Here is a 144179-nt window from a genome sequence, read left to right on the forward strand (position 1 = left end):
CGCATCTAGGGATGCGTTTGTTCTTCCACTTCTTTTAGTGGAAGAGTAAACATGATCTTTCGGTGTAGCCAGAGAGACCGCCCCCCCCCCCATCTCATCCATCTTATTTGCCTCTCTGAGGTTCCTGAAGCATACAGGACAGAGAAGGAGCAATAATATCAGCATAGTCTATGCTGGCACATCTGATCCTGAGGAGCTGAAAACAGATATGTGGAGAGAGAGCAATTAAGTCAATAAGCTGGCCTCGAGGCTGCAAGAACTGCCCCGGCTGGCACCCATGTTGATTTGAACACACACACAGTCCCTGGGAGAGGAATTTCCCACTGAGAAAAGAATCCCCCAGTAATTCCAATTTAGTTATCTCTCTTACAAGTGTAAATTAAGTTCACAACTCCCTTGTAAGAACTGGTCTCACAAAAGGCAGACCAGCCCCATTTGGCATCACAGATAAGAAAGAGAAATACGTGACACAAAATGGGTATAAAAGATGGGTCCAGCACACACTCACTTTGAGTATCATTCTACCCTCTACCTGCTGGTCGGGTTAGGTGTTTGACCTCCCGAGGTTCTATGGGGACGCCCACCTCGTATTTTCGTCTTTCCTAGGAATTGAGGGACCGGCCCTGGCCTGACATGCTGGAGTCGAGAGGCACAGAAGGGGGTAAAAATTGTACCTGGATGTGATCCTCTGTCTTAAGTGTACACATAGAAAGAGTAAGCTGTTACTTGGTACCATTATTTCTATTTTTCTATCTTTATCTTCTTTGTAACCATTTTTAAGATCTATATTTTGCTAGTAGTTAAGAAATAGAGCAATAGCCATTGCAACCATATGATTTATAAGCTTCCTCAATAAACCTGTAACTGTTTAAGTTTTAACCTGACTCCTTCAGTTGCTGTAACAGAACCAGGCACAATTTAAAAAAGAACTTCAGCCGGTCATTAGGGACAGTATAGGAAGAGCTTGGGCATTTGGATTTGTGTCACACCCAGGTGGCAAAATCCATTGGGGCACTTCTCAGCCTCCCCGAGGCTGCCCGCTGCGAAGGAATCACAGATTCTAGCAGCTAAAATCTGAAGTGTAATAAGCTCTTCCTATAAGCTCGGGGCGTCTGAGAGCCTGTTGGCTGCCCTCTGCGATGGGACCCCGGTCCTAGCAGTAAAGTCACAGACGTTAAACTATTTTTTGGGGCGCCCTCCAGCCTCCTAGGCTGCCCACTGCAATGAGACTTTGTGTCTCAGCAGTTGAAGACTTGGGTGTAACACACACGCACACACTGCCTTGACCGTCGGCTGACATTCAGTCACCCCTATATTCCTCTTTCCACAAGGAATAAGGGGTCTTCCAAAAGAAGGGGTTTTTCTGACATTTGGTCCAGTCAAGACAGGCCAAATGTTGGAAAAACTTCTTCCTACAGAAGAATTGGGGGAAAAAAACAGCAGTATAAGGGTTGGGGATAGCAAGTGATAGAGAGGAGGAGAATAGAGAGGGCGGGGCTTCAAGGAAGGGGCGGGGTTTCAAGGAAGGGGCGGGGCGGTAGATCTTGGCTTGTTCTGTCATTTAAAAAGTGATCTTGAGTGTAAAAAGGTTGAAGACAACTGATTTATACAAAGCCACTTACCCATGTAGGTGTTTCTGTCCTCCTAGCTACGCTCTCTTATCCTGCCTTCCACATTAGAGAACTGGCAGTTAACCACATCTCCATCCACAAACACACTGACATTAAAATAAACTCTTTGTGGCCCCGGCATAATGAGAACTAGCAGCATCAGCTCAGCTACAGCCAACTGAGTAACATAAATCATCTTCCTGATGCTTCCATGAAGCCAGGCTGTGCTTGCAGGCAGGGAGAGCCCTTTTCTGACATAATTAGACAACCATCGAAGGATAAAAACAATCCCTCTCCATAAAAGCCCCCTTCTCCACCTCACCCCAACTATCAGTTCACTAGCAGAGCACCATTTGATGCTCAGAGCCAGGAGGTGGGAGTGGTGAAGCAAGACACATGCACACAACACGGCTTCTGCCAAGAGGACCAAGAGGTTGGAATGTCCCAAGAGGACTGAACTGCTGGTCTGTGCTGCTGGACTCACTCCAGCTGGAGTTTTTCATTGCCCTGACAGGCAGAGTATTGTATGGTTCCCCCAGAGAAGTGGGATGTGATGGGTAAAAGTTAACAAATGTGCATCTAACAGGTAAGCATGGGAAGTTAATGAATTAGCTGAAAGAATTGGAGAGGGAAAGAGAAGCTAATGGATCATCATTTACAGATGATGCCATAGCTGGCTCTGTCTAGGGCTATGTCTAGACTGCAAGCCTCTTTCGAAAGAGGCTCTTTCGAAAGATACTTTCGAAAGAGCCTCTTTCGAAAGAGAGCGTCTAGACTGCACGCGGAACTTTCGAAAGAGCAAGCCACTTTTTCGAAAGAAAGCACCCAGTGAGTCTGGCTGCTCTCTTTCGAAGAAGCCCTATTTACATTCAAGAACGCCTTCTTTCGAAAGAAGCACTTTCGAAAGAAGGCGTTCTTCCTCGTGAAATGAGGTTTACCGCCGTCGAAAGAAAAGCCGCGTTCTTTTGATTTAATTTCGAAAGAACGCGGCTGCAGTCTAGACGCAGGTGAAGTTTTTTCGGAAAAAGGCTACTTTTCCCGAAAAAACCCCTGAGTCTGGACACAGCCTAGGAATCCAGCTTTGGTACAGCCAAGATATTTTACATCAGTCTCCAACCTTTTTAACCACTGCTCCTGCTCCACCCCTTCTCTGAAGCCTCACCTTGCTCACTCCATCCCCCTTCTTCCCCAAATCTCATTCACTTTCACCAGGCTGGGGTAGGGGATTGGGGTGCAGGCTCTGGTCTTGGGCCAAGGGGTTCAGAGTGTGGGAGGGGACACCCTAATTATAAGGAGGTGGGGTGGGTTCTGGTGTGGAGTAGGGGATTTGCCTGGGGAGTGCAGGGCAGTGGGTTCAAGTCCTGCCCCCTTCTGCACACCCTGGGAGTGGCCAGACAGCCAACACATGATAAGGGACCCTCTAAAGGTTGGGGGGGGGGGGGGTTGGAGTAGCTTAGGAATAAGGCATTTGCCTAGGGAGTGCAGGGTTGGGGGCTTGTGTCCCACCCCCTTCAACTACCCTTGAAGTGGCCAGACAGCCAACATAGGCTACCCCAGGAATGGAACTGGCTCCCGTATTAGGAAGGCAGGATAAAGGACCCGCTGCAGGTGGGGTGGGTTCTGGAGTGGCTTAGGTGAATTGGGCATTCACCTGGGGTGTACAGAGGGGTGGATTCAAGTCCTGTCCCCTCTGAGCAGTTCAAGTCCCACCCACCCCTCTGCCTACCCTGGGAGTGACCAGACAGCCAACACAGGATAAGGGACCCTCTGAAGGAAGTGAGGTGGTGTGGGTTCTTGAATGGACTAGGGGACATGGCATTTGCTGGGGAGCACAGGGTTAGGAGCTTGAGTCCCTCCATCCATCCAGGCAGCAGCTGAGTAGCCAATACTGGCTGCCCCAGAGATGGAGCTGGATCCCATATTAGGAAGCAGGATAAGGGACCCTCTGGAGGTGGGGTGAGTTCTGGAGTGGTTTAAGGGATGGGGCATTTGCCTGGGGAATTCAGGGTGGTGGGCTCAATGAGAGAGATGAAAGTTATGAAATGCACAGACCACCTAAAACTAAAACTAACCCACTTTGCAAGCAGTAAAAGCAACAACCTCCCCCTGCCCCAGGCACGTGTTGGGTCAGGAGATGAGAGTGAAGGATAGTGTGTGCTTGTGAGAATGACAGACACACACAGTGTATGAGAATGACAGAGATTTGCATTGTCAAGCTCCTTCCATCCACTTTTCTCTGAGTTGAGACACGGTACAGGAGTGGGGGGAGGATGAACACCCTGACATCAGCCCCCCCTTCTTCCTCCCACACCCTGCAAGCAGGAGGCTCCCAGGGGGGCAGCTCCAAGGCAGAGGGCAGGAGCAGCATGACAGTGGGTGAAGGGGCAGCTGAAGTGCCGGCTCTTGATAGCTTCCCAGCCAAACCAGTCAGGATCACCTGTCAGAGGCTCCAAGATCGATCGGTAGATCCCGATCGACTGGCTAGGAACCGCTGTTTTACACTGAGCAGCCACTGTTGGTAGTGGTGTCATTAGAGGATGCCAGACTGCATCTCTCTCAGTGTCTGCAATGTGGCTCATCCAAGCCTGAGTGCTAGTAATTATAGGTGCTATTTTTTCCTCTCCATCATTGTTAGGCTCCCATCATAGAAGCACAAGGTTGGAAGAGACCAACCCCCTGGCCAATCCCAACTCAATCATCCCAGCCAGTGCTTTGTCAAGCTGGGACTTCATTACTGTGAATTTAGATTCAGGCCTTGAAGGAAAGAAAATTATAACACTTTAAATATTCCTTTGTCCCTTTCATGTTTTTAACTGGGCCCACATTTTCTAGGCTGTAGGATATTTTTCATAACAAAGGACTGGTCAATACTAGACAATTACATCATGTTGATCATGAGGAATTTTGGCAACTAAAAAAGGGTGAACTATGATTTAGTTTTCATTTTAGATGAGAATGGTCAGATTTAACATTATGTCAACAGGCCATGAATAACTCTATGGTCTTGTTTAACATGTTATCACAGTACCTCAAGGTTGCTTTCTAACACAATTGAATTTTCCAGTATAAGCAAGCCCTTTACAGTAGTAGTTTAAAAAAACTATAGCTTTCTTTGCATGATACTTAAGTTTTAAGTTCAGAAATGTGCCTTACCCAATCTTGAAGCAAAAAAGCCTTATATAATTCAGAGGGATGAACTTCTGGCTTTCTAAAACAAAGCACATTTCTAGCCCCGATTAATCACAAGATATTAGACTTTGGATTAATGGATCAAGACCAAAAATTGCCCATCCTACACTTCAGCCCCATGCAATGTTTTAGATTAGGTAGAAATACACTGCTGGGAGAGAAAGAAGAAAACATTTACTCAGACCCTTTAATTCATTTTAAAATAGCATCTGTTTTAATCTGGTCAGAAAGTTTTGGATTGTTAGAATAAATTCCAGAGGAGATGGATTAAAGGAAGGGAGGAAGTCAAAGGTGCCTGTAAATTCTGTGTACTACGTGGCAGTGAATTTTATCACAACTGTCAGCACCATATATTGGAATATCGTATGTGTGTGTTTGCAAGTGCATGTGCAATTTACTGTTTGCATCAAATGCATTGATCAGGTAGTATTGAGCTTTAGGGTATGGGGAACGTTTGGTTACAATAGTAAATATACCCTCACCTTTCTACAGGATATCTCCTGTAGAAAGCTGCAACATCATCAGGATGGCAGAGCCTCTTATTGCTGGGCTTCTTATGCATTAGCAACCTATGAAATCCTCGTGACAAAGCAATGCAGGGGAGATGACAGTGATGGATTTTCAAGTTCTTTAAAGGTGGGATTTTCAAAAGTACTCACTGTTGGCCTAACATTGCTTCTATTGAAATCAACACGTGTTTTATTATGGACATCAGTGGGAACAGAGTTAGGCAAAGAATGGGCCTTTTTAATGACTTCAACCTAGGTCTCTTCATTGGATCACTTTCTTTCAGTGAATCAAGCACAAATTTGTCCCTACTTTCAGTGCCCTTCACAGTTTAGCTCTGACTCATCTTCCCATCTCACCGCAAAGCTGATTCCTGCCTTTGCTCCTTCAATGCTGCCAGCTTCAAATTACTTCTTTAGTTGCTTCACTCACAAACTCTTTTGCACTTGTTCCCATACTCCCAGTAAAAATTCACAAGGCCACCACTTTAGCCTCCCCCAAGCTTCTTCCATAGTGCATACAGGGAATTAGAGCTCATGACTGGCTATGAACTATACACAGTTAATCTGAGCTAAAACTTGTTACCTATACTGTCCCATCCCTCCTCCTATTTGTCCATCTTAACAATCATGACTTGTCTCTATATTGTAAGTGCTTTTACAGAGTGGTTATGCCACACCTGGGATTATGAGAATCCAGATTGCTGAAGCTTTGAGGTAATACCACAATACAAATGTTTAATGAATTCCCTTCCCTTCTTATACACACAGCTTGGATTAAACAGTAAAGGCTCTCTCCCATTATCAGTTCAGCAACAAGAAATGAGATGAAAGAATCCAGGGGCATTTTTCTCAATCCCCTATACAGGACTGGAATCTGACATTTTCTGTTTATTTACTAGTCTGTATTGTAATAACACCTTGCCCAGTCCATGACAAAGGATGGGAAGAGGTAGTGACAGCCATCCAGTATCAGAGTTATTATGATGATTTCCCCCATTTAATAATCAGTATTTTGGGTTTGTTGAGCCTCCAGGTAAAAATAGCACAACTTTTGTATGTTTTGACATGTTAGCAACTGGACTGAGATGAAGAAAATGGCACCTTTATGAGTTGCAAGGTACATGAGCAGAGTCATATCAGGCATCCGGAAGCTGTAGAGAAGTCCTTTTGGTTCTGAGTGCTATTATTGCAGAGATCCAGCCTAAGTGAAAAATATTTAAATGTGTTATAGGAGAAATTGGAAATTTTCACTGATCATGCGCTGGAGTCCTGCCTTGCCAGAAAAAAATCCAGAAAAACTGTCCAGGACTGAGACCAGAATGAAGGTGGAACCTCTCTCTGCTACCTCAAAGAGAAATGATGCACTGGCCTTCCCAAGGAAAAGAAGGAAAATGGCCTACTCATTTAAGATAATGTAAGTGCCACTGGGAGAGGCTATTAGAGGGAGCTTTTTCTAAATTTTCAGGTAAACCCAGACAAGTGAGGCCATGATGACTGTCTAGAAATCTTGAAGGACCCAATATTCAGAGTAAAGTGGGGCATTAGCTTTTCAAAAGTGCTTATGCCAAAGGGAGTGGGCACAGGGGGGAGAGGAGGGCTGGTGGAGGGGGGCAGGTCTCAGGAGGGCTGAGGGCAGTGAGAAGGGCAGGAGTTCAAGTCAGGACAGCAGAGGAGGGTGAGGGGCTGGGGGGCAGCAGGCACCAGGGGAGCTGATGGAGCAAGGGGAGGAGACATGGCAGCAGAGGGAAAAGGTAAAGGTTTAAAAATATTTATTAATAACTTGGGTGGAACATCCAAACAAGCCACATGAACTCAGTACTGGTGCACAACATCAAATTCATTCTGCTCATGGGAGGAAACTCTTAAAGGGAACACTTCCCCCAGCCTCTCTGCCCCCGAGTTAATGTCACACACCTTGGCTGTGTCTACATTGGCATCCCTTTCCGGAAAAGGGATGCTAATGAGACACTTCGGAATTGCAAATCCGCGGGGGATTTAAATATCCCCCGCGGCATTTGCATTTACATGGCTGCCGCTTTTTTCCGGCTCGGGGTTTTTGCCGGAGAAAAGCGCCAGTGTAGACGCGATTCTCCGGAAAATAAGCCCTTTTCTGGAAGATCCCTTATTAATAATAAGGGATTTTTTAATAAGGGATCTTCCAGAAAAGGGCTTATTTTCCGGAGAATCGCATCTACACTGGCGCTTTTCTACGGCAAAAACCCCGAGCCGGAAAAAAGCGGCAGCCATGTAAATGCAAATGCCGCGGGGGATATTTAAATCCCCCGCGGATTTGCAATTCCGAAGTGTCTCATTAGCATCCCTTTTCCGGAAAGGGATGCCAATGTAGACACAGCCCTTGGGTTAATGCAATGGCAGGATAGTTGCATGAGGAGGTTTGGTGGGGGCCAAACTAATCCCTATTCGTAGGAGGATGGTGAGAAAAGTCCTTAGAGGGGTCACATGACACCTTTTACTTCTGGTCATGTGTCCATCTTGCCCAGACCATGTTACCTACAGAGGCTTGGCCATTGGGAGTCAGGTGGCTAATGGGGGTTAGGGGTGTGGTTAACGGGTTAGGAGTGGTGTGGTTAATGGGGGTCAAAGAGTCCTTTTTTTTTAAATTCTTTGATGTGAAAAAGTGGGCAATTCTTTAAAAAAAAAAAAACTTTTTTTGAAAGAACCCGTACTCATTTTTTCAGGACTACAGGTTCTTTCAAAAAAGGGTTTTTTTCCCCGAAGGAACTGTGTCTAGACTGCAGTTTCACTTCCAAAACACCCTTTTTCGAAACAGCAATCGAATGTGAATATGCAAATGAAGCACAGGATATTTAAATCCGTGCTTCATTTGCACTTTTGATCGGGCTCATTTACATCCCTCTTTCGACAGAGGAATGTAGTCTAGACATAGCCTAAGTCCCATTCCACTCTCACATTCATATTCACTCATGTTTAGGGTCATATTTTCAAACAAGGATCTATTGATGGTATTATGTGCTGTGGAGACATGCACAGCTGTGCTGTGAGCAGCTGGAAGGGAACACAGAGATGACAACTGGTAGACAATCTTGAAGGAGCAAGTAAGAATGATGCCATGGAGAGGAGAGGATATGGCAGCAGGCATGTAAAAAGGAACATTTAGGCAGAGACAGACAAATCTAAAAAAAGTGTCTGAGGAGCAGGGTGAGTGTCCTGGGAGAAATGCAAGAAAGATGGTATGGAGAGGGGAAGTTATAGGGTTTTCTGAATCTGGAATTTAAAATGAAGTGTGGGTTGAAGGAAAGAGAATGGACAGGAAAACAGACCTGTGAATGCAGAGAATGTGGGTGGAATGTTGGGGACTATTGGATTTTGAACATTAAAGATGTAAGAGGAACACAGCTAGGCTGTGCTTAAAGAACAAGATTATGAATCAGGTGCTCTTCATGTTATGTCCATCTCTGCCACAACGGTGACAGTTCTGTCTCAGAGGCATAGCCAGTCATAGCTGTCTATAAAACATACTGAGCAATTTAGATGGAACACATCTTTCTAGCACAAAGCAAATGGTGGTAACCAAGTCAAACCCTGACATTTGACCTCAGCTGGGATGAATTAGAAAGCACAAAATATCAAGCAGAACACTAAAGAAGAAAAAATGTACCCAGAGGGGTCTGACTAAAAGGCTCCAGGCAAACGTGCATGTACTTGGCAAACATGCGCTCTGGCAACTAGTTTCTGCACTAATTTCCACAGTGAATAGCCTCCTGGAGCCAGTGGGGTTCCCCTTAGATTATATAAGGCTACTAGAGGGACATGTTCCCTCAGAATTATCAGCAGGCCCTGAAACACAGATGTTTACCGACAAGATGGCATCCTCCCTGCCCGTGCTCCCTGTTCTCATTCTCCCAGCTTTCCATTTAGATCTGTTTGTGACTCCATTTCTCTCCATTCAGGTTTCTTCTCTTTCACTGGGAGTAGGGGGGAACAACATGGGAGGGGAAGTTGCAGGCCACATGCTTATTCACTGCAAACATGTTGCTGAGTTTGTAGGTAAGACCATCCATCTTCCTACCCTTCTCCCACTGTGGTCCTTAAGGGATATAAGCAGTGGAGTCAGCTCACACATCCAAGAGGACGGTTCTAGCAGCACCTGTCTACTTCAAGCTTCTCTCCTCTGCACAGCCCAGCCTTGGGCAGCCTCCACAGACACGCTCACTGCTCATAGCATGAAGCTTTCTGTCAAGTGGAAGAATGGGGAGAGGGAAAAGGACAAAAGGCAGCAAAACACAATATAAACAGGATGAGAGAAGAAGAAAAGAAAAGAAAAAAAAAACAGGAGAAGAAAAGGACAGAGAAAAAAGTGTTAGCAGCTGCTATCAGAATTTGGTATAAGGGGACAACACACACCTGTCCAGTAATTTATGCCAAAATTTAGTTCTTTCTCCCTCTTATTCCCTTTCATGCAGATTCCCCAAGGTCTCTTCTTCCCCTGCCATGCCATCCCCACCCGCCTGACTTCACATTCAATTAGCTTCAGGAACATTTGCTACAGGAAGATGCTCAGAATGTATCAAATTAACGCATTATGAAAATACAGTCAGGAAATGTCCATCTGATCCTTATTCAGTTAACAGGAGATGATAGAGTATGGATGCCAAGCTGGAGGCAAGGGACAGTGTTCTACCTAGATTCATGCTTTGTGGGCCACTGTGTCTTCTCATCTTCTAAACGCTGCTGCTGCCAATCTCCATCACCTCTTTCTGCTTTCACCCTTGTTTTATACCCTCAAAAAGGGGATATGAGAAAGAAGAGACAGTGAAAATTCCCTTCCCTATTACTCTTAAAGGCTTGTTCTTAGTCACTTTAAGTCTGTATTTGGTGGCCATGTGACAAGGCCAGCATAGCTCAATAACATTTTTTTTCCTCCAGCATAACTACACATGGCCTATGGCTCCTATTACATTCCTTTCCTTTCCTAGATGTTCTCATAGTGACCCATTCCTTTGCTGATATTTTCCCACTGTCTGAGAGCGTTCTGGGATCCCAAGGAGATAGGCCAAAAGTTACATACTGTAGAAAGGTGGATTAGTTAGTATGAATTAAGAGCTAGATTTTCAAAACTGACTAATGATTTTGGGTGCCTAACTTGAGACCTCTCAAAAGTACCTGATTTCCTGAGGGCGAGTGACTCTCATGTCCTAAAAATCATCTCTCTTTCTGATGTCCATTTGCACCCTCAAAAATCCGGGCACTTGAAACGGATTTTCATTGTTGAAAAATTTAGTCCTTAGGCGTTGTTTCTGTTCATGAATGGATCCTAACATTCAAGAGCACAGTCATTATTTGTAAATATTCCCCAGATCATTTGGAGGACAGTTTTCAGATCACTAACACCCTTTGCTAATCTCTGTATTCACATACTGTTATTTCTGGTCCTTGATTAGTTGATAAATGCTTTAAACTAGAGAATAACAAATACTTCACTTTCTGCAATTAAGCATTTTAAACAACACCTTGTGCTAAAACCTAAGCAACTTTGAGGATCTGTGAACATTTTCACAAGTCCCCACCCGCTGCTTTTCCCAGATACGTGCAAATAATGAGCACTGATACTAATTTAACTGTCTAAAACCATGCCCGTGCTGTCACTGAAAACACATTAGCATTACAGGCCACTAACACTATTTTCCTAGCTGATGTACATGAAGTTTTCATCCTGAGATCCATGCTGCAGTCTAACTCCATTGTCTTACAGGTAGGATGTAGCTTAGTCTAATATTGTAGAGTATCCTGTAAGGTGGCGGAAGGGACCCACCACAACAGTCCATGCTGCACAGAGAAAGTAGAGCTGGAATGTGCTCACAGCAGCTGTGCGCAAACAGGATTGTTCAATGTGTCAGCTGTGGTGTGAATAGGCCCTAATAGAGATGGAGTCCTTGATTCCAACAAGGGCTGAATGTGCTTCAGACAGTCAGCTGCACATCACCTAGCTCCCCACTCTTCAGTAGAGAACCTCTGAGATTCCACTGCAAGCCAGGGAGGAAAAGTAGCTCATTGAGCCTGCTTAGATCTATTTTTTTATTCCTTCTCCATCTGTTCCTCTCCACAGGTGGCAAAGCATGGGATTACAGTGTTAGATCTTCATAACAAAAGCTTTCTTATGAACTTTGGGGCACTCCTCTCTCCCCACCCTATTTGGTTGCTGGGGTAATCTATTCTGGGACACACAAACGGAATGCCCATCTTCTCACTGAACATCTGAGAAAAACAAGCAAACACTAGCCAGTGATAAATCCTTAGCCAAATACAACATCAAGAGTCTGACAGACCCACAGAGCTCGGGGAAGGAGTTCATGGCTTGGGCTGATACACAGATCTCATGAAGGGGAATGGAGTTCATGAGTGACTGGTCAGTTTTCATTAATTATAAAGGCTCTTGAAGGGTATAAAGACAGCAAAGAGCTCCATGCCATCAAACCTTCATAGCAGAGAGCTGTATGTCTAAGCCTCTACCCTGTCTATTGCTTGATTGTGTTGATACTATGTCTTGTGATTATTTTTCTTGTGCAAATATCTAAGCTTTTGGGGGCAGAGGTTCAGATTTGACCTGATAGAAAGCCACTGAATGCCTAAGTGCAACGGTGAACAAAATTCAGCAAAGCAACTGCATGAGGCAGCTTTTGCTTACCTTATTGGTGCTGTTACAGACTTAACCCAGCAGCCTGCCACACTCTGGTGGAAGACAGGTATAGAGGGCACTGGATAAGTGGTTTTCTCTTTCCAAAATAAACTACCAGACCCTGCTGCAATAAAATTAGGGCAGGAACACACCTGAGGCTAATTAACAAGATTCTTCCATTAGGTAAGTCACTCAACACCTACCGCCAGTTACAACTAGTGGAGTTGCTTTAAACGGCCTCCCCTAGGTAAGGAGAGGGAAAAGACAAAGAGTGAATGACTGGAAGAAGAAAGGAAGGAAAAAGAAGTAGTTTTCATTTGAAAATGAAGTGTTCATCAAAAAAATTAGACAGATGGTGCCTAGACAGCACTGCTGTGTGGAGCATTTCTGCATGTAGCTAAGAAGTTGACCAGTTTTTCTCCATGTTTTCTGTTGCAATTTCCACTAACACGGTAAATCCACACTTTAGGAAAACATAAGTTCTTCTTCGAGGAGTCCCTTCGTCGTGGGTGCTCCACCAAAGGTGCTGGGCTTGCCCCGGTGCCACAGAAATGGAGACTTTTCTTGCTGTAGTTGTACCTGGCCGGACTGCGCATACACGGTGGCGTCTCGCGGCGTTCGCGCCACTCTGAGTGCGTGTGCAGTCCGACTCCTGCCAGTTCCTCTCAACCGCCTCAGGCTGCAGACGGAGCAAACTGCGTCTCTCCACTTCTGTTCTTTGCGTGAGATCCCCAAAGACTCATATATACATAGTTTTTATAATTCCCCGTTCTCTTTCATTTTTCGTCACGATCCTTGTCTCCTAGTTTAAAAAAAATTTTTTTTTCCTTACCTCACAGTTTGTTCCCTTCCCTTGCATACCCGGTTTCTCTATCACAGCCCTTTCTTCATTGTATATAGTTCTAGTTATACAATGGTTAGTTCATTTCTTTTCACTCACCCCCAGCTCAACTCCTTTGTAGTCAGTGCGGCCCACCACAGACTAAAGACACCCCAATACAGACATCTCTACCAATTGAGACTCTAAGAGACAAGACACACTGGGGAGAAAATTATATACATCTGCCACGCTTATGCTGAGAATTGCTAACTACTCGGCACGTCTCCAACCACGTATTCGACACTTTCTCACAACTCACACCACTGATGGACCATTTGCCAGAATCTAAAAGGCCGATACTAAAGTCCATGGTGCAGGAGAGCTGTACCTCCACAAGAACGGCCCTGCAAATGGCTATCAATGTAGCAGACACAGCAGCCCACTCCACAGCCACTGCAGTAATTATGCACCAAGCATGCTACCTGCAGGCAGCTGCAGTCCCAAAAGACCTCTAAAGTAAAGTCAAGGACCTATCCTTTAATAGAGACAGACTATTTTCTGAAAAGACGGACACTGTGCTGCATTCATCAAAAGATTCATGCACAACCCTTGGCACGTTGGGCATGTATGCGCCTCCATACAGAAGGCGCCAGTACATATCCTTCCAAGGCTGATATGACTATCCTTACATACAGCAACTATGGCAGCAGCATCACCAGCACCAGCAACAAAACTTTGAACAGCAACGCCCACGCCAGAGACCACAAAGGTGTGAAACTTCAGCAACCGAACGCAAAACCCTTTGAACAACAAGCAGCAGGTTTGATGTTCTGGTCAAGGGTACACAAACAACTGTTTCCGACAGCAGCAACCTCCATATTCTCACCTTCCATCACCGTCTCAGCCGATTTTACCACCACTGGGCCTCAATCACGACAGACGGATGAGTGTTAGAAATTGTTCACTCAGGCTATTCCATCCCATTCCTGACCATCCCTCCCACTACCCCGTCTTCCCCGACCCACTTCAGGGACCCATCTCACGAGGCCCTGCTATAGGCCAAGGTTGCACATCTGCAATCATTGGGAGCAATCTAATCAGTCCCCAACGACTTCAAGGGCCGAGGTTTCTACTCCCACTATTTCCTCACGCAGAAAAAGTCAGGAGGATGGCGACTAATATTAGACCTGCGATGGCTGAACAAATTTCTTTGAAAACAACAACTCAAAATGTTAACACTTGCTGCTATAATCCTGGCTTTAGAACACAATGATTGGTTTGCTGCCCTCGACCTCCAGGACATGTATTTCCATGTAGCAATCCACCAGCCTACAGAAGATTTTTGAGATTCACAGTTGGCGAACATCACTATCAGTACAAAGCCCTGCCGTTTGGACTTTCATCTGCCCCCAGGGTATTCTCAAAAATCCTAGCGGTGGTTGCGGCGCATTTACGCTGCCAAGGAGTTATCTTATTCCCATACTTGGACGATTGCCTAATCGAAGGCCGGACTCATACCGAGGTGTTCAGAATGGTTGACGTGGTCAGATACACCTTCCACACCCTGGGGATTCTCATCAATGACCAAAAGTCCACTTTTCTTCCAACTAAGGCTTGGACTTCATCGGTGCCTGTCTGAACGCAATTTCAGCGAGGGCATTCTTATCCCTCCAAAGGTTCCACGCCATTCAGGAGCTTATAGGAGTCGTCTGGGAAAGCACAGCCATTCAGATTATTACATGCCTACGGCTTATAGGCCATATGGCCACCAGCACTTACACGGTACGCCACGCCAGGCTACATTTCCGCAGCCTTCAACACTGGCTGGCACAAGTACACAACCATACCAAGCACGATTTACACAGGTTAGTAACTCCTCCACAACCCGTCCTCAGATCGCTCACATAGTGGATGACCCCAAAAATCTCCTCACTGGCGTGCCCTTTCACCAACAGCAACCTTCGCACCACATCACTACCGATGCCTCCCTCCTCAGATGGGGTGCACACATGGGGGCTATGTCCGTACAAGGCCGATGGACGCCAGCAGAATCATGCCTCCATATAAATCTCCTCGAGCTCCAAGCAATATACAATTCCTGCAAACATTTTCACGAGCATATCCGCGACACTACAGTGAGGATTCTCAGAGACAACGTTGCCGCCATGTACTACGTGAACCACTAGGGGGGAGCTCGATCCCACTCCCTTTGCTCAGAGGCAATCCAGTTTTGGAATTGGTGCATTCACCATGCAATAACACCTGTGGCATCTTACTTACCTGGAACTACAAATGCCACGGCGGATTTTCTCAGCAGACATTTCACCCAGGATCACGAGTGGGAACTGCATGACGGAGTCCTCCATCTTCTGTTCCGTCGATGGGGCACTCTCATAATAGATCTTTTCGCCACTTGCCGCAACAAGAAATGCAGAAAGTATTGCTACAGGGCAGGACTCAGTCCAGGCTCTCTAGGTGATGCATTCCTCATCAGCTGGGATGGGCCTCTCCTGTACACCTTCCAACCAACCCCACTAATCCCCAGAGTTCTACAGAAGGTGAAATCAGACAGGGCCAAGGTCATTTTCATAGCCCCAGTGTGGGCACGTCAACATTGGTTTCCCTTCTTCCAATGTATGTCACCAATGCCACCGTTCCCACTTCCAACCTTTTCAGACCTTCTCATCCAGAACAAAGGGTTGCTACAATACTCCCAGATTCACACGTTGAATCTTACTGCGTGGCTCCTACTTGGCTGAATTCCTCAGAAGCTCTCTGCTCCTCGCAAGTCAAAAAGATTCTCATTCATAGTAGACAACAAACAACTAGAAACACTTACCTGTCGAAGTGGCATAGGTTCATCTCCTAGTGCACAGCACAGGATAAACACCCGGAATCAACCCCTCTACATGTCATCCTCGATTACTTACTCCACCTAAAATAAACAGGGTTAGCACTGGCATCCCTTAAGGCCAACCTAGCGGCTATCTCCACCTTCAGACAACCTATTGAGGGCATCTCCCTCTTCGCACACCCAACCACAAAGAGATTCATCAAAGGCCTTATAAATCTAAGCCCTCCTCGAAAACCCACTCCCTGCCTCTAGAGCCTAGACATCGTGCTCGAAGCTTTAATTACTCCGCCATTCAAGCCACTGGCTATGGTGCCGCTCCAAACATTAACCATGAAGATGGTCTTCCTCCTTGCAATTACTTTGGCACGCAGAGTGAGTGAACTCTCGGCTCTCATGGCGACACCTCCTTATATGATATTTAGTAAGGACAGTGTAGTATTACGACTTCACTCAGTGTTCATCCCTAAAGTATCATTGAGCTTCCATGTGAACGAACCAATCGTCCTTCCTTCCTTTCATCCAAAACCACACACCTCCCCATGAGAGGTGGCCTTGCATACTCTCGATGTTAGGAAAGCCCTAGCATTCTACATAGATCGGACTAAACCTTTCAGGAAAACAGATAGGCTGATCATGTCCATGGCCGACAGATCTAAGGGGTTGCCGTTATTGTCTCAGTGAATTTCCAAAATCATCATCACCTGTATAACTGAGGCCTACACTTCGAGATGTATTCCACTCCCTATTCAGCCTCGAGCCCATTTTACAAGGGCGGTGGTAACCTCAATGGCCTTTCTTAAGGGTGTCCCCTTGAAGGACATATGCAAAGCCGCAACCTGGTTCTCCCATGATACTTTCATTAAACACTACGCTATACACCAGGCTAGGGTCTCAGATGCCACGGTGGCGTCAGCGGTGCTATCTTTAGCAGACAAATAGAGACTCCGTTAAATTTTTCCCTCCTTCCTGCTGATGAGTTACTACTACTCAGTCACCTTTGGTAGAGCACCCACAGAGACTTCTCAAAGAAGAAAGTGAAGTTACTCAACCTGTGCAGTAACTGTCGTTCTTTAAGATGGTCCCCGTGGGTGCTCCACTACCCGCCCTCCTCCCCACTTCAGAGTCTGTTTTGTCTCATTATGTCTTCCAGAGTTCTAGGTGGCCTCAAAGAACTGGCAGGAGCCGAACCGCGCACGTTCTCAGAGTGGCACAAACACCGCAAGACACCACCGCACATGCGCGGTCCGGCCAGGTACTGCTACAGCAACAAAAGTCTCAATTTCTGTGGCGCCAGGGCAAGCCCAGCACCCATGAGGACCATCTTGAAGAACGACAGTTACTGCACAGGGTGAGTAACTTCACTATCAATTTCCAACAGCAAGCATTTCTGTCTAGGTTCATGTTCCCAGGGTCACCCGAGTGACCAAGAGCCTCATCCAAGTTTGCTTCTGATTCACAGTGCTGGTTCAAACTATTCAGTTCTGCCAGGATAATCTATGGACTTTACATATTATTTATTCTGTGCATAAAACCAGGAAGTATCTCACTAGGACAAGTGGTATGAAGATCTATGTCTTCATGAGCTAGCTGCAATCACCACCTAACTCTTCTTTTTTGGCTTTAGTTGTACTGCAAGTACACACAACAGTGTACAGGTTCCCTTATGGCTTAAAAGGGATAATACGCAATTGGCATCAAGAAATTGCTCTAGTATTTCATTTTATGATTTCTCCTTATAAAAAGATCCAGGTGCATCATCATAACCCTAGCCACCATGCCTAAGACCAGACAGATTAGGCACTCTTACTGATGCCAATATTTAACAGAAAGTGAAATGTGGCAGGAATTCAAAGGCTAGCAAGTCTCACAGCTACAATTTATACTGCTTGCTGTAAGCCAAGTTTTCCAAATGACTGAGTGACTTAGTATTCACAGTGTTGATTGTGCAGTAACGGAATGGTTCTTTGGAAGGAATGAAGGCAGGCAATAATGGTGGACTTGGTTTAATCCTCAGAGCTGCTGAGCACCTGTGACTTTCAATAATTTTGAAGACTAGACTCAGCCCTGGGAGTTGGAGGGTTCTCCTCTTCTTTCCCCCACTTTCAGACCCCTGGAAAAACAGTTGGTTTGTTCATTTGTTTTTGGCTCAATTTTAAAGGCAGAATCAGGAGAGACTAAGCAACCTTTGTCATTCAGGATCAGCTGCAGCAGACACATACACACAGCAGATGCAGTGCGTTTGTTCTACAGAAGGTGGCTTCAGCCCCTACCACAGTTCAGCCCTTTCACATGTTTCTGAAATAAGTATTTAAAGCTAAACAGAATACATTGCTAAGCAGAACATTCTGCTGAATCCTGCCACCAGGACTGCATGTTATAGGGCACTTGCTAACTCCTCAGTCAATTTTATTTAATACACTCTAGGAAAGGTCACAATGAATCTCAAAAGATAATATCTGTGTCTGTTAGTCTGCCTTCTTTATTTTCATTGGCCCAGACTTCTGCGTTCCACACTAACAATAACAGGACACGGGTTCAAGAGGCACCATCAATGCAGCTCACACTTAAATGGTCTGGGTTTGTTTTTCATTCCTTGTATAACTGATCCTTACTGCTCAATTCTCTGTTCATTAGATTTTTCTTGGATACGATTACCACATATATGTAAGAGACTGACGCCACCCTAAAATCCAGATACAGACACATTAGACATTTGCAGGCCAGGCAGTTCCGGGTTTCTTCTAAGGGTATAGCTGCAAGTCCTTAACCCAGATTTAAACTCACCCTGAATTTTAGAGTACCTGTCTGAGGCAGTCTCAGCTTCCACAGGGGGCATTTTGCACTGCAGTTCCCATGTCCATACTTTTCTGAAGATGCCGGACAATTTTACTGTCTTTATCGCTTGCCCTCCTATCCCTCAGAACCACCCTTACCAGTACCAACCACTCCACTTGGCCAACAGTACCTTCTCTTGCAAGCAAAATGCAGGACAACGTAGCACTTTAAAGACTAACAAGATGGTTTATTAGATGATGAGCTTTCGTGGGCCAGACCCACTTCCTCAGATCAAATAGTGGAAGAAAATAGTCACAACCATATATACCAAAGGATACAATTAAAAAAAAGTGAACACATATGAAAAGGACAAATCACATTTCAGAACAGGAGGGGGACGCAGGGGGGGAGAAGGAAGGAAGGTAAGTGTCTGTGAATTGATGATATTAGAGGTGGGAAGAGTGGGATGTTTGTGAGCTAATGGTATTAGAGGTGATAATTGGGGAAGCTATCTTGGTAATGGGTAAGATAGTTTGAGTGTTTGTTCATTCCTTCTCGGAGAGTGTCGAATTTTAACATGAATGACAGTTCAGAGGATTCCCTTTCAAGTGCAGATGTAAAAGGTCTTTGTAGCAGAATGCAGGCGGTTAAGTCATTAAGAGCGTGTCCTTTCTGGTTAAAATGGCAAGAAACTGTTTTTTCTTTGTGATCTTGTCTGATATCTGTTTTGTGGGCATTAATCCTTTGGCGAAATGTCTGAGATGTTTGTCCAATGTACATAGCAGACAGACACTTTCGGCACATGATAGCATAAATTATATTTCTGGATGTGCAGGAATATGTGTTCTTGATCTTATAACTAACTTGGTTAGGTCCAATAATGGTATCAGCAGAATGAATATGTGGACAAAGCTGGCAACAGGGTTTGTTGCAAGGGAAGGTACCAGGGTTGGTATTAGTGTGGTATGTCCTGTGGTTGTTGATAAGAATCATCTTGAGGTTAGGTGGTTGTCTAGAGGAGACTATGGGTCTGTCTCCCAGAGTCTCTTGGAGTATGGTATCCTGTTCCAGGATAGGCTGTAGTTTATTCATAATGTGTTGGACAGGTTTAAGTTGGGGGTTGTAGGTGATGACAAGTGGTGTTCTATTGTTGGTTTTCTTGGGTCTGTCTTGAAGTAGATGGTTTCTAGGTATTCGTTTGGCTCTTTCAATTTGCTTTTTTATTTCTCCGGGTGGGTAGTTGAGGTTTATAAATGCTTGGTAGAGATCCTGAAGCTTCTGGTCTCTGTCAGTGGGATTAGAGCAGATGCGGTTGTATCGAAGGGCTTGGCTATAGACGATGGATCGTGTGGTGTGTTCTGGATGGGAACTGGAAGCATGTAGGCAACTGTATGAGTCAGTGGGTTTTCTGTAGAGAGTGGTGTCTAATTTTCCATTGTTGATTTGCACTGTGGTGTCCAGGAAGTGGATCTCTCGTGTAGAATGGTCCAGGCTGAAGTTGATGGTGGGGTGCAGGTTGTTGAAATCTCTGTGGAATATCTCCAGTGTTTCTTGGCCATGCGTCCAGATCATAAAGATGTCATCGATGTACCGTAGGTAGAGAAGGGGTAAAAGGGGACGGGAGTTGAGGAAATGTTGTTCTAGGTTAGCCATAAAGATATTAGCATACTGTGGGGCCATGCGTGTACCCATGGCTGTGCCGCTGATCTGGAGGTATAAGTTGTTCTCAAACTGGAAATAATTGTGGGTGAGAACAAAGTTACATAGGTCTGCTATCAGGTTGGCAGTAGTGTTATTATTTTCTTCCACTATTTGATCTGAGGAAGTGGGTCTGGCCCACAAAAGCTCATCATCTAATAAACCATCTTGTTAGTCTTTAAAGTGCTACATTGTCCTGCATTTTGCTTCAGCTACCCCAGACTAACACGGCTACATTTCTATCACTTCTCTTGCAAGATGATAGGGTGATGTTGTATCTGAAATCATCTTTGGAATGCTCACCTGGACTCTGAACAGAAGCTTTCTGCATGATCTTACCAGTGACCATTCCTACTCTGTAGTACCAACTTGCAACCCCCTGATCCCACCCTGCTCAAGGCATGGATCTCAAACTCTGCCCATCTGTCATAGCTTTAAAAAGGGAGAGCTGCTTCCTTGTATCATCCAAGTGCTGAGCTTACTTCATTTACAGACTTTCTCATCCGCTACATATTTAAACTGGGATTTTCAAAGAAGCATAAAGGCGTTAGGCATGAAGGTAAATAGGAGTAGTATGTGCCTAATACTCGTAGGTTCTCCTTTGAAAACCTTACCCACCATTTTATGAGGGGAGAACATTAAAAAACAGTTACTTATCTCTTGTAACTGTTGTTCTTCGTGATGTGTTGCTCATGTCCATTCCATGTAGGTGTGTAGGTATTGTCAGAAAATTTTCCCCTTAATGATACCCATTGGGCCAGCAAAGGAGCCCCATGGAGTGGCACCACTATATAGGCTCATATGTACCCTTGCTGGCCCTCCACTCCCTCAGTTCCTTCTCACTGGACTATTCCAACAAGAGGGAGGCAGGTGGGATTTGGAATGGAAATGAGCAACACATCTCAAAGAACAACAATTACGAGAGATAAGTAACAATTTTTTCTTCTTCAAGTGATTGCTCATGTTCATTCCAGTCAGGTGACTCCAAAGCAGAAACCCCTGGAGGCAGGGCGGGATTCCTAACCTTCAACGGAACAGAGAACTGCCCTACCAAGAACTGTGTTCTCCCTACTCTGGTGAGCCAACGCATAATGGTTGGCAAAAGCGAGGTCCGAATACCAGGTGACTTTGCAGATGCCCAGGAAAGGCACCAGAGCCACAAAGACTGTGGAGGAGGCCTGGGCCATGGTGAATGGGCTGGCTCCCTGGCCAGGTCATAGCCCGCCCTGATACAGGAAATGATCCTCGAAGAGATCCTTTGGGACGAGGCTTGGTGACCTTTCACCCTCTCAGCAATTGCAGTGAACAGTTGCAGGGAATTACAGAAGGCTTTTGTCCTATCTAAAAAAAGGCTAAGTCCCTCCTAACATCCAGCGTGTGTAAGGCCTGTTCTTTACCAGAGGCGTGAGGTTTGGGGTAAAACTCTGGGAGAAAAATGTTCTTGGAAATGTGAAATTGGGGCACTACCTCTGGCAGAAAGGCTGAGTGTGGGCAGAGCATGGCCTTATCTTTGAAAAAGACCATATACTGCGTGCTTAGAGGTAAGAGCCCTAAGCTTGACAGCCATCACGTCAGTTATGCGGGTATCAAAAAGGACACCTTCCAAGAAAGGTGAAGTAGCAAACACATTGCCAGGGGCTCAAAGGGGGGGACCAGTAAGCTTGGCCGTGGCCAAGTTGAGATTCCATGGAGGGACAGGTTGGTGGACATGTGGATAGAGCCTTTCCAGGCCTTTTAGAAACTGGTGAACCATGGGATTCGCAAAAAGCGTCTTACCCTCGGAACCCGAATGAAAAGTAGAGACAGCCACTAGGTGAACCCTGATGGAAGAGGAGGACAACCCCTGAATCCTGAGGTCAAGGAGATAGTCCAGGACCAAGGGGATTGGGGCATCCATAGGAAAAATGTCCCTCTGAGCACTTCCACTTGCCCAAATATATGGCTCTAGTGGAGGGCTTCCTACTCCTCTAAAGACTCCTTCCTGCTTAAAGCACTGCCCCAATGCTGTCAACCACAAAGCTTCCAGGCCTTGAGGGGTAGGGACTTCAGGTTCAGATGGAAAAGCCTGCTGAACTCCTGCATTATCAGTTCTGGGTACGAGAGACTCAGCAGCGATGTGAACCAATGCTGCCTTGCCCATGCCGGTGCTATGATCATGTGGGAAGACCTGAACTCCCTGGTTCTTAGGATCACCTTGTGCACAGAAAGAATGGGGGGAATGTATGCAGCTGATCCTCAGGCCAAGGAATGAGGAGGGCATCCCCCAGAGATCCCTGGCTATGGCCTATGAAGTGCAGAATCAGGGACACTTTCTGTTCTGGCGGGTCACAAACAGGCCCAGATGTGAGTCTCCCCACTTGTGGAAGATGTGAAGGACCACATCCACCCTGAGGGACCACTCATGACTCACCAAGGACCTGCTGAGCTGGCCTGCCTGGGTGTTCTGAGTACTCGAGAAGCCATCGGGTCAATAGCCTGCCAGATAGAGCTCCCAGAGCCGAAGGGCTTCGAAACACAGGAGAGGGGAATGAACACTATCTGCCTGTTTGTGTAAAAAACCATAGCCATGTTCTCAGACAGCATGAGAACCAGCCTGCCCCTTACTGGGAAGGAATGCCTGCCATGTGAGGCAGAATGCATGCAGCTCCTGGACATTTATGTGGACCGACAGTTCCTCCTGGGACCACATACCTTGTGTCCTCTGGTCTCCAATGTTGGCTCCCCATCCAGTGTTGGGCATGTTCGTCACAAGCCGGAGCAATGGCAGAGGCCAAGAAAATGCAACTTTTGCACAGACCTCTTCCTCCTGGAGCCACCAGTCCAGGGAGACCAGGATGTTTGGAGGAACTAGCACTACCATGTTGCATGGGGGGAAGGCTGGGTCGTGCATCCAAGCCAGCCATAGCTGTGGTGGGTGAAGGCAAAGCCTAGCATGCTGTGCCACGTACATACAGGTGGCCATGAGCCTGAGGAGTCTCGTGCAGTTTTTGGACGTGGTCATGGGGGAGGTCTGCAGGCTCAGGATAGTCCCCCTGATGACTAGGAATCTGGTCTGGGACAGAGAGGCTGTGGCTACTGCAGAGTCCAGGCAGGTACCCACAAACTCTGTCAGGTGGACATGGCCACATTCAGAAGGAGACCCAGGTCTCAAAATAGCTCCCAAACCAGGGAAATATGGGACAGCACCTGGGCCAGCAACAAGCCCTGAACCAGTCAGTTGCCCAGGTAGGGGTACACCTGGACAACCTGCTGCCACAAGAAGGTAGCCACTATGGCCATGCACTTTGTGAAGACCCATGGCACTATAGAAAGACCAAAAGGAAAGGCTGTAAACTGGTGCTGGTCCTGGCGCACAGGAACCTCTGTGGCGTGGGGTAATGGAGATATGGAATATGCGTTCATTAAGTTGAGGGCACCATACCAGTCTCCGAGATTGAGGGAGGGAACGATGGACACCAATGTCACCATTTTGAACCTGGCTTAGGTGATGAAGGTTTTGAGGTCCCTGAGTTCCAGGATGGAGTGGAAACCATACTTGGCCGTGGGAACCCGGAAATATCCCTTGCCCTGAACTCTGAAGGAAACACTTCCACTGCTCCTAGAGCTGCTGCACCTCTTCATGCAAGAGATGCTTGTGAAGGGGTCCCTGAGGACGGCTGGGCAGGGGAATGGGAAGGGGAGGGGATGAGAATGGGATAGTATATCCGCTTTCCATCATGTCAAGAACCCAGCAGGCTGAAATTATCGATGCCCAGGCACTGTGGAAAGCAGATGGGTGGCTCAGGAAGGGGCATGTCACAGCTGGTACACTGTCCTCGGGCACATCTTCAGAACCCCTGGCGAGAACCCTGGGGTTTGTTTGAGGGGCCTGCCCCCGATCTGACAAGGAGAGGGAGTGGAACCTGTTGTTCCTGCCCAGACATCTAGAAAAGTCAGCCCGGGGATTTGGCTGGGAAATCGGCAGAGGGTTTCTGGCAGAGGAACCTCTTTGCGGAGCAAGGGTGGGACTTCAGGGTGGTCCTTGAGTCTTTAAGCCCATAGAGACACTGGTCAGTCTGCTCAGAGAACAGCCCAGGTCCTAGATCACTATCTGGAGCTTGGGGGGCACTTCAGAGACTTGCAGCCAGGAGCTGCAGTGGAGTAGAAGGCCAATAGCCATGGTGCAGGCAGCCTGCAGGACCGCCCTGGAAACAACCCTGCTTGCCTCCAGAAGGGCCTTAAATCCAGAGCGGGAGGCCTGGGATTTAGGGGACAGAATTTGTCCATAGCAGCCCAGGCATTGTACACAGAGCGGCTGAGGATTGCCTGCTGATGACTATGTGGAACTGCAGAGCCCCGGAGGAATAGGCCTTCCTGCCCTGAAGGTCCATCTTTTTTGCCTCCCTATTTCTGAGGGTAGGACCCAGCTGACCCTGCCTCTCTCGATGGTTCGCCCACCTGCACTACTAGTGAGCCAGGCAGGGGTGGGAAAATAAATGCTTGTGTCCCTCCTGGGGCACAACCTACTGTCACTCAACCCTTTATCTGTAGGCAGGATGGAGGCCAGGGTCTGCCAGAGTGACTTGGTGATTTTAATCCCTGTCTTGTACAAAGGGAGGGTCACTCTAGTAGGGGTGTCAGCATTCAAGATGTCCACAATGGGGTCTGAGTCCTCTGATACCCTCTTGACCTGAACACCCAGGCTCAGATAGTTTAAGTGCCCATCATTGCATGCATACTGTCCTCAGGGGGGGTCACAGAAGGGAATGGGGGAAATACAGTCCTCTAACTACCCATTATAGATATGTCTAACAGTATTCCCTCTAATTTTTTCCGCCCTGAGCCGAATGAATTTTCTTACATGCACCAATACGGAGGTGATGTGCCACACAGAGTGACTGTGCGACATTTCACCTTCATATTAGTGCACATAACAAAACTATGAGGCAGAGGTGGGGCCCAGGGGTCTGAGTGTGGGAGGAGGTTCAGACCTGGGGCAGAGGATTGCCATGTAGGAGTGTGAGGTCTCTGCATGGGGTGTGAACTCTAGGGAGGGGTTGGAGTTGAGGGATTTAAGACTGGGACAGAGGGGTGGGGTGCAAGTTCTATAGTGGAACTGGGCATGAGAGGTTTCGGGTGCAGGAGTAAGGGCTCCAGGTTTGGGGGAGGTTTGGGCTGAAAATTGGGGTGCAGGAGAGAGTACAGGCTTTGGGCTGGAAGTGTAGGCTTTGGGGAGAGATTGGGGTGCAGGATGGTGTTCAGGCTGGAGGGATCCAGGTAGGGTAAGGGGTTTGGGGCTCAGGCTTACCTGAGTGACGTGTGCCGGGGTCAGCAGTAAGGGGCTCCCCTCCACCAGCCCCAGCAACATCAGGGCTTGTGGAGAAATCGCTCCCTGCTGCAGTCTTAAGCTCTTCCATGGGGCTTAATGGGAATCTGCATGGCTGGGCAACTTAGGGGCAACTATTGTCTATACCACAGATTAAGTTGTAATTGAGGATGCTTTCATCTCACTAGCGTAATAATAGCAGTGAAGAGACAGTGATATGGCTTGTGACACAGGTCAACCACTCACATACAGACCCAGGTTTACTCCTTACTTTAGAAAAGGGACTTGAACTCAAGAGCTTCCCCTGTTTGAGTGAGCAGGCTGCAGGGTATTAAAACCTTTACCTCCCACGTGGCTGGCAGGTGCCGTAACCCCAAGTTTCCAAAAGGAATACAGACACATGTGGTTTGATGGCCTGGAAAAAATTTGTCCCATCCAAAACTAAATTAGGTCAAACTCATGAATAGTTTCAGGTCAACTGAACCAGCATTTTTCAGCAATTATGCTACATAACTGAAAACTTTCATCCACTTCTAGTGCTGAACCCCTGCACTGCCACATACTTCAGTCTGAAATCAATGGGAGCTGAGGGGCTCTCTACTTTATGGGGTAAGTCGCTAAGAGAACCACCAATGGGCTTCGATAGAAGGGGAGAGTCAAGCAGAGAAATTGCATTAGCAATAGCTTTAGAATGCTGATTGTTGGTGATTAACAGCACCCCTACTTTGGGCAGCTAGACGTTGGAGATGGAAAACAACTCAAGAGATCATCTTGTCTCCCCATTCAAAGGTTAGGTCATTCCCTCTCACAAAGCATGCAGCATATATCACTCTGTTACTAGGATAGATCTCAGACTGGGACTGCAGTGAAAGCACTGTGAAGTCCCTTTTGAATTCTGCCTTTGCGTGTGATGCTTTGGATGAATGAGCCAAGCTGTGGGTCTTGCAGTTTAGATTCTCTGAGCAGGCCAATTGCATTTTAAACTGGCTGCATTTTGTTTTCCCAAGGACTCAGCTTTCTTCCTGCAGGACCAATTCTGACATTGTTCCTCCAGGTACTCCCACTGTTCTTGGGCCAGCTCCCATTGTTCCTCCAGATACTCCCACTGTAGTTGATCCTGCTCCCATTGTTCCTCCAGGTACTCCCACTGTACTTGGTCCTGCTCCCATTGTTCCTCCAGGTACTCCCACTGTACTTGGGCCAGCTCCCATTGTTCCTCCAAGCTCTTTCTCTTTGATGCTTCAAAACAAAACAGTGTTTGTGAAAAATATTTTCAATGTCACCCTGCACTGTGCACTTCAGGCCTTGCTTACTCTCAGTCCATGGGGACAGGAGCTCACTTCTTCATCTCTTGCTCTCTGTTATGGATCATATTCACTTTCACTAAGCCCCCCTCCCCCTTCCTGGCTGTCAGCATAGGGAAGGAAGATGCAGTTCTTTCTGCAGCCTGTCAACACTGTCATGCCAGCCTGAGAGGCAGAACAGTGGTCACTCTCTCCCTAGAATTCCTAGCATTAGCAAAGGGCCAGGACTGGAAGGGCAAGGATGGTGCATATCAGGACTGAGGTGCATTGCCAAAGCCAAACAGTGATCCAGCAATGGAACAGCAATGTCCCTGCATGTAGGAGGTTTGAAGTGTAATGATAAAGCACTGAAGTGCACTGGGAAAGCGGGGCATCCAAGCAGATGAGAAGTGAGTGCTAAAGTCACAGCCATGGTGCAAGTGTATTCCCCGCTCAGGTGCCTGACTACCCAACAGCTTGCCACATGGACTTGTACATTGGCCAAATCATAGTACACTAGCAATCATCATGCAGAGCAATGTACAGCTGTATTCAGCACATCAGTGTTATTCCTCCCAGTGCCAGGATAATAGAACCCAGCAAACCAGGGATGCAAAGAGTTTCTGTCTGGGACTGTCATCTTGGGTCATGCTAATTCTTTCAGGCAAGGTATAATAGATAATAGGAGTGCTGACCAGCACCCTTAGTAAGGGATTAAACTCAGCTAGCAAGGGGGTTGGCAGGAGGGGCCAGGAGAACCAATTGAGATAAGGTGCTGGAATTTGAATTGGATATAGACACTTTGCCTGCTTTTTCTTTGTGAGGGAGAGTTAAACCAGGAGTTGAGACACAGAGAATAATTTAAACCCGTGCAGGACTACCATGCCTACAAGGAATTTTAGGCATGGAAGTGGACTGAACCAAGAGAAGACCAGGAATAGGTAAAGGAAAATAAAGGAAAATAGGGGAAATTAATCTAGTCAGGATCAAGGTATTTTTATTTTGTGGTTTGGTTTGAACTGCTCTGTGTGAATCTATGCCTTCCCTCCCCACTTTACCATTTAAGAATTGTTCCCAGGGATTTAATTTGTTTTCTTTAATTGCTCTGTAACATCTAGCAGACAAGTATGCTCTCTCAAGAATATCTTTTATTTTGTAATAAAAATCACGTTTTAAGGTGTTGATTTGATTCTTGTGTCCTGGAGAGTAACAGAGGTCTGTCTGTGTGCATCTGTTTGCCTCAGACTCGGAGGTCAGTTACCAGAGACTGCAGTTTGTTTTTCTCTTTTCTTTTTTCAAGTTATTTTGGGGCAAAAGAGCTTGGGGATATACCTGGGGGAGAATTCAAGTGTTTGGCCCCAGTTTTAGGGATAAATATCATTTGATGTTAGCAGCCACCCCCCCAAGTCAGTGAATCTGTGATTCTGGGGGAGTTTTTGTAACCAGAGCCTGTAGTGGCAAGGTATATTTCATGTCTTTGCAGGCCCCCACCTTCTGCACCTGAAGTGCCAGAGTAGGAAACAGCCCTGACACAAGGTCTAACAGAAGGAGCCAAAATGTGAAGAGGGTAAACAAACCCAGTGAACAGCCCAGCTTCTGCAGCCCCAGAATACAAAAGCACTCACACTCCTTTAGAAATATATTTTATTATTTTAATGCTCATTTAAAAAAACATAACCAAGACATTACACTCAGCAGCACCACCAGCAGTGGACCCCTTAGTGCCCAGCTGTCTGATGACTTATCACATTCTAAACCATTGGTCAATGCACTTAAAATATAATTGCATGCACAGAATCCACCCCCTCTTCTGCCACACCACTCCAACACCTAAGTGACAGATGATGACAGAGGGAAAGGTGAAGCAGCCAATGTATCATTTATAAAACATTTAAATTAAAAAGGTAAGAAATACCATGTAGGCAGGAGGGTATTTGGGTCCTTTTTCCCCACGGGACATCTTGTAATACAAGATGGGGATGATGGCTTTGAAGAACAGAGGAAAGGGAGGAAAATCTGAGAGTGGAAAGGAGGTTAATTATGGGTTGAACTAATCTACCTTCCAAAATAAGGCTGAGAGGTCCAAGGAACAGACTCTCACCTGATTCCCACATTCTAGATATTTGGGTCCAGATTGTCTTCTCACACTGATTTCCCACTGATGAAATTTCATTTGTTACTCCTGATTCATGCTGGCGTAAGGAAGATAAAAAAATCAGGCTTTTGACCTCTTCCGCTCAGCATTGGTGTGAGGTGTCAGGGCAGATTCCCGTGCCTATGGTAACTATGGAGAGGATTGATCTTTAGGCAGCATCCCTATCAATGAATACTGTAGTATTTTACAGCTCTGGCATGACACCCTGCTTAGAAGCATGGCTGCTGGGTGACTAGCCATCCTTGTAGATGGAGGACCCCCTCCAAAATCCATTTTTCCTCAGCCACATAACCACCAAATGGGAACCATCAGCTTGGGAAAAGTCAGCATAAATATGGGAAGCATGGGTTATTCGGAATAGCCGTGCCACTTGTGTGCCTTCCTAAAGCCCCAAGTGCTCCCTTCCCAAATTTTCCAGCATATTTCTGCCCCTTGAATATCCCACAGTCCTCTTTCACACTTCTCCCCCCAACCCCAAAGCTATCCAAAATCCTCCCTATTTTTTCCAAACTCCCCAGCACAAGTGTTCTCTTACTGACCAGCACAAATTACATTCATTTGTAAAAACCTCATTGTCTGAAATAGCCTTTCCTATTTCTTTCCACCAATTTTCAAATGTCATCTACCATTCAGCCATCTTAGTCTTGTTGATACATAGCTTTCTGCTATTTAACTCTGAACCTGCACAGGATTTCGGAACCAGTCCTTCTGAACCATGCCATACAGAATAAAGTTGTGATGTGTTGCACAGACATAGTCAGGTAGCATGCCATCAAACAAAGGGTCCTAAGAATGGCTCTTAATAAAGTGAATCCTGGCAACCAGCCAAAACCTCTTCTAAAACAGTGCAAGGCAAATAAACCCCGGAATTTACTAGTCTGCTGGGAATGCTGAAATTCATGGAATTTCCTCACACAGAGTCAGACAGTAGATAGCTTTCTCTGAAGGGATAGGGCCATTTTTAAAAGAATAGTTTCACTGAACTGGAACAGACTCCCTCTAACTACTACCTCCTGCCCATTGGACCAGTTCCCCGCAACTTGGCTTCCATAAGAGTTATTCTCCTCCTGCTCCTTCCCTAATATCCACCGCCCTGCCAGCCCCCTTATGCAGGCTCCTTCTCTTCTTCAGAACAGCTGTATTTCATCAGCTAGCCATTCTCCACTGCAAAGGAAGGGAGGAGGACATGAGGCAGTAAGGGGGAAAACTACATCGCCTTTCACCTTTACACGGACCACTGATCCTTGTAGTTGAGAGGAGAGTATAACAGTAGATAGCTGAAAAAGTCAGAGAGGATAGGCAGTAGGAAAACAAGTGCTTTGCACAGAGCTCCCTGTTTCTCTTCAGACCCTCTGCCAATCACAATCAGACAATGAGTCTCACACCATGCGACAAGGTTTGCTACAGCCCCAGCTCTGGGAGCCATGTTCTCACATTCAAATCCATACTCCTGGTTCACAAAGATGGAGTCAAACCTGAAAGCGGGAATCCTAAAAAAAGCTCAAAAAGAGGAAGGCGAATAAACAGAACCTGAATGCTCTGCTATTTAAAATCTCGTGGTGTTTGGGAGGTGGACTGATGGTTTTTCAATGCTGGGGGTTGGTAGTACCTTGACAGGGAGTTCAATACTGCATCTGTGTCATCTGCTGTCAGTGTCACTATGCAATAACAATGCTAGCTGCTAACGCTATAGATTCTTTGTAGACCATCTCTGTGCTGGTAGTAAGCAAGCTACATATCGGCTGTGAGGAAGCTTGGGGAGTAGTGGAAGGCAGACAATCTAAGTTGGCTCTTGTAAAGTTTGATGTAATATAGCATCAGACGGATCCCATGTGTGACAGCCACCAGAACATGTCAGCACATACTTGCTGCACTTCTGTGTGTTCCAGCACATGAGCAATGCTGGTATTTTCCCATACTTCTTTCCCCACTCAGGTTCTGTGTGGACCTAATTGTTAAGACATGAAGGCAGGATGTCATCTTATGTTATTCTTAGCACTATTTCAATACCTAACCAAGTTCTGGAAAGATCAGAACCTCTTTTCCCTTTATGTATGTCTCTGCTTCTGGAAGGTTACAGAAGGCTGGAGATGCATAATCCCCCACGTTTCACCAGGAAAGATCAAGAGTAATAAAATACCCAAAGCAAACGACAGCAGGACTAACAATGATGTAAGGGAACAGGGAAATGACCTAATGCGTGTTGCTAGTGCCTGCCTGATAGTCTAATCTCAGAGGAATGAGCTATTTGGAAGACTCATGCCAAAAAGGAACTGATTCAACTGGACTGTGATGTGTCTATTGTTATAATATTTGCCTTGTCATTTCACTGAGATCTTTGCTGGCAAAAGAAACTTTCTGCTTGTCTGACAGATATACTTGCTAAAAGCCATGTAGTGGCCTGGGAGCGCCACTGCTAACCTCTCTCCTGAAGTTGAAGACCAGCCTCTGCACCCCTTTTCACTCAGAGAACACAACAGAAAGGAAATTCCCTTTATATAGCTTGTCAATAAGCCATGAATAAGAATAAGCACTGTGTTTCCTTTTCTAGATCACGAATTTCAGACTCCCTCCCCTCAAAAAAGAATCACTTGATCTGATGTCTATCCCTGTAGTTTCAATGAGGTTTGAAGTGGTCCTAGTATGCAACATATTCAGAACTGTGATTCTGTAGGTAGCCATGGCTTTACTACAGTATTATTAATCCCATTGTGACTGAATTGAGAGGCAGTATCTAAATGCTTCAGGGTCAAAGAATGAATCACTGGAAAAGGAAGATTCCTAGTTTTCCTATGGGACAGAGGCACCTGCCTCTAGTCCCAGAAGACTCTGTGATATCAGATTTATTTCCAGATCAGTGTTATAGAAATAGCCAGTCCTTCCTTTGTATTAAAAAAAAATGCTGGTACTAGGGTTGCCAGATGGTTTCAAAACAAAACAAAACCTGGAGATCTGGGAGGTCGGGGCCGAAATGTGGTCACAGTGGCCCCTTTAATTGCCACATGTCCCAGCAGCAGGTTTCCATCATACTAGTGCATATCATCACAAAGAAAGCACTGGAAATAGCTATTTTGGAGTAGTTTGGAATAGGTGTGGGGGGAGGGGGGTTGGTAACATGCATGTTTCATGCAGAGTATAAGCTAGTGGGGCTGGGATAAAGATTTTATTGACCCACATGTAGGATGATTAGCTTCACCAGCCACAAGTAATGAGGCCCTCTCACCAAATGTAAAAACCCTTCATAATACACCACATTTCTATGCACCCTGTGACTGATGAGATCATGGTCTATCAGACAAGCAGGCCAAGCTAATGCACTGTCTGCACAACTCAGGGAGGCTGCACTGGTGGTGGTTTTCTAGTTTTCTGAAACACAAATGTTCTTCTCAAACCACACTCCCATGCCCCACTTCTACTGGTGTACACATACACACAGTCACGCGTTCACAGTACATACCCACACACTACAGAAAAGCAAGGCTTCACAATTAACCTGATTCTAGAAGTGGTTTGAAACAAGACAGGAAAAAAATGAACTTGGGTTCATTTGAATTCCAGACCTTAAAACAAACTTCAGTGTTAAAAGTTAACAGATGAGAAATGAAAGTTCACCAAAATGAGAAAATGTAGATAAAACACAATTAAGGCTATGAAGTGAATGGGCATTCTTTGTACACAGGCAGAGAGATATGAAGACAGAGGAAAGAACCAGCTACAAAGACATTGCAAACATGGACCTAGAACCAGCCTAGGTTCTATCATTCCTCCCATCACACCAGCTAGCTGTTCACAAAACCTGCCATCACCACCCGATCAGCCCTCCCTACAGTAGACCTGCCGCTACCCTGTTTTTGCCCACTCATGCAGACACCTACTGGTATTCCTTTGGCTAATAAAACTATCAAATCATCATATATAGTCTTTGTTCTTTCAGTGAAGTGGAAGGGTCAGAAATTTGGTTTATTTCATTTATTTCAGCATGCCAGGACATAGCTGGGATGCCATAGGCTCAGGGGTTGGGTAGAGCCACCTTCTCTTGTACACATTCATAAATGACAATGAAATAGCGACTTATGTATAAGTAGCTTCTCAGCACACCCTCTCTATGGAACACAGGGGAGGTAAGACCTTCTGTGGATAGTCCAGCTCATTATAATGTAGTGTACTGTAGTGATCTAACAGTGAGTGGGAAAATCATGAAATTGGTGGCTCTGCTAAGCTTTGAAAACTGATTTTAAAACAGAATCTCACAGTCGAAGGCACGGAAAGTTCCCACCAGGTGAATCCCTTCACTCTCTAGGTAGTATAAGCATCATTCCTAGCCAGTAGGCATTGCTATACCTTCTACTTTTGTTAGAAGCCAGTGTTAAAAGCCCCATCCCCTCTTCCTCATGAAGAAGTAAATATTTTAGCCACATCTTTATTAATGTTGGTGGTAACACTATACTGATGAACAACCACGGACACAGGACAGCATAATGTCACAACACATCCTGCTTGACCCAGAGAATCTCCCACTGCTAAAATTGTCAGATTTAGCCTTTGCTCGGTTTCTCTGAGTTGGACCTTTGACACCTCTAGTGACCCTCCGCTTCCTTTGTCCAAAATAGTGCCTCTCAGACTTTCTCCAGTCTAACTCTTAAGATCTTCCCACAAATCCAGAGCAGGACCTCCCTGCCCAGTAGTTACCCGGAGTCACTCCTCTCTTCCACTCACCCTCCCTTTCTGTTATAGCAGAAACAGCCAATAGAAAAAAGAAAAAACAAAGGAACAGATTTCATCCAGTGGGAAGACACTGCAAGAATTATCAGGAAATGTCAGCTGCTTCCAAGGTTGAATTCTCCAGTTCAGAGTAAGAGACATGCATGCCAATTAGCTCTTCACTAAGAAGCTCCATGTTCCTGCATCCACCTGACAGGTCCCCATTTTTGCAGGAGTGTGGGAGATGCCCATTTATCTCCATATCTAGTGAATTCCCATTGGGGTGCCATTCCAAACCTGCCTTGCATTTACTCAAGTCCTGCTTGTCAGTATCTTTGTGGATAGCACCCAACTCCCCATTGTTGTATATGTTCAGAGCATACTCACTGATCCTAATGCTGGTATTCTCTCCATCCCCACCATAAGTGGAAGTCCTAGTACTGGCAGTACCAGTCTTGAACTGCTTCCTGCCTATAATATGTTGCCTGAGAATTTTACGAAAGGTGAACCGGAATTCCCTGATCCGGTAGGCATAGATCAATGGGTTCACCACGGAGTTGGCATGAGACAGAATAATGGCCAGGTACATCAGCCAGAGAGGAGGACGCACACAACTTGGGCAAAAGAGGGTGAAACAATTTATAATGTGGAGTGGAAGCCAACAGACGGCAAACAACCCAACAATGATGGCCAAGGACTTGGCCGCATGGACTTCCTTCTGCAAAGTAGAGCGTGAGCGTTCCCCATGTACCATCTTGTTCTCCATTTGCTTGAGCTGCCGTCTGGCTGCCAGGAAGATTTTTAAGTAGATGCCAAACATAAGGAGGAGGGGCACCAGCACACAGGCAAAGAAATTGTAGTAGACCATATACTCCATGGTGACCACAGTTTCAAAGAGACAAGCAATCATGTTTTCACTGCAGTTGTTGGACAAGGAGTTATTGGTATACTGAGCTTCCCTTTGGGAACATTTGTTCCAGCCCAGCATGGGCGTCAGGCCGATTATGAAGGATAAGACCCAACAGATGGCAATTATACCTTTGGCTCGCGAGCTGGTCACCAAACCATTGTACCTGGAAGACAGAGGAGAGGAGAATTACAACAGTGTAACTGGTACAAGCACCTGATGCTAAGAGGCTTCCCAAGGGCTCATCTCCTTGGAACGACCGGGGGATGTAAAGCCTTTCGTGAAATACGCCAGCTCGCTGCAATGTGCTGATCAGAAGCATCACTGATGTTGAAACTGAACAAGGGGCTCTTCTAGCCTATTCCATCCATTTTTGGGTATTCAGCAGCCCAGGTCGGTTCTAAACAAATAAAGCCAATTGGCATTTACCTTCTCTGCCCTACAAACACTCACTAGTGGTTATGAGCCTGCTTATCAAAGGATAGAGGAAACGGTAGTCCTGCTCTGCCTCTCAGGAACTGAAACACCCGAAGCTGCAGCTCTAATTTTATCTGTGCACACTACCAAACACAGAAATAGCTACTCGCTGGCCGTGCAGCACAGTGTTGCTTGCTCCCTATCTGAGTGCAGGTAGGGTCCCAGGAGGACAGTCCAAATATCACAAAGCTAGTAGCCCACTTTTGTAGAGCTGAGCTGAGAGTCTCGGAGAAAGGGTGCCATTAGTTCAGTATCCAGGCCCAAGGTAGTAGAACTCTGATGGCAGTCACAGGGAATTCAGTATTGCCAACCCAACGCTGATCCACAGAATCCATAACCAACCTCTACCCGCTGACAGCTGCATCTTTCACAAAATAACCAAATCAGCATGCTGGCTGCCTTAGCTGAAGAAAGATTAAGGATTCTGATGAACAGGACATACTATGGTCTGCCAGAGTTCTATGGTCCATGTACCCCTCTGGCCAGTGCTTCCATCAATAAATCCACCCCACTGTCTTGGGAGAGAAAACAGAAGCATGGTATGAACCTGGCCCACCACCAAAAGACAGTTGTTTGTTTCAAGTATTAGCTGATCTGTGGGGCTGCAGTCAGTCCTCAGCTGAATGTGCTAGCGTTGTGCTTTGAAAACATAAGTCATAGTAATGCGTCACATCTGAGTACAATTTCTTTTCCCCTCGTAGCACTTCACATACAAGGGGAATGGCAGAGTTCCCACATTGTCCAGTGCTGGGTCCCACACTATTTGACCCTGTGCGTGCATGATCTGACTATGGGCTGCTCCCATTTCCTCCAGTAGCTGCACTCCTCTTTTCCCCATGTCGGATTCTTTTAACAAACAAAGTTAAAAAAAATCTAAGAACAATCACTCTCTCTCACTGAATCTGTTCTTCCCACACATGCTCTGCTCCTAAAGCGAACTAAAGCCCCACAGGGAAGGGGCCCAAGATGCTGCCTGTGTCTCTCAGCTAGAACACAGAACTGGGAACTGGGTTCTTGGTGCTTGGAAAATACAGTCAGGCATGAGCCAGGAGTGCACACTGATCATTCATTCATTCCTTAATTGCATTGCAAAAGCATAAAAGGTGGGGGACTGAGCAAAAAACAGAAGCATGACACAACTCTCCTCTCGACAAGCTGGCGAGAGGACTCAGTCCAGATCTAGAAGACAGAGGTGAGGTACTGTATTATTTGGAACCAACTTCTGTAGGTGAAAGAGACAAGCTCTTGAGCTTACACTGAGCTCTCATCACTTTCACCAACAGAAGTTGGTCCAAGAAAAGATTTCATCTCCAGGGTGGCTACAACAACTCCACAAACAACAAGGGAAGAAATCCTTTTATTCATCATGCTCCATCGTCAACTATAATAACACGCCAACCATCAAATCTCGCTTCCCACGCTGATTTGCTCCCAGACAACTTAGATGTGCAAGTTTCTTAGGACTGCGGAGGCTCACTTGGAAGTTCTCTCAGGTGTCCCTTCTAGTTAAGGCTGAATTTGAAGCAATGAGCTCATATTGGAATGAAGCTCATTTTCCAACAGCACAGATTGAAATTAATTGGATTCAGAGAGCCTGCTTGAAACCTGAGATGCTGAAAAGTTTTCTTAAATGCCCGCTTTAGTTGCCCTATTGCTAATCTTGGAGCTCAGATGTGGAACAGTAGCTTACACTTGATAATGTAACCCTCTCCAAATAAAGCAGCTGCAGAAATGGCTGGTTTTTCTGCTTTAAATCCCATGTTTTGCACATGGGCAGTCAGATGTGCTCTTAGACACCCCTCAGTTTATGGCCTTTTTTCTGTCCGTTTTTTGTAAAGCCTTCCCTTCCAAGGTAACCTATTTTGAGGCAGATTTGTTTTCTACACCCTTGCTTCTGCTGGTGTAGAATTAAACATGGCCCTACCAGGAAGGAGCATGGTTTATTTCCTCATGTGCACGCTAACATGTTAGTTACCTGCTGCTTGAGAAGCACCAGAAGAGCTCCCTGTCACAAGACTTTGGGCAGTCTGGAAGTGTCACTTCCTACCAGACTCGCTACTTATTACCCACGAATCGTCCCCCTGAAATCAATGGGGTGACTCCTCGCCGTGACTGTTGCTAGGATCAGTCTCTTCTGATAACTTCTTAAGGCTAGAATCTGACTTTTTACACGCTCAGACCCTATGCCATCTTGGCTGCTATTTTCAGGCCTGCCAAGCGAGATGAACAAAGGAGGCAACTGCCTGAGGGCCCAGGGGTTTAAAGGGGCCCAGGTCTCCCAGCTACTGTAGCAAAGGCAGCAGCTGGGACCAGGCCCTTTACATTGCTGTTCGGAGTCCTGAGTGGCATGCTCCAGGATGTGCTAAGTGATGTCTGGGGGGTGGGGCACAGCGTGGTTTGGGCATCCCTGCCCCTTCCTGGGGCACAGAGTGCCCCCCCCCACCTTACACTGTCGCCCCAGCTACATTAATGGCTTTACTTCTGTTTCTTTAAAAATTCGTGTTTGGTTCCCATCTCTAAGGCCCCTGACTGGGCTACAGCAGTAAATCCACACTGTGTAACCCTTCAAACACTACAGAGCCACGGTCACCTTCTTAGGTTACAGGTGTGGTGAGGTTTGTCACCATGGTCTGACCCTTCCAGAGCTGGGCTGAGCTTGTTTGTAGATAAAGCAGACTTGTCAAGGGGGGGGGGGGGGGGCAATAACATTACTTCTCGTGGCATGGTGAGGCTCACCTCACGCCTCCTGGAGATCCCTGAATTAGTTCTATGCTGATTAATTCTACTGCCAGATCAGTACTGCAGGGAAGTACAGCTAGGAGACTGCTTGGGTTAAAAGCTATTTCATAAGCCTGTTGCATGGAAATCCCCAGAGGGTAAGAGCGCAGGGAGGCAGGAGGTCGCTGGAGCTGCAATAAATGTATTTTTAGTGTCAGGGAAGGGACCTCTCCAGCCGTGGGATAACAGCTGTACAATTTCAAAATTCTTCCTGAGAAAGATGCAGCCAATTCGTGGGTGGAGGATGGGAACTTTGGGTACCATCTGCCAATTTCTTGCTCCCCCTTTGTGATTTTAAGTATGCATTTTGTGGCACAGATATAACTCCTCTCGTGGCAGTTAAATCTGAAGTTAAGATTAACTCCTCTTCTTTCTTCCTGAGATTTTCTGAGGATTCACACAATTGTCACCAGTTTCTAGAGAAAATGACAAGAGGGACAACGTGCTGGAAAAATGGAAATTTGACACACAGATAGCAAGTTCGATGGGCCCATGGTGCCCAAGCACAAGCAATATTCCCAGCCTAGGGCTTGACGCTACCATTGTCCAGGACCAGATGCACCCACCACACCACTCCCTGCAGCCCCAAAGGAATGTGATTCTCCATTGTGGCCAATGGGAGCTGCAGGGGGGAGGGTTGTGCCTGTGGGCAGCAGTGCGTGGGGAGACACCCCTCACCTTGGCACCAGAAAGGGGTGCTCCAGGTAAGCACCCTCCTACACCCTCCAGAGCCTGCAGCCCCCAATCCCTGCCCCAGCCAGAGCCTGCACCCCAAATTCTCTCCCACACCCACATTCCCTTCCGGAACCTGACCCCTGCACCCTTTCCTGCACCCAAACGTCTTTCCAGGGCCTGCACCTCCTCTTGCACCCAGCATCCAAACTCCCTCCCAGAGCCTTAGGCAGGGGGAAAGGAGGGAGTTTGGGTGGCGGAGGAGTGAGGGTTCTATGCATTTAGAGTGCTATCAAAATTACTAGAAGTCTTGTGGCACCTTATGGACTAACAGATTTATCGGAACATGAGGGCAAAGACCCACTTCGTCAGATGCACGTCAGATTAGGTGGGTCTTTGCCCACGAAAGCTCATGCTCCAATACATCGGTTAGTCTATAAGGTGCCACAGTCTATAAAGTGCCACAGGACTCCTTGTTGTTTATGCAGATTCAGAGTCCCACAGCGACCCCTCTGAGACTTGTCAAAATTACTGCAAATGGCATTAGTCTGCCTGGCCCAGGAACACGGGCAACCCAGCCACAGCCAGAGATAGCTGCAGAGCCCCAGGCTGAGGCCAGAAGCAGAGCTCCCACTGGTGGCAGGACCCCAAGCAGCAGTGGCCTGGATGTAGGGGAGAGTGGGACTATCGGAGCATGTGGGCTCCTGGGGATGGCGAGGCCAGTGGGATACCAGAGGGGTCACCCAGTGGCCGAGACCAAGGGCTGGCAGGGCAGGTGGTGGTTCTGCAGTGGGGCTGGCTTCTGGAGACAGAAAAGCCGGGTGCAAAATATTGGGGTGCTGCAGCACCCCCAGCACCACTGCTTCCCACACATAGGCTCTGAGCCACACATGCTCTTGGCCAAAAACTTTACCCTGGAATTTAGAAGAACACCACTTTTGTTGGACCGAGGGCCTCGTCTGAACAGTACATCTGGCATATTAGGGACATGAACTACTACTTATCCCAAACCATTCAACAGCTAGTGCTTCTCCCTACCTCAGCCGTGTCCTAATGTCACTTCCGGGCTGCGGAACTCATATTCATGCATGACAAACTTTGTAGCATAGTCCGAAATCCCTTGAAGAATTAGCTAATCATTTTGACAATTTTTTCTAACATTTTTGCCTTTTTGCACCATTTTCTATCCACTTTTTTTTAATAAAGTTTAGAAATTGTGGGATATTTTTAAGTATAACTGGCTTTCCTCCAACTATTTGTCAAGTATTTGAGTTACTTAGGTGCTAAAAAATGACATTTTGAGCAGACTGAATATCACTGCCTCTTTCCATAACCAGGTTTCACTTTATCATGTCTGAGATCAGAAATCTATTAAGGTAACTATTCATTGATAGATTGTTCCAGGGGAAATAGAGTTGACAAAATCTACCACTACTACTATAAAAGACAAACAGAAAGGGGCTCACATAGGCCCTTTTGCATACCACGCTACAGGTTTTTGTAATGATTCAGTGATGTTGCTTTGGGGTATGATTTATTATCAAAATGGTTAAACTAGAGTAGCCTCCTTGTGTAGGTCCAGTTATACTGGTATAAAGATGCCGATACTAATGTATCTTATTTCAATAAATGTAATAGGGTACAGCTTACACACTCTAACTGCGCACAAACTATGCCTGCTGTAACATAATTTCCTCAATTTTCAAAGCTATTTTCTAAAAGATATACAGTAGACTTCCAATAATCTGGAACCTATGGGACCTAGGTGGTGCCGGATTATCAAATATGCCGGACTATAAGGAGGTACTATAAGATGGTTTTATATATATACTGTATACATTAGATACTGTATATAAAGTGTTCCCTGCCCTTTTTATTGTACATACTGTATACAGTATACTGTAATGTTTTTGTTTTTTTAAGCCTTTTTTACCCTTTTTGCTCAGTTCAGCTGCTGCCGCTGTTACCTTGTGACTCATTTTTTGCCGAAGCCCACTCACTAGGTTCTTGCCATTTTGATGCCAGACTATCAGGAGTGCCCGACTATTGGAGTTTTACTGTAGTGATATAAAAGGCTGGATAGACCAGCCTTCAAGTGAAGAGCGCTGCATTAGTTCCCATTACAGAGAATGCCTTCAGAATGATAATGGACAGAAGACTATTTTTTTAAGGGTGATTTTATTAATCCATAGGAGTTCTGGATGACCAGGGTGCTCATAAGTGTCAAAGCTGCAGCTAAGCCATACAAATCACCTCAAATGATCCACACTCAGAGGTGACATGCAGCTGACGAAGTGGGTCTTTGCCCACGAAAGCTTATGCTCCAATAAATCTGTTCGGCTATAAGGTGCCACAGGATTTCTCGTTGTTTATGCAGATTCAGACGAACACGGCGACCCCTCTGATACTCAGAAGTGGTGGTTTTAAAAGCCTCTAAGTGACTCTGGTGCACAAAACCCTTCAAAAGCCAAATTTATCGTATCACCATGGAATTGTTACATACCACACTAACAAGGGGGGTGCGGATACATTTGAGAGATGGTAAGCCTTATGGCTGCAGTCCTACAAACGTTTACATACATGATACATTTTAAGCATGTGGATAGTCCTAAGGGACTACTCACATACTTAACTTTAAGCCTGATATTATTTTAGTATCCTTCCTGTAACAGGCCAGGTTCCCTTAGCACCATGAGTCCCACTGTGAAGACCTCAAAGGAAAAGAAAAACAGCTTTCCCAGACATAAAAATTAGGCTTAGCGGGATTTGATTTTCATTGATAAATGTTGGTAAATGTTTATTTCACACACCTCCCCAATGAAAACATATTTCCATTTATAATCACTGGCCTTAACCAACAGGCAAAATTAGAAATATCATGCTTGAGAATTCAGAGTTTGATTTACGTATAATTATTTTGTGTGGCTTGACAATTTGTGTTTTAACAATGATAAAGCTTTAACAATTTGAATCTCAGTATTTGCCCTTAATTATTTACTCCCTGAATTTCCTGCAATAATAAAAATTTAAATCAATCAAAAAAATTTAAAATGCTTAAAAATTAGACAAACACAAAAATATAATTCTTGCAACCTATTAATAACGATGTGATTGTTAAGGCCTAACTTTTAGGAGCTTTTACGAGTGTCAGAAGCAAGAGTTGAGCATCCTTTTTAAACCTTAGGAATCTCTTTTTTGAGTGATAAAACGTCCCTTCCATTTCTAGCCCTTATAGATCACAAGGTGATAAACCTTAAATCAGTCATTTATACAAGGTTGAATATTTACCACTTCTGTGTCTTGTGCAAACATGATTTGGGCAATGAGATACCAATAAATACCGTGTGGCTTGGCCTGGCCTGCTGTTGTCTGTCATCCCTACTTATACATTGTCCTACGTATTTTGCATTCTCGTGATTTTCATAAAGCATCCAGGAGTCTCAGACTTTCCACTAATTTTACGTTTGGCTATAAGGATAATTAGCTACTTCCACCAGCTACATGAAACTATACATTTTTTTAATTAAAAATAGGGGTAGCAGAATTATATTTTGATGGAAAATATCAATATTTATTTGTAAGCATTTTAAAATTCTTATTGGTTTAAAGTTTCACAGTTGTGGAAAATGATGAGCATGTATCTCAGGTAAAAATTATTAGATAACAGCGGACTTTGAGATTTTAAAATGTAAAGCTTTGTAACCTATTAACACAAATTGTCAACATTCCACGTTAATATATACCAAGTAAATATCCTTAAATCAAACTCAGTAAGTTCTCATGCAACATTTTTCTGATTATTATACACAGAAATATTTGATCAATAGTTTGTGTGGACAGTGAAATCAACATTTCCTGATAAATATTTAATCCTTCTAAGCCTTCTGCTCCTCAGCAAATATGCTCAAATCATCTGATATACTAATAATAGATATGAGAATAATTTAGGCTTGTTTCTCTCTGTGACATTTCCCCGGAATACAACACTTGAAAGAGTGCAGTTCAAATGAAATTAGTCATTCTGCAGCCTACTTGGCTGATTGTTCTAAGAAATCAGAACCCTGATGCTAAGTTGTGCAGCCAGAATAGACAGCAGGCTTATCCGTCCCCACCTTTGGACTGGGTTTACACTATGAAGTTAGATCGACTCAGCTATGTAGCTCCTGTAGTGTCAAAAATCCACACCCCCGAGAGACAGAGTTAAGCCAATCCAACTTGGAGTGGAGACTGTGCTAGGTGGATGGAAAAATTCTTCTGTCGACCTGGGTACCACCTCTCAGGGAGAGGTGATTACCAACACCAATGGAAGAACACCATTGCCGTAGCGATCATCTCCCAGAAGTGCTACAGAGCCTTAGAGAGTACAGCTTCCTGTGTGTTTAGCTAGGTCTGCTGGCTGGTGCTGTAGCAGAGGCTGGGGAAACTGTCTCCTCCACGCTCCCTTTGGTCTCGCAAACACTCGCAGGGACACTGGGCGAGAACAATCAAAGTGATATCAACTATCAGTTGCTCCTGCTGTAGGCCCTCCACTGTGCACCTCGTCAGGAAGCAGCCAGCAACTGGCCCTTGAGGGTTTCCTTATTGCTAGAAAGGCATAATACCTGGAAATGGCTTTATCTTGTTATTTGCTTTGGGGTATAAGTCGAAGAATTACCAAGCGGGCAGCAAATTGCTTCAATTCATCAAATAGTCAATTAGCTGCAATACTGAACGTGGTTCCCCCCAGGGTTCTCACCATCTCTCCCCACTGCCAAGCTGGTTCCTTCGTCATTCCACCAGGATGCTTTCATGCCAGGGGAGGGGGAGAGAGGGCAAGAGTGCAGTCCTGATGCACTGAGCTGGACGAGGCTACTGTCACTGCCACAGGAGTGTCCAGGTGGCAATTGAAAAGCCTTTACAATTTTCCTCTGCAGACGCGGCAGTCTCTCAAAATGAGGGCATCAGAATGAGCTGGTGGCGGGTGCAGGGGTCAGAGGAACAACAGAAGGGGGAAAGAGAGAATACTACATAGGAATGAAGAGGAAAATCAGAGGTATCAGCGTCACAGCCAGGTCTGTGCCGGTCCAGGTTGCCCTTGCTGGAGAATGGAGGGTGTTGTTCATTTACAAGCTTCCTCTGTGTCTTAAATGACTGAGAAATAACTCAGAGGCATAGTCAGTTAACTGCTGCACATAGCTCCCCACTTTTTAATAGACCCTGATGACCACACAATGTTTGAGCTGCACCAGGTGACAGTCAAGCCCTAGCCTGGCAGCATGCCTCTGTTGGGCTGCGATGATCAGAGAGCGGCAGTTCCCACACACAAGGTAAAATATTTCCCTAGGCCACAAGAATCCAGTCGCTTGTCCACAGAGCAGCAGCCGTTCTGTTTCAGTTTGCAAATGCTATTTCTGAAGGTCCTTTTCTTTCCCCAAAGGCTCAGTGTGCAGCTTTGCCCACTTGTGCAATCGACTTGGGACGGGACCCGGCCAAATAGCTTTGCCAAATAGCTTTCTCTGTTGGCGATGCTGCATCTGATTTATTCTGGAGCCTCTGGCTCACGGTGAACAAAAAGCATGCTCAGGGTGAAAGCACCTCCTCCCCCAGAGAATGCCTCCCACTCCCGTCCACAAGTTCTCCTTCGAAAATCCCATTGTAATAGCGGATCTCCACCTCCCAGACAGAGCCCCTGCTGTCCACAACGGGGCGATACAAAGGACCTCCCTTTTGTGCCCTGCTTTCCTATAGTGATCTTTCTGCTTCAACGCAGAATGCAAAGCCTTACAGTGAACTCCGTGCCAGAGGATGTGGTGAAGGACAGGACCTTAGCAGGGTTCAAAAAAGAGCTAGATAGATTCCTGGAGGTTAGGTCCATCAATGTCTATTAGCCAGGATGGGTAAGAATGGTGTCCCCAGCCTCTGTTTGTCTGGAAATGGGGAGGAATCTCGTGAGGATTCCCTGTTGTGTTCCCTCCCTCTGGGGCATCTGTATTGGCCACTGTCGGAGACAGGACACTGGGCCGGATGGACCGTTGGTCTGATCCAGTACGGCCGTGCTTATGAAGCTATGAATCTCAGTGCAGAACATTAGCCCCCTAGGCAGGGTGCAGGTAATCCCATGGGCATATACTTATGAGAGATGAGGAGGAGCTAGCGATAGATGTGCAAACATCCAAGAAATCCAGCAGGCAGGGACAAGTTTGGAGGCCTAAGAAGTATTTTCAGATTGCAGTGAGAGTGGAGTTGTTCCCTTCAGCTCTCTCTCTTCCTCCTGGATTACAGCACCTAGGGCACCCTGGCAATGCCCACTGCACCTGTGCTCCCGCCCGCTCTGGGCTTACCTGAGAGGTATCCTGATAGCAATGATTCTGTCAATGGCAATAGCCAGGAGACTGAAGATGGAACTCTGGGTCAGAACCAGGACGAAGCAGGCGATGAAGAGGCAGCCATAGAAGAAGGCACAGAAGCCAGTGCTGATGGTGATGGCAAAGGGGATTGCCAGCACGCCCACCGCAATGTCGGCCGCAGCCAGCGACACCACAAAGAAGTTGGTGACATTTTGCAGGTTGCTGTTGAGATAGACTGCCCAGCAGACCAGGGTGTTCCCCAGAATGGCCAGTACTGCAATGACCAGTTCCAGGATGATGTAAACTACATTCAAAAGGAAGTCTTCGTTCCCACTCACTAGCATGGTGAGGTCGACCAGGCCAACGCAAGAAGGTGCCACAGAAGCTCAGTGTCCATATCTGCAGTGCCCCAGATCTGCCTGGGGTCTGGAGAGCACTTGGCTGCCAGCTGTTGGCCGGAGCCGTACCTTGTCCCCTTCTCCTTTCGGCCGAGTTAGTCTACTACAGTGGGCACAGAAGGATAGAGTATAGAGAGGGGCCAGCAGGCAGGATAACCTTGCCGATTCCCAGCGTGTCCAGAATAAAGCAGAAACACGGCAGTGGTCCACCACGCTCTGACAGATACGGCCCCAGGAAAAGCCTTGTGTGAACAAACCCTTTCCACTCCGACTCAGAAAGCCCTGCAGATGTTGCGTGTGCTTGAAGTGTGCTGCCCAGGATAGTCATGTGTAGTGAGGCTCTTGGATTTCCTGTTGACAATCACAATTCCCAGGAACATCCTCTCATGCTCCCTTTTTTCCCCTTTTGCTGAATGCTCTAGGACTCAGGGAATCTTTCTGACAGCTGCTGCAAACGTTCAACTTCTTCACTTGCTTCCTTAAAAAAAAAAATACAGAAATAACCATACTAAGTAATCAGCTCCAGTGATGAGATGGGACAAGCCAACTCTCAGGTAAGCGGCATATCAACATGAGAGAAATAAGTCAGGCCTATGTGGACATCACAGGCAAAAAGCTTATATTTCCTTCCCTTCCCCCCCAAAAAAGCTGCATGGTTATGATGCGAAACACAAAGGTTGTTTTTGTCTCTGAGGCTACCAACTGAGCTAGCAATTCAGCAGCTGCTTAATAGTCTGCCATGAAACATGACACCCCAGCTAATTATGCCTTAGACAGCTTTGTGCCTGGACTGGAGAAAGGTGGGAACTTACACACATACACCTGTCTCCATGCTATCACAAAACCAGGACTTGTTACCTGCGCTAACACACAAGTGTATTTCAGCACCGCAAAAATGCTGCATGCATTTGCACAGGAATGCCACCATGTGATCACATAGCAAACCACATGGTCCAACATAAGGATGTTTGCATATGTGATTGTTCTGACATTTCCTTCCTCCGTTTGTAGCTCTGGGTGTAGGGAAATGCCAAGCACCATTGACAACCCCAAAGGCTGTAACACCTTTCAATACTTTCCTACCCAGAAGAAATAGACACATACACTGCTCCAAGGTCCCACATGCAGCGCAGACTCCCATGCTCTCGCACGGAGGAACACAATCCCTCACACTATAAGCAAACCTATAATACCTAGTGCTGATACACTGCTCTTCATTCATAGATCTCCAAGCACTTTACAAAGCAAGTCAGTATCATAATGTATCATTACAACCAGTGATACACACATATTTACACAGTTGTGGGTTTACACACACTCCCCCTGCAGAAAGGTATATATACATGCACACATACAAACTCACACTGACACGGACACAATATCATACCCACCCACCTTGGCAAACAGCAGCAAGCTTGGCCCCAAAGATCCATATTTCCATGCACGGAGAAGCTCTTAATGCCATACATACAAACATATCAAGGTGTATTCCTGGACACACGTACTTACCCTTCCTCCAATCAGATCCTTCATGGTGCAGAGACACATGCACGTCAGCAGCCAGCCAGACACTCTGACCAAATTGTCAGGATCAAGAATGAGTCTTGCTGAGCTTAATTTAAGTCTCCTGTCCTTTGCAGTCCATCACTGACTGGGTAAGTGACTACAGGACACTATGCTTTGGCTCCTCTGTGCTGAGTTTTAAATCTCATTTGCTATGAAAGATTGCTGGCATTTGGTTTAAGAGAAGAGTATAGAGATGTCAGACAAATACAAGTAGGAATGGGAAAGAGAGGGGCTTTGGTGTCAGTAGCTGTATCACAGTAGAGTTCCCTTTCAAAAATGTAGGTAAGATTCCCCACTTGAATGTTTCAGTGCTGTAACCACAGATGACCCCAACCACCAGCCGATTTTCACAGCTCCACAAAAGGCAAGCTGATCTGAAGTCCAACACAGAATTTCTCAAAACAAAATACAGGAGTCAAGATAGTGATAATGCAATTAACTTGTGGTTCGCATTTGATCTCAACTAGGGGATAATCTAATCTTGTGCCTTACATTGTCTTAAATCTTTACTCTAGTACTGTGTTTGAAAGGGGAGTGAATGGCACTTTTTGGTTTGGAAATGCTAAAAATGTACATTTCCATCAACTCCTGAAATCCCTTTTGGTTTATATGTATATTTTGGGTTTGTGCAGGGGAAGTCAGTAGGGGAAATGATCCTGCAATGCAGCCAGTAAGAGGCAGATAAAGATCTTCCATTTTACCAGTCATCTGAGAGGCAGTTTCTATTTTTCTCTATTCAGTCCCTCTAAAAGCTCTTCTATCAACTGTATATCAATACAGTTAAAAGTACAGCCCCATTTTACCTTTCTAAATGTCATTATCCATTTCAAATCGTGCCTCAAACACACTGGAGGACCAACCCCTGCCAAAATGCATTCCAGCCTAAAATCCAGCCCCAACTCATATTTACAGTAAGACAGAAAGGCAGGAAAGAGAGCAGAAAAGTGAGATGACAGAAAGAGGCAAAGGAAAAGCAGCAGAGATGGCAGAGTGAAAAAGAAAAGAAGAAAAACAGGGGAAACAAATGACAGCTTTTATGGACAGAGAAAAAAAGGCTCAAGGAGCTATGACATGTATTGGAGTTCTGTGAAAAGATTAGCCATTTGAATTAAATGTCCCCAGTTAGAACCCACAAACGAGGCTCCTGAAGTGAGGAAGAGGAGAGGAAAACAATTCCTAACTCACATTGGTATCTGCACAACACATGCATTTGATGAAACTCAAGCTTAAGTACCAGCTCCCTGTCAAATAAAGATTTTTGTGAAATCTAACAGCTGGATCTGGAGAAGCTCAGACAAAATCTCTGACCCATAAAAAAGCCAACTTTAAAAAGAACAGATCTTCGGCATGAAGCTATCACAGCTATAAAAACAGGCAACCTCAAAAAGCACTAGCCATTGAAGTAATCAAGTTAAACAGGATGAGGATAACAATAAAAGTGCCAGCTACCACTTAAAGCACTTCTCAAAGGATGTCAGTCATTAGTCCCATTTTACAGAAGGGGAAACAGGAATAATAGGATATCTTTTCCCAAATCAGCACTTCCTTGTGTTGGACGACGAACCCATCTGAATACTAACTGTGTCTTATTTAATTTGACTCCTTCAGCAGCTCATCTGTGTCCAACATGGCTATTTTTAACCAGATGAGGAACGAGTTACAAAGGTTTTATTGGATTTCATCATTCCAATTAAGGCCCACCTAGTTCAAATGAATGCCGTGGAGATGGACTTTTCTGCAGTTGAGCACATCCTCCTAGGAAAAGATGCTGTAATTTAAAATTTAATGACTGTCTTTAATTGTCTTATGTTAGGAGAGCTCTTGTACATTCTACTTCACCCAGTTGCATCACTGACTGATTTCCTTCTTATAATTTAGTCTCTGGAGGCACTGAATTTGGCTCATGCTTCGTTCTCTGGTTCCATTTGCACATTGTGGTCTTATTTTTCCATCACACGCTTTGCTGTTCACTTCAGTGTTGTGTCCAGAAAGAGAACAACCGGTTCTTATGCTCTGCTACACTCTGCTTTTTCCTGGGACAGAAAATGTAAGAACTGGGCACAGCTGACAATCTCAGAAGACAAATAACGAGAGTTGAGCAAACTGTCCGGCCACTACATGCCAGCACTGCCTCCTCTTCACAGCACCAGTATTTCCATAGTAGAACTGGCATTCATACAGTGTTTGAATTTACAACATACAACTTCCGCACACTGGTTGCAATGGTCTCTAAGGTGTTATGTGCCATACACACATTCATTCTCCTGTCTCCTTCATTTCATCATGCTGGGGATGAGGGTTAGGTTGTGGGGAAGGATTTACCTTCATCCCACTTGCAGTCTGACCCTTTCACTGCAGGGGAATTTGAAGCTTGATTTCATTCCAAAATTATCTGGCAAACCAGGCCCCAGTTTGTTTAGTTCATACTGCTAGAACTTACTGAGCCAGAATGAAAACCATATAAAGAGGACGTAAAGGGGAAGATGTGTGTTTTGTGGGTCCACTGATTTCTCTAAGCAGTCCCTATTTCCCTGTATGACAACAGTCCAGCAGCCTACACTGTTGAGTTTAATCTAATCACAAACCTGCTTTACTTACAAAGGTATTGGGTGCGGTATATTTAACGTTTCATTTACATCCTCAAGGGATCAATATTGTGAACTTCTTGTGAATTGGGAAAAAAATAACCTGTTCCATGCAGCCTGCTGGAGAGCTACAATTAATATTGTTTCTCCAACTCATGTCTTGTTCTTTTAATTGGATCAATCCCTTCTTGTTACCCTAGGCGGTGTTCCTGCCATTCTCCCATTATTAAATAAACCTTCTTTGCCACTCACAAGCCCCCTAAGCTGTTCCCCTGTTCATTTCTCATGACTTGGAACACTCTGTTCTAGCTCAGATTTTCAGCCCCAGTGAAAAGTTGTCTCCTGAAAATTGAATAAAGTCCCTGAACAGCATGTTCCAATGAAGCCCTTCACATCTGGAGGCAGAACAAGCTTTTGTTTTGAGCTCTCCCAATTGACTGTGGACTGAGGTGCTGCCATGGCAGTCTCCTGAGCAGTTTGGGGTTTTTTATCTTATCTGAATCCTCAGAGAGTGTTGATTCAAGCATTCCTCAAAGAAATTCCTTTCCAGCCACTGTCCCCTTGAGGCTTCATTTAGACCTCTTGATGTTGGACACACATGCCTACAGAATGCATCATCATGCTGGCGATGAATGGACATGTTCTTCTCACGGCTCAGCCCTCCTCATTCATGAAGATTTTATTTCCAGCTGTGGAGGGACCAGTCTGACAATACCCACAACTCTTCAATTTGAGAACCAATCTTAGGGGCATTGGCCATGCCCCACAACAAGGGCCAGGGTTTATCAGTTTCTGATCCTCCAGCTATCAGAACACAACACGCTGCCACCCCCCCCCCCACACACACACACACACTCTTTCCGGGGGCCCAAAATCTCTCAATCCATTGCCTTTGTAGCCAGAGTGCAGGACCAAGCAACCAGAGGCAGCGTATGAAATGGCCAGGCCAAGGTACATGCTGCAATGAATCTCAGCACAAGGGAACCTTCTTAGCAGTGCGACACAGCAGGAAAACACGTGAATTTCTAAGACACTGGAGCGACTGTGACCAAGCACTGTGTAGACTGAGGTGGAATTAAAACCAAAGCCACAAACCTTTCACCACCATATTGTTCCGTTAAACCCCCAGCATGCTCTTATAGGCTGAGTGCATCACTACCGATCCTACCTCCTCGCCTGGAGCCTCTCTGGACTCTGAGGGTATGTCTACACTACCCTCCTAATTTGAACTAGGAGGGTAATGTAGGCATACCGCACTTGCAAATGAAGCCCGGGATTTGAATTTCCCGGGCTTCATTTGCATGAAGCCGGCCGGCGCCATTTTTAAATGCCGGCAGTTTGAACCCCGTGCCACGCGGCTACACGCAGCACATAGTAGCTAGTTCGGATTAGGCTTCCTAATCCGAACTAGCTGTACTCCTCATTCCACAAGGAGTACAGCTAGTTCGGATTAGGAAGCCTAATCCAAACTAGCTACTATGTGCCGCGTGTAGCCGCGCAGCACGGGGTTCGAACTGCCGGCATTTAAAAATGGCGCCGGCCGGCTTCATGCAAATGAAGCCAGGGAAATTCAAATCCCGGGCTTCATTTGCAAGTGCGGTATGCCTACATTACCCTCCTAGTTCGAATTAGGAGGGTAGTGTAGACATACCCTGACTGGTCTTCCCCACTCCATCCTGCTCTCTGGACTGCACTGGGTTCTCCCTGCTAGTTCCAGACCAGGGAAAACCAGCCCTAGGGAGAGGGGAGCAGATAACACAGGGAAGGAAGAAGGTGTGTCCCTGCCAAGAGACACCACCATCACTGGGACTCACTCCCCAGACAAGTCTGGAGCTGGCCCCAAAGTCCCTCCTTACCAGCACAATGCCTCCTAGTGCATCCTTTGAAAATGACAGTCCCTGGGGCTACCCACCTACGGATTATCTAGTTTCCTAAGGGCAAAACCCTTATTTCCACCCTACTTCTGAAATTTAGCCAACGGGTTGGTGCTGTGAGCAAGCCCCTATGTTTCCTGCTTTCAGAACTCCGAAAGGAAACTGTCGGCCACTTGGCAACATTCGCCCCCCTTTGAAGATATTTTAATGTCGGGGAAGATTCCATATCCTTTAAACTGACTGAAACGTCACAGGCTCTATTGCCTTACGCTGTCTATTTAGAGCAGCATCTATCACGCAAACTTCAGCTCTAGCAAGAAACATTTTAGGCAATGAACCTATTGAAAAATCTGCATTTTGTTCCTTGTGAATTGGCTTCTACATGCTGCTCGCTGATTCGTTTCCTGCATTTGTACACCAAAGCTTGAGATGCCTTATTTACAGTTGTGTCCCAAGTTCCCCATCTACATCATGCCACACAGCACTGGCCAGAGAGTGGTTGGAAAGCAGCTTCTGTCTACCCAAGCTAGCACAGAGGTGACGGGGTGAGCAGGCAGGCGGAAGAGTTACACTCTCTCAGCAGGATGTGGCTCTTCTGGTTTCCTTATTGGCTTTTTATTGGTTAAATTTTAATTGATCTTCTAGTCATCTGCTTCCAGTAACCAGAGGAAATTAAATATTAATAATAGACTATTTCCCTTGTGACCATTCGTCATTAACGGAGGATGAAAATAAAACAAATCAGGCAAGAATACAACAGCCCATTATTAGCCTAAATTTAAGGTGCAGTGAACACCTGCAGCTCCCAGCACTTTCAACTTGGCCTGCTTGAAAATGCGGTGCTACTTTTCTATCTACTTTTCTGTCTCTCTGCACACAAAAAGACTTAAACAACCAATAGGCTAGCAGCACCTTAAAGACTAACAAAACATGCAGATGGTTCATGAGCTTTCATGGGAAAAACCCACTTCCTCAGATGACTGCACCAACAAAATCTTATGACACCATCTATATTTTGCATTAGTTTTTAAAGTGCTGCTAGGCTATTAGTTGTTCAAGTGTTTCCTGTTACAGACTAACTTGGCCATCCCTCTGAAGTGTCTCTGCACCCAGTATGTGCACCTAGATAAACTCTGACCCTGGAGGGGTTAGTCAACACCCACCGGAGACCTGGAGAGAACTTTTCTTCCTTCTTTTTATCTCAAAGATCTTCGGCATCCTCCTCTTCTGGCTAAAAAGAACATAAATAAGAACCCTTGCCAGCCCATCCTGCTGTCCCTTGGTCAGCCAGAAGAGGAGTGTTCATCTCCCACTGACTAGGTCTGAGCATCTTGCCCTCCGCAGCATTCCTAACCTCTTCCAATCCTGGGGAATAGGAGCCTGGGATTTAGACTCCCGCCTGGGTTTCCTGAGGCTTAGCAGCACACATGCCCAGGCTACCATTTCATCTATGCATGAAGTCCTTCTTCGGTGAAGCAATGCAGAAACTCCCATCTGGGCAACCAAGTTCCTTTAAGGCAGGCGCGGGCGGATCACTGCAAGAATTTAGTAAGTGGTTGAGGTATTACTGAAAGAGGTCAGGGATGGAGACTGGGGGCAGAAGAGAGCTCGGGGTAGAGACTGGGGTGCAGGATGGGGATGTGGCAGCAGGAACAGGTGCAGAGGAGGGATAGAGGAAGGATGCAAGGTCTGGGAGGGGGCTGTGACCAGCTGCAGAGGTGCAAGGGTGTGGGTTGTGACCTAGGACAGGAGATGGTTGTCATGTTGGGGTGCAGGGCCTGGGAGGGGCATGGATGCAGGAGCAGGGGTGCAGAGGGTTTGGGTTGTGATCAGGGCAGAGGAGTAAGGGGAGGAGGGGAGGTGTGACCAAGGGGTGGGGTGTCAAGTGCAGGCTCTGACTGGGAGGTGCTAACCTTAGAGGGTTCCCAGCCAGGAGCCCAGCAGGACCCTCAAACAGGCTCCTTGCCTGCTATGGCCCCCCCTCTCCAAGCCACTCAAAGCAGCTGGCTGCAGGAGCCATCTGGTCTATGTGCCATGCACTAGGGGAGGCCTCCATGGCCCAGGCAGCTCCCATTGGCCGGTTTCTGGCCAGTGGGAGTGTGAGATTGTACTGGGTGGGGGGCAGCACTTGAAGCCCCTCCCTGGGGCACTTAGGCTATGTCTACACTACTAGGTTATTTCGAAATAGCAGCTCTTGAAACAACTATTTCGAAATAGCGTGTCCACACTATAGGAAAGCTTCAAAATGAGTCCGGAGCAGGCTCCCTTAATGTGGATGTGCTATACCTCAAAAGAGCGCCAGGAAGCACTGGGGAGTAGTTATCTCACCCCAACTCCTGCCCACAGCAGGCCACAGAACCTCCCGCACCCATTCGTGTAGCAGACCCAGAACCTCTGGCTGAGCTGCTGAAGTTCTGAAGCCACCTGAACTTACAGACTTCAAGTTCCAGAGAATCCACCACATACACTAGTTTAAACCTGCTAGCAGCCTGAGCCTCATCCTGTGGAGGGTGGGATCATCCCTCCCCTATCCCAGGGTATCTGCTCTACTTTCCTCTAAAGTAAAAATCATCATTTAAGAAAGGCAGGAGGGATACACCATGCCAGGAAATTATAGACCGGTCAGTTTAACGTCTGTCCCAGGGAAGATAATGGAGCAGGTAATTAAGGAAATAGTATGCAAACACTTGGAAAGTAATAAAGTGATAGGGAATAGCCAGCATGGGTTTGTGAAGAACAAGTCATGCCAAACTAATCTGATAGCTTTCTTTGAAAAGATAACGAGCCTTGTGGATAAGGGAGAAGCGGTGGATGTCATATACCTAGACTTTAGTAAGGCATTTGATACGGTCTCGCATGATATTCTTATTGATAAACTAGGCAAATATAACTTAGATAGGGCCACGATAAGGTGGGTGCATAATTGGCTGGATAACCGTAGTCAGAGAGTTGTTGTTAACGGTTCTAAATCCTGCTGGAAAGGGATAACAAGTGGAGTTCCTCAAGGGTCTGTTTTGGGACCCGTACTATTCAATATCTTCATCAATGATGTAGATATTGGGATAGAGAGTACTCTTATTAAGTTTGCAGATGATACCAAACTGGGTGGGGTTGCGACTTCTTTGGAGGATAGGGACATAATTCAAAATGACCTTAGCAAGTTAGAGAAATGGTCAGAGGTAAACAGGATGAGGTTTAATAAAGAGAAATGCAAAGTGCTCCACTTAGGAAGGAACAATCAGTTCCATACATACAAGATGGGAAGCGACTGTCTAGGAAGGAGCATGGCGGAAAGGGATCTAGGGGTCATAGTGGACCACAAGTTGAATATGAGTCAACAGTGTGATGCTGTTGCAAAAAAAGCAAATATGATTCTAGGTTGTATCAACAGGTGTGTTGTAAGCAAAACTCGTGAAGTCATTCTGCCGCTCTACTCTGCACTAGTTAGGCCTCAGCTGGAGTACTGTGTCCAGTTCTGGGCGCCACATTTCAAGAAAGATGTGGAGAAATTGGAAAGGGTACAGAGAAGAGCGACAAGAATGATTAAAGGTTTAGAGAACATGACCTATGAAGCCAGGCTTCATGAACTGGGCTTGTTTAGTTTGGAAAAAAGAAGATTAAGGGGGGACATGATAGCGGTTTTCAAATATCTAAAAGGGTGTCACAAGGAGGAAGGCGAAAATTTGTTCCTCTTGGTTTCTGAGGACAGGACAAGGAGGAATGGGCTTAAAGTGCAGCAGGGGAAGTTTAGATTGGACATTAGGAAAAAATTCCTAACTGTCAGGGTGGTCAAATATTGGAATAAATTGCCAAGGGAGGTGGTGGAATTTCCCTGTCTGGAGATATTTAAGAACAGGTTGGATAGACATCTGTCAGGGATGGTGTAGACGGAGCTTGATCCTGCCTTGAGGGCGGGGGGCTGGACTCGATGACCTCTCGAGGTCCCTTCCAGTCCTATTATTCTATGATTCTATGATTCTATAGGTGCCAGCCTGAGAGCAATGCCCTCAATGCAGATCAACCCAGAGCCGGTGCTAGCCCATTGTGGGCTCTCAGGAGGAATATTCCCCCCCCCCACACACACACACACTAATAATTAATAAGGGGCCCCCTTGAGCTGCTCATGGCCCTAAGCAATTGCTTAGTCTCTGTATGCCTACCACCAGCTTTGGATGGACCAGCCCACAGGAATGATTAATCTGAACTTTTGTTTTGGGCTTAGGGCTGCATCTGACAAGAGCTAGAAGTGGATTCATCTTTACCACTTCACTGGAAGAGGGGTTGGAACAGAGAACAGCTGAGCCTGGTTTTCTAAGTAGATCCTGTAAATGTGGAACAAAATAAACAAAACCAAACTTCCCCACGACAACTCCTCCAACTTCAACGTGCACGGAACCGATTGGTGCCAGTAAAGGTACAGGAGGGACACAGGAGGCAACTAAGAGCACACGAGTTAGATTTAAAAAACAAAGCACAAAATCCAGGCTCCTTGGGGTCTACGTTAGCTGAGGCTCCGTAACTGCAGTAGGCAGCAAGAACTCTGCACTGTCCGGTTTAGTAACAGGAGGAGGATCCTGAACAGAGCCCTCAGATCAAGAGTAGACAAAATATTGAATACCCCTCCAAGGTCAATTTTAAAAAGTGAATGGCTAGACAGCTTCACCCAAGAGTAAGAAAAATGTTGAAGAGAATCCTAATGAATATGGGAAAAGAGAGCCCTGGTTCAAAGACACTGCCCTTCTCACTACAGGCAGTCCCCGGGTTACATACAAGATAGGGACTGTAGGTTTGTTCTTAAGTTGAATTTGTATGTAAGTCGGAACTGGTACATATTGTAGGGGAAACTCTAGCCAAACATTTCTCCAGAGCTCAGTTTTATTCTCCCACACCTCACTTCCCTCAGTCCTTTATTCTCAAGCTGAGGTGTCTGCTGAGAAAAGCCGCTCCGCGTCTCCCTGGTCTGCTGGGGAGGGGCGCTAGCTTCGCGTCTCCCTGGTCTGCTGGGGGGGGCGCTAGCTTCGCGTCTCCCTAGTCTGCTGGGGGGGGCAGCTAGTGCAGGGTTACCTCACCCTGTTTGTAAGTAGGGATCCGATGTAAGTTGGATCCATGTAACCCAGGGACTGCCTGTAGTAACATCTCCAGTCTGAGACAGAGAAACATGTGGTCTCTAGCGGGAAGAGCAGGGCTTTTGATTTATTTTTTTCCTTCATATGAGGAAAAAGGTCTGAGTGCTAGTTCTATTGGTCAATCTTCCCTTTTCTTGCTGCATCCAGCTAGACAGTTATGGACGGCTCCACTGCAGAGCGCTTGAAGAGCAAAGTCAAAAACAGGGTTTCAAGTAATTCATGAAGAACGAGGCGTGTTTAGGAACGAGGGAAGTAAACTCCCGTTTAATCAGTTAATCGGTTAAACGTTATGATTAACCGGTTTACCACTGACACCAAGGCAGGCGGGGGCCGGCTGGGCCCCAACAGCATGGCTCCTCTGACCACACTGGGACCCGCCATGGCTGGGGGCTGCTCCTGTCATGTCGGGCCCTCTGTGGGCGGGGCTGCTCCAGCCGGTTAATCCTTTGCATCCCTATTAGAAATTTTCTCTAAAAAATTGCCAGATTGATGAAAGGCATCTGTTTGTCAGTGTACCTTTTGGGGACAGAACTGACCTCTCTGTGGATGTCCCTTCACCTCGTTAGGCTGCTCAGGATCTCTCGCATTCAGAGCAGGCTCTGCCAGGCCATTCCTCTGCCCACCCACATTTTTCTTTCCCGATTTATTTTTTGTCGAGTTGCTCCCCGAACTCATTTTGCTCTTAGGTCCTTTTGTCCCTGAAGTGTCACCCATAAAGAATGCCCTCCCACCGGCCCGACTCTCACTTGTTTTCTTCCAGAACGCATCTGGGATGCCAACAGAGCAAAAGCCTTCAGATGACTATGAAAGTTTTCTGCTGGGCACAGTCAGGGTGGAAAGGGACACGTCAGCATCTAGTGTCGCACCAGCTAAACCTGCGATTGTTTCCTCCATTGTGGGGAGAATACACCAAACCCCCTTTATTTCACTGAGCCTTTTTAGGTCCATGCACAGTAGGTGTGATCCTCCCTGGGCAGGATTAAGAAAGGGACTTTAGGGGCTGCAGCACATGGTCCCAGGCTAAGGGGGCTGCAGAAAGTTTTCCAGGCTGCTAAAAAGGCAAATCTGCAAAGCGCCTTAGCCTGGGGCTGCAGGCTGCTGCCCCTAAAGCCCCTGCATGTTATCTGGCCCAGAGCACTGGGAGGGAGTTAGAAGCATAGGGTGCTGGAGAGGGCTCAAGGATGGGGCTCACAGTTGGGCGGTGAAGTCTGACCTAGACCCCACACCCCATCCCGGAGCCTGCTTCACCCCAACTCCCACCCAGATGCTGCACTGCTAACCCCACCCTGCTGTCCCAAGTCCCCTCCTGCACTCCAAACACCATGGCCCCCGCCTGGACCCCCAACCTGAACCCTCAAGGCCTTAGCCCCAACCCAGAGCCCACGCCCCCTCCCGCAACCACCTTCCAGCCTCCCATCTATACGGGGCCACACAAAATCTAATAGCCCTGGGCCCCCTGGCTTTGGCCCCTCCCAGCCATGATGGGCACCATCAGGGCACAGAAATCTGCTGGGTCAGGAACATTCAGCATTTGCCTTAACTTGTCCTGCTCTTCCTTCAATTTGGGAAACAGGGACTGGCCCCCTTCAGGCTAGACTGAGTGCATGGAGCTTGGCCCCTCTCAACAGTGTCCATCCGGTTTTCTTTCAAGTGGAGGAACATCCCGTATCTGCCTTCTCGGTGTGTTCCATGAGGCTCTGTTTGGTGTAGGCTGGGACGGCCAATAGGGTCTTCACGGGCCAGATCCAGCCCGCCAAACAAGTTTATCCAGCCGTGGAGGTCCTGCTGCTTCCCCCACACCCAGGCCAATCAGGACCGGGGGGCAGCACACAGTGTATCTTCTTGTCCTACGCCTGCCCTGCAAGGAGTGCGCAGCGCTTAAAAGTGCCCCGTGGTCCTGGCAGGGTGGGAGGAGACTTTGTGTGCTTCCCCTGCCCCCAGCCCAATCAGGCAGTGAGATGTGCTCCCACGTACACTGTAATTGATATGGGTCCAAACCAACCCCCTCCCCCAGACCAGACACCCTCAAGCTCCAGACAGGATTGAATTCAGGAATGCTGAGACCCCTTGGTTGTACCAACTCTTGTAAAGAGAAGGGGAAGCCAAAAACGCAACCTATATAAAAAAAATGGAAGAAACCCATGAGTGGTCCTGTGCTACCTTAGAGACTAACAAGAATATATAAATATAGTGTCATGAGCTTTCAGGAGCACAACCCACTTCCTCACATGAGCGGAGCAAGAGGCACAGAGAAGCAGCAGATGAGAACCACAAAATATAAAGCAGAAAAAGAGGGGAGGAGGGAACCTGTCAAACAGTGACCGTGCTAAACGAGGCTTATAGAATAGGCTGTAATTGTTCGATATTTAGCTTTTGATGTCATTTGGATGTTTCATATAACTGTCCATCCAAACGTCTTTGTTCAATCCAATATAATTGACTGTTGGGGGGGGGGGCTCTTTCTCCCCTCACCTCTCTTTTTCTGCTTTATGTTTTGGGGGTTTGGGGCTGCCTGTCTGTGCCTCTTGCTCTGGTCATCTGAAGAAGTGGGTGGTGCCCACAAAAGCTCATGAAACCATCTATATATGTTTTCAGAGGAGTAGCCACGTTAGTCTGTAATCGGGAAAAAAAAACAACGCTAAAAAAAATTATGAATAGTCTTGCAGTACATTGGAGACTATGTTTTGTTAGTCTCTAAGGTGCTACAGGACCACTCTCTTTTTTTAAGATTTTTAAGTTGCAGACTAATGCGGCTATCCCCTCTGAGACTTTTAAACAAGCTATGCAGTTAGGCTGTAATATGAGTGCATAGGAGAAGTCACTGGTCCCCTGAGGAGAACTGGGACTCTTCCCCTTCTCAGGGTAGGTAGGGAGAAACAAACAGCAAAATGAACAGTAGCAAAGGGGCAATTCTGTTAATACCACCTCAGCTTATTCCATCAGCCACTGACACCCTACTGCCCAGCCATGCTCTAGGACTCATCTACGCTTTTAAGGGACAGTGATTTGGGGCACCTTTGTATTTGGATGCCAGCCTAACAGCTGAAAGTGTCCTGATTTTCAGGAAGGGGACAAATCTTTGGCAAATCAGGTCCCTTTAAGTGTCTCAAGCAAGAAATCATTTTTAACAACTTGAGCCATGGGACTTTACATGAGGATTGGATGGGTGAACTTTCCAAAGCCCCCTACACTGTGCAATACTAGAGCCATCCTGGCCTTTCCCAAAGCCAAACTGGCCAAATGCTCTTTAGACCAGGGCTACTCAACACATGGCCCATAGGCAGCATGCAGCCCATGGCCTGTTTGTTTACAGCCCACAGCGTGGTTTGGATTTATGTGGGTCTCAAAACCTGGTTCACGGGTGGGAGCCACAAAAAAGGCAGTCAATGTAACGGTGTTCTGTTGATATGTGTGATAGTAGTTAAATTCCTGGACTGTCATTGCTCATTAAAAGTGCTGCCACATGGGTAGAAACAGGGTAAATAGTGCATGTTATTAATATCAGCAGAATTGACGTAAATGGGGCCTGTGTGTTGTGTAGTTTTGCCTTAATCTTTGCATTCTTGCCTGTCAGTGTGAAAAAAACTATTTGCATAAATTTGCATATATATTTGCATGTATATGCAACCACACTTACGTTATGTATCAGAGGGGTCGCCGTGTTAGTCTGGAACTGCAAAAGCAACAAGGAGTCCTGTGGCACCTTATAAACTAACAAATGTATTGGAGCATGAGCTTTCGTGGGCAAAGACCCACTTCGTCAGATGCATGTCAGATTAGATGGGTCTTTGCCCACGAAAGTTTATGCTCCAATACATCTGTTAGTCTGTAAGGTGCCACAGGACTCCTCGTCGCTTTTGCGCACTTATGTTGAAGCTCTTGGCACGTGCTGTATCATCGTAGCCCCCGAGGCTTCCAAAGTTGAGTAGCCCTGCTCTAGACGCTGCCTGGCAAGATTATTTTCTAGAGCACTGTAGAGGATGGAGATTGCTCTATCGACTAACTACATAAGAACATTACAACTCATAGAAGGTTGCATTGAAAAAAAGAATCACTCACCTCATGGAGACCTTTTATTCATGTGAGCGTTTCCTGCTGCAAGTTTCAGAATTCCTCCCAAGATGCCTGAGTGCACTCATCTCAAAGTGAAAATCAAGTTTTTATTACCATGCAATATACATGTTATTCACCCACTTCCCACGCCTTGTCAGCCTCAGGGACTGATTTGTGTCTGGACTTACTTAACACTCAGTTTTCTGGAAATTTGAGCAGCTAGTTAAGAGTTTCCCAAATAAGTCCCAGAGGATGAAGCAGTCTCCTCCCAGAAGGTCAACAGTTCTGGTAATGGTAAGAAGAGAATAAACATTTACAAATTCACACCTCCTCTCAACCCATCATCTGGGGACACATGAGCTACAAAATGAAGTGGGCACACGGGTTAAACCCCAGCTCTCCTTCCATGCTACCACTGCAATATCTATTCAGATACACAGACAGGAGACACCTTCACTTGGGAAACACGTGTACCCTTCACTATGCTGACAGTAAAAAAAGGGGAGAGAGAGGGAGGGCATAGTAACGTCGCAGCCTCGCAGAAGCTGGGGGGACAAACCAGGAGGTCCAGACACGGGCTGAGGCAAGAGACCGAGTGCCATGTGACCGTCCCAAACGTGAGAACAAGGCCACTCCTTTAGGGAGGGAAACATTCAGGAAACAGAAAGACGCCTGAATCATCATGTGCCCTGCTCAGCTTTTCTGCCTTATTCACGTGAACGTACGATACACCAAGTGTGCCCTCCGGCTGAGCACTGCTCCTGGAACTGCTTGCTGCCTAAGGATCACGAGAGTCCCAGCTGGGTGTGGCTGGGAGCACATGCAAATGCCGGCACAGAACTCAGGACTCGGCGAGGACAGTGCTAGAGTCGAGTGACAAGCTGGCAGAGCCAAGAAGCCTGATCCTGCAAGGCGAGAGAATGCTTCCAAGAAGATCCTGAGCACCTTGCATGCCACTGACTCCGGTGTTGTAGGAGAACACTCAGCACCCTGCAGAAAACGGCCCAGCATGTCATTTCCCACATCATCAAATTTCTCTTGAACCCCCCCCGCCCCCGGCCACTTTCCTCCATCTGACCTGACAGGCCAGTCCAAGCCTTTGAACTGGTAGGAGCTCAGCCTCCACCTGTGCTATCCAGTCCCTGCTCAGAGCTCACTGCAAATTGTTCCATTGTCTCAATTTCATTGTTAGTAAAATGTTCCCTAAACAGCTCTACACAAAATGTTCCCTTCATGTTTCTGGGTTTGTTACATCAGCCTGCAACACCTGGAATCGTTCCTCCCTGACGGTGCTTCGTTTGCAATGAAAGAGGGACTGGGGGCTCTGGAAAGTTTGCCGTTTTCAAAACTGACAGAGCACAGAGATGCCGGGGGCAATGGACTGCAGAGGTCAGCGGTGCAGGTGGTAGGAACTGCACCCTGGCCTTTATCTTACTGCCTTTCAAATGTTTAAAGCTGCTACTAAGACACCGGCCCAAGATGAACGGAGTCACTTCACAACCTCCCCTATCCAGCACGTGTGCCAATTTAGTTACTCCCTTTTGGGATTGGCAATGCCCTTCTACCTTGTCAGTGTATTGTCTGTATTAATAATAGGTGTCTAGTGCTATTAGCAGAATGTGCAGCGTGGCCCTTACTAGGGATGTGAAAGGTTAACCAGTTAGCATCTCCCTGAATGGGTGAGGCTTACTGGTTCCAGTTAACCAGTAATTGGTGGGGACTGGAGCAGCTCCCCACTTGCTTCAGCCCTGCAGGGAGCGCACCACAAACAGGGGTTGCTCTCGTCCCTGCAGGCTGGGGCTGTTCCAGCGAGGGCTGGGATCCAAGACTGGGAGCTGGCAAAGCCAGCCCCCGCCCCAGCATGGAAGCTTGAGAGCCAGCAGCTAGCCCCACTGTGGCATTAGGGACGGGAGCCCCGTGGGCTGGGAATTGTGCCAGCCACACTGGAGTGGTCGCCAGCTCAGATCCCAGCTTTAGTTGGTTAACTGGTTAAACGTTAGGCGAACCTAACTTTTAACTGGTTACCTGATTAACTGGGATTTTATATCACTCGGCCTTGCCTTACCAGAACAGCACAGGAGGGGGCTGCTGTTGCGGCTTCATTGTTTTATATCTGCTCCCCCTGGCGAATATTGCAACAGAATGTTCATGTTTTGTACAACATCATCAGCCCAAACGGAGACGCCTGGCTTATTTGTTGTACTGCACCATCCCTCGCTCGTTTGCTGCATTACTGCTCTCTCACCCGCCCAGAGAAGGCCCTCCCTGTGAGAAAAGCACCGGTGTTCGGCACAGCGCTGAAGCACATGCTTACAGTGAAGTCCTTTTCTAAATCCCATCCATAGGTTTTGCCCAATGAGAGTAGTTCCCAAGTTTGCCTTTCCAACAACCTAATTCAACATCATTGTTTGCCCATTTCTCTAAATTCTCAAGATCATTCTGTCTGTGGCTCCATTTGATAGCTTCATCACATCATGTTTATCTAAAAATTTCAACTTTTCAATGTTCCGGGGCCTACAAAAGACCTCTATTAAATATCATGTCACCAAGTTCCCATGTCGGCTAACTTTGTAATCATATCAGAGTATGCTACTGGAGTGATTTTATATTTGTTTTTTAAAGAATTCATGCTATCTATTGCTAGTCGGGTTATCTGCTATGGACTCATCTATCCAACCCTTATCATTCTCTCATATTTCTGAAATATATAGGTTGAAATCTTTATAAGTGATTAAGCAGTTCTACAGTTTTCTTTTCCTTTAATGACTGAGGACCTATGGATATATCATTTGACCATGATGATCTTACACATGCCTAGTCACAGGTAGCCCAATGACTTAAAAAAGGAAGGGAAAAGGGTATTCACCACCCCCAGAAAAACATCCAAAAAAGACGTTAGAACCAGTAGTAAAGATTCTTGCACTGCCCTAAACCAATGGGTTTTTTTCTGGAGGCTGTCAGGGGGTTTGAGTGGGTGAAAATCCAAAACAAAAGTCTTCCCCAAAGCTCTCATATTTGACTGCATTTTTTTCTCTGCTTGTTTTTAATCAGGGTTTAATCATAGAGCCCAATCTAAATCTCATTATAAGAGATTAGACTAAACAATAAGAATGGCTGTTAAAAGCTGATTATATTAAAATGTGGGAGCAAGCAGTGGCTGTTACAGAAAACTATTAAAATATCAGCAATAAAAGATGTAAATAATGACATTTTGGCAACAATACTCAGTTAGGATCTATACTTTCCTCCCCACCTGTTCTGACCGCTGGATACAGTCTGGCTATCTCCCACAGGGCAGAAGTGCTGGAACAATTTTCATAGTGGGGTGCACTATGGCCCTGCCTGCCAGCTCTTTTGGAACACCAGGAAGGGTGGGGCTCCGGTGTTAGAGGCACATGGGGGAGGGCAGCAGACAGGGAGGCTGTCGGGTCATAGTAGGAACCTCAGTGGGCTATAGGTTGCTGCAACCCATTGAGGTGAAGGAGGGCCCATTTTTGGCTGCCCATTGCTGATCTAATGCCTTTCATCACTAGCAGGAAGGTACAATCCCTTTATCGTTACTGTGGAATGGGGAGCCTGATATTTGTGTGTGTATTACGAGTCTATCCCACTGAAAGGGATGAAAGAGTCTCCCCCCACCTGCGTTCCACGAACTCATGCCACCTGGCCATACATCGTTTTCATTTTCTATACTCACTGCTGCATGCAAGTAGCCACATGCTTTTCATATACATTTGGGGGGTTCCGAGCTGTGATTGTGAATGTACAGTTTGAGCTACCTGCCACATCAGAAAGAGTTTCTTTTTATTTTCATATTATTCATGTACTGTGAGTATTTAATCACATTTTTCCTCGTGTAATCTTTTTTTTTTTTTTAATTGTGGTTCAGTATCAGTAACTTCTTCCATGAATCTAATCCAATTTGAGGATTTCCCATTTCCCTGCTCGTCATTCTACCTAACCCTTCGGTAGGCAGCTGGGACAAACTGGTAGTTTTCCATTTTAGAGACAAAACAGAAAGGACTGTGCCCCCTGCCTGACTGCATGTCTCCATTGCATGCAGGAGGTTGAATTTATCAATTACCACAGTTCTTCAATTACCACAAGGCTGGGACTTAAAAGCCTGAAAACAAACATGTTCAAAGACAGAGTTACCTAATAGATGACCATCTGCTCACTACCATAATTTTGCTTTAAATAGTTAATAAAAGTTGCCTTAATTACTATTTACCCAAATGACTCACACTAGCCTTTCTAAGTTAACCCCTTCTGTTTCCTCTTTGTGTCACACCATGACACACCAGAAAGACTCTGTTAAGCACCCTCTTCACAATTATGGTGTGTGTGTCTTATTACAAACATAATTGCGCATTTACTCATGTGGCTTATACCAATGTTTGTATGGCACAATGTTCAAAAAGCAGCATTAGAGCAACTATGATGCTTTATAGTATGATATTTGAACATCACCTTTCAGCCTCTGCATGTGCCACAGTCTGTCTCCTTACAAAAAGGATGGGCTGAAAAAATTCACCCATCACCTGGCTTCTCAGAGCCTTTGTATCATCATACCCTCTTCTATCCAGGACCTTGGATGCCTTTGTACCCTCTTTTCCTTACACACCAGACCAGAAGGATGAACTGAAGATGTGGCCCTGTTGCTGATAACTACAGAACAACCATAACTTGGTTCTCACCCCAGTCGTGATCTTCTCTCACTTGCAGAGTTACTGAACCCATCTACCGACAGCTTCACTAACATTTCCATGTGCGGAAGCTCAAAGCACTCTACCTTCAACAGCTAAAGATGTTGAAATGCTGGACAGCATTGAGCCTACTGTAAATATCATCTCGGAAAAATGAACCACCTCATTTATTTCAGGTTAAGTTGTTTACTTAGTCGCACTGTTTGATTTTCAAAGTTAAATGCCTGAAACTCCACAGCATTAAGTGCTGCATGCTCATTTCCTCCTATCTGATACTCCTGGGGAAACGGTTGTTTCCACATACATTCAAAGAGTCGGCAGCAGTGCTGAGTTTCGGGGGAGCAATGTTAATGGCTAGAAGTCTGAGGAATATGGGGAGACAAAGGCTGAGAATCTGAGCCTTGGGTAGCTGTGGAAGTCAGATGGCTGGTGGGTGGAGGGGGGGCAGAAGCGGAGAAGAAGGGCTTACAATCCAAACTAAAGAGAAATTGGGAGCAGTAGGAATCAAAAGTTGTGGAGTTCTAGGAATTCTGATCCAGAATCGTCCCAATCTCAGCTGAGAGAAAAATGGGAGTGGGCTGTTTGCTCTGTCCCCAATGTCTACAGGTTGACAAAGGAAAGGCATGCCCAACTCTATTGCTAACCGCCAGGAGGGAACAGGGAGATACTCAGTTTGCACCGTCTCTGAAGCCTTCATGCAAACTCTGCCAGCATCCCTCAGATTAAAGTAAAAGTTGGATCTACATCAGCAGCTGCTGCCTGTGAGAAAAGGGGGAGCAGGGAGGGCAATGCAGAGGAACAGAGAGGGGGCATGAGGGAGCACCCCATTTAGCAGGGGCACTGGGAGCAGTGCTACCCCAAGCCACCTAGCACTAAGACCCCCAATTCCAACACCCACAAAGAGAAGCGGAGGTACTCCTACTTCACCAGAAGTTCCAGTGCACCTCAGCACGAGTGCTGCAAAACCACAGATGCTGCACTTGGAACTACCAGAGTCCAACTTCCCTCCCTTTCCCCCCAGATTCCATGAACAGAGAACAAGGGGAACTGCTCTGTCCCCTCCCAACTTGAACTCCTTGCAGTGCCCAAGTCACACAAAATCCTTGATCCAACTGCTGGATCTTGGCAGGTTTTGGTTCAAAAGCCCAACTTGTACAAAAGACAAATTTAGCGCCCCCCCCCCCCATTTCTCAACAAACAGACTGCGGTTGCATTGCTGCCTACAGAACCTGACAATGCATAACTAGCTCCAATATCCTATTTTGGTCTGGGCAATTTTCAACCCCAATCCCCCAAATATAGAAGAAAAAGCCCAGCCACTCCATGCTCACCAAAAGGTCCAGACCTTGCTACAACCTTGCACAGAACAACAAAAATGCCGAAAAGGCATTTTTTGGCACCTGGGTCCTTGTGTACGCAGTGAGCTTTTTATAGCAAAGCCCAAACTTCAACTAGCTAAATAGACAAGCGCAGCTACTTCATTTCCACTGCAAAACCCCCAAACCCAACACAACCCTGCTCACCAGCATCCAAGGCACATTTGACACCAGGACTCTGCCAGAGTTTGTATTTTTGTATCCTCCCTTCCTTCCCCCCAGTTGAGTTGTTGAAATAAAAAAGGTGCCGCTACAACTTGAACCAGAAAAATCCCAGCCTGTAACTTAAGAGCACGTTTTGGTTTGGGGGCAAAAAAGGCACTCAGCCGGCTGGACCCCACCGCCAGGTCAGATGAAGGGCTTTCCGGCACTTCCACACTGGGAAGCATCCGAGTCCGGAATGTTCCTAAGGTTACACTTTTGTCCGCGCTCCAGGGGCCAGGCTAAAGCTTGGTTGGACCTGGCCGGATCCAGGTCTGGTTTTTAGGGCGCTTGTCCCAGAGTCCAGATGGTTTTGAGCTGGGGGGGGGGGGAGAGGCTGGCTGGATCCAGGTTGCTGGGGGCTGCACGTGTTCTCTGTGGTACAGTTTGAGGGTTAAACACTCTCAGGACTTTTAGAGCCAGTTTCTCTCTCTCTCCCGGCCCAGGCATCCGCAGGCTCCTCTCTCTGCAAACCCCCAGCGCCTGGGGACTGGGGGGGGGGGGGTCCCTGCGGGGCGAGGCCCCCCTCCCGCGGGGAAAAGACCCGGGGAGAGCCGGGGGGCAGCGAAAGGGGAAACTTCTCCCCTGCCCGGCGCGCCCAAGCGCATCACCCACCTGTGCTGGGGGGGTCTCCTCCGCCCGCCCCCACGCGCTGCAAACAGGCTCGCCCGGGGGCGCCCGCCTTGCGGGGCTCGCCACCCCGGCTCCGAGCTCCTGCGCGGTCCGCTGCGGGGCTGGCCCGAAAGTTCCCCTGGAGCCGCGCACGAGTTGGCCGCGCAGCCCGGCCGCCCGCTCCCGGCTGCTGAAATTCACACGCCCGGACTGAGCCCGGCGGCCGCGGGGCTGGGAGACTCAGGCTCGGACACCAGGGCGCCCCCTAGAGCCCAGCGCGGGCCCCGGCCGGCGAGCCCGGCGAGGCTCGCCCGGGCGCCGAGCCAGACTCCTTGGGGAGCGCCCGCTGAGCCACACCCGCGCCGGGGGGCGGAATCGTGCGCACAGCGGGGAAAGGAGAAGGATGGAGCCCCCCTGCTCCGAGGAAGCGGAGCCCGCCTGCTTTCCAGCACTCAAAGCGAGCTCGCTTGTGCTTCTGATCCCCCTCCGGGGCAGGGGAACCCCCCACCCGGCCCCTGGAAAGGGCACGCTTCTCTCGAGCTCCTCTGGTCTCTCCCCAGCGCAAGGCACAGCGCCCGTCCCCTTTCTCAGGAATCTTCCACCGCCCGCCTGCAACGTGGAGCTGCCTAACAGCCCCACAAGCCTGGTGGGAAAGTTAAATTCCCCCCCCCCCCCTCCCGTGTGAGCCAGGTCACCCCTCTCTTTTCTCAGCCCTTCCTGCTGCCATGCCCCTTCTCCGCTCCCGGGGACGCAAGAGCAGAGCGCGCGTTTTAATAAACTACCTGCACCTTAGCACTGGCAGGAGATAAGCTGCCAAGGCAGACAGAGCACTTACAACCCCGCTGATGGGAGAGCTGAAGGAGGCCTAGTCACTGGGCTACTTCAACAGCCTCCTCTCTTCTATTCAGCCACCCCAGGCCGATATTTTGCTAATGAGGCAATTTGATTATATAGGTACTAAAAGCAAGGGAAATCGATTTCCTCCAGAGATCATTAATAGCATGTCAATAGTAACCAAATGAATGGCAGAGAGTGGGGGTTACAACAGGCTTAAAGGGAACCCGCAGAGAGTTCAACCCTTGTCTCCTCCTTTAGGGGCGCTTAAGAACAGTTGCTCTGCTCACCCTACCCGAACCATAAGCTGGAGGTGGGTCTAAATTTTAGATCAGGGCTACTCAACTTTGGAAGCCCCGGGGGCCATACTGATACTCACTGCACATGCCAAGGGCTGCAACTTAAGGGTGGCTGCATATTCATGCAAATAACTTTTCACACTGACCGGCCTGAATACAGAGATTAAGGCCAGGCTACACAATACGCAGGCCCTATTTAAGTCAGTTCTGCAGATATTAATGAAATACAATAGTTACCCAATTCCCACCCAGATGACAGCACTTTTGATGAGCAACCACAGTCCAGGAATTTAACTACTAAACACAGATCAACAGAAGACCATTATGTTGACGACTTTTTTGTTTTGGCTCCCATCCACGGGCCACATGTTGAGCCCCATGTAAACCCAAACCCCACTGGGGGCCACATGTGGTGCACAGGCCACCTGTTGAGTAGCCCTGTTTTAGATCAAGCCTCAGTTCCCTCACTTTCAAGCCAATGTGGCTGAGGATTTTGAAAGCGGGGGATAGAGCATGGGACCCACACTGGACTACATCGCCTCAACGAGCCACAGTAACCGTAGACAATGTTCCCTCTAATTTTTCCACTCAAGGGGGGAATCAATTTTATTATGTGCACCAAAGCAAGTAAAGCTGTGCACCACCAATATAGCAGCTAGCAGCTGTGGGGGCTCTGCTCATCAGCTGAGGGGTAACTGAATTATTCCTGGCTGATTGCCCAAGGGCTCAGCTTACAGGGTACGCTGACCCTAGGGTAAATAACTGCTCTTGCCTCCTGGAAGACGTGTTAATGGGGATTCTGTTACAGGACAGTGGCAACCTTTCTCTCCTCCAGCTGGAGGCGACAAAGAGTTCCATTGCATCAGTTGAGCACTGATTATAACTCTGCTTTCTCAGACTTGGCCGTGGCCTTGGGGGTTCAGTTCAGAGCACATTGATGGCCTAAGGTCAGGAGCTGCAGCTGTTCGCCACCAACGCATTCCTGAGGCTACTTCAAGAGGATGCCACTTGAGCTGTATGACGCACTCTGCTTCTGCTGGAGAAGAAGGATAGACCAGCCCACTGATAACCCAGCAAGGTACAGTGTCACCCACTTCTACCGCTGGAGAATAGGTTCCCTATGCGGAGATGGCCTGGCCATGTGCCAGAATACATGTGGAGACAATCAGAACACTTTGGCTCTGTCAGGGTATTGAAGCCAACATAAGAATGGCCATCTAGCCCAGTATCCTGTCTGCTGACTGTGACCACTGCCAGATGCCCCAGAGGGAGGGAACACAACAGGGAATCCTCATGTGATCCCTCCCCTGTCACCCACCTTCAGAGAAACAGAGGCTAGGGATACCACTTCTACCCATCCTGGCTAATAGCCATTGATGGACCTATTTTTTGAACCCTGTTAAAGTTCTAGCCTTCACTGCATCCTCTGGCAAGGAGTTCCACAGGTTGATTACGCACCGAGTGAAGAAAAACTTCCTTTTGTTTGTTTTAAACCTGTTGCCTATTAATTTAATTAGTTCTTATATTGTAGGAATAAGTAAATAACTTTTCCTTATGGAAAAAGTGAATAAGCCAAGTCATAGTCACATCTAGCAGGTGCTGTTCTTTTTCCCTGGTGCGCAATGTGGTTTCCAGAGGACGACACACTGACTGGTTTAGATGGAACTCAGTCTTGCGGGTGACTCTTAGCACCACCATGTCCATATGGCATATTTCAGCTTTGTCATGGGCACTGTAGCAACATCAGTGTCATGTTTCTCATCCCCGGTAGTTCTCCAGTTCTGATCAAGGACTTGGAGGCTCTCTTCTTGTTGGAGTGGTGTTGTGTGTGTCTTGCTTTTGGAACTTTGTTCCTGTTTGGAGCTATGCTGGGACTCCCTTTGGCTCAGTGATTTGATATCCCCTTTACATGCGGGCACTAGTGCCAGCTTTACTGATTAGAGTGCCAAGATAGCTGGTGTAGGGGTGGAAGACTTCAGCACCAAGGTTTTTGGCAGTGGGATCGTCACTGACATTGAGAGGCTGGTATCAAAGTCACTGGTGCTGGCTCTGCTGGTGTTCTCCATCTTCTTTCCACTTCCAGACTCAGGCTACGTCTACACTCGCGGCTTCTTGCACAAGAACATCTTGTGCAAGGGTTCTTGTGCAAGAAGCCTTACACAAGAAAACATCCACACTGCCACGTGCGAGCTGCGCTTTTGTGCAAGAGTGCCCATGGCGATGTGGATGCTCTCTTGCGTAAGAAAGCGCTGAGGGACATTTTAGCCATAAGGCTTTCTTGCGCAAGAAATCCCTGCTGAGCATCCACACTGCCTGCTTGCGCAAGAGCTCCTGTGCAAGAGGGCTTACACCTGTTAAAAAAGAGCATAGCTCTTGTGCAAGAAGCCCTCTCTTACCACGCTGTACTGTAAATTTCCTTATGCAAGAGCGAGCGGGCAGTGTGGATGCTCTGCAGCTTCTTGCGCAAGAATAGCCGTACTTGCGCAAGTAGCTGCGAGTGTAGACATAGCCTCAATATTCAGTGACACACAGGCAAATGTGGCATCTCTGGTAGTGCTTCCATTTTATGTTTGTACAAGGAGACCCTGGTTGGGACCTCTGGCCATAATGGCCGTGCAAAAAAAACACCCCTCCCCTCACAATCATATGGGAACATCCACAGAAGCAAGAAAGTCCTCTCAAGGAACCATTCAGGTTTTACAGTAAGCCCAAAGTTTGTTTGAACCATGCCCTTTTAGCAAGCTATTTTGTAAGACTTTTGAGTGATGCAGACTCCACTGCACTCCTCTAAATTGTTTCAGTGGCTGATTACCGTCAGGGACAATAACGTGTCTTAGTTCTAGTCTGAATTTCTCTAGCTCCAGCTTCCAGCTACTGGATCCTAAGCCTTTTGCAACTCCGTTAAAGAGCTGCCAATGCTTGGAGCTCTTTAATCCCGCACCCCTGTAAAATGGTATACCAGATTAACGATTTTGCTGGGTCACAGTGAGTGCTGCAGGGTGTAGGCATTAGAGGATGGGACGCTTACTTGCCCCCATACTGCCGGGGGTACGTGGATCCGCATCCCCTGCTCCTTCCAGGCAGGGAAGAACGGCAGGGGACGCAGCTCTGTTACCTTTCCCCCGGCTAGGGAAGTGGGGAGTAGCAGTGCACAGACCTGCTTCCTCCTCTGTACCACAGGTGTTCCCAAACAGGGGACAGCTGGGGTACAAAGATGCAAACATATTAGAAATCTCTTCTCTGTACAGTATGTGTAGACCATGATTGGGTCACCTCACTTTGTGTGGATAAACTGAATAGCCTGAGCTTAAGTCTCTCACAAGCGAACATGTTTTCCAGACCGCAAATGGTTCTTGTTGATCCCCTTCCAACTTTAACATCCTTTTGGAGTTTGGAGACTGGAACTGGACCCCGTATCCCTGGAATAGCCTCAATAACACCATGAAGGGGTAATGCCATTTCCCTTATTCTATTTGACACGATTCCCAGTGATATACTGAGAGACTGTGTTCGTTATCTGAACTACAACATCACACAGGGGGTGGGGAGGGGGGCTCATATTCAACTCTATGGATAAGGATCTTGAACAGTGTTAAGAAAATGTCCCTTGGGGGACTACATTATATTAGATCACTGTTTCCCATTTATAACTGCTTTTTGTGATCTAGCTACAGTATATCCACTTCCTAGTGGCTACAATGATTTGTGTTATTTAACATCAGAATCTCAGGCACAACTAAGGTAAATGCCTTTCAGAAATCAAAGTATATTAGGTCAACACAATTACCTGTAGTAAGCAAGCCTGTGATCTCAAGAACCAAAAATAAATTTGCTTCACAAAATCTATATTGCCTAAAACCATGTTGATTTCTATTAATTACACTACATCTTTAATTATTTACTGATTGCATCCCATAATGACCTTTAATTAGGATTGATCTTAAACTAACCAGTCTACAGGTGGTTACATCATCTTCTTTATCCCTTCTTAAATAGTGAGCCAGTTGCTTTTTTCCAGATCTTTGGAACTTTTCCAGTGTTGCAATTTTTATTAAAAAGCGACATTAATGGTTTAGCTATCACCTCATTCAATTCTTGTAGTACTCTTGGGTACAAGTCATCTAGATCCAAAGATATTTAACAGTTGCTGCTCGACATTCTCTCAGTTATTGCTGGAATAGAAAGTATTTCATTCTCACTAAGATTATCTTGCTTCTTTCTGAATACAGAAGGAATATTTGCTGAATACTTCTTTTTCTACAATTGTTAATGTTACCTTTGTCTAGACCAATCCCATTGTTAAATATATTGAGAACAAACAATGTTAAGGACTTCTTTAAACTCTACCAGACATGAACTTCCTTTATAAAGTGTCTGCATTTCCTAACTGAGGATCTGTATTCATTGCTATCTGCTTCCCCATCTTCCATTGTAATTTTTATATTGTTTGCTCTACTTGCCTTCCTAAACCAGGATAGCTTTTAAAGCAAACCAGCCTTCTTCGGTGACTACAGAATTATGATTTCCTGAGCATCTAATAAAGCATTTTTTTGTTTAAATATTCCTCTCCCTTAGTTTTGCCTGTCATTGTTTTAAACTTTTCCGACTGAACATGGCTTGTGATCTAAATCAATTTGCAATTACACCATTTTTTAGTTCAAGATACTCTTCCCTCTAAAACTGAAAAAGTAATAACTATAAACCCTTACACCATCTCCCTTTCATACGTGTTAGACTAAAATGTTACTAATAATTTATACACTGCTCTTAAATCACAAGATAGACCTTTCAGTCAAAACTGAACTATTAAAGTCTGGAGGAAACCAGTGTAACATGAATTCCAAAGAAGTTCCCCTCCAAGACAGCACAGACCTGTATATAAAGAAACATTTGCCATTAAAATATGCCATGCAAACTACCCTCTATGGTCTATTCTCTGCTTAGATGACTTTGCATCATTAAAAAGGTCTTGCTTGGGTAAATCATTGGAAAAAGAAATAGTACAAAAAAGACTATAATCAGAAAGAAAACAGCTACTTCCGGCCAAAGTTTCATCACTCCAGATACTCTGGTTGCAAAGGCCAAAAAAACCCCCACACACTTCGAGCTGTTTTCAAAACACTGAAGCTGTGAAATGAGAGTGAGCGCACAGACTCTGATTGGAAGAGTTAACAGTCAGCTCATTTTGAACAGGAAAGTGCTTTTTGTAGAGAATAGACTTGCACTGGTGGATGCACAGAGAGTTGTAGCATTGCTGTACACTTGCATTTGTGCTTTAAGCAAAGGTGAAAGTCAGTGGGTGTGCCCTGGTGTGCAGCTCCTGCAAGAGCTGGCTGAGCTGCGGCAAAAGCCAGCAGGGAACTATTTAAAGAGCCATCAGGGACCTGGGTTGCAATAGGACAGTACCTGTAAAAAAATTTAAGTTACATTCACCTCTGGCCTTAACACAGCTTAGATAACTAGCAACTCCTAAAGGTTATCTAGCAGTTAGAGGTATCAGTTAACACAGGAAATGAATCACACCTACTCTGCTAATTCAACCACTAAGCTAACTTAGCTCTGTTTAGTTGGCCTGGCATCCAGCTTCAAATGGAGAGATATTCATATCACAATTGCAAGGCTCAGCAATGGCAAAAGATTGACTGGTCATGGTTTGTGTCACATACAACTTGTACATGGTAGGTTGCAGAGATTCTGCTAGGAGATCAGACTTCAGTATCAGCTATGGACTGATCAGAGCTAACATCCCAGAGAGATGCCCATTAGAGGTGTTGAGTATGAGATCCTTCTTTGCTCTGCCAGGTATGGCTAGGTTAGATAAAATAAAGGTGTGACACAGCTCCAAGTACCACCTAGTGGCCGACTGCATAATGCAGTTCTATTCCATCTTCCTCTTCACGGTCTTCATTTCTACCATTTACCAAATTTATACGATTCTGCTGTCTTTAAAGTTCAGTACTGTTCAGTCTGCTGTGTCCCTTTCTTCATGGCTGAGCTGTGTAACAGAGTTTAGTCTCCAGCCTGCAATGAATGCTAATTACATCATGATCAAACAGGCTTCACTGTTATCATGCTGGGACAGACACAGGACTAGGATGTTTGAAAGTTGGTTCGTGATAGAAGTCTCTGTAAACCTGACAAGCCATGCAAAACGGTCTACATTTTCTTCTAGTTTTTTTTCCCCACTCCTTTCATCAGACATATTCCCCAGCATGTGGCTCTCCTTTTCATTCTCTACTCACATGGGACCTTCTTGCATTTTGGCTGACAACATCCAAGCCATGACCTTAGTTGTGATGCATCAAGTGGATGCATGTATAACGCCCACACTGTAAGGTTACGTCTACACTGGCATGATTTTCCGAAAATGCTTTTAACTGAAAAGTTTTCCGTTAAAAGCGTTTTCTGAAAAGCATGTCTTGATTGGCAGGATGCTTTTCCGCAAAAGCATTTTTTCCGGAAAAGCATCCGTGACCAATCTAGATGCGGTTTTCCGCAAAAAAGCTCCAATTGCCATTTTCGCGATCGGGGCTTTTTTGCGGAAAACAGTACTATGCTGTCTACATTGGCCCTTTTACGCAAAAGACTTTTGGAAAAAGACTTTTGCCCGAACGGGTGCAGCATAGTATTTCCGGAAAAGCACTGACGATCTTACAGGAGATTGTCAGTGCTTTTCCGGAAATTCAAGTGGCCAGTGTAGACAGCTGGCAAGTTTTTCCGCAAAAACAGTTGATTTTGCAGAAAAACTTGCCAGTCTAGATACAGCCTAAGTTTGTATAGTATGCATATCTTAAATGTACTTATTAGTATTTCATATGTATACAAAACCCCATTCTGAGATCTAAATAATTAATTCCTTCCTGAACGGCCTCAAAAAGTAGTGATAGGCATTTCTTTAAATATGGCAGGAGTAGTGAATTTTGTAAGTAAATTCATTTAAGGGATAATGAACTAGGATAGAGACCAGAAAGTATTTGGAATATGACATTTAAAAACCTCATCACTTAATGAGTTTCAGGGAGAGGGGGTATTTGACACAAAGTCCCCACAAAAATTCTGTGATTGAGAAGTGAAATCTTGAATTTTCAGAGGGATTGGTTTGGTTTTAGGGAAGCCTGAGAGATGTACTTTCTTCAAAAGGGAAGGTAAAAATCTAAGTCTGAATCAATGTTTTGAAACTTTCTGCACTCCTCTGTAGGGTGAGTAGCAATTGGCAATGACCTTCCAGTAAGCTCTCACTGCCCCCTACTGACAAAGGTGGCCCTGGACCTACCCTGAGCTTCTCCCCCACTTCTAGGATATGTCTACACTAAGGAGTTCTTTTGGAAAAAATTTAAATTACATCCACACTGCAATCGTGTTTTTGAAAAGAAAAATCGAAAGAACAGAGGGAGTTTTCCGACATTGGTACAAGGAAGAAGCCTTTTTCCAAAAGAGCTCTTTCGGACAAAGGCACATGTGGATGGGGAAGAAGGAGTTTTCACAAGAAGAGGAAAAAGCACAGGTGCCCTGGTGGCCACTCTGTCCATAGTAATCACAGCTTAAATGCAAGACAGTGTCCATTCAGTATGGACGCTATCTTTTGAAAAAGCAGATCGTTTTTTCGATGTGCTTTGGCAGTGTGGACGCTCTTTCAGCAGAAGTTTCTTTGGAAGATCTCTTCTGAAAAAAACTTCTTCCGAAAGAAGCCTGCAGTCTAGACATAGCCTCAGTCTCTTCTCTGCACAAACATTCTGCTTTTTGTCCATACAGTACTCCCCCCATCTTCCTTTTGTTAGGTTTGCATTATTCTATCATTCAAGATACACCCATCTGCTTTTGGTTGCCTACTGTACTCCCCAATATGTCCTCCAGCACTCAGCCTGTCAGTATGCCTGATGAGTTGCTGACAGCCTCAGCATCAGGGAAAAGGTCCTCACATCAGTCAGGAGAAAGCCGCATTTTAAAATATAGCAGAATAAAAAAAAAGTTAGAAGATGCAGGGATTTTGTTTTTTTGTTTCCGATATTCAGGATTTAAACATTAAACGCTTGTCAGTAATGTTAGGTCAGCTGTTTAAAAATTTAAGTTAGACCATCAAATTTGCAGGTCCTTAAGAAAAGTTACATATACAAAATGCTAGGAGGTGTGTTTAACACAGACTCTTGTGTTGCACAACATGGCTACAGTGACAAGTAACCCACAGGAAATGGCCCAAGTTTAAAGACTTAGTTGTCTCATAGAAGCCTTTAAGATAAAAGATTACACAGTATTTACATAAACCATGGGGAACAAAGAATGTAAGCCAGGGTCAAGAAGAACTTCAGATATTTGTTGCAGATGTTCTCAAACTAAAATGTCTAATTCCTGAGTCCTCTCGTGTTGTCTAGCCTTCTGTATACATCATGGCCTGGCACTACTGAGATTTGTAACGCTCCTAAATTATGCAGGCATTCTTGAAAAATCCCATGCCTGGTATTAAGGTTTCTTCTCAGTTGTGTTAGTTTTTCCTACTGACCAGCTGGCGCAGACTATCATGGCGAGATGTAATTCAACAGTAAGTTCAAATGCTGTTTGTGTACTATTAATAGAAAACTAGTTTGAAGCATGAATTAGCACATGCATGTCATGGAGCAATAATCCTTTGTGCTCGCACAGGATGCAGGATTCACCTCTGCACAACAACAGAAGTGTGGAAGTTGCAGTACCCCAGCCGGAGGATGTCAGCAGGATCAAATGATTTTTTCCCTTCACACTACTTTCCTTTTTGTTTAAGAGAATTGAGAGGGCACCATTTATTAACCCAGATAAATTCAACATTATGACAGGAGCTTGGCAACACAAGTTGTAGATAAGACGAGAAAACAAAGTCAGCCCCTTAACTACTGACCCTGTATTCCGCTAGGGGTGATTGTAGTTTCCAACTACAGGGAATGTTGATACAAGATGATGAATATTTATTGGCTCAAAGTGTTAGTGTCTGGGTAGCTTGTTCCAACATATTATCCTCCCCCTTTGCCAGTAACAACACTGCCTTAGACCACCCCCAATGTGGTGGGGGTTTTTGGGTCTGTGACTCTGCTTTCACCATTTCTAAAAAAAGGACAGCTTGATTTTCAGAAGCTCTGCATGCAACACTTTTGACTCAAGTTAATTGGCACCGTGGGAGCTCAGCACCTCAGAACTAGATTTTACAGTTATATGTGGCGGGACGTGCCTGGCCTTTTGTCACCCCCCGTTGGAAGCCCTGCAGTCCTCCTACATTCTACCCCAGAAAACAGCTGCGCAGGGTGGCCTTCCAGATCTGGCTAATTCCACTGTGGGCATTCAAAGCCCTGCTTGTGCAGCTAAGAGGAATTACAGGAGACCAGAGAGATGGAAAATGGTTCTCTGCTCCTGGAAGAGAGAGGAACTGAGAAGTGTAACTGGAACAAGCAGTAGTTACCCAGGGAAAACAATAGCAATTAATTCAAAGGCAACATGTGCCTGTTGTGGAAAAGATCCCTGGGCTGGAACTGGGACTCGCAACTCGGCCCACATTCCTTCAATGGCAAGGGATTCTTTGGGAAGCCCAGTCTAAGGGGAGAGTTTACAGGACCTGGGATAGAGAAGAGTACTGTGATGAGGGCAGACAGATGGTTGAATTATTTTTTTAGCTCAGAAGGCTGGCTTGTTTGTTTACTATGAAAATTTGGGAACCAAACTTGCAGTTAAGATGGGTTCCACCAAACCCCTAAACAGGGTGTCCAGGTATGAACCGGACAGTCCGGTATTTGAGCTCTCTGTCCGGGAAACAAATTGAGAAAATACCAGACACAGAAATGTCCAGTATTTTCTAATTAAGTTTTATTATGATCATGAGTATCAGTACATACTTGCGTACTGCCTGGCTGATAGACACGCTCATGCTGCGTGAGCATCTACCAGCCAGCCAGTATTCAAATACACAGTAGAGAGAAGGGAGTTGGGAAGGTTGGAATCATCCAGGCACCCTGCCAGGACTGTGTGGGGGATGGGCAGCACCCCAGGATCTGCATGCACCCAGGCCAGCTTTGCTCCCTGCCGGCCAGTTTCCCCCATCGTGCCAGCCCTGCTCCTCCAACCCGTCTCCCGGCCAGCTTTGCTCCCCGCCAGCTGGTTCCCCCCTCCCGATCTCCTTCAGCCAGCCCCGCTCTTCCTGACCCTCTCCCAGCCAGCCCTGCTCCTCGCTGCTGGTTCCCTCCCAGCCAGCCCCGCTCCCTCCAACCCCCTCCCTACCGTCTGGTACTCCTCTTCCCTCCCCCCAGATTTTCCCGGCCAGCCTCTCTCCCCCCAACCCTCTTCCGGCCAGCCCAGCTCCTCGCTGCCCAGTTCCCCTCCCCCGATTTCCCTCGGCCAGCCCTGCTCCCCCCAGTCAGCATCGCTCCCCTTCTGGCCGATCTCCCTCTCCTGCCCCACAATCTGAGATCAAGTGTGTCCAGTATTTTTTTTTGAAAGCATCTGGTAACCCTACCCCTCAATCCCAGCACCCACCAACCTTGGAACAGTTGAGTCAAACTTCAGCAGTTTATACACAGTTCTCTTCCAGTTCTAGTGCTCTATGATTCTATCTATGAATATATTAGAAGCAAGAGGAAGACCAAGGACAGGGCAGGCCCATAGCTCAGTGAGGAGGGAGAAAGAGTAACTGGAAATCTGGAAGTGGCAGAGAAACTTAATTACTTTTGTTTCAGTCTTCACCAAGAAGTCTGATGAAGGAATGCCTAACATAGTGAATACTAGTGGGAACGGGATAGGGTTAGAAGATTAAAAAAGGAACAAGTTAAAAATCACTTAGAAAAGTTAGATGTCTGCAAGTCTCCAGGGCCTGATGAAATGCATTCTAGAATACTCAAGGAGCTGATAGAGGAGGTATCTGAGCCTTTATCTAACATCTTTGAAAAGTCATGGAAGACTGGAGAGATTCCAGAAGACTGGAAAAGGGCAAATCTAGTGCCCATCTATAAAAGGGAAATAAGAACAACCCAGGAAACTTCAGACCAGTCAGCTTAACTTCTGTGCCAGGGAAGATAACGAAGCAAGCAGTGCTGGTTTTTTTTTTTTTTTTTTTTTTTTTTTGCTCAAACAACTTTTCCCTGGAGTAATGGCACTTTAAAAAAAAAATAGTACTGGGAGCAAGTAATTAAGGAATTCATCTGCAAAACACCTGGAAGATAAGAGGGTGATAGATAACCAGTATTGATTTGTAAAGAATAAATCATGTCAAACCAATCTGATAGCTTCCTTTGATAAGATAACAGTCTTGTGGATAAGGGAGATGTGGAAAATGTGGTATACCTAGATTTAAGGTATTTGATACGGTCTCACATGATCTTCTTATCAATAAACTAGGCAAATACAACTTACATGGGGCTACTGTAAGGTGAGTGCATAACTGGCTGGATAATAACTACTCTCTGAGAATAGTTATTAACTGTTTCCAATCCTGCTGGAAGGGCATAACAAATGGAGTTCCACAGGGGTCTGTTCAATATTTTTATCAATGATTTAGATATTGGCATAGAGAGTATGCTTAAGTTTGCAGATGATACCAAGTTGGAAGGGGTTGCAAGTGCTTTAGAGGAGAGGGTCATAACTGAAAATGATCTGGACAAACTGGAGAAGTGGTTTAAGGTAAATAGGATGAAGTTTAATAAGGATAAATGCAAAGTGCTCCACTTAGGAACTGTGCTTTTTTTATGATGGTACTGCCCAGGAAGCAGTACTAGCACCTCAAGTCAGAACTCAACAACTTTTCCCCTGGAGTACTGGCACTTTTTTTTTTTTAAAACAAAAAAAGCACCAGGAAGGAACAATCCATTTCACACGTATAGAATGGGAAACAGCTGTCTAGGAAGGAGTTCTGCAGAAACGGATCTAGGGATCATAGTGGACCACAAGCTAAATGAGTCAATAGTGTGACGCTGATGCAAAAAAAGAAAACATGATTCTGAGATGCATTAACAGGAATGTTGAGAGCAAGACATGAGAAGTCATTCTTCCGTTCTACTCTGAGCTGATCAGGCCTCAACTGGAGTATTGTGTCGTTCTGGGAACCACATTCCAAGAAAGATGTGGAGAAATTGGAGAAGGTCCAGAGAAGAGCAACAAGAATGATTAAAGGTCTAGAGAACATGACCTATGAAGAAAGTCAAAGAATTGGGCTTTAGTTTGGAAAGAAGACAGAGGGGACAAGATAGCGGTTTTCAAGTATCTAAAAGGGTGTTACAAGGAGGAGGGAGAAAAAATTGTTCTCCATGGCCTCAGAGGATAGGCCAAGAAGCAATGGGCTTAAACTGAAGAAAGGGAGGTTTAGGCTGGACATTAGGAAAAAAACTTCCTGTCAGGGAGGTTAAACACTGGAATAAACTGTCTATGGAGATTGTGGAATCTCCATCTCTAGATCTATTTAAGAGCAGGTTAGACCGAAATCTATCATGGATGGTCCTGCCAGGAGGGCAGGGGACTGAATTCGATGACCTCTCGAGGTCCCTTCCAGTTCTAGTGTTCACGCCAGCTATCAGCTAGTATGAATCTGACCTAATCATGTTCCAGACTATGGTTTCAAATGGAGTGAGTTAGCTTTGGCATATACTGGAACATGATTTTTTTAGTGTAGCTATAACAGTTTGGTTCCTTCACAGGCACCATCTATTTACACTTGTGTCATTTAAACTCCTGATCTTATGATCACTGCTGCTGAATGGCCCCTATGCTAGTCTGCTTATCTGTCTCATTCACTGATATTAGCTCTAATTACTGGACGATCTTGCAGATAGGAATCATCATCGTCATCTATGTTTGTACAGGGCCCAACAGAACTGGTTTAGTCCTTTTGTGCTCCATAATATAAACATTTAATATAAAACAAGCCAATCTTTAAAAAACTGACCTCAGTTCTGGTATGAAAATGTAAGCAGGGAGAAAAGAATGCCTACAGTTCAACAAAAATGCCGAAACATGGTTAATCTTCCATTGCAGAAACTGAATTTTATTTTTCCCCTCTAGAAAAACAAATCTGGGGACTTGGACAAACTGATTTCTATTTTGTTTTAATCCATTTTAAAGTTTGCAGATGATACCAAACTGGGTGGGATTGCAACTTCTTTGGAGGATAGGGACATAATTCAAAATGACCTTAGCAAGTTAGAGAAATGGTCAGAGGTAAACAGGATGAAGTTTAATAAAGAGAGATGCAAAGTGCTCTACTTAGGAAGGAACAATCAGTTCCGTACATACAAGATGGGAAGCGACTGTCTAGGAAGGAGCATGGAGGAAAGGGATCTAGGGGTCATAGTGGACCACAGGTTGAATATGTGTTTTTGCGGAAAAGCGTCCGTGCCAATCTAGACGCTCTGTTCCGAAAATGCTTTTAACGGAAAACTTTTCCGTTAAAAGCATTTCCGGAAAATCATGCCAGTCTAGACGTAGCCCAAGAGTAGAAATGTATAATAGGCCATAAACAAGAAAACCCCTCAACCAATTCCATCCTCTATTAACTGAACAGTCAAGACCAGAACAATTCAATGTAAGGACAATACATCAAGTATACAACTATCAAATAATGAAGAATACCCATCACTATAGTACCTAAACCCTTCAGAGCAGCTACTTTAACTCAGGGGTCTCCAACCTTTTTAAGCACAAGATCGCCTTTTGAATTTAAGTGCAATCCAAGATCTACCTCAAATATAAATACCCTTGCCCCGCCGGCTTCCCATCCCTTCTCCGAGGCTCCGCTCCTGCTCACTCCATCCTTCCTCTCTTGCCCATCCTCACTCATTTTCATCAGGCTGGAGCAGAGGGTTGGGGTGCAGGCTCTGGTCTTGGATTAAGGGATCTGGAGTGTGAAAGGGGCTCTGAGCTGCTCTTGGGGCAGGCAGCTGGGATGTAGGAGAGGGTTCTAGGTGCAGAGGTGCTCGGGGATGGGGTGCTCACCCCTGCCCTGGCCTTCTCCCTAAAGCAACCAGCAAACTCCATCCCAAGTCCTGTTGTGACCCCTCTGCTCTCTGAAGAAAGGATAAAAAGTGGGAGGGGGCACCTTGGACATCAGCCCCCTTCTCTTCCTCCCCTGACCTGCACAGCAAGCAGGAGGCTCCCCAGGGGGAAGGGTAGCTCCAAGGCAAAGGGCAGGAGATGAGCAGCAGTGAAGGGAGGGGCAGTTGAAGTGCTGAGCTTGATAGCTTCTTGGCCAAGCCACTCAGGATCATCTACCAGAGGCTTCAAGATCCACTAGTAGATCCCAATCTACTACTAGTGACCACTGCTTTAAATTGCGCTGCTAGTGCTAAAACTGAAATAATTTCACATAAAATATCAGGAATTAGTTCTACCTTCCCATACGTCATATATTCCAAACATGTCCCACACGCTTCTAGAACATATGCCTTATGAATATTATTCTGAAAACCAGTAATAGTGACAGTGGTACTAAACGGTAACTGAATATCAGTTTGCACGATGGCCCACCTCAGTCAAAACAATACACATTTTAATATCTGTAAATCTTTATTTCACAAAATTGAGAAGAAAACATGGCAAACTGAAGGCATAGAAACTAAATACAAAATGCAGAGTAGATTGTTTTGCATGAAGTAAATGCCTTTAGTGGAACTTGCAAAACCTCAAAGCATACTTCCTACAAAGGCTTTAACTTAAAATCAGATTGGCCACCTCTGAAGGTCCAATGATTGTGGATTTTTGCCTATCAGACGGGAACCAGGTTGCAATGTAATGGAAATATTTTGGATTCCTCCTCTTTGCTTCCAAATCTCACATCCAACTGGAAGAGAAGGGAATGAAAGATACTGTTTTTCCCTTGCTTACACTTTAAGGTCAAATCTAGGACACAACTATGCACTTAAAGCTCAGACATTTCTTGAAGCCTTTTCAGATGCATCAACAGAATGTGTGTGTAAGTAAGAAGGAAAAAACACTTTTTGCATAGAACTAGAACGGCTACCCTCATGCCACCCAAGAACTGCTAGGGTGATTCGCATGTTCTAATGCACACAGATAAATAAAAATGAGGAAGAATGTATGGGAAGGCCTTTATGCTATCACTTTTCTGTCTGTAGGAGTAGTAAAAGCAATGGAACATTCCAATTCTCTTTGTTGTGCCAACTGATAGTACTGGAGTAGCATCATTATTAAAATTGTGGGCCACTTTGTAAGCAAATAACACAACATAGGGGGTGGAAGACAAGTTTCCCCACACTGCTCTGCCAGTTCTCTCAAAGTGGAACTGAAAGTTCCACTTTCCAGACTCATTCATCCCTTTGGGCAGGGCCAATTAGCGTTATTCTGTGACTTCCTGATTGTATTCCCAATTGGTTTAATCTTCACCAAACAACCTTCACACAGCCACTACTGGCTTAAACTGGATTTGAACTGAATCTAGAGGGGAAATGCTCCATATTCCAATTAGCAGTCTCATGCTTTTCATTTATATTATCCAATGGGAAAACAAAGGCTTTGTTTTTCCTCAAGCAAACTAACGGATGAAACATGGAAGAAGTGCAGTTTTAAAAGTAAATCTACGTTAAACTAGTAAGAACCAGGTTGTAAGAAACTGAATATTTAATGATACGCATTTTAAAATATTTTGGAAAACACTATTAAAACATTATGTAATTTTACATGTATAAGTTATATGCATGCACACATATCAAGGTGTCTCCCATTTCCTGAAATTCACCTTAATTGTAAATACATAGGATCCTGAAAAAAGTAATTTTTGTGAAGGGGAATTTTAACAATTTTAGCCATTCCTTTGTTGCCAATACAGCATATGCTTTAAATCTTGGTTCATGAACTATTTATATGGTAAATTATAGGGGCTCTTTTGCAGCAAAAACTGTCTATTGTGGCATTCTAACTGACACACACACACACACACACACACACACACACACACACACGATTAAAACTATGCATATTATTCACTGGAGAGAGGAGGCAAATGTAACATGTTGCTTGTCTACACTGGAGCAGTCTAAAATTTTTTCCTCCAAAAACCTATTCTAGCACTATCCCCAAATTCTCAGTTTTAAAATTCAAAGGCATTAGAAAAGTACAAAAATTCTAACACTGGCATTTTCTTTGGTTCCCATAAGCATGTGCCCCAGGAGAGATTTTATATACCAAGTTTCAGCCTGGATAGAGTGATTTTGACCACACTGCAAACTTCTGAAGATGGAGATGACAATGGGAAATAAATCACAATAAGGCTGCTACAAAACATCCTGTAAAGGACTTATCCTACTATTGTTCTGCACTCAAAACTCTCACTGAAGTCACTAGGAAATCTGCATGCAACTCAATAGCAGACTATAGCCCTGTATCAATAAGGGCCAGGAACCTTAAACATGAAAAATAAAACACTTTACACAAGAGAAAAATGCAAAGGCGTCTGGCTTTCATAGCTAAACATTATTCAAAGTTTGTGAGGGAAACAATTTCTAATGGAAGGAAAAAAATTACATCTCTAATTCATTCCCACATATCAGGAGGAGCGTAATCTTGTCAAGATGAATCATTAGATCTTTCAACTGTAAAAGCTGGCAATTATGGAACACAAGAAATAATAGATCCACTTCAAAACAGATCCACTGCTTAATGGGCAAGCCCTTCATATACAATTACATATAAAAATGTTTTAAACCATTTGGTCATCAGAATGATAATCAAATGTTTAAGCCCCTGACACCTTTTGAGTTACCAAATGTACTCAAATTCTGACTTGGTTATTATAGGATAATATTAAGAACAGACAAAGGTTAATTCTTAGAAATGCCCAGCAAACCCAATTGAACCCTGACAATAGATTTTATTTTAAATTAAATATAGCAGTTCATAACCCTTTCTACTACACCAAACATCCTTTCAGCAAAGAAACTTCTTACTGAGACACAAGCAAAAAACCTGGAGGGGCACACTCAGAATTAGATGGGGACAAGCAATTTGCGCAGATATATTACAACTATAAAGCCCTTTTCCACAGGTAGCCTATCTGGGGCTGGGTCTTGAATCAGGGCAGAAATGTCATTGTGACATTCATGGAGCAAGCTGTGAAAGGGATGCCAGCTTGCCAGTGGACAGGGAAGCAGTGCTCAGAAGACAACATGTACAACACAGCTGGTAAACGAAAATACTGGAAAAGCTCATGTTCTTATCTGTTATTTTAAAGGAGAATTTTGGTTAGAAGAATTTACACATTTGTCAGAACTGCACAAAAACTAGAGATGCAGAAAGAAGACACTATTCTACCTTCCACACTAGCAACAAAATTGCTGTCACTACCAGGTCCTTTGGTCGATCATGCTATAGGTAGAAAGGCTGCGGTGGGGAAGATGAGATTTAATGTTGAGGTCATTGACAGCCACCCTGTAGAGATTTTGCTGTCACTGACAACTCCTGACAAAATATTCGGCTCTGTTCATAGGTGTAAAACAGTAGTCACTACTAAAGGCAGTGGGGATTATATGAATTTACACCAGTGTAACAGGTGACTATGATTACATTACCCAGGCAAGTTAGAGAACTCTCATTGCAGGTTAGTTGTCTTTTCAGGAGCACAGAAAGGTAGGGATGACATTAAATTAGAGACACATTGGCCTCTGATAGATGCTTTATGTACCTGGCAAAAATAATGTTTAATAAGGTAAAGAATGACGTTTTATTATTTAACCAAGATATCATATAATTAATACACCATTCTGGGTTGCATCTCTCTGGGTGAAGTTTCAATTGGAGGCTTTTGCTTAGAATTTCTAGCAGGTGTTGCTGTAGTAAATATTCAAGAGGTCCACTGAGTTACAAGGCCAAAACTAATGGATAAATGTTTGCAGTTAAAAATATTAAATACCTGAAAACTCAATCAGCTGAGTCATCAATTCTGAAGTCAGATCACCTTTATTATTATTATAATGGACATTAAAAAAAACTCAGAACCCCATCCATTTTAACATTAAAAAATACCTTATTCCTCCCTTTGATGCTACCTGAAGGTAAAGAAAAAGCTTCAGTTGTTCATTCCGTTTACCACTGATGTACCATGCACATTAAACAAATTTGACATACCCGACTGGGTAGACATCTTTACATCCAGTGGAATGTGTTTTACTTAATATTATCCAGACAGCAACAGATCCAAATCTGCATAAATACGTCCAAGCAGTTTTCGGTATGTGCACCTCTTACCGAGATGGACATGAATAACACTGACCTACCAAAACACAGGCATTTGCAAGGCACACACTAAAATACAGTAAAAATCTACAATATATTGTTTGGCATATTGAATACATTTAGATATATTAAACAGAACAAAAAAAGTCAAGTCAATCAGCAAGAAGCTTGTGCTCTACAATGTGTAACAGAACTGTTCACCTTTCAGGGTGAAGTATGAGTTGGAACCATACTAAGTGTATTATTCTTATCCAGACTGGTTACGCAAGTCATTCTTCCAATTAGCAAAAGGATAGATTTGTTGTTTCCGCCTCTGAACATTCCGTTACTGTGTACTAAGGTTCAGTTTGTTTTATTTCTTGCATCCCTTTCTTGAATATCCTTTCATTGTGTCAGAAAAACAGTGTTTTTTGTAAAGGATCAGATGGGTCTTTAGGAAGTTTCTTTATGGAGCCACATGCCTCTTTCCAGATGTGACTCCAGTAGTTGTGTACCATCAACAACAAGTACAACTTCAGACCAAAAAACCAGAAAGAATCCATAAAGACAGACCGATCGCACCAAGTAGTAATCTGTAGATTTCTTAATTTCTAATAAAGATCTGTATTTATCATTTTAAAAAATTCCATCTCTACAGATTCATAATTCTTCTGTCATGTTGCCTAATGGGATATATTTGAAGAAACCAGAGTTCCCTTTTAATGATGTTTACATGAGCAATATTACTACAATTAATGACTTACAGAAAAGTAAAGTTCAGGCACCACTTCGCAGAAAAATAGCTAAATATAGCCTTGAGATCAGTTATGCGAAATAAAAAGATTTTTTGGGAATTTAGACTTGAGTGCCTTTTGATTAGAAACAATATTTTTCTTCAACCTTCATGTAATAAATAAAATGACAACTAAATAGACAACTTAAATTTATAAGTAAAAGAGAAGCATGTAGCATAAATATGCAGAAATGGGAATTTAACTGTTTGTGAAAGCTATAGCATACATTCCTAATTTCTTTCTACTCAAAGCTTATGAAGATTTTTTTTTTATTTGAAGATTCTTCTGTGATCATTTTCTCTTGGTTGCCACGGATCATGAAGCCTGTTTACTCACAGCTTGAGAATTTTTAACTACCTGTGGGGCTGCCTACCATTAGCCTCCCAACCTCTAGCTATTCTGACTAGCTATATAGTTTTGACCTGAATCAGTGTTCTCATTCCTGATGATACTTCATAGTTGCCAAGCACAATTTCATTCACTGAGCTGTTAACATCTATTCATTCAAACTGTTCATAAGAGTTATAGGCACACAATAGGAATAACAGAATCATTGTTTCTAACAGGGCTGTTGGCAGGTTAAGTGAAAGGTTGTCATTAAATGAAAGTTTCAGCTCAATATTAGAGGGGGGGTGTCTCTTTCCTGTGGCTTAACTGTTGCTAACTATGTAAGAGGAGGCAAGAACACAATGGTAGGGTGAAGGCTTTCCCTTGGTTTGATAAGTAAAGGATTACAAAATCATTTTGAAACAGTAGACATCAGTTTGCCACTAGAAATCCTTTTGAGCTCCTAATTTTCTGCACAAAGCCATGAGGAGGATCCAGGGTCTACCAACTCAAAGATATTTTAAGGCACTTGCTTGACCTCTTTTGCCCAGAGAGTTGCCACATGAACTGAGGTGCATTTTCAGAGAATACAATCGGAGCAGACCAAAGCTTTTCCTTCTTTCCCTGGAAGCATTTGTCTTTGAGATACAATATTCCAGTACAGTATCACATAATTAATCTTACTGCAGATACCCATTACTGACAATTATCTCCTCTGTAAGGAAGACAGCACACAAACATAATTCTACCATTGAAATCATAGCTATTGTATGCTTGTATTGCTGTAAAGGAAAGCTCAACATTTCTGTGTGCTATGCAGGCAAAGGAAGGAGAGGATAGAGAAGTTTTACATGGATGCTTTTTGATTAATCTAATTAATTATGGAAGCACAGAAAATTATATGAAAATTCCATGTAAATACAGCATACAATTCCTGGCTTGAAGAGTATGTGCTAGTCCTTATTCATTATATAAAGTTGGAAGCCACATAACTGTGCAACAGAGGTAGGCTTAAACAGAGCTTTACACTGAAGAGTTCTTCTGCACCAGGTTTGTCCAGGTGCTGAGAACACTCCAGTCAAATAAGCATGACAGAATAAAAGCTCCTTTCCCTTGAATATTGTGCACTTTAAAGGAGAAAAACTAATTAAGGCAGTAACTTCTGTTACTATTAAGAATTTGGGGTGCAGTGTACATAGGGATACAATATTCACACAGACTGTGTGGTCTGTGATAGTAGAGAAAATTCATGATGTTTCATCCTTTCCCTTCTCATAGTTTTAGCTGTACATTCAAATTTGTATGTTACAGCATTCTCAGTCTTTCAAGAAAACATGAAAACTTCAGGAAGTCTAGTTGTAAATGCAGTTCTTAGAAGGCCAGTCTTATTAGGCTACATATGAATTTGGATAACTTAATAAAAGGGACACGCCAAGCATACTGGTAACACATTCTTGCTTATAACCTATGTCCCAAAGTTTGTTGGCCGAAGCAGTTAAGAGACAATCCATGATAGTGTCACTGCAGGTTGAGGGACATGAATGTTGCCAGATTTCAATGAATCTAGGATTAGCATTTCAGTCATGTTTCTGTCTGGCAGCTAGTGTTGATTCTACCCTGCAAATATTTTGAATTAACAAGGTTTCAGGTTTCAAAGTATTTGTAAATTGCAGTAACATAGAGCATGACATTCTGCCAGTCTGGACGTTCAGTTCGCACCATTTCATTGATGTCCTGTCACAAAAAGAAGATCAAAATTAAAAATTATCACCTTGCATGTTCATGTTAACATAGTACTCAACAAAGCTGTAAAGCTCCCACTATGAGAAAGGCTTAAGGAAAGATCTCCATTTGGTCAGTATATCATTTTCAAAGTTCAGATAGTGAAAGATTGCTCATCACTTTAAAGTTTAAAACAATTACTTCTGGGCCATCTGGTAAGGCCTACCTCTTCTAATTGAAAAGGAACATTAATTTTGTGACCTCCTGTACATGAATCCAATATCAGAGTATATCAATGTTTCTTCTCTAACTTTTTCCATCCATAAGCAGAATAAATTATGTGCACCAAGACAGGTACAGATGTGCACCACCAATAGAAACGCATGCTGCTGGCAGAGGGCACTTTGCTCATCAGCTGGGCAGCCTTTGAATCTCTCCTGGGTGGCCACCCAAGTGCTCAGCTTATAGGGAGCACTGGAATATACTTGTTTTCTTCTAATTTAATACTGCTAACAAAAAATACTCATGTTTTTAAATACTAGAGTCCCAGTGTTGTGGTTAATGGCACATAGACAGACATTCACATGGGCACTTTTAACTGCAGGATCAAGTCCTAGTTATTAACTACATAAACGTGTTTTCTAACATTAAACCTTTTTACTAGATCTTGTCAAGTGTCACTTTACAATAGTGTTGTTATTCCCAAAGTGGATTTTTAACTAGGAAAAAAAATGAGCTTTACCAAAATTAGTAAAATATATATTCTGAAGGAGAAGAAAAAGGTGAGGCGTTAAAAACTACCTAACAAACTTATGAATTCATCTAAAAATTATTCTAATAATTCATATTATTCATAATATTCTAATAATTCATAGTATGCATAATATTCTAATAATTCATATTATTCATATTGCACCATAAGTGTGCAAATGGATTTACAAAGTAAGATGCATGCATCGTATTCCACAATCTACCTATAGAACCTATACACAAAGGAAGAGGAAGAATTCAATGCAAATTTTTAAAACCTCACTTTTTTTTCAATATTCTTATATTAATTTTCTACAGCTTTTAAACAAATAGCAATTATTGTGTTAAGTGATCAGTCTATGGAAAAGAACTGTGAGTAATCAAAACACCCTGTTCAAGGAACTGAAATACATTCCTCTAAACTAAAGATACCCTCTCACATTTATATACACAATGACCATTTATTACACACACAGTAAATATGCTGCATACACTAACAATAATTGCTTATGAAATATAAGATTTCCTTTTATAAGATTTAATTCAATTTGGATATACTTGAGCCTATAAAAGCGTCTGCATGTGTAGGGATTATATTTTTAACTCAGTTTTTCATCAGCCAGTTCCAGATATCTTGTCAAATCCATTTTCTAGTACCATTATGTACTGTAATATCATGGGAGACAAAATTGCCATTGTACTGCAGCTAACGGCATGTGGACATTTCTACATTTGCTCTCAATAGTCTATTTTTACATTTGGTAAAAAACTTCACTTTTCAAAATCATTCACTTCTGGGGTATTAAAAATACTCAGCAGTTGCATCTCCATTGTGAACAAGCACAATGGCTGGGCAGAGGTTTTGATAAGAATCAAGGAAATTGTTATTTTTAAATGTCTGAACTATAAAGCATTATGAGTTGCTTACTTGATGGCAGCTTTCTTAGAATTCAAGTTACACAAAACCTAATGAGTTATTTAAATCATTTTTTTCTGGTTCTGGTGATTCTAGCTGCACTGCTGGACACACACACCAAGGCTTGGGTTTCTTTCAATTCCCTGGCTTCAGTAAAGTCTCTCTTGTCCGATAATTATTTTCGTAACAATTAGCAATTCTTTTAAACTCTGCTCAGGAGTTTCTTCGTGTAGGAATCAAAACCTTAACTATTGTTAGAGAAACAGTTTCACAGTTTTTTGGAGTTTTATTTTTTTAAACCTTCCACTCATTACAGACCTAGTGTCAAATTTTTTCTTAAATGATGGCAGTGCTCAATTATGAAGACAAATGAAGCCTCTCTACCCAAAAATATTTCGGATAATTTGCTGGTATAATAGATGGATTAAAAAAATCATAACCTTCACACTTTATTGAACAATAAACCAACTTTAATAGGTTTGATTTTTTAGCTTCCGAATTCTAATAAATTCAAACAGTTTGAAATGTAAACGTAAATCTAGAATGTAGTGTGTACTCAGTTCAAGCCACCAGCAGACTCATACCAGGTGTTCTACCTGCAGACTTTCTAGGCCAGAATATCTGAACAGTTAACCTGTATTCTAGTTCTGCTTGGCTGTATTGTTTTGAATATTAATGGTTTCTTGATATGTTATAGTTTGTCATAAGGCAACATATCTGCCCCATCAAAATAGTAGTCAAAAAAGACAACAAAACAGTGAAGAGAACAGCTATGTCTACATGGAGAAGCAGCCTTCATAAAGAATATACATTTTTCAAGTCACTCTTGGGCAAGTGAATGGTCACCATTACATTGTTTCTGGCCCAAAACACAGTAATGTTTTGTATGAGAACTTCATAGAATCATAGAACTGGAAGGGACCTCGAGAGGTCATCGAGTCCAGCCCCCCGCCCTCAAGGCAGGACCAAGCTCCGTCCAGCCAATTATGCACCCACCTTATCGTGGCCCTATCTAAGTTATATTTGCCTAGTTTATCAATAAGAATATCATGCGAGACCGTATCAAATGCCTTACTAAAGTCTAGGTATATGACATCCACCACTTCTCCTTTATCCACAAGGCTCGTTATCCTATCAAAGAAGGCTATCAGATTAGTTTGGCATGACTTGTTCTTCACAAACCCATGCTGGCTATTTCCTATCACTTTATTACCTTCCAAGTGTTTGCATATGATTTCCTTAATTACCTGCTCCATTATCTTCCCTGGGACAGACATTAAACTGACCGGTCTGTAGTTTCCTGGGTTGTTCTTATTCCCCTTTTTATAGATGGGCACAATATTTGCCCTTTTCCAGTCTTCTGGTATCTCCCCTGTCTTCCATGATTTTTCAAAGATCATAGCTAAAGGCTCAGATACCTCCTCTATCAGTTCCTTGAGTATCCTGGGATGCATTTCATCAGGACCTGGTGACTTGCTGACATCTAACTTTCCTAAGTGATTTTTAACTTGTTCTTTGTGTATCCTATCTTCTAAACTTCCCCTCTCTCTGCTTGTATTCACTATGTTAGGCACACCTCCAGACTTCTCGGTGAAGACTGAAACAAAGGAGTCATTGAGCATCTCTGCCATTTCCAAGTTTCCTGTTACTGCTTCTCCCTCCTCACTAAGCAGTGGGCCTACCCTGTCCTTGGTCTTCCTCTTGCTTTTAATGTATTTATAAAAAGTCTTCTTGTTTCCCTTTATGCCTGTAGCTAGTTTGATCTCATTTTGTGCCTTTGCCTTTCTAATCTTGCCCCTGCATTCCCGTGTTGCTTGCCTATATTCATCCTTTGTTATTTGTCCTAGTTTCCATTTTTTATAGGACTCCTTTTTTATTTTGAGATCATGCAAGATCTCCTTGTTAAGCCAAGCTGGTCTTTTGCCATATTTTCTATCTTTCCTACACAGCGGAATTGTTTGCTTTTGGGCCCTTAACAACGTCCCTTTGAAATACTTCCAACTCTCCTCAGTTGTTTTTCCCTTCAGTCTTGCTTCCCATGGGACCTTACCTACAAGTTCTCCGAGCTTATCAAAATCTGCCTTCCTGAAATCCATTACCTCAATTGTGCTGGTCTCCCTTCTACCTTTCCTTAAGATCATGAACTCTATTATTTCATGATCACTGTCCCCCATACTGTCTTCCACTTTCAAGTTCTCAACTAGTTCCTCCCTATTTGTTAAAATCAAATCCAGAACAGCTTCTCCTCTGGTAGCTTTTTCAACCTTCTGAAACAGAAAGTTGTCTCCAATGCAGTCCAGAAACTTATTGGATAGCCTGTGCCCTGCTGAGTTAGTTTCCCAACATATGTCTGGATAGTTGAAGTCCCCCATCACCACCAAACCTTGGGCTTTGGATAGTTTTGTTAATTGTTTAAAAAAGGCCTCATCCACCTCTTCCACCTGGCTAGGTGGCTTCAATATATAAGTATAAAAAACGTTTTATAAACAGCACATTATACATTTAACACTTACCAGAGTGGATTTGATGCCAACACTTTCAGCTGCTTGAAAGGCCAATGTGAAGTTTCTTCTCTGTAAATTCAATGCAAAATTTATATAAAAATAGAAGGAAAGCTACTTAAAATTTAATACTTACTCCTTGAAAACATTTCCAATAAAAAAAATCTGTATTGACTGCAACTAGGGTTTATACCTAAACCACATTTTAAGTGGGTCACAGACTTCGCTTGTGTATCCCTACTACAGAATGTTTATAGGAAGTGTTTACTACCTGCTGGATTGGAATAAAACATTTTCAACAATGCTAGAATTAAAATTAGTATCGGGGGACTTTATATCTTATAAAAACATGTGGCAAATTAGAGAAAGATGCAGCTAAAAGAGATTGTATTTTAAATGGTATCAAATAAAGAGAATAAATGAATTTTAAACTAAATTTAATAGTAAGTTTAGTAAGATTCTGAACTTCACCCATTAGAGGAATTGTTCAAATAATAGGTAAACATAATTTTTAAAACTTCATTTGATAAAAGTACAATAGAATGATTAGCAATGGCAAGAGGTCCTAGAGATAGAAATGTGGTCACTTTAATAGAGCTGGCACTCAGGGGACATGTATACCTTTATTAATCTAGTCTAGGTAGTTATAGAGCACTCCTCAGCATAGTAACAGATAACACGTAAAATAAATCTTCATGCCAAAGTCCAGTGTATCTCATGGAAGATTCTTCTCTTAGCTCTTACCAGCTTTACTGTTTATGTAAAACCAAAGATATAACTACAATATCAGTATGATGTGATAAATTAAATAGTATTGAACTATATTTTACTTGAAAATCAGAAGGAGTAACAAGGGAAAACATAAGATATACAAAGATATTACTAGAAGACCAAGGACAGGGTAGACCCATTGCTCAGTGAGAAGGGAGAAACAAGAACAGGCAGGGGTCTGTTTTGGGACTGGTTCTGTTCGATATCTTCATCAACGATTTATATGACGGCAGAGAACGTACACTTTTTATGTTTGCAGATGATACCTAGCTGGGAGGGATTGCAAGTGCTCTGGAGGATAGGGTCATAATTAAAAATGATCTGGACACACTGGAGAAATGGTCAGAGGAAAATAGGAGGAAGTTTAATAGGGACAAAAACAAAGTACAGGCAGTCCCCAAGTTACGCGGATCCGACTTATGTCGGATCCACACTTACGAACAGGGCTTTCTCGCCCCGGGGGCTCGCAGGCAGCGGGACTGCCCAGAGCGCAGCGGTCCCGCCACCTCGACCTCTGGGGTGAGAAAAGCTGCTCCGGGTGCCCCTGGTCTGCTGGGGACCGTCTCCAGCAGACCGGGGACACCTGGAGCAAAGCCGGGGAGGCAGAGGGGTCCCGCGCCTCTGAGGCTTTGCTCTGGCAAAGCCGGGGAGGCGCGGGACTCCGCCGCCGCTGCAGCTTTGCTCCCCATGTCCCTGGTCTGCTGGAGACAGTCCCCAGCAGACCAGAGGCACCAGGAGCAAAGCTGCAGCGGCGGCGGGGTCCCACGCCTCCCCGGCTTTGCTCCGGGTGTCCCTGGTCTGCTGGGGACCATCTCCAGCAGACCAGGGACATGGGGAGCAAAGCCGCAGCGGCGGCGGGACCCCGTGCCTCCGAGGCTTTGCCAGAGCAAAGCCTCAGAGGCGCGGGACCCCTCTGCCTCCCTGGCTTTGCTCCCCATGTCCCTGGTCTGCTGGGGGGGGGGGGGTGCAGCTAGATGGCAACTAGTGCGCCCCCTCTTCCCCCCCTAGCAAACCAGGCTTTTGTTGTGGACCCTGGTATAGAGCAGCTGGGGTGCTGCTGGATTGATCCTGCAGTGACCTACCTGGCAGCCCAGCTGTTCTGTCCCAGGCTCGAGATTCAGCCGCTGGTGAAACTGATCAGTGGCTGATTCCAGGAAGCTGGGGGCAGAGCAATTCTGCCTTCAGCTTCCTGTAGTCAGCCCCTGGTCAGTTTCAGCAGCAGCAGCTGAATCTGGAGCCAGTTCCGACTTACATACAAATTCAACTTAAGAACAAACCTATAGTCCCTATCTTGTACGTAACCCGGGGACTGCCTGTACTCCACTTAGCAAGGAACAACCTGTTTCACACATACAGAATGGGAAGTGACTGTCTAGCAAGGAGTACTGGAGAAAGGGCTCCAGAGGTCCTAGTAGACTACAAGCTAAATAAGAGTTAACAGTGTGACACTGTTTTTAAAAAAAGCAAACATTATTCTGGGATGCATTAACAGGAGTGTTGAGAGAGACAAGAAGTCATTCTTTCATTCTACTGTGCACTGATTAGGTCTCAGTTGGAGTAATGTGTCCAGCTCTGGGCACCGCATTTCAAGAAAGATGGAGAAATTGGAGACTGTCCAGAGAAGAGCAGCAAAAATGATTAAAGGTCTAGAAAACATGAGCTATGAGGCAAGGCTGAAGGAATTGGGCTTGTTTAGTTTGGAAAAGAAGACAGAGGGGATAATGGTTTCAGGTATCTGAAAGGGGAGGCTTGGGAAGAGGGAGAAAATTGTTCTCCTTGGCCTCTGATGATAGGACAAGAAGCAATGGGCTTAAACTGCACCAAGGGAGGTTTAGGTTGGACATTAGGAAAAAGTTCCTAACTGTCAGGGTGGTGAAACACTGGAATAAATTACCTAGGGAGGTTGTGGAATCTCCATCTCTGGAAATATTTAAGAGCAGGTTAGACAGACATCTCAGGGATTATCTAGATGGTGCTTGGTCCTGCTGTGAGGGCAGGGGACTAGACTTGATGACCTCTGAGGTCCTTCCAGTTCTAGTGTTTTATGATTAAGAAAGGATGATTATTTAATATATACCAGTGGTCCCCAACACGGTGACCATGGGTGCCATGGTGCCCGCGGGGCCATCTGTGTGCGCCTGCCAAGTGCTTGGGGCCGGCTCCGGCACGGGTGCATGCATCACCCGGGCCGGCTCCGGCACAGGTGCATGGTAAGCGCCGGCCCCGGGAGCGCCGCGAATTGGCTGCTCGTGCCCCGGAAGCGCGGCGCTTGGGGGAGGAGGGGGCGCTGGCCCCCGGCACTTGCAGAGGGGGGCCTTCGCCCCCCGAGCATGTGGCTATGGGGGAGCCCCGCCCCCGAGCACGCAGCTATGGGGGGGGCCGCCCGCCCCCGGGCATGCATGTGTCCCCGCCCTCTGGTGCCCGGCAGGCAAACAGCCATGCCCCCTGGCGCCCGGCAACCTCTAAAGGTTGGGGACCACTGATATATACCAATGGACTAAAGGAGAATCAGGGGATCCAAAATTAGTCATTTGTCTATAAAATGGCAAAAATAATATATTCTCTTTCAGTATGCTAAGAATTTACACATTTGTTAAGGATATTAACAATACTTCTGTAGAAGACAAGGAATCTTTGGGGACTAATTACACTGGAAGAAATTAAATTTACTCTTTCCCCTAAGTTATCTTAAATGTTTTAAAGGATAAAAAATTAACTTCAAAAATTTTGCTCTGGAGAAAAGCAATACACCCTAAGCAACATGGATTGGAAGCATACGCAATCACAACAAATCCACCTACCACCCCAAAAGGGTAATAAGACACACAAGTTGCTGAATGTCAGACTTAATATTTAAAGACAAGAATATTTTGGGTGAAGAAATACTGAATGCTATCACCTCAAATGAACGTCCTTTCCACCCACTCTATTTAGTGTTACCTCTTCAACTTAAATTTATGTTCTCTCATAAAATTTACATTTATCCAAAAGTTCTATTATGCCCAATAGTCTCAAATAATTGATAACTCAATCTGATAACCCCCATTAACTAAATTAAATACTATGCTTCTTTTTAATTTAATACAAGGAAGTAATCCCAATTTTGCATCTCTCCTGTTGCATGCTCTTCTATCCTATGCATTTATTTGCCCAAAGTGGTTTTTTTAGGTTAACTATATTTTCAGTTGACATAGGCTAAACTGGATATTATCATACTGTACCTTGTCCTGGCTGTTCAGTTCTTGATATGGAATGTGAGCTGGGAGATAAGTATGGAGGACTGCACAGAAGGCCAACCCATCATTCCAACTGCTACTGAAGTTCGTGATGTCAATATTCTTTAAGAGAAAAAAAAAAAAATCTATAAATGATCGTAGATATCCATTTAATACTGCTTTAGAATTTGATCTAAGTCATTAGAAAATCTGAAGTGGGTTGTGCCCATGAAAGCATCTACATTTTTTGTTAAGTCTCAAAGGTGCACAGGACCATTTGTTGTATAAGTTCTCAGTTATAGACTAACATGGCTACCCCTTTGAGATGGATTAGAAAAATTACTTGTGTTGTGCCATTTACCACAAGAACACTAAAGCACTTTAGAAATGGAGATGCAATCAAAAACCACCTCAGCGCCAGGGCTAAAATTGTAAGAGACCAGAATCCAACATTACTGAGAGTGAGAAACAGACCAGCATGGGAAAGATAGATTAGTTCTGGAACTTAATTTGCCTTACTCTCAACAAAAAATGCACAATGCATATTAGTATGTGTTTGTGTTCCTTTGACACGGTAACATTTCAGAGAAAAACATGTCAAGACACAAGCAAAACCAAGTTAGATACAAATACCTGGCCTCCTTTTGCAACCCCCAAAATACATCAGGCTGCTATGATGTATTGTCAAAGCATGGGGAAGATCCGATTCCTCCTCTCCCTCTCCCACCCCCGCAACATTCTATTGTATTACCAATCAGGCAAAAGGACTAATCAATGAACACCGATATTTCCTTTCTGACTGTATAAGGTAATCATTTCAATGACAGGTAGCAGATACAAATGATTCAAACATTATGTAAACTCATTACTAATTGTAGTTCAAAGATGATCCACTGGAACACCTAGCCATGAAATATGGTGGAGAAATAGTTCTTTGAATAAGACACAAGTAAAATTCCTAATTTTTCCACTCTGCTAACCCCATTCCCCCAACTTTCTGTCCCAATCATAAGCTAACTGGAACAGTTAAACCGTTCCCTTTATTCAACAAGGAATTGTACAGAATGTTGTTTAAAAGAGTCTATGACCTCTGCCAAAGGAAGTTGGTCACTCAGGCATTTTGTTCCTTTTCTAAATCACTGTACACTTGGCTGCTATCAGGAAAATAATGGAAAAGAGGTTACTGTCACCCAAAAGCATTGCAAGGAGTTTAGATTTTTATTTAAGAACCAGTTACAAACTATATCCTTATTTGAAATCCACATGGAGAAATGTAAATGTTCTGTCAAATCTACCCTTCGCTTAATTGGGCTTACAAAGTCACTAGACAGCTTTGCTATTGCTTTATATTTGGTGTTACACTAAAACTGAAACAATCTGCAGTCAAAGAATCAGTAGATAAATCAACTCTCTCCCCTTACAACAGCAATACCAATTACACTTCTTCAGGAAAGGCTAATTTTAATCATGTCTCTTGTTTAATCTCCATCAGAAAAGATTCTACAATATGAAGCAGGATAAAAACTAAAAACAATGCAACTTAAATTATGTGACTCAAGTTTCTTGTCAAGCCAATGAAGATTTAGGATTGCAAATGGAAAGCAACAAATGCTGCTACTCTGCTCCGCTGACCCCCTGAATCTTCACTTCCTATCCAGTGTCAGCTTTTTTTATACAAATGCCACAAAACACAAGTTCAAACTATGGTGATGTAAGAGTACGTGCTTGGACTCACAATGCCTGCAGGCAACAGCCTATGCTTTGCTTTGCAATCCAACAGCCTGCTTCCAAAAGGAAATAGCTTTGTTTGAGCCCCCCAGTGCTGTGGGAATATGTTCTTTACATAGTCTCAACTTCCTCAAGACACAGAATTGAAAAAAAGCTCTCCGTCCTTGCCATTCAAACCACCAGGAAGCTGGAGACCAACTGAATTAATGCGATTCCAGTAATTTTCTAATGTCAAAACTAGTTAAACACTACTTGCATTAAGGGAGAAGGAGAATCTTTTCAATTTCAGAAAAAAAAAAACTGAGCAAATTTTATAAAACAGCACTGAAGTTCAAAACAGCTAACAGCCAGAGTGAATACATAAACCTTACCATCTATTTATTCTAAGCTTCTCTATGATGCTATGTCCCTGCCACTCCCCCCAGCCTCTCGTCCCCACCACATTACATGTACACCCTGTGACTCTTTCCCCATTACATGTACGCAGCCAACGAAGATGAAGCTATACAGAAGGACCCTCCCTATCAAAATGCTTGTAGTAGCCTAGCTTTAAAATGATTTTTCTGTCATTCCAGAACATAAGGACTCTCAGTGATGCCTTCCATCTTTGCCAGTCTCCTGCTGCAATCTTGGCTTCTTGAACTGTCTGACAGCTTTCTATTCTGCTTCTGTTGCTCATTTCCAGGTTAACCTCAATTTACCTTGTTGCCTCTTGCTCTTAGGATTCCAGTCTAATGCCTATCTTCTCATGTTGTTTGGGTGTTTCCTCCATATCTGTTTTAGTCACCACCATTTTTATTCTGTAACATCCTGCCCTATCAGCTCCTGTTTCATCCTTCTCTAGAATTCTTTGATTTTTCTGGCATCCGATATTGAAGATTTGTCTAAGTCAACTGTTTATGAAAACTTGATTTAGCAAGGTCTTAAATCTCCAAAATTCGGAACCACAGAGTAAGACCAACTTTACAATGGTATTATCCAAAGTTTAACTTAGAGGGCAAATTTCTGTTTTCCAGATTAGCTTTATTATTACAAATGCATGTCTGGCTTTCACTAGTCTGTCTTTAATGTTGTCATCTGCTCCCTCTGTTGCATTTGTAATGCTGCCAAGTTACGTGAAATATCAGGCCCCTTATTTCAATTCCAGAAAGCATTATTGGTGCTTCTTGTGTGTTAAAATGCATGCTTTTAGTATGCTCACTGTTGATTTCCAACTGTACTAATTGTCAGAGACCGGGAGATCATTTCTTTTGGCTTGCATGTAACTTGCGGGTATAGGATAGCTGGCTGATGATATCTGCAAAGTCAAGGTCTTCCAACTTCTCTGTGAAAGTTCTTTTATTGCTTCTTGATCAGGGTGGGGCACCTTCTGCTCAGGGGCCAGATCTGTCTCCTGGATTGCCTAGATCTGGCCCGAGACTTGGGGCTGCCCCACAAGCATCAGAGAGCAGGCACTAGCGCTCCAGCCCTAAGATTCCCCTGCAATTCCCTCCTCTGGGCTGGAGCACCTGCTTCCCACATCGTGGGTGGGTGGGGGAGGCCCCCATGCTTCATTTGGCTGAATCAGGCAAGCTGCGGCTGGATCTGACCCATGGGCTATATGTGGCAAGGGGAGAAAGTGGCTCCATGTGCTGCCGCTCCCCCTCCCGAGAAACAGCAGCTCAAACCTAAGGCTTTTCTTATAATCTCTTCTACATTCCTACTGCACACCAAGCACACTTAAATGGCAAATAGGAATAGTGACATTGGGAAATTTCTCCAGAAACCATTTTGAAGGTGTAACAATTGATCTATAATGTGTTCAAAGGAAAGTTAACTTTATATCCTTATGTTTCATATCTTAAGACAGTCTAGAGATTAGAATGTGACAATATACAGGAACTGGTGGGTTAGATTATTCCACATCTGCCTATTGTGGGCTTCCTGTTAGGGATGTGAATGGCTAATTGGCTTGCAGTAGAAGATGGAGAAGCTCCTCTGTGGGCAAACAGCTGTCCAGCATCACGGGCCCACCAGAGAATCCTCTGTCTGTGGCGGGCCTTGCTTGGCCCTCCAGCTGTAGGCAGGGGCTGCTCCAATTCGCCTGCTGCAGGCACCACTCCAGTCCAGTGAGGTTTGAGTGCTCCCACCCCCTCTAACTAGTTAACCCAGGGATCAGCAACCTTTCAGAAGTGGCTTGCCAAGATTTAACTTATTCACCTCTATTTACAGGTCTGAGTGCAATTGATACTTTTTAAAGTCAATAATAGTCCTATTTGCAATCCCTGGCCTTGTTCTCCCTTGCAGAGTTCTCCATCTTGGGATAGTAGTTTGATATTTTAAGCGGCACACAAGCCTCTTGTCTCCAGCACCCTCCATCAGTGATGATGGCAGAAGAATGGAAGCCTGATCCCCCCACTGCAGCAACAGCCACCGCCACAGAAGTTCCCTGGCACTCCCATGCCACACCGCAGCCCCAGGTCCAGCCACAGCAACCTGCTCCAGGAGCAGCTACAATATGGCCTTAACCCAGCTCCAGCCCTTCAGCAGTCCTGGGTGCTGTGTGGCAACCCCAGAGGTACTGCTGCCGCAGCCACGCAAACCAGCCTCAGAGGAGCCGCTGCATCAGCCCCAGCCACCTCAATCCCAGCAAAGCTTCCTCCCACCACCGCTGGGCGCAGTGCAGGCTAACCTGCTGCCAGGGAAGAGAAAGGCTCCAGCAGCAGTGCACGCTCCCCACTGCGTGAGGGGGAGGCCCTAGCTCCCTGCATCCCGCTCAATTGGCTTGCATGCCACATGTGCCATAGGTTGCCAACAACGTTTAACTGGTTGACCAATTAAACAGGGCTTTATATCTCTCATTGATACTTTTTAAAGTCAATACTTTTTAAAGTCCACTGTCCCACTGCATGCTGGCTACCATCACAGATAGGATACTGGACTGGATGAAACTCTGGTCTGTTTTAGATGGCAATAGCCATGTTCCCAATTGCATCACTAGGTGAATAAGATTTGTACTTTAGGTTGGACAGTAGAGACAATTTTCCTAATGTTACTCAAAGGTGTCAGCCAAAAGAAAACAATTGTTAGCTTGCTCTACTCAAGTAGAAAAAAAATGAAACCAGATAGTGGCATGAAAACAGAGCAGTGAAGAGACTCAAATTACACAATGAATGTACCAGCTGTATCAGATTTTGGAAAAGTCTTAATATCACCATTTAGAGTTTTTTATTATTTATCCTTTTATTAGCATACACTTGCCTGTTTCTCACCTACAGAAAAGGTTTTGTGAAGCAATTCACTTCACTAGTCTGCCTACAAATTGACTGGCATAGTGCAGTTTTTGAAACTCCCTTGGAAGAACTCTGAACTTACAGCTGGTGGCACAAATTGTTGCTGTAGTAGGATAGTATGATTATAGTTTATGCTCAGCCACCATTCTGACTCATAGGCACCATTTCCTTACAACAGTTCTTGTCATAGCTAACTTTGATAAGCAGATAAAATATATAGGCACTTGTGTCATGCTGGTACTTCTGTGTTCAACCAACTGTGGCCCAGAGAATATGAGTGACTCCGATGACAATGAACTTTTTCCTCTACCATAATGTCCACAAAGTCCCACTGAGCTGAATTATTAGTGATAGACAGCCTAATTAACTAGGGTGTCTTCACTCAGAAGCAGAATATACTTTCTTGCTCCATTTTCATTGATAAAGTAGACCACTTTTGGACCAGAGCAGCTCTTTCCTGATTAACTTTCAGTTAATTTAACTTGCTGTAGTTCTGGAGGTACCAAGGGAACGTCAGTCTAAAAATCGGTGAATTAATGATCCAAGTAGTTATTGGATCTTTCATGGTGTCCCCAAGACAGACAGCCTCCTACTAAATCAGTTCTTGTTAGACTGCAGTCTTCCTCAAGCACACATTTCCCTGCCCTGATTATTTTTTGGGGGAAGACACATACAGTAACTCCTAGCTTAATGTTGTAGTTATGTTCCTGAAGAATGTTACTTAATATAATTTTGCTTAAATTGTATCCAATTTCCCCAAAACAATTAACATAAATAGAACGTTTAGGTTCCAGCTTTATTTTCATCAGAAGAGGCAGTGTGTGTGTGTGTATACACACACAGTATAAGTACACAGCAATTATGACTGTGAAGCTTTGGTAGAGATGATGGAATAAGAGGGTGGAACATCCCAGGGAATATCTTGTTACTAAACAATGAACTAGCATTTGGCTGAGGCCTCTAGGATTAACAGGTTACTGTACCCTCAAAATTTAGAGGCAGCATGGACCGAGGCAAGAGGGAGAGATCAAGAGTGCACAAGAGTGGCTGCAAACACTTCCCTGCAAAAACAGAACATGATGAACCCACACTGTCCCACTGGAGTGTATACACAACTGCATACTGCCAAAGGTGTTGTGTGTGAGACAGAGAGATGGGCACATTGTGTCAGACATACAGCCAGACATGCCCCCACTGTGGTTGTGCGAGTTTGTGAGACAGAGAGAAAGAGAGAGACAGACAGACATTCATTGTCCCTTTAAAGACCCTGGCCCGCCTTCAAATATATTGTACTTGTAATTAGACCAGGAAGATTATGTGGCTGTGATATCCTACTTTGTGGATGCAAGGGCAGTAGCAACAGGGCAGTGGGATGAGGGGCAGTTGAACTGTAGCTGCCCAGTCACATACCTTACAGGGAACTTGGGGAGTTGGAGGGGCTGCCAGCCCACCCTGGTTCCAAATCTCCACAAGGATAAGCTGCTTTTCCAGAAAGTCCTGAAAGTAACGGATAAAGCAAGCAGCCAAAACAACCTTATATGTGAGCACTGCACAACTTTAAATGAGCATGTGATCTAATGATAAGCAACATAACTAAAAAACATTAACTGGACAACATTAAGTGGGAGTTACTGTGTTGAATGTGAAGAGGTTCATCTTTTCTGAAATCTTTGACTCCCTTCTCAGTCTGAGTTTGGGCCTGAATACAGAATGAAAAGTCTTTAGAAAACTGTCTTCTAGAAATGGATGGTCAGTTTTCCATACTTTAAAAAAGCTCTCTCAACAATCATATGCTGCTGAACTCCAATTATGATAGATGTGTTGCTGGAGCGGTTCATTCTTTCCATCTACCTGGTAATGGAGACAAGCCGTAAATTCTAGAAGAATAAAGAAGGTGGCAAGGCCCTCAATATACTACCTGAAACAGCACATCAGAAACCAAGTTTGATTACCTTCAGATTACCTAGCAAAGTTCCCCTGTTCATTTGGGGTTTTGAGAGACTGTGATCCAGAAGGGTTCTATGGAATTTTGTTAATATGCTTTCAGCTTGTCAGATAAGCACATTCTCATAATCAGAAAATAGTCTTGAGAAGTATCATATGGATAGCTGAAGAAACAGGATCCAGATCCTATTCCCATAACTTGAGTTGAAATTGATGTTATCAGTGTTTTCTACAATGTGTATGCTATATTTTCCTATGAATATGAATCAACTTTTTATCAATTAATAAAAATGAAACCTTAACAGAAAAAACAATCAATATTTTCCCGTTTTCAAGGGCAACATGCATACAACACCTGGTCTTTATATATTTACAAAAGCACCAGGTTAATTTGAAGAGAGACTATGCATTATTTTTATGCACACTGGGCAAGAAGCCAAAAATAATTTATGAAGCCACAATTAAGATTTATGGACAGATTTTTTTGCCTTAATTTTTATTGCCTCTCTGCACCGTCTAGTAATTATAAATATACTTAGAGCAATGCACACAGTCTCAAATTCAGGATGATTAAACGGTCAATTAAACGGTCAACAGAATACATTTTAAAATAGAAGCAGCTTTCTAATACCATGGTTTCCCAGAGAATAAATGTAAATGTAATTTATTTAAATATGCGTATCAATAAAGAAATATTTGGCACATACAATATATTCATCTTTTGCATTTTTGTGAGGACAAACTGTATCCCCATTTTACAGTTTGTAAAAACTGAGGCAGAAGTTAAATTTATTCACAACCATAAAATGCAACTTACGTAAGGATGTAAAGGTTAACTGGTTAACGGCTAACCATCACCCTTATCACAGGTGATGCTTATGGGTAACCAAGAAAACAAAGAGATAACTTTGCTTATGTGAACGCAAACCAGATAACTGAATGTACCAGAATCCAAATCAGCGATGAGTTATTAAATGCTTTTTCATCGAGGAAAGGAGGAATAAATAACACCAACTTTGGCTGTCTAAGGGATGTAACACTCAATTTGAAGTCTAGTGAATTTCAAACTGTAAAGTTAGAATTAGGGTACGTCTAGACTACAGGGTTTTGTTGACAGAAGTTTTGTCGACAGTATCTGTCGACAAAGAGCGTCTAGACTACATTCAGTTCTGTCGACAAAGCAAGCTGCTTTGTCGACAAAACCCTGTAGTCTGGACACAACCCTAGATGCAATTACACCTTCTGTCGACAGAACTCTGTCGACAAAAGGTGTTATGCCTCGTAAAATGAGGTTTACCAGCGTCGACAAAACTGCTGAGTTCTGTCGACATAATGTCCACTTTTGTCGACAAAACTCTGTAGTCTAGACACACCCTTAGTTTCAGATCCTACACCTGTCAATCTCTCTGGGTTTGTCTACACTACAAAGTTAATTCGAACTAACAGACATTAGTTCAAATTAACTTTAATAGGTGCTACACATACAAACCGCTAGTTCGAACTTAATTTGAACTAGCGGAGCGCTTAATTCAAACTAGGTAAACCTTATTCTACGAGGACTAACGCCTAGTTCGAATTAAGTAGTTCGAATTAAGGGCTGTGTAGCCCCTTAATTCGAACTAGTGGGAGGCTAGCCCTCCCCAGCTTTCCCTGGTGGCCACTCTGGCCAACACCAGGGAAACTCTTCTGCCCCCCTCCTGGCCCCGGAGCCCTTAAAGGGGCACAGTCTGGCTACCGTGCCCATGCCAGGTGCAAGCCTGCCAGCACCCAGCCAGCAGACCCTGCACCTGGCACGACATGAGCCAGCCACCCACTGCCACCCAACCCTCCGTCTCTTCCCGGGACCGGGCTGGCGGCTCCCAGGAGCCTGCCCGGGGCCGCAAGAGGTGGGCGCTCGCCTGGTCTAGTGCGGACATCGTGGACCTCATCGAGGTTTGGGGGGAAGCCTCCAACGTCCAGGACCTCCGCACTAGGCACAGGAAAGTGGCCGTCTAGGGCAGGATAGCTGCCAGCCTGGCCACCCAGAAGCAGGTTTGCACGAAAATCAACGTGGTCCAGTGAGACCCCCAACCCTGAGCTTAGAACATAAGAACATAAGAATGGCAGTACTGGGTCAGACCAAAGGTCCATCTAGCCCAGTAGCCTGTCTGCCGATAGCGGCCAACACTAGGTACCCTGCAGGGGATGGACCGAAGACAATGACCAAGCCATTTGTCTCGTGCCATCCATCTCCAGCCTTCCACAGACAGAGGGCAGGGACATCTACTCCCTGGCTAATACCACTCCATGGACCCAACCTCCATGAATGTATCTAACTTCTCTTTAAACTCTGTTCTAGTTCTAGCCTTCACAGCCTCCTGCAGCAAGGAGTTCCACAGGTTGACTCTTTGCTTTATGAAGAAGAACTTTCTGTTGTTAGTTTGAAGCCTGCTACCCATTCATTTCATTTGGGGTCCTCTAGTCCTTCTATTATGGGAACTAATGAAGAACTTTTCTGTATGCACCCTCTCCACACCACTCGTGCTTTTATAGACCTCTATCATATCCCCCCTCAGTCTCCTCTTTTCTAAGCTGAAAAGTTCCAGTCTCTTTAGCCTCTCTTCATATGGGACCTGTTCCAAACCCCTGATCATTTTAGTTGCCCTCCCCTCTCCCACGCTCTCTTCTCCTCTCCCACCTCCTTTTCCCAGTCTCCCCCAGTTTTGTTCAATAAAGAGAGTTTCTATTTTTGACCATATGTGTCCTTTATTTTGTACATCAGGAAGGGGGGCTAGGGAGGGGTAAGTGGAAGGATGTGAGGGAGGAATGGGGTACGAGCCCCTGATGAAGAGGACTGGGGTGGATCTGTGGGCTCCTCGGGGTAGAAACTCTCCTATAGCCCCCCAATTGACCCCCACCCCGGATGGCAGCCTGCTTTGCAAGCGGAAAACCCCTGAGAACTGTCTGTCAGGAGTGGGGGTCGGGTCCCTTTAAGCACAGCCCTCGGCTAGCCTGAGGCAGCAGCTCCACGCTATAAGTCCTAATCTGATGCCCTGCCGGCACTGCTTCCGGCCATCCTTAACCTCGGTTCAGGGTCCACTCAATGTGGACATGCTAGTTCGAATTAGCAAAATGCTAATTCGAACTAGTTTTTAGGTCTAGATGCACTAGTTCGAATTAGCTTAGTTCGAATTAACTAATTTGAATTAAGTTAGTTTGAATTAGTGCTGTAGTGTAGACATACCCTCTGAATGCTTTTAGGGTTTTATAATTACATTTTTCCTCCTCTTTCAAGTACCTTTTCCTATTTCTTCTTATTCTGAGAAAAAGGGGAAAAACTGACTACATGCAAAGCACTACCAGAAGCGCAAATAAAACTGAAAAAAATGGAGAAAGCTATTTTTCCCTTTAGTATTTCAGTTACAATAAACTTGTTAATTTTAACTATGGTATGTAAAATTTGTCAGATGTGAACTTTAAGATGACAGCTTTACTTCAACACACCACAACTTTGAGCCAGAGAATGTTTCACTCTTTTACAGAGAAAGTTTGAATTATAAGTCAGTCTAAAAGTAACTATTTCCAAAAGCTCTTTGCAGGAGTAAGACCAATGTTCTTAAAAAAAAAAAAACCACCCCACACACACCACACAAAGCAATCCTCATAGGGCTCTCATCTAGACTACACAGAAAGCTCTGCTTTCGAAAGTGCAATTGGAAGAAGATATGCACAGAATTTGCATATCCTCTTTCGACTGTTCTGCGTAGTCTAGATGAGCCCATATTGCTAAACCATTATCGTCAGTTCCAGCCTTTCAAATAGCACAGAAACAAATCCATCTTCCAAGAATGTTAACAGAGCCAGAAAAACCAAATGGAAGGGGAAAAAAGACAATGGAAGGAAACAATTAAGGAGATTTACCAACTGCTTTGGATGTTATGGATGATTTTTATTACATTTAATTAATAGGAAAGAGACAAGTTATTGTTTGAATGAAAATCTTTGTCCACACCAAATATATCAATTTATATTTTCAGGAAGCATGAATACAAACTGGCAAATTTAAAGGCAGCAGAATTTTTTAAAAATTGCTACTCTGAGTTTATCATACCTAAGATTCTTCAACAAAACTTTATTTAATCTACTTTAATTATATATAGTCTTCTATTAACTTGCATTAGACTATTAATCAGGAAATCAATAACTAGCAGAATAATGGAACTTTAGAGGGTAGCTGAGTTAGTCTGTACAGGAAAAAAACAACAAATGATCTGGTAGCGCTTTATAGACTAACAAAATATGTAGAATGGTATCATGAGCTTTCGTGGGCAATAATGTCAATCTAAGATGTCCAACAAAACTTCTCATTGTTCTAGATTTTTATCATTAGCTAAACTAAGAAGTCCTTTTCCACTGAAATCCAACCCAGAACTTTTCTGGATGCTGTCAGATCATACAGAGTTAAAGCAATAAGTACAAAAAACAGGGTTTCAAGGAAGCTGTCAATCAAGAAATAAGCCTTTTCAAGGAAAGTCAGGGATACTTACAGCACATGCCGTGGTCCACAACTTAAGTGTGGTTGCATATATGTGCAAATATATGTGCAAATAGCTTTTCACATTGACAGGTGTGAATGTAAAGATTAAGCCTTAAGCCGCGGTGCCAGATCCAAACGTGGCCAGTGTGAGCCAGTCAGCACCTCTTAGGCACTGCCTACAAGGCTAAACAACCATCACTTTCCACAATGCCTCGGCATTCCTGGTACCTCCTCCCTGGGGCTAGAAATGCTGACACGCTGTAACCATCTGTTCCAGCCAGCCCATCCGCTTGTGTCTTTCAGTGCTCACCCTGCCTGGGAGACACCTCGTCATTGTGGACCATGTTCCCAGTGGAGGCCATGTTCAAAGGATCCCATCCACAGGCTGTGTGTTGAGTCTAGTGCAAACCCAAAGTGTACCACAGGCTGCAAATAAATGGGCCGGGTGTTGAGTAGCCCTGCTGTAGAATGACCATAGGGGCTAGGCATGGAAAAAGGGACAGCTATCTACTATATATTTCAGGGGTTTGTCTGTTTGCATGTATGTCTGTCCCCCAATCAGGGGACAAACAGCCCTTTTCCAGTCTGTGCCTGCTGCAGTGACTATGGACTCTGGTCTCCAGCTGCTGTGTTGAGAGGGGGAAGGCTTGGGTTGTCCTCTTTCGCAGGGCAACCTGCATACTGAACCCCAAGCCCCACCTCCACACAAGAACAATGATTTAAATTAAGAAAAACAAAACTTCAGGTAAGAACCCTAGCAATGCTGGGTAAATATTCCAGTAACAAAGTCAAGCAGTAGCATCTGACATTACCTATCTGTGCTTATACTGCTCTTCCCATCTATACTAGATTCACACAACCTCAGGTTAAACTCATCTATGGAAGTACAGAGCAATATTTAAAAATTAACCTGTCAAATCCCATATCCTCTGAATGGCATCAAAGCTATTGATTTTCTGGTTTCAAGTGAGTGATAAAAACAATAAGGAAAAGACTCGCCTATGTACAAAAAAAAAAGAATGTGTGATGGACGAAAAAGAGATTGTATATAAAATGACAGAATATTTGACAACTTAAGTATTCTGCTTTTGTCAAAGTTAAATGCACAAACTATCATTCTTTCTTCCATAGTACTACATACAGTTAAAAGTAGATCCCTTTGGGCATCTCCTGATTCTATACCACAAAATCTACTGGCTTAGATATCTACAAATCTGTAGAAAACAGGTCCTGATTTTAGGACTATTTAAAAAAACCAACAACAAAACCCCCCAAATTTTTAAGCCAAACACATCAGTAAGGTGTAGTACATATTAGCAACTCATCTGATTATATTCAACAGAATTACTATCTGAAATCCAAAAACTATGGAATTAATAATGCATCTCACACCAGATTCCTTTAAACAAAAAACAAACCCACAACCCACAACAAATGGTCTGGTAGCATTTTAATAGACTAACGAAACATGTAGATAGTTTTGGAATCTGGTGCTTCACGGGGTAGCCAAGTTAGTCTGTAAAGTGCTACCAAACCACTTGTTTTTTTCCTGTAACAGACTAACGAAACATGTAGATGGTATCATGAGCTTTCATGGGCACAGCCATCTGAAGAAGTGGGCTGTGCCCATGAAAGCTCATGATACCATCTACATGTTTCGTTAGTCTGTTACAGGAAAAAAACAAGTGGTTTGGTAGCACTTTACAGACTAACTTGGCTACCCCGTGAAGCACCAGATTCCAAAACTATTTCAACTGCCCCTGCAGTAGTGCCCTTAGTCAGAATTTTATGCTATTTTATCTAGCCACATCTTCATTTTATCATTGACCACAAAACCTAGAATGCCTTAATTTTAACAGCACCGTGTTAGAATTGAATTGCTCTATGGCCTTTTTTACAGTCCACACAATACACAAAATTTTACAATATCTTTATTAGACAAAAAGCTTACTGAAGGAAATCATTCCTAAAACCCTATTAAGGGCCCAAACCTATGAGGTACACATGGCACCCAACATCATTTTGCAGTCAATTATCCAACTGTCAATAACCAAAATTAGCATTACTATAAACAAATTTCATGAAGCATGGATTTAGAGCTTTAGTACAAAAAAGATCAAAGGTTACAGTGGCAAAGCAGCACACTTTGGACTAACACACAAAGGAAGTTTTATGATTATGGAATACATCTTAAAATTACACAGTAAAAAAGGGAAGACAGCAGGTATCTGTACTGGGGCAATTTGAATAAGTCTGCGTGCCTTGTTTGAATACAGTACTAACTATAGTTTCCTGGGTTTATATTTGTTATTTAACTAAAGTTATTGGAAGACAATATGCATTTAAATCGCTTGTGTGCACATGTACAATAATATATGGTAATAATAAATATCTATACTTGTGGAGCCTAAACATTAACATTCGATTGCTTATATAGATGGGGAACTTGCTACGGAAAGTAGTAAGAGCTAAGCATACAATCAATCAGAAAGAATATCCATTTCTTTATTTTTTTGCTGAACTGCATAATTTCACATTGACACACGCAGTGCTTTTAGCAAAGTTAAAAATTTGGAATAGTTAGTATAGCATGTAAATGCAAGAGCACAGCTCCTTTCACAATGTAGCAGAAAAGAACCAGCAACAAATGCTAATTAGCACGTGCTTTAAAATGTCAAAGAGTGACCAACTGAAAGCAAATTGTAAATATATTAGCCTTCTGAGAATAGATATAAAATCCTGCTCTCAAATTTTGAGACCATAAATTCACTGGAAAGCTTATGACAAGAATCTGGGAAAGCGTTTTAGCAAGCTGCTATGTTAAGCATAAAAACGATTTCAAACAGGAAATAGTTTATTCACTGCATTATAACATCCAACTAGCTTTGTTAATTCTACTTGTGAGTCCTACCGCCTGACCAAGACAAACAGTATCTTGATGAGAAAGCACATGTTTTCTTCTTACATGCAAGTCACAGAAACTGGAGGGTGGAAAATTGTTTGCCTTTCTATGGATATTTTAAAACAGAAATAAAGGAATGTTAATGACTGCCATCTTCTATCTGCAACAGGGCTCCCTTGGTCATAAAGGGATACTGAAGAATCCAGACAAAATTATTTTCTATACCCCAGAACTAGTAGTGGCAGGGACGAATGTACACAAGGTCCAAGATATCGCAGAGTGCTGATCATCTACTTTGTGTTTAAAGCTGTTTATAATCTCTTTCTGGATTACAGGGTTTGTGTTTTAGTTTCCACAGGAAATTGTTCGAGAAGGTTACTCACCCTGTGCAGTAACTGAAGTTCTTCGAGATGATTGTCTCTGTGGGTGCTCCACCTTTTGAGATTTACAATAGCAGTGTCCTCCAGTAGGCTGTGCACACGAGGGAGACGGCACACGTGGTAATGCTAACACACATGCACAGCCAACCGTCCCTTCAGTTCCTTCTCTGCCCCGGAAGAAGAAATCAATATGTCCGAAGCAGAGAGGAGGAAGGACAGGTGGTGGAGCACCCATAGGGACAACCATCTTGAAGAACCTCCGTTACTTTTCTTCTTCTTTGAGGAATGTCCCTGTGGGTGCTCCAACTTAGGTGGCTATCTAGCAGTACCTATAATGAGAAGGCGGGTGCTTTGGCTAAATGCTCTGTTGGACCTTGGTCAGGACCATATGTCTGAATTCAGTGCTCTGTTTCAGGTAAGTGCTGAGGGCATAATGTCTGGCAAAGGTGTGTGCAGAAGACAAAGTTGCCGTTCTGCAAATGTTGAGAGGAATGCTATTAAGGTAAGCTGTAGAGATTGCCATGGGCCTTGTGGAGTGTGCCCACAAGTGAAGTGGAGACTCCTGGTTAAAACTGGCATAGACTGTAGACTGCATCCGCCTGGTTTATCTGGATAATCGCTGAGTAGAGAGTTGCATGCCCAGGGATCTTTCAGCCATGGAGATGAAAAGCCTGTTTTACGAACTGTGATAGAGATGGAGCCATGTTAGTCTGGTGTTGCTGAAACAAAAGACAGGACTATGTAGCACTTTAAAGACTAACAAGATGGTTTATTAGGTGATGAACTTTCGTGGGCCAGACCCACTTCCTCAGATCGTAATAAGATGGGGAACTACCAGGACATGCCATGGAGTTCTCATGGACACATACAGCAGGTAAGTCTACCAGGTTTGTCATGGCCATGCTGGAAATATATCTATTACTGACACGACACCTGCTCTTGTTGTCCACTTGGTGAAGTGGGATTGGAGGAAATGCATAGAGAAGGGATGCATTCCAAGATATTGTAAAGGAGTCTCCCAGGGGGTGTAGCCCAATGTCCGCATGAGAACAATAGCGTGGACACTTAGTGGACTGGTTTGCAACCAATGCCAACAATAGGGAATCCCCAGCATTTGAAGATCATATGTAATATGTTGTCCATCTCCCATTCGTGGTTACAGTTGAACTTCCTGCTGAGGGTGTCTGCTGTAAGATTGTTCTTGCCCTGGAGGTAAGAAGCTTGTATGCAGACATTGTGATATATTCACCATGACCATAGGTCAACTGCCTCTCTGCATAATCAGTGAGATCTGGCTCTACCCTGCCTGTCTATATGTAACACATTGTGGCTTGATTGTCTGAAAATCTGCATGGTGTTGCTACGTACCAGGTGGAGGAAGTGCTGGCATGCACAGAGTACTGCTCTGATTTCTAACACATTGATGTGCAGGAAATGTTCAAGTGGATCCCACTGGTCCTGGATTTTGAGAGAACTAGAATGTGCCCCCCTCACCGTATGAAGGAGGCATCCGTCATGATCGGGATTGTCGAGGGACATCTGTGGAAGCATACCCCAGTGCACAAATTTTTTGGATCTGTCCACCAGTTTAGTGATTGTTTGATTTTGGTTGGCATTGTAATCAGTTTGTTGATACTGTTGGAATGAGGACTGTATACCAATCTTAGCCAGTGCTGCATCAGTCTCATGTGTAATCTGGCGTAGGCCACCACTGATGTGGCTGCTGCCACGTGGCCTAGTAAATGAGGGCAGGTTCTGGCCTGGACTTGTGGGCTGGCTTGGAGCAACTCGATAAGGTGGTTGGATAGACTGGAATTTCTGTTGCGGGAGGGAGGCTATTGCCTGGGTGCAGTGGAGATAAGCCCCAATAAATTCCATTGTCTGAGATGGTTGGAGCTCGCATTTGGAAAGATTTATTTATAGCCCCAGAGACTGGAAGAGACATGGCTAAATAGACTTCTTTGTGGTTGCTCTTATCAGGCAATCGAGATAAGTGGTACACAACCACCACTGCGATGATCTTTGAGAAGACCTTTGGGGCTGTGGAGAGTCCAAAAGGTAGCACTGTGTATTGGAAAGGTGCACTGTAGAGTACAAATCTTAGGTACTTACAATGTGCTGGTGAATGGATACATGAAAATAGGCATCCTGAAGGTTGGGAGTGGATAGCCAATCCCGTTCACTTAGGGCTGGTATTTTGTAGCCAGCATCACCATGTTGAAGCACTGATGCTGTATGTGTCGGCTGAGCCTTTTGAGATTGAGAATTGGTCTCCACCCTCCTGACTTCTTTGCTGTGTGGAAATAATGGGAGTAGAAACCTCTGCCCTTGTATTGCTGGGGTATGGGTTCTATGGCCCCTAGGTGAAGGTGTTTGATCTCTTGGAGTAGCATGTTTTTGTGAAATGGGTCCCTGAAGGAGGAGGGGGAGAATGGGTGGGAAGAAGGGTAGTAGAAAACAGAATGTAGTATCTGTCCTTCAGGAAACCCAACACCCACTTGTCGGTCATGACAGTGGACCAGTGGGGGTAGAAAGACAGAAGGGTAGTAGGAGGTGATGGAAAAGCAGATGGTTTTGAGGTTGCTCTAGATGAGATGATGTTATCGGACTCTGGACTTGATCTTAAAAACGTTTGTCTTGAGGTTGACAGTTGTGACATTGCAAGTAGGTAAGGGGCCTGTCTGCATAGAACATAAGAATGGCCATACTGGGTCAGACCAAAGGTCCATCTAGCCCAGTAGCCTGTCTGCCAACAGTGGCCAGCACCAGGTGTCCTAGAGGGAGTGGACTGAAGACAATCATAGAATCATAGAATAATAGGACTGCAAGGGACCTCGAGAGGTCATCGAGTCCAGCCCCCCGCCCTCAAGGCAGGACCAAGCTCCGTCTACACCATCCCTGACAGATGTCTATCTAACCTGTTCTTAAATATCTCCAGAGAGGGAGATTCCACCACCTCCCTTGGCAATTTATTCCAATATTTGACCACCCTGACAGTTAGGAATTTTTTCCTAATGTCCAATCTAAACCTCCCCTGCTGCACTTTAAGCCCATTACTCCTTGTCCTGTCCTCAGTAACCAAGAGGAACAAATTTTCTCCTTCCTCCTTGTGACACCCTTTTAGATATTTGAAAACCGCTATCATGTCCCCCCTTAATCTTCTTTTTTCCAAACTAAACAAGCCCAGTTCATGAAGCCTGGCTTCATAGGTCATGTTCTCTAAACCTTTAATCATTCTTGTCGCTCTTCTCTGTACCCTTTCCAATTTCTCCACATCTTTCTTGAAATGTGGCGCCCAGAACTGGACACAGTACTCCAGCTGAGGCCTAACTAGTGCAGAGTAGAGCGGCAGAATGACTTCACGAGTTTTGCTTACAACACACCTGTTGATACAACCTAGAATCATATTTGCTTTTTTTGCAACAGCATCACACTGTTGACTCATTCAACTTGTGGTCCACTATGACCCCTAGATCCCTTTCCGCCATGCTCCTTCCTAGACAGTCGCTTCCCATCTTGTATGTATGGAACTGATTGTTCCTTCCTAAGTGGAGCACTTTGCATTTCTCTTTATTAAACCTCATCCTGTTTACCTCTGACCATTTCTCTAACTTGCTAAGGTCATTTTGAATTATGTCCCTATCCTCCAAAGAAGTTGCAACCCCACCCAGTTTGGTATCATCTGCAAACTTAATAAGCGTACTCTCTATCCCAATATCTACATCGTTGATGAAGATATTGAACAGTACGGGTCCCAAAACAGACCCTTGCGGAACTCCACTTGTTATCCCTTTGAGACAATGATCAAGTGATTTGTCTCCTGCCATCCTTCTCCAGCCTCTGACAATCAGAGGCCAGGGACACCATTTCTATCCCCTGGCTAATAGCCTTTTATGGACCTAACCTCCATAAAATTATCTAGCTTCTCTTTAAACTCTGTTATAGTCCTAGCCTTCACAGCCTCCTCTGGCAAGGAGTTCCACAGGTTGACTATGTTCTGTGTGAAGAACTTTCTTTTATTAGTTTTCATCTAGTTTATTGTTGCCTCCTCCTATTGTCAAAATGCCTCTGAGCTGGATTAAAGGGTGAAGATTTGAACAGATTTTAATCAGATACAGTATCTGTTTCATGGTATGTACATGTATACCAAAAGTTTTCAGCACTGCCCTGGAATCTTTAAGTGAATGGAGGCACACCTACATGGTGTCTGCAAACAGCTTTGATCCTAGGAAGAAGTGATCCTCTACTGTGGTCTGTACCTCCTGGGGAAAATCTGACAAGTGGAGCCAGGAAGACCTACTCATAACATTGGTGGTCATAACTGATCATGATGCTGTACTGCATGTGTTCAGGGCGGCTTGTAGGACCGTACAGGATCTCAGCATGCTCTTGTTTATGTTGGCTGTAAATTATTCTCAATTTAAGATAAATTGTCAAAGAGTGAGAGCTGTTCAACAATATGGTGGGTATATTTTGCCAACACTCTAAGTAGTTTGAGATGCAAATCTGAAGGGAGGCCGAGGAATAAGCCTCTCTACCCATGAGGTCTAGGTATGTGATGGTACGTGTGGCGCTGATTGCCCCTCTGATTAACGGCATTTACAACCTATGGAGTTAGGGGATGGGTGGGAAAAGAGAAAGTTTGCACTCTGCGGGGACATGTAGTATTTACGGTCAGATCTTTTGCAAACCAGTGGTATCATGGCTGGTATCTGCCACATGACCCTGCTGGGGTCCATAAACGCAGGGTCCATAGGTAAGGCCAGTCTGGAGGCAGGCGAGACATGGAGTTTGTGCTGAGTTTCAGGAAGGGTGACCAGGGAGACCTGAAGGACCTCTGCAATCTGCCTATCGAGTTCCTGGAAAGAATGGAAGTCATTCCCATCCATGGGGGAGAGGTGAGGAAGAATGGAGGCATCACCAGAAGGAGGGGGATGTGTGAATTGAGAAATGGGAGGAAGACAGAAGACTCCTTGTCACTAGATGCTGGTTCCTTCTCTGATAGGGTGACCTGTACAGTGCTGGCAAGGATGCTGCTCTAGACGAAGGTGCTATAGTTATGTGGGTTGCACCTACAGTGAAAGTTGGGCTCGATATGCTGCCCATGGGCCCCAATAGGGCCAGTTGAAAGGGAGGAGCATGAGAGGAGGCAACCACTTCCATGGCTGCCGTTGCACTGCTATGTGCTGTTGCTGTGGCTGGGGTTGCTTCAGAGAGGAATGCCTCCGAGTATGGGTGCTGACCAAGGGCTCCTTGTCACTAGACAACCAGACTCAGCTGCTAAGGTGCCATCGGTGCCAAACCGAGGAGTTGTGAGTGCTGAAGATACCCTGAGGTCCTCTGTGGTGGATAATGGGACCGGAACCTGAATCTGTGGTGCCAATAGCAACTGAGCTGTGACTATTGCAGTGTTGAATGGGAGACTGACGGTGCCGAGTGCTTATGCCTCTTCAGCGTCAGCATAGGTGCCAACGGTGCCACGTGAGGCTTAGACTTCTTTGGTGCCACCAGTGCCTTAGCCAAAGATGGCTTGGTTTTATCTTTCTTCAGCACTGATGTATGTGCCAGTGTTGCTGAGGGTGTCAATTTAGACTTGGCTTTGCCTGGCACCTTGGTACTCAGCTTTGGTAGGTCCTTGGACCCTCAGGAACCGTTGATGCCAGATGGGCCCGGAACTTCCCTGTCCGAAGCCATAGTACGGGTTACTTTGGGTGCTTGCTCCTTTGAGGGAGAATCACTTTCCTCGAGGAATGAGAGCTCTTCCTGGATTATTCAGAGGAAGAGTGGCGAGGTAGAGCTGGCAGACGTGGCCCTTTTTGGCAATGCTGGAACTGTGTGGGTAGCATATGCCTACCCCAAACACTGGGAATGATCATCTGAGATGGGGATAAATAGCCTGCAAGAAAGTCAATATTTGAATCCCGAGGAATTCAAGTAGTAAGTGGGAATGCTAAGTAGTAAAAATGTGCAAGGCCGAAGAATTGGCAGCCATTGTAACAGGAGAAAAAGTTTTTTTTTAAATCTGAAGATAAAACTTGAACTATAACTAGAACGAATTGTAACACTTCCTTGTTACTCAGTTAATTTTTTAAAAAATTTCAAAGTTGTTTAAAGAAAAAATTGGAGAGCAACTGCAGTTCCGACCGATGCCAGAGGTGGCAGAAAGGAACTGAAGGAATTGTTGGCTGTGCATGCATGGTAGCGTTACCGTGTATGTAGTCTGCCTCACACATCCAGCCTACTGGAAGGCAAAGTTACTGTAAATCTCTGACTCAGAGTACAGGGACCTAAGACCTAAGGTGGAGCACCCACAGGGACACTCCTCATAGAAGAATACATTAATATGTTTTAAAAAAACATCAAATCAAGAAAGGTGGAAGTTAAAGTCTTCATTGTAATATTAACTTATGCTCACCACATAACTAATTTTTTACCTCCTTACAAATACTTCTGAACTTGTGGACCTCAGCTGCTATCCTATATCTTATTTGCCCAAATTAAGCAGCAGGGTTACATTTATAGAATTTAAATGCGACAGGAAAAAGGCGTGCTATCAAGGCTCCACGTAATCTGAGGCTACAGATCAATCCAGAGCTGTGATCCAGAATCTAGGCTTTCGTTAAAAAAATTACATTTCTGTCCCTTATAATTGAAGATTTTAAAAGTTGACTAAATTGTAAGATGGACCTTGGTCTTCTAAAGTCTTTAGGCAGCCTAGGACAACATGTGTCAGATGTAAAATGCTCCCATTCCTTCACAGGACTGTTAATTCTGAGACCTAATTATCAATATTTAAGCATAACAATTAAGTATTTTATTGATCACATGAGAAGAAACATCCTGAACATTACACTGGAATCACTTCCATTAATCACATCCACCAGCTCTGGAGTAAACTATGAACCCCTAAAAATACTGCAAACAGGAAAAAAAAATCTCTTCTAACCAAAACTGATTGGGGAGGGGGGTAAGTAAGGAGTATGGATAAACAAAATCCACTTATTAGAGCTGGAATTTTCATGTAAACGGTATTTGCTAAAGCCAGAGAGACTCTTGACAAGTATCAGAAGAGTAGCTGTGTCAGCTGGTATCTACAAAAATGAGAAGACACTCAAGCAGCACACTTGTAGGAATCTAGTGGCTGCATTTTTTGTATTACATTTCTGGAGGTAAATTCTTTCATCTCCAAAAACATAAGGACAGTGAAAAATGGATTCTATTTTGGACAATAAAACAGACCACCATCACCAGGTGAAGAACCTCTGTAACCTGTCTAGCATCTAGAATCTTACATCCTGGTTTGGATTTTGTGTTGTCCATATACTTTCAATGTACATCAGTTAGCTACTTAAAATGAAAACAGTTTTGTTCAAGATAGTGTCAATGAAGTAAACTACTCCACAATACCTGGAGTGGATGGTTTTACACTTGGAACTTATCTAGATATCACAGGGGCAGGAGTGAGGGAGGGAGAAAGGGCAGGAGAAAGGGGTAGGAGAAGGTTTTGTTTCCCAGAGAGTGCCTAACATTTATAAGGTATTGATAATTAGGCGATATGTCAAAAATCTGGATAATCTCTATCCATAATGCGCACAATACAGGGTACATTTATAGCATTAATAAAAGCATAGCAGCAACACAAATGTTCACCAGAATTGAATTTCAGGGGGATCTTGAAAAACAAATTTAATACACTACAACAATTTAAAGAAAAATGATAAATGTTGACGTCAGAACAAAATACATTCTTCTGCAATAGCTAACTTAATATATTCCAATAGGACTTCTCTGTCTCCTTCAGAAAGAGGCACATATATAGCTCAGAGAGAGGAGATGATATCATCCAGCAATAGCAGTGCATGCAGAGTGTCACGTAATAGCTGTCAGGCAAATATGAAGTGTGAACCCCCCCGCTTCTCGTTACCAGTTACAAGGGTCCTTGTAGACTGACTATAAACTAGCTGCTTACGGCTTATAGATAGCAACTGGTTGATATGAACAAGAAGATGGCCTGAGCACAGCCAGAGGAGGAAAGGTTTTGAGTATTGTATAGTGTTGTCCTGATAAAACTAAGGAAGCTGTCAGATGTATCTTTCATTTAAAGATAACAAGCTTTAGATACTTTCCCATTTAGACTTGCAGGCTTTTAAGATCCAACATCCTGCCTTTATAAAAAAAAGTGAGGAAGGACCACTTCCATGAAGAAACTTACACTCAGAGATAGCACAATTTGGTATTACTAACATGCCACAGGAAGCAGGAGAAGAGCAGCTTGGATTTATAGCACAAGACTCTATTGTACTGAAAGCTGACTACTTCTATGGATGGTCAACCATCCTGTTCCATGGCTTTCAGCTTCTTCCTGTGTTGCGAGTGTCAAATTACTGAAAGAGTGAAGTTTTTAAACTGAGGCCTGTGCTGGGAATTCAAAACACATTTCAATACAACGTAACCAAACAAATACATTATGGCTAGACTCTTAATATTTTGGTTCAGTTTGCTGAAGGCTCAATTGTTTTGAAAATACGTAATCATAGTTCCCTAAATTTTTCCATCATGTTAGTTTTCTGGATGAGACAACATTAGGACTACTTGAAAAGAAGGCTGAAAATGCAATAGAAAGCCAAATATGCTGTATATACAAAACAATGCAACCTCCAAAAAACAAGCAACATCTGTCACTAAACAGTGATGTTAAATGAAAGATACTGAAAAATCCATCCTAGGCCAGTCTAACAGTTTGAAAAGTCCACACTCCCAAAAGGTTGTTAAGCCAACCCAAAACCCCCATGTAAACAGCGCTAGTCTGACAGAAGAATCCTTCTGATCAAGTAACTGCTGCCTCTCACAGCAATGGAGATCACTCACAGCAACGGAGAACTTTTTCCATAAGCATAGGTAATGTCTACAATGAAGTACTACAGCAGCATGTAGACAAGCCCTTAAAACCTTACTCAGTTTACTTTTAAACTCAAAAAGTGTTACTCTAGATTTGTATTTGACATGCAGCTAATGTGAACTCTGAAATCTGGATATTCAAGTCCATATCACTTTGAAATTATTATTCCTCTGAGTTTCAAAAGTGTAATATGAATGATTGTTGTTTTACAAGAGTCTTAATGGAAGTTCAGATGGCGAAGGGGAAAAAAATTACAATGTGCAGAAAAGTAACTAATTAACTATTCATGCTAGCTGGGTTAGGACATGTAGCATATGTTCCTGCAAGAAAGTACAGCACATGCCAGTTTCATTGCGATCTATGCAGTGAACTGTGGAGCATTCAAGTTTGTGCTTTTGGCAGATCTTCATGTGTTGAAGTTAAGATTGTGCAGTATTAAACAGCTGTGCAGTTACCTGATATCCTTCAGTTTTCTTCTGACACCATTTCAGCAAGGCATTTCTTTTGGATCCTCCATATTCTCGTGCAAGAGCAGATAAAGGGTCTTTCCTTTCTTCCCTGAGAATAAAGGAAAAACAGTAAGGTTTTGACATCCTGACATAACTGTTAGCAAAGTGAATATCCATCCCAGTGAAAAGAATAAAGATAAAAAATGTTAACTGAAGGAGGGAATACACTCAGTTAAATCTGAAACATTTTCCCTGATAAGTGAGATCAAATCAATAGTTCCATTGACAATTGCTATACATACTGATCAGACAAAAGCCATTGATTGCAACAATAAGGTATTTTGGCATTTCCACCACTGGTATTACTCAGTTACCATTTACTTTATTTTAAAGTCTCCTTTCTGGACCTTTATTACAAACAGAGTTTTTCTAAGTTCATAATACTAAACTATTGTGCTAAATTACATCACTACCACCACACTGAACTAAGTGCCAATTTAAACAACTTTATTTTGTGTTTTAAAACAATAAACTGATGGTATCTCTTTTGCATCTCATGGCTGATGAGGACTGTAACCTTGAAATAGACGGTTTGTCCAAAAATCTGGAGCTTTCAATAAGAGGGACAAGCTAAAGACATCTTTACATATAAAATAGAATGGTAAGATAAATGTTTTTTATTTTACTTTACTTGGAATGGTGTCCAATTCCCAAAAATAGCTATTACTGTATACATATATGCCCATTTAAAAACAAAACAAAACAAAAACAATTTTGGGTCTATTTATGAATAAGACAAAAAAGGATACCAAAAGCCTTGAATAATTGAGTTTGCCCATTTGCCCAGGTAGAGGGAGAGGTTTTTTGGGGGGAGGGGAGGAAAAGGAAATACTTGTTTTTTTGCCTTATGATAAAGGTCCAAAGGAAAAACTGTATCTTGGCTGATATTTATAATTCAAAATTGTCATGAAAACATATCAAGTTTTATTAAGCTAAATAATTTCTCAAAAGAAGAACTCCTATATTATAGTGTTATTACTATAATTAAACATTTCTGTAGTTTCAGTAAGTCCTTCTATAATAAATGATCTCTTGTGCAGCTAAAAGGGCTAGGTATTATACATCTTAATTAGCTTAACCAGCAAAGGGATATTTCAGAAGATTTTGCAGTTATCCTAATGTTCCTTATTTGGAAGAAAAATAAGGCTATGGCTAGCTAGTACTGTGCATGGTAAAGGAGAATTATTTTAAAATAATTCTCTGTACATTTAAGAAAGATTCTCAGGTCCTCATGCCAATACCACAAAAACCTATCCCTTAGACACCTGCCTTTCAAACAGACAGCTCATACTGATCATGTGTTCTTTTGCTGGATAGCCCATTTCAACTCTAGCAGGAAATAAGTGTTCCAGTGGAGCTGCTTCAGACATTGGCCTGGTTTACACTAGAATGTTACATTGGTAGTTATCTCTCTCAAGCGGTGTGAAAAATCCATGTTCCTAAGAAGTAGCTATAGAGGTTAGACGTCCCTGGTCCAGCACCCTCAGGGCATAATGGTCCCAAATCAGGGAATTTGCCAGACCAAGGAAGGTCCCCTGCCACTAACCTGATCCTTGGCGCTGCTAGTTCTGTTGCCCTAGCTGGCTCCCTTGCCTCTAGCCCCCACTATCCATGATCCTGGCTGGGCTGCCTGCCAGGTTGGTGTCGCTTGTGCTGCTGGCTCTGGCCAGACTGCCTCCTGGGCTGTCGCCAGCCCAGAGGGCCCCATGACTGCAAACTGCCAGGGCCTGCCATTGGTCCCAGTCCCAGTGCTGCAAGCTACCAGGGGTTGGAGGTTGCTGCCAGCTCTGGACTGGTCCTGCTACCGCAGGCTGCTAATGACTAGGGCTCTGGCTTTGCTTCTGAGGCAGCTTGCAGGCAGTCACTGGGCTGATCCTGAGCTGCCAGGGGCTACTACTGACCCTGGTCTCAGTGCCACATGCTGCCGGAGGCTGCTGCCAGCTCTGGCCACGCCCCATTATTGTTGGGGGCTGCCACGAGCTCCAGCCCCTGTCTTTGTCCTGCTGCTGTAGGCTGCCAAGGGACTGGCACAAGCTTTGGCTCAACTCTGCTCCTTTGGCTCAGCCCCTCTCGGCTACCGGGACTCTCGGATCCAGGAACCTTTGTGGTCCTGCCATAGTAGATATTGCTGGGACCAGAGACTGTCACTTTTGGGAGGTGCAACCTGTATTGGCCTGGTGTAGATAACATGAGGTAGGCAGACAAATTCTTTCATCGAACTAGCTTCCTCCTCTTAGGTAAGTGGATTAACAACTATGACGGGAGAAGTCCTCTAGTCAGTACAGACAGTACCTACACAAACAGCTACAGAAGCGTATAGCACTTCAGAGTAGGCAAGTTCTGAAATCCATCAATTTCACAAGCTTTGCTGAAGAAAAAAAAAGTATTGAAATATGAATTTCACAGAGCTTCACATGTGCATTGATATCTCACTATAAAAAGGACTATTTTCTACATGACAGTTTAAATTAATTTCAAATGCCATGTACTTGTTAATGTGCTTAATGAATGGTCTTTGGATGAAACAAGATAATGTTCCAGGGTCAAATTAAATATTTAAGAAAAATCAGAGTTTCTTATAATAGTTCCAATGGTAAAATTGCAAATTTGTTCAGAAATGGGCAACTTAAGTGACAGACATCGGTATTTAAGCGAGATAATACATTGGACCAACTTCTGTTGGTGAGGAAACAATCTTTCAAACTTACACAGAGCTTTTCTTCAGATCTGGAAAAGATGCTCTGTCACAGCTTAAGACAAGATGGAACAGACTATTTAGCATAAGTAGTCAACATATTTCAAGGGACTAAGATCAGAGGCTAAGGGATTTGGGCTTATTTAGTCTACAAAAGAGACGAGTGAGGGGGGATTTGACAGCAGACTTCAACTTCCTGAAGGGATGTTCCAAAGAGGATGGAGAGAGGCTGTTCTCAGTGGAGGCAGATAGCAGAACAAGGAGCAATGGGCTCAAATTACAGTGGGAGAGGTCTAGATTGGATATTAGGAAAAACTATTTCATCAGGAGAGTGGTGAAGTACTGGAATGGGTTACCTAGGAGAGGTGGAATCTCCATCCCTAGAGGTTTAAGTCTTGGCTTGACAAAGCCCTGGCTGGGATGCTTGAATTGGGATTGGTCCTGCTTTGGGCAGGGGGTTGGACTTGGTGACCTCCTGAGGTCTCTTCCAGCCCTATGATTCTATGACTATTCAAGGTAAAGTGGCTCCTTGAAAAGTGAACTGTGTCTTGAAATGCGTTAGCTAGCTACTTCTGCTAAACAGGAAAATATTTATATTTAGACATAAATGCCAATTTCATGGAGAGTTATACTAAAGAAATCAGTTCTCTTACATACACGGCATTTATTTTAGAACTAAAACAGAATCACAGAATCAAATTACTGGATCATGTTTAATTTGATAGGCACCAAACTAGGGAAATGTGGTCTAGTTGAATTTCTGTAAAATGCATGTTCAACTGGCTGAAGGACCATACTCAAAAGACCAATTATCAATGCTTCACTGTCAAATAAGGATGATGTATCTAGTGGAGTGTTACTGAGATCAATCCTCAGTCTGGTACTATTCGATATTTTCACTAATGACTTGGATAAGAGTGAAAAATATGCTTATAAAACTTGTAAATGACATTAAGCGGGGTGGAGCTGCAGGCACTTTAAAGGACAGGATTAGAATGCAAAGCCACCTGGACCAATTGGAGGATTGGTCTGAAATCAGCAAGATGAAACTCAAAGATAGTGTAAAGTACTTCACTAAGGAAGGAAATATGCAATGCCCAAATACAAGATGGGGAATATTGGCTGGATGGTAATACTGGGTGTTATAATGGACCACAAATTGAATACAAGTCTGCAATGTGCCAGTTGAAAAGAAAAAATACATGCTATTGATGCTTTTTTTTTTAACAGAAGTGTTGAGTATAAGAAATAGGAAGTAATTGCCTCATTCTCTTCTTCACTGATGAGGCCTAGTGAGAGTACTATGTCTAATTCTGGGAGTCATACTTTAGGAAAGATGTGGACATACTGAAGGAGTCCAGAGGAGAGCAACAAAAATGTAAAAGGTCTAGAAAACTGGACTTATGAGGTATGGTTAAACAATTGGGGTTGTTGAGTGTTGAGAGAAACGGAGTGAGGTGGGACCCACTAATAGTCTTCAAATATGTTGAGGGGTGATCAGTAGTTTTCTATGTCCACTGGAAGTGAGATAAGTAGTAAAGAACTTGCTCTACAGCAAAGGAGATTCAGGTCAGATGTTAGGAAAATCTTTCTAAATAGCAGAGTAATTAAGCTCTGGAATAGGTTTTCAGGGGAGACTATGGAATCACCATTACTGGAGGTCTTTATGAACAAGCAGAGAGTCTAGGTTTATTTGGTCCTGTCTCAGAGGAAGCAGGGGACTAGGTTTTACTTCAAGGTCTCTCCCAGCCCTAGATTTAGATCACTATACTGCTAGACTGGGGCCTTAAGGATTTAACTTTACTCTTATATCTAGATCAGCACATGCGTTAGCAACCTAGATTCTAGCTTTAATTTGGAATTTGTGTTTTCACACTAGAATAAAGATTAAGTAGTGCCACTCTATATTTTAAGAATAGAGATAACTCACTACAGATATAAGAAAACTGATTCAAAATGGTCTTTTTCCTATTCAACATGCTGGGTAGCTGTGAAGGAACTGGACGGCCTGGTCCCAAATTCCAGTAAGGCACATGGTTTATATCAGGTTCTTACTATTATGAAAACAGTGCGGAAGGAAACAAATTAAAATGTATTGTAAGGAGACAATGAGAAATGGTTTGAGATAGATATAAATCTTAAAATGAGTATCTTAGGCCAACTATGTTCCAAATCAAAGAAGTGATTTATGGTTTCAAGTTGGGAGACATAGGTATGCCCACAGTTCATGTATATTTTCAAAGATTTGTTTTCTTAAATAAATCCTTATTTTACATCCTACAACAACATTTTGCAAGCTACACAATGTATTAAAACCAAGAGTAGTTCCCTTCCAAAGACAATACCCATGGACAATTATATTTGTCCTCCACTGCTCTAACAGGAGCAGGCTTTCTTCTTAGTGGGCTTAGCACCCTAGCACAACTGCTCTGTGCAAGTGTGAAGTACTGTGATGGCCTCCAAATATTCCTTGTTCATAACTACATGCTTTCATTGAAATCTTTGATCTGCAAACAGTGCAGATGTAAATCTTTGAAGTTTAAGATTTGTCACTAGCATTTTTATACATTTTTACTCAAAATCTAAATGTGCAAATGCCAGTAAACTGACTGTTTCTTTAGTGTAATTTGTAAATTACCTGTTAATTAAATGGGCAAGTACACAGATATAGAACATCAAACAATGAGTACCTGGTAGAATACAAAAGTATGCCTCAAGTAATCTCTGAAGACACTGCTCTGGACATTATCCAGATCTCCAAACCATTTCTTAATGTCACAAAGCAATTATTAAATGTCTAGATGGTTCCATGAATCTACATTTTTATTTATACATATATAGAGAGTATGTTAAGTAGCGAGTAAGTGACTGTGTACATGATTAGTTGATAAGGGGCCACTGCAGCTCTGCAGCTTAAATGCAGTAGGAGCCAGGCGTATAGGCATCCCGGCTCCTACTACATTTAAACTACAGAGCTGAAGCGGTGGTAGTTCCAGGATCCAGGCAGCTCTTACTACATTTAAAAGGCAGAACAACTGCACCTCTTCATCCCAGACTCCACTCCCACACTGCGGAGATGGTGCTGGGGGGAACTGGCTCTTAAGACAGCTAATTGTCTACTCTTTTAAATCCTTTTATTTTATATATTTTGCATAAATTACTGTCAGGTGTTCTTGAGAAAGACATTTAGCCTCTGTGGACCAGTTTCCCAACCTGTGAAATGTACTTAGCTCACACATGTGTAATACGACTTCGTATTTATAAAATATTCTGAGTCCTTATATAGAAGGCACGACAAAAGTGAAGAATATTTTCCCCTACGATATCCCATATAAAAGAAGAGTGCTATTCTTTCTAACATCAGAATATCAGCATCAGGATGAATTATACCTTTGGCACAGGCTCTGTGTGAAGCTAGTGCTTAAATTAATTCAAAACTGAGGCTGGTTCAGAATGTTACAGCTCAATTATTAAATGTAGTTTCTCATTACAAACTTGTCTGTTGGTTTCCTAGTTAAGTTTAAAGTGTTGGTATTAACCTATTAAGCCATAAGTAACCTGAGATCTGCCTACCCAAGACAGTATACTTTATGGTGCTACAAAGAGTGTATGCAAAGTTCCAGAGATTCCTGAAGAGCATGACTAAAAGTATGTCTGTCAAATATTGGTGTTTAATGATAGAACAAACTATATACTTGCATAGTATAGTATTTCACAGCTGTGAAGTTAATATTGGTTTAAAAACCATACTATGTAATAATGGATTGTACCTTATTCGACTTCGTGTTGTAGGGGTAACAGATGCTGTAGGAGAAGAGGAGAGAGAGAGCTGTGGTGAGGTGGTTCCCATTGCCATGAGAGAGGCTGGAGATGCTCCATCTGGTGCACTAATATCCCGTTTGATTTCTTCATTACTTCGTCTAGACACTAAATGAGGGAAAATTCAAAAGCTCTAGAAACAAATAAATCATATAAAGCAAGAAATATGCAAACCTATATTATTTAATTCCTGATATTTCACCCTTACTGAAAAGGGTTTAGGAAAGGCATCCTGGACAGAGCAGCCCTGTCCAGCCCCAACTGGTTAACCTTGATCAGTAAACCTCACCCATTAAGGAGGAGGTTTACTGGTGAAACCTTCACATTCCTACTGTGTATTAGCATGTTCTTCTTCTATACAGAATAGTTTCTAGTTAAATAAAAATAGGTAAGCTGTTTTGCTTTCAAATCCTGAAAGCAAGCTACTGATTGCATTTGTGTAAGACAAATACAAAATGTTCCAAATACTTCTAGATTGATTTAATTTCTTTTGCTTTCAGGGACCAAGCTAACATATAAATACCTTACATAGTAAATTAAGAAGACCATAAAATAAAAAAGGTATAAAATACCATTCTTGAATGTTTAAAATGCACATCTGAAAATCCGGTTTTAAAATGCAAATTCTTACCTATGTCACTAGGAATGAAAACCTTAAAAAACACAATTTACTATTTATTTGCTTTTTAAAAATTCTCTAAATTTGGGTGGTAAAAACATATGCAGATCCACTTTTTGATTGTATTGAGAAGTACTTTCAGGTTTGCAGTGCTATAACATATTGCATGGGAAGGTTTGTTTAAAAGCATCCATTGGAATTAAAGAGTTATATGGTTTCATATTGTACTTAGGCTCAATAAAGGTCTTTAAAAAAACCCCATGGATTTATTAATTTCAAATTAGCATGACTTGTATTCGCTTTCCCTGGTGGTTAGCAAAAATTGTCAAGTGGCATCTTAAAGAGTATGTTTAAATACTTTATAGTAACCATTTTATTTATTAATGTATCATGGTATGTCCCACAAAATCCAGCAGTCTCATATTTAAAACATATAAGCTAGATGGAATTCTTTGCAGTAGAAGGCCTATATAACTGAAAGAATAATGAAAGACATTAAATTATTGTATTAAATAAACTAGATAAGACAGGAGTCTGCCATTGTGTTATCACTTTAAAAACCTGTATCAAAAATACAAATAATTCTGTGTACATTGCAAATCAAAATTCTGTGCAACATTAGGAAGAAATGCAATAGAGGAATAGTCATTTCCTGGATGGCTGAAGAGAAGTCATGTGTGAATCTTGGTTCTAGTAGATACATACATTTGCAATACGTCGTAGGAATAAACTGTTCCAAAGAGTTAAGCTGCCCAGTTCTATATGATCGAATACGTTTTATCACGAGCTTTTACAGTTTTTCTTTAAGTATATAGACAAGATTAGATATTTAAAAGTAAACAATTCCAAACAAATGTGATACTCGCATATATGTATTGATAAGTGACTGCAGATTCAGCTGGAAGACAGAACTTCTCCTTAAAACAGAATACTGGGCATGTAACTACAGCACCGACAACAGAAGGTTTCTGATTAATATAGATATCTACCATTACCGGAAATAGATTTGGCACTTTCCATGGCAGGTACTCTTGGCAATGAGGCTGGTCTGCTAGTAGAGGAAGTTCTCAACAAATGTTCTGCTCAGAGGAAAAAAAAAAAAAAAAAAGAGATGCATCACTAATGCAGATTTCAGTTATAGGAATGTGATCAGTGGGGACACTCTGCTCACACTTATGAATTATAAAATCTGTTCACCTAACTTAATATGAGAGAAAACTGATTATGTCTGCCGAGAAGGAGGACACAGGTTTGTCCACTCCCATAAAAATCATGTGATGAAACTTGTGAGCAAAAGGCTGGGCAAGAAACTCCCTCTTTGCTCTCACACCAAAAATACACCATAAATCAGGCAGTAGGAGATGCTAGTAGATTGCTGTCAACCTCTATGAAATTCAAATCCATCATTGTAACAAAACATTTTCTTTCCATGAATAATAAGGAACTGTTTCAAATGCTAAAATGAGGAAAGATTTGTTCGGCCCATTTGTAGTTAAAAAATTAATTTAAAAAAAGTATTTTGTATAAACTCAGACCAATTTGAGCTAACTTTTAGATTAAAAATAATTTTAAATCAATATTTTTTAAAATATGCAGAAGTTACCTGTTTGAAAATGTATGCTGCACTACATAGTTAATAAAAGTACTTCATTAACAGAACATATTGATAGACAAGCACCATACATAGAGGTAAATATAATATATACATTTAAAAGTAAACAGATTTCTTACCTATCATGCCTACTGTTCAAAATACTGTCTCGGGTAAAGTTGATTATATTAAACACAAAATAATGTATGCAGCTGCCTTTGAGCACTTAACCTTAATATATTAACTCTTGCAAGAGAAAACAACTCTGAACAGGTGCTGACAAGCAACAAGCTTTTCGGCTTACTTTGAGAATGTATACTTTCTAATGCTTATGTCTACTCATGCATTCTGTTGCAATAATTTAAGATGCTAAATTATTTGCTTGGTAAGGCATTTCCATTTTAAATTAAAAAAAACATAGTATTCTAAAATTAAAACCCCCACTTCACTGAGCAAATAACCCCAATATGCATTCTACACAAGTATAGAAAGGAGTCTGTCACATACAGACATCATTACAGGGGAATATAGTACTTGGAATGATGATATGGGAATTATCTTGATAAAACATCTACAAAATATGCTCCCAAAGAGGCATAAATCAGACAGCTACACCCACCATACGAAAACAATTCATTCTTAGAGGAAGGGCACATTGTGAACAGAATCTGACAGACAAAACAAAGTTACCAGAACAGGGAACAATTAGGAAATGGAGATATCAACACTTGTTAACTTAATTCATTTTCTGTCTCACTGTCAAAGTACCATTACTTACATATTAATAGCCTAGCAAAGAATATATAATTCATTTACATATAATAGCGTACATAAGGCTCATAAAAGATCTACATAGTCATGAGTTAGGTTTGAAAAAGTTACATGTAAAACTAGCAAGTGTCAGTATATGTTCATTCTAAACAAACCAATTTGCTGTTACACAGTGCTTATAGAAAAATAATTATTTTAATGTTAAATTAATAAAGAGTAAATGAACTATGACTATTTGTATTTATGAATGTTTTAATTTTATTTTTAAGAAAACAATATTTAATTAAAAACACTCAAACAGGAAACTACTGAAATCCATATAAACAAAAAATGAGTCCTTTCAAAGATTTTTATAAGGGGTAATAAATAAAATATTCCACTGCTCAGGATTCCATCAACTCTTTAAACTGAAATTATCTATGGAATATGATTAATAAGCTTTGGTGGCAATTTTTTAAAAGCACAGATTAGCTGTGCAGACAACCACTATGTTCAGAAAAGTAACAGGAATTATTTGCTTTCGGATAGCAATCCTCAACACATGTGAAAAAAATGTGTATTTTATTAGAATTTCTCTCTCATAAATGAATGCATTTTTTATAAGACATGTATACTGAAATGCACCAAGATTTTGTGTTTCAGCCTGCATCTGAAGTTCCTTGTGTTTGTGGGTCTAAGTCACACTTGGTATTTATATTTTTTCCCCCGCAATTAAGAAAAGGGGTTGAAAGCACAACTACCCAATAAAGATACAGTTACTAGCCAATGGTATTGCAATTTTTACATTAAGTAAAGCTAATGAAGCAGAACACATACCTTGAACAGGGATTTCTGCATAGCTTGATCTTTTATCTGACAAAGGTGCAAGAGGTTTGGAGGTTGATATTGGTCCACTTATAGAATGCCTCTGAAATAGCAGGATAATGTCACAACATATTTAATATGAAGATAAAGAGGAACCATCAAAATGGACTGTAAAGCAAATAACATGTAGCTTGAATTTGATGAGCTAGCAATAACTGTATAAAGTCAGCTTCATGAAAACAACTAGTACACTTTTAGTAGTGTTGTAGTGTCAGTATGTGGCATAAATACATTCGGGTTGGTATAAAGCAGCCTGCAAATGGACTTCATGCCTATTTTTGCTTCTGAGATTTATAAAGAAGGCCCGTTTGTTACTTTTTTTCTGAGAAAAGTTGCACCAGTTTAATCAATGCTGGGCTACGTCTACACTGGCCCCTTTTCCGAAAGGGGCATGCTAATTTTAAACTTCAGAATAGGGAGATCCGCGGGGGATTTAAATATCCCCCGCGGGATTTAAATAAAGATGTCCGCCGCTTTTTTCCGGCTTGTAGATAAGCCGGTAAAAAGCGTCTAGACTGGCCTGATCCTCCGGAATAAAGCCCTATTCCGGAGGATCTCTTATTCCTACTTTACAAGCCGGAAAAAAGAGGCGGACATCTTTATTTAAATCCCGCGGGGGATATTTAAATCCCCCGCGGATTTCCCTATTCTGAAGTTTAAAATTAGCATGCCCCTTTCAGAAAAGGGGCCAGTGTAGACATAGCCCTGCAGTATTCAACCAATGCAGCAATGTGCATAAAATACACAAAGTCCACAGACAAAGCTGCACTGGTTTTAATATTGCAACTTTAGTTAAATCAGTGCAATTTGTGTACACACAAGCCCTAAAACTCACTATTTATGCACTTACATTAGTCACAATAATGTCTTATTTACAAAACCTCCTTCTGAAATATTATGCACAATGGAATGGTAGCATAGGCTGAATTTCTAAAACTGTTAATCTCTTGTCTAGCAACATCTGTGGCCCAATGGGATCACGGATGCTCTTGAACCAGAGGTAGGAAGGCCAGTGGCTCTGGGAGGCAGTGTCTAGTACAGGGGTGGGCAATAATTTTTACCAAGGGTAAATTTTTGAAGTGGCCCCAGGCCACCCTGGCACGGGCAGGGCCTAAATGACCCCCAGACCATGACATGTCTGGGGGAGCACCTTTTCCCCCTTCCCACTAAGCACCCATGCCCTGGAAGAGGCTTGGCATGCTCCCCCACTCCTAGGCCAATTAGGGCCTGGGGGCCGGGAGCCTCCTCCCACCCTGCAAGGAGCGCATGGCACTTTGAAGTGCCACGGGCTACTCTCAGGGCAGGGGTAGGGAGAAGGAAGCTTCACGCAGCTCCTACCCAGGCCCTAATTGGCCTTGGGTCAGGGGAGCAGCAGGGCCTCCCGCAGGCTGGATTGAGCCCGCGGAGGCCCTTTTGCCCACTCTTGGTCTAGGAGATCTGCTGGGTAGATAGCAGTGGGACCAATAGCCAGGAGTCCTGCTGGGCTAGTGATAGTAGGGCCAGCAGCCGGCAACCCTGCCAGAGCAAGGGGCAGGCGCTGACCTCCCCTTGTCCAACAAATTCCCTTGTTTGGGACCAGTTATATCCCAAGAGTGCTGGATCAGGAAGATCCAACTGGTAGGTCTGAACTTATAGGCACCAAGGAATTGAAATCTGAATAAAAATGTGATTTTTTTTTTTTATACAGAATGATAGTTTGGTTGTGTTAACACTTATTTAATTGAATCACTCTACAAAGAGCTGAAAACATACATCTTTCAGAAACATTTATCTTTATAATATCAATCTAATTATTTTTCGGTATGAAGGTCCTCTGAATTGCAGTTCTACTCTGAAGTGTTACTATGTAAAAATCAGCACAATTTTAACAGATTTTTGACCAATGTACATTGAATGTCCCATACTGTTAGTGATACAGGTCTTCACTGCTCTTTGAATAGTCTACTCAAACTTTTTATTTGTTCTTATTCAACGGAATTATTTACAAAGTTCCTACCAGCTACACTTGTGGAGACCTAGGCTACGTCTAGACTATAGGCTTCTTTCGGAAGAAGCTTTTTTTGGAAGAGATCTTCCAAAAAAGTGTTTCCAAAAGAGCATCCAGACTGAATTGATGCTCTCTCACGTGTAAGCTGTGATTGCTATGGATGGAATGGCCACCAAGACACCTGTGATTTTTCCTCTTCTTCCAAAAGAACTCCCTCTTCCCCATCCACATACACCTTTTTGTAAAAGCTCTTTTGCAAAAAGGCTTTTTCTTCAAAGAATGATTACCAATGCCAGAAAAACCCCTCTGTTCTTTTGACTGCAGAAGAACACAATTGCAGTGTGGATGTTCCTCAAGATGTCAGAAAAACATACGTTTTTCCGACAAAACTCTGTAGTATAGCCATACCCCCACTGAAAAAAGCGGAATGCAAAAACTCCATTTCTACAATTACTTTCAGAGTAGAACTTCACTTTACTGTTTTTTTTTTAAATATGTTCACTCCTCTGTCAAATATATACACCAAACCTTTTCAAAGTGTGACCCACATATGGTCTTTGGGAGACCTACTCTCCCACTCACAACAGCAAGCAGAGCCTCCTGGATATCATCACTGGAACTGCAGCAACTACTTTCCTACTATTTTTAAAGCATCTGTAATATTTATAGCTGTAATGAATCTTTACTATTTGAAAAGGAAGACAGCCAGCATTGTTTGACCTGACAGTGTTTCACAGATCATGTGCAAATTATATGTGGACTACTGTTTTGGAACCACTATGCTATATTGCGGAAATACATATTTGTTCTGAAATCTGGATTTTGCAAACAGCATGCTGCCATTCTGCCACTACAAGTCTGTTTCTGTCTTGTTTCCAGAAGAGTAGTATTTTCCAATAAAGTCAATCATACCTACCGGATACATATACTATTCTTTCTGTGTTGAATAAACTGTGCAGTTTGATAGTCATTTTCAATATTCACTGAGACCAGCAGTTCATTTATAGAAGGAATCAGGAAAGATTATTGACATTATTTCCTGGAAAATATGTGGTTTCAAAATATCTAATGCAAGTTATAGTATTCTTTCATTATTTATGTACTTTGTCCCTTCCATCACATTTCTACATTCAACTACCTGACCAGCCACTGAAGAGTTTCAAATCAACATCCTGTTAGCTACCCACTTAGACTATGATGAGATGTCTAAAGGAGCTGCCTCCCTTATCTTCAAGAGATAAAAGGCTCAAGTGCATCTCATGCCAAGTCAATCTCAAAGATATAATAGAAAATTTAAACCTTAAGTATATAGTTCGCAAAATGTCTTTGCAATCACACGACATTACCATGCTACTTACTCTAGCATGGCTTTTTTGCACTGGAAACAAAATAAGAAAACTGCTAATGTCCAAGAATCTAACCATCATAATACAGCAAGAGGAGCTGTATTTCATCACTGCTTTATCAGATTAGCTATGGAATCCTAAATGAATGCTATGAAGATGGATATATGTTTAAACATGCTGTCAGCTTCAAATCAAGTAAGCCCTGGGAGAGTTAGTTCTAATTTATGTATAAAATTGCTTCCAATAGCTAATTTTAAAAGCAAATGTTTTCCATTTATTCAGAAACTTTAACCTTCATGTCTGAGTGAATTTCACTATTTTACAAAAGAAGAGAAAGTAACTAGAACAAAGAAAAGGATAAAATCCAAAGAGGACTAAATACATTGTATTTTAGCAAGGCACTGTTTACTAACAACTCAAAGTTTCCCATTGATATCCTGGGGGCTTTACCAACATATGCCGCTCTCAAATGCTAAACATAGATGTGCCTGACCTGCCAAAATTGAAAAGTCAATATTGTTGGGGGATATAATAGTAAGGGTTGGAAGATTTAAACCTAAACATGTCTCCACCCCACACTTATTTTAAAATAAGTCTAAGGGTTTCTCTTTAAACATTTTCCTCTACCAAGGTTCATCAGGTAGTCCCTCCTGTACTGCCTATCTTTGGGCTAGCCCAGAGAGTACTCCAGCCCAGCAATGATTTTCATACTTAGGCATGTGTGCTCCTGTAAGGGAGTTGTGATAAAAATCCTGTAATGACAGACAAGAATTGGCAATCTATTCTCAGGCATATTATGACTCCACTTCGATGGGGGCTGTGTTAGACTGTATTATTTGGAAAAGGGCACAGAATTTAAAAAGTCTGAAAACCACTGGCAGAGGATGAAGGAAGAACTCCCTTTCCAAGGATAGGTCTATAGTAAAAGAGAACATTGGATCAAGATATGCAACTCCAGCTATGGTATTTACATAGCTGGAATCATCAGTTTGTTTCAAGTTTTCCTTCTGCCCCCACAGTGGGAGGCTGGCAGGAGGAAAAACTCCTGCCAGCTTCCTTTACTCCTCACAGAAGCAGTAGTACTAGCAGCAGTGGGAGCTAAATCAAACTCAGAGGGAGCAAGTCTTAGTCTCACTAAATCAAACTCTAGGGCTATGTCTACACTGGCGCGATCTTGCGCCAGAAGTATGCAAATGAGGCTAAGCGTGGAATATTGCTGAGCCTCATTTGCATATCCAATGAGCCGCCATTTTTGTGGAAGAGGCTCTTGTGCCAGAAGGAGCTGTCTACACTGCCCCTTCTTGCGCAAGAAAAACCCTCTTGCACAATGCCGTTATTCCTGAAAATAATCAGCATAACGGCATTGCGCAAGACGGTTTTTCTTGCGCGAGAAGGGGCAGTGTAGACAGCTCCTTCTGGCCCAAGAGCCTCTTTCTCAAAAATGGCGGCTCATTGGATATGCAAATGTGGCTCGGCAATATTCCAGGCTTAGCCAAAACTAAAATGCCTAGAAAAACACTAACACTAGAGGTGAAAAGTATTATTGATGCTTACTTCCAAATATAAACAGACTATTTTATCCTGGAGTATAGATGAATGTGGCGCAATATGTTTAAACAACAAAAGTGTTCTCAGAATTATAGATACAGTTTACAATGCTGGATCAGCGAGTGCACAATCCCACTGACAATAACAATGTAGCGTCAGTTACTGTTTTCTCACTGACATTTTCAGGCTGAAGGCAAAAGTTCTGCTAGCCAGTAAAAATCTCTTAGTTACTATCTGATAGAATAAATTAACTTAAACAGCTTCACACATGAAAGATCTAATTTTAAATGTGACAGCTTTGGTACTTTCTTAGGTTAATACAGAAATCCATCATGCAGAAAATGAATCTGATTAAATTAAGGCTTCCTAGAAATCCCGATGGCTAGAACAATGGCGTGAATAACAGATTCAAAAGAGAAATAAAACCATATATTTTTCTTTAAAAAGAAGTAAGCTGCATATGCATAGGTTTTTCAATTGTAGAGGCAGAATGCTGATGGAATGAGTTACGCCATAAACATCCAAAGATTTAATTTCAAATGTCTGGTGAACACTAGCAAAAAATCACTAACTCATAATCCTGAGTACCTGAGGTTACCTGTGAAATGCGGGGAAGCCCGCAAACATTACCAATACGTCTGCTTATCTGTAAGTAATATTTATATTACAGCAGAATCTAACAACAGAGAGCCTAATCAGGACTAAATCCCTCTTTACTAGGTTCTGTAGAAACTGACACAGACATGGTCCCTTCAATGTAGAGCTTTGACTAAAACTCTAATGCTATTAAGTCCAGGTTCATGAGAATTAAATGTACATTTTTTAAATAGTGTTTTCCTGGAAGAAAAACAGGAAATCTATGTTGTGATGTGACCAGCTCCACCATGGACATGAATATATACATAACTCAAAAGTGCTTTTAGCAGATTATTTCATGTAACCTATCAATCTTCAGGTCATGATCCACTGATTATCTTACTTTAGGTGGGTGTGTGTATCATTCTTGTGTGTAAATTAGACAGAGTAGGGAATACTTCATGATTTTTAAATGTGTGAAAGTCATCAAGGGAGGCCTCAGTATCTGGGCAATCAAATAAATAGCCTTTTATCCTTAATTCCCTATCACAGTGTTTCCCAATTGGTGCTCCGCAGAACCCTGGAGTTCTATGAAGCAAAAGCAAGGGTTCTGTGAAGAGGCAGCACTCCCCAGCCCCCTCTTAAAGAAACAGCTGCAGTAGGAATTGCAGTGGGGCTTCTCCCCACCCCCCTCAACAAAACGCGGCCCTAGGGGTTCTGTGGCCAATTAAAACTGGGAAACACCGATAGGGAATTCTTTAAAAAGAAAAGGAAGGTAGGTGTCTTGTCTTTGGCTGGGCTGCACCTCAGGGAAGAAGCCAAAGACCAAAGGGTGTGGAGACAGCCCTGGTTTGGAGGGGTAGCTGGAAAAGAGGTTTTAGTGTATGTTTGAAAAAGTTTGTACTGAGGTTTCAGTGCAGAATTTAGCTAAGCATTTCTTTTGATTTGTAATCTACTTTGCTCCACTATTACCACTTTATTACGAACAAGCAGTAGGATTTAAGTCACTTATTTTCTATCAAACCCAGTGTAAATAATTGTTACCTGGAGAGGTAAACAGTGTGTACATTTTCCCTTTCGAAATGAAAGGGAACTTATCCAGGTAATTCACATTGGGGGATTTGAGCCCATTTGGGGAGTAGTATCCCAGGAGGCTGGGTCCAAAACTGCACTCTCCTTGGACCTGAAGAGATTCAGTATCTGTACTGCATCTCTGGAGACAGGGATCTCAGCTTGGGGCCTCTGCTAGGGGAGACCAGCGGAGCAAAGCTCCTGTTATAGTAACACATTCCTTTTTCAGGGAGTTACTTCCACTCCAAAGAACATCTCACTACTGACATTCTGCTTGAGTATCAGAAGTGCAATTCAGGAAGAAAACTTCCACACAGTGTGCAGTGGCGGTCAAAAAGGCAAATAGGATGCTAGGAATTATTAAGAAAGGGATAGAAAATAAGACAGAATATCTTACTGCCCCTGTATAAAACTATGGTACGCCCACATCTTGAATACAGTAAGGAGACCACATCTGTACACCTCAAAAAAGATATTTTGGCCTTGGAAAGGGTTCAGAAAAGGGCAACTAAAATGATTAGGGGTTTGGAACGGTTCCATATGAGGAGAGGTTAAAGCGACTGGGACTCTTCAGTTTAGAAAAGAGGAGACTGAGGGGGGATATGATAGAGGTATATAAAATCATGAGTGGTGTGGAGAGGGCCGATAAAGAAAAGTTATTTATTAGCTCCCATAATAGAAGAACTAGAGGACATCAAATGAAATTAATGGGTAGCAGGTTTAAAACTAATAAAAGAAAGTTCTTCTTCACACAGCGTGTAGTCTACCTGTGGAACTCCTTGCCAGAGGAGGCTGTGAAGGCTAGGACTATAATAGAGTTTAAAGAGAAGCTAGATAATTTCATGGAGGTTAGGTCCATAAAAGGCTATTAGCCAGGGGATAAAATGGTGTCCTTGGCCTCTGTTTGTCAAAGGCTAGAGAAGGATGGCAGGAGACAAATTGCTTAATCATTGTCTTCGGTCCACCCTCTCTGGGGCATCTGGTGCTGGCCACTGTCGGCAGACAGGCTACTGGGCTAGATGGACCTTTGGTATGACCCAGTACTGCCGTTCTTATGGTCTTATGATTCAAATAGTGGCAAATAGAGAACCTAAAATGAACAGTAGCAAGCATCATGTGCTAGCTCCCTACTAGTTTAAGATGTTACTTTGGTTACAAAAAACCCTGAAATTTATGGTTAATTTGTGAATACATAAAACAAGCAAACCTCAGGCTATGGTCAAGTCTTTGTGCTGCCAAACGTCTAGTCTATCCTTTTGGAATGTGAGATGAAGTGCACATTTCATGAACAAAAATAAAAATATCAAAGCAGATCAATGGTGACTGAACCCCCAGATGACAAAACATACGAGATCCAGCTGCCTTCTGAAATCCACTTTTACTGCTCACTGAACCACAGAAAACCACATTTTCTGACAAAAACATCTAATTATTCCACTTTTGTTTTGAGCCGTTCACTTTCTGAATGAGTCTTGGTGCAAAGAGATAGAGCTTATCAGTATTTGCACTTAAAAAATCCTGCCACGTCTAGACAGATTTCAAACATTATTCCTTCAATTCTATAAGCTGAAACTCAAAAAAGTGTTAGCACAATTTTACAATAGTGGACATGAAAGTTATCACAATGGTATTTCTGACCTTCAAAGCTCTGAATCTAATATGAAAACTACTGATAATAAGTGAGCATATGCACTGAAGGAAATAAGCTTGCCAATTCCTCAAGATGCTCCATCCCACCAACTGGTACCTTTACTCTATTTGTTCCAAGCCTAACCTTGTTGGCTTTCATCCACATCTCCACTTTATTCCACCACAGAAAACAAAAACGGTTGTGCCCAGATTCATAGAAAGCAAGACTGAGCAATATGCACAGAATACTGCTATTAATGAAATCCTGTGATATTGAATGTTCTCCTCTAGCAGTTGAACAAAGGAACAGAAGGCTGGAAAGAGGACAGAACCTGGGGTACCTCAATGCATTGAACATAAATCTGGATTTCTATAATATGAATTATAATAGCCAATTTATGTCTATTAACCCTCTAATACAGGGCTACTCAACTTTGGAAGCCCCAGGGGCCACAATGATACTCACAGCACCTGTCGAGAACCACAACTTAAGTGTGGTTGCATATATATGCAAATATATGCAAACATGTTTTCAAACTAACAGGCATGAATACAATGATTAAGGCAAGACAACACAACATGCAGGCCCCATTTAAGTCAGTTCTGCTGATATTAATAAAACGCAATAGTTACCCGATTTCCAGTCATATGACAGCACTTTTAATGAGCAATGACAGTTCAGGAATTTAACTACTAAAACCCATCTCCACAGAAGACCGTTATATTGACTACTTTTTTGTTTTGGCTCTCATCTGCGCAATTTGGGAGCCAAAACAAACTGCACCACAGGCCACAAACAAATGGGCCATATGCCACATGTGAGCAGCCCTGCTCTAATACAAGTTCTACAGAGCAGCCCACAAAATTAATAAAATTACATCACAGGCTACGATCGACCCTGTACAGATATGCCCAAAGGAGACCATACTATTTTTGTGACAAAGGCCTAGAAACTTCTTCTTGATAGGTTCAAGAAGATTGACGTTAGCCTTGCAGAATACAAGAATATCAATTCTCTGTAGTTTAGTATCGGACTACACAGTTTCATTTTTCTCTGCGCAATGCATCTCGTAGTGGATCACATCTTGTATCTGGGAGTGCTACGAGGGTGCAGGAAAACCAGCGCCATGAGAGCACAGGCTGCCTCAGCAGCGTTCCTGGCATATATGCCAATATTGGAAATCGGTAGAGCAGCCACGTGGTCATCGGTGCACACATTCACAGAGAAGATGCAGCAGTAGTTGCGGCAGTACTGAGGTCTGCAGAAGTATAGTCAGGAGTCACCTTCTGACCCCCACCTCTAAGGGAACGACTAGGGATTCACCTAATCAGAATGGACATGAGCAAGCACTCGAAGAGGTTACTAACCTCGTAACTATTGTTCTTCGAGATGTGTTGCTCATGTCCATTCTACATCCCACCTACCTCCCCTTGTCGGAAGGAGCCGGCAAGAAGGAACTGAGGGGGTGGAGGAGTCATCAGGGGTATATATGCACTGGTATACTGGAGCCACTCCAGGGGTATCCCTGCCTGGCCCTATGGATACTACTAGGGGGAAAAAAGCTCTGGAATCTGTGCACACAGCGCATGTACACCTAATCAGAATGGACATGAGCAGGCACTCAAAGAAGAACCAATTATACTGGATTTTACATCTCTAGTCCTGACAACCTCTTTGGAAACGTGGAGGGAAGAGAGACATACTGCCTCTGTATCAAAGGCAAGATATGGGGAGAGGTTATTCCATGCTAACAGAATTGGGCTTTAAGGAAAATAATTTTTTTTTAAGTACCATTAGACAAAAAGTGATTTTGTCCAGCTTTACATTTCAGACAATGGAGACAATATTTTATTACTATTGCCCACAAAAATCAACCCGTGTCTATGGAATAAAGGTGGACCCCATTGGTCTGGCATTCTTGGGACCTAACTGTTCCAAATGAGGGGATTTGGCAGACCAGGGTAGGTGCCTGTTCTCCTGACATGGGCTGCCACATGTTAGGATGCCAGCCTGCACTCAGCTGTCGCTCCAGGGTTGGGGCTCCCTGTTATACTGCCCATTCCCCCTAAACACATTCGGGAACTCAGCAGAATTGCTAGTGTCCCCTACAGCACTCCTGCATCACTGCCAGATGTCCCTGTTCCTGGGCTCTGTGGTCCAGGAACATCTGTGGTTGGTGTTGGACCAAGAAGTCCCGATTAAGGGAGGTACAACCTGTACCATGATGACTTTATGCACAATTCCTTTGACAAATACCATCACAAGCACTTACCTGCATAGGAGACACAGCAGCTGCTGGGGGTGTTTTCATGGGGCTTGGACCAAGAGGAGTGCGAGGAATTGCGGCTGTGGCAGGGCTTGGAACTATTGAAAAAATAAAAAGAAAGCCATCCCAAACATGGCATGGTTATCAGTCAAATGTAGAAGTGGTCATGTAACCACATATCAAGAAAATTAAGGGCAGAACCTGACAAGTGTTCTGTTTGCTCATATTGTGCAGTGCTCATCTTTAGGAAAGCAACTTTCAAGTTTCAAAAGTGGGCCATTGGCTGTGTGCCCCCCTCATTCTCTCCTAACCTCCATATCTGGTCCCCCATTTTCCATCATAATGGTACCCTAATTCTCTCCCCCCACATGGTAGAAGCTCTCTGAACACACATTTTACCCACCTTGGCATATATTCCAACTCCACCATTCTAACTGGGTATCAGCATTTTCACACACTATTGGGAAGGGTAGAGCTAAGGTAAAAGGTATTATGTTGGAAGATGCTAACTACTGCCACCAACCAGTTATTTGATCTATAGACAATCACAGAGGTAATTGTGGGTCTGCTAACCAGATGCAAGGAACTGAGTCTCCCCTTCATCGCCCCCCTCCATTTTCCCAAATTTCCGACAGAAGTGCCATCAACTTGTGTGTAAACCTGGTTTTGCTCAGCCAGTCAGCAGATTCCTTATTACATGACTAGCAAATGATGTGAATTTCTTACCAGAAGAACAGTATTTATTTATTTAATCAACACAATTTGTCTGAGCAATCAACTTTATCCAAAGCTACAGATGAGTAAGTTTTCTGCTGATTTACTCATGTTACTTCTTCCTTTTACTAGAATTTGTTGCACAACTATTATGAACAAAATCACTACCCGACCTCAACTTAGAACTGAGGAGACTGAAAGCAACGAAGACTAACACTTAACAGGGAGAACACAAATGTAGAAATATGACTATCTACAGAATCTCCATATGACACAGATTATACTGAATCATATGAAAGGTTTTCAGGTAGCGAGTATGAAAGTGAATTGCCATTTACATTACATCTGTTTATATCACTCTGATAGTGCTAAGAGACCTTAAAGTGCATATAAAAGTAATTTAAAATGGAATTTACAACCACATTAAGGTCACTTACACTATCAGAGCAATTTAAACCAGTCTTAATATAAATGAGACTTAGGCCTTGTTTACATGGAGAGAGATAAGATCAAATTTATTAAGATTGATTTTCTAGTACTTGATTTTGGAAAGTCAAAAGTGTAGGTCTCCACTGCACACAAGAATTTGATATAATTCAACGTAGTGCATCCCCAGTCAGATGGCTACTGTCAACTTTGAGAGATGCAGTTCCTACATCCCCTTTGCATTCTGGGCTATGCTCCCCCTGCATGCTGGGTCCACAACTGTGCTGGGTGGTAAATATTGTCTGCATCCCATAATGCATTGGTCTCTCCCCCTCCCCCTTTGAAAGTAATGGCAAACAGTGTTTCTAAATCCTTTTTTCCCCCCCAATGCAGATGCCATAGCAGAATAAGGATGGAACCCATTCAGCCGTAAAGTATTATGGGAATCATATTAACCACAGTGTGCCTTATGCTGGAGTATATCCAGAGTGTATCCACGGCCAGCCAGAATGAAGACAAATCTCGGGAGGCCACAAACATACTCTTCTACAAAGCACTTGAATTCAGCAACTGGCAAATGGGACTGGCATTTGATCCT

At 43.7% G+C, this 144179-nt stretch overlaps 2 protein-coding genes and 1 long non-coding RNA gene across 7 annotated transcripts in view; 1 reads left to right on the top strand and 2 right to left on the bottom strand.

Annotated features, from left to right (window-relative positions):
* Positions 1-389: 389 nt before the first annotated feature.
* On the top strand, positions 390-55570 carry LOC142818458 (uncharacterized). The gene is made up of 3 exons (XR_012895933.2): positions 390-714; positions 6540-6722; positions 55363-55570. It is a non-coding gene; the product is annotated as an uncharacterized LOC142818458 (long non-coding RNA).
* Positions 28328-67825, bottom strand: ADORA2A (adenosine A2a receptor). The gene is made up of 4 exons (XM_075897991.2): positions 60508-67825; positions 60326-60405; positions 44712-45593; positions 28328-34630 (listed from the first exon to the last, which is right to left on the bottom strand). The coding sequence occupies exons 3-4, from the start codon at positions 45059-45061 to the stop codon at positions 33664-33666; spliced, it is 1317 nt and encodes a 438-aa protein (XP_075754106.1). The 5' UTR covers positions 45062-45593; positions 60326-60405; positions 60508-67825; the 3' UTR covers positions 28328-33663.
* An 18413-nt stretch (positions 67826-86238) lies between these two features.
* SPECC1L (sperm antigen with calponin homology and coiled-coil domains 1 like) overlaps positions 86239-144179 on the bottom strand; it is a 126372-nt gene continuing 68431 nt past the window's right edge. For 4 of the 5 annotated variants that reach the window (XM_075897998.2, XM_075897997.2, XM_075897996.2 and 1 more), the window contains 8 exons: positions 142448-142539; positions 131970-132060; positions 129781-129870; positions 128124-128280; positions 121605-121707; positions 97515-97631; positions 93535-93594; positions 86239-89367 (listed from right to left, as the gene is read on the bottom strand). In XM_075897998.2, the coding sequence (XP_075754113.1) occupies positions 89278-89367; positions 93535-93594; positions 97515-97631; positions 121605-121707; positions 128124-128280; positions 129781-129870; positions 131970-132060; positions 142448-142539 (800 nt within the window). In that variant the 3' untranslated portion in view covers positions 86239-89277. The remainder of the gene's footprint in view (positions 89368-93534; positions 93595-97514; positions 97632-121604; positions 121708-128123; positions 128281-129780; positions 129871-131969; positions 132061-142447; positions 142540-144179) is intronic. The other variant, XM_014580182.4, reaches the window with a different exon arrangement.

The sequence above is a fragment of the Pelodiscus sinensis genome, chromosome Z (assembly GCF_052426305.1).
Source record: "Pelodiscus sinensis isolate ZL-2025 chromosome Z, ASM5242630v1, whole genome shotgun sequence".
Classification (NCBI taxonomy): domain Eukaryota; kingdom Metazoa; phylum Chordata; order Testudines; family Trionychidae; genus Pelodiscus; species Pelodiscus sinensis.

Coding starts and splice junctions, on each gene's coding strand:
- ADORA2A (XM_075897991.2), bottom strand. CDS start 45,061: ATGCTAGTGAGTGGGAACGAAGACTTCCTTTTGAATGTAGTTTACATC. Junction 34,631..44,711: donor GCTATCAGGATACCTCTCAG/GTAAGCCCAGAG, acceptor TCTGTCTTCCAG/GTACAATGGTTTGGTGACCA.